This window comes from Eubalaena glacialis, chromosome 19 (genome assembly GCF_028564815.1).
Source record: "Eubalaena glacialis isolate mEubGla1 chromosome 19, mEubGla1.1.hap2.+ XY, whole genome shotgun sequence".
In the NCBI taxonomy this organism is placed as follows: domain Eukaryota; kingdom Metazoa; phylum Chordata; class Mammalia; order Artiodactyla; family Balaenidae; genus Eubalaena; species Eubalaena glacialis.
In genome coordinates, this window is record NC_083734.1 from 11,680,837 (window position 1) to 11,824,144 (window position 143,308).

General features: G+C 50.2%; 1 protein-coding gene across 3 annotated transcripts; it reads left to right on the forward strand.

Moving 5' to 3' along the window:
* The first annotated feature begins 20,262 nt into the window (after positions 1 to 20,262).
* Positions 20,263 to 60,995, forward strand: WSCD1 (WSC domain containing 1). 3 transcript variants are annotated; one of them, XM_061176149.1, is made up of 10 exons: positions 20,263 to 20,369; positions 22,166 to 22,374; positions 29,509 to 30,209; positions 36,609 to 36,723; positions 37,065 to 37,249; positions 41,407 to 41,528; positions 54,487 to 54,646; positions 55,353 to 55,517; positions 58,089 to 58,289; positions 59,702 to 60,995. In XM_061176149.1, exons 3-10 carry the CDS (start codon positions 29,783 to 29,785, stop codon positions 60,052 to 60,054), a joined length of 1,728 nt encoding a protein of 575 aa, XP_061032132.1. In that variant the 5' UTR covers positions 20,263 to 20,369; positions 22,166 to 22,374; positions 29,509 to 29,782; the 3' UTR covers positions 60,055 to 60,995. The 3 variants fall into 3 exon arrangements, with proteins under 3 accessions (XP_061032132.1, XP_061032134.1, XP_061032133.1); XM_061176151.1 differs by having other exon boundaries at positions 59,643 to 59,714; XM_061176150.1 differs by lacking the exon at positions 22,166 to 22,374.
* The last annotated feature ends 82,313 nt before the right edge of the window (positions 60,996 to 143,308 follow it).

Here is a 143,308-nt window from a genome sequence, read left to right on the forward strand (position 1 = left end):
ATGCTGAGTATTATTCTCTAGCCAGTGATGTCTCCTTCCCTTACCTGAGCCACTTGGGCACCTCAAGATGCTTTGCCAAGTGTCTAGCAGATCTCGCTGCTCCAAACCTGATGTTCCCAGCCAATGAGCTGCCACCTGGGAAAGGTGTGATCTCCTTGGTTGGCAGCAGAGGGGGGACGTAAGCTCAGCTGCTATTGGCTTTCCTGGCTGATGGATCACCATGTCTGGCTGTGGGATGATGGGCTAGGATGGACGAATGGGAGTTCTTTCTGGCTGGGCTTACCTGCTCCATCTCACCGGGCCTGGGCATTCCCCACACACGGTATTTTCTGGTCTGTATCCTCTGCATCGTAGGTCTCTGGCACATTAATGCTTTCCAGTCACCTATTTATTCAGAAAACATGTAGCAAGTCCTTAATGGGTGCTGGGCCCCATGCTGGCCCTACCTTCAACATGCTCAAAGTCTGGAGGGGAAACACACAGGCCATTACAAAACCCTCATGGTTTCTTCTACGATACAGGGAAGCCGCAAAGACCCAGAGACCATGAACTAGCTTTACCCGGGAGGAAAGAAAGGATTTGCAAAGAGTGTGGCCTTTGATCTGGGAAAAGAAATCTGCAGAAAATAATTAACTTGGAGCTTGAAGCTGCTATCTTTAGAAGAGCTTGCTTGCAACATTGGTCCTTGGCCGGTGTCAGGGAACTTGGCTATTGAAATATTCCCTAACTGATAAAGCTGCTTGGTTGTGACTAAACTCTACAAACAATGTGTTTTATGTGGAACCCTCGCTTTCCTTCTGGGAGTCTGATATTTTGGTAGTTGCTAGACTAAGAATGCCCACGTGATCAGCCCCTAATAAAAACCCTGCCCTGGGAGTTTCAAACAGGCTTCCCTGGGCAGAAACATGACACACCTGTGGCTGCATTTTCACCACTGGGGAAGGGAGCATGTTCGGTGTGACCCCTCATGGGAGGGAGAGCAGAGGAAGCCAGACCATATGACGTCCTTCTCCCTTGTTGATCTTGTGCATTCTTTTCACGGTAACGAACTGTAGCCAGGAGGACCACTACACGCTGAGTCCCAAGAGTTCCTCCAGTGAATCAGTGAGCAGGCGGGTGGTCTTAGGGGCCCCTGACACAGGAAAGATGGAGAGAGGGAGAGAGGGCATTCCAGGCACAGGGAACAGCAGAGGCAAACTCACAGAAGCATAAAAGGGCACGGCTTGGGCAGAGACTAGTGCGGTCCATGGGAAATTAGAGGGCGGTGTGATCAGAGGAAACAGGCTATGAGGGGTCTGGGTGCCAGGCCAAAGTGCCTTGGTTTTAAGAGCAATGGGAAACTGCTAGGTGCACTTAGAAAGGGAAATAACAGTCAAAGATTTTTCTGCTCACCCATCCCTCCTGCAGCCAGCATGTAGGGGATCGTGAGGGAGAGAGCAGGAGGCTGGGAGGCCATGGAGGAGGCAGCTGCAGTGATGCAGACCTCACCTGTGTGACCCAGGTGATCCTTATGGCCTCCTTGCCAGCCCTCCCCATCCCTTTCCATCCTTCGTATTGTCTAAGGACTCTGGACACTTTTCCAGTTCATTCTGATGGGGCCAGCTGGGTACTCTGCTTCTATCCCAGCCTGAAGAAAGCTGGTCCAGTCCAGTCGTATCTTTGTGCTCCCAACCCTTAGGCAATGCCCATGATGGTCTATATGGTCTAGTCCAGTGGGTCTCAAGTGGGGACAGTTTTACCCCTCCCACCACCAAAGGATATTAGGCAATGTCTAGAGATAGTTTGGTTGTCACACTGGGGGTGGGTTACTAGTAGCATCTAGTGGGTACAGGCCAGAGATGCTGCTTAATGCATGAGATTACAACCCCCTACAACCAAGTGTTATCAGCCCAAAATGTCAGTAGTGACGATGCTTAGAAAGCCTTCTGTAGATTAGCACCATCCAAGGGAACTGTTTGCAGTGATGGAAACAGTCTATAATTCTGCACTAGCTAATGTAACCACTAACCACATGTGGCAACCCAGCCCTTGAAATGTGGCTAATCGTGACTGAGGAATCAGATTCAATTTTACTTCCATTTAATTAATTTAATTTTAATCTTCAATCACCACATGTAGCTAGTGGCCATTGTATTGAACAGAGCAGGTCTACATTCTCAGCAAGCTATAATGATTCTTCCTCGGTTCCTGAGGATAATCTCCTTAGTTTACACTCTCCAGCTCCATGATATTCCCCGGAGCACATCCTCTGGGAAGAGTGGCTTAGAAAGAAGGGCTTCGAGCCATAGCCGCAATCTGAGTCAGATGGACCCATGGCTCTGAGGTTGAGCCCAGCTCATGACTTTCCCTCAAGGTGACTTCTCTGGGGCGTTGGTGTCCTTTTCTGTTCACAGACTGAATCAGGACCATCTCAGACTGTATCACTGAACTTCAGATGTGAGGAAGATGTTGGGCTGTTGAAATATTTTCCCCAAGGGGCCCCTGATGTGCCCACCTTCCTCCCAGTCACCAGGTCTGGAATACTGGGAGGTGCAGCCTTGGGCAAACTTCAGAAAAGACCCCTTCATCCTTCTCTTCTAGGATCGTGAGCACCATATTGGCCCTTGTTCCCTGACTAAGGGAGCCTCCTTCAGGGATTCTTCACAGGAAGGAGAAAATCTGCTCCAAGATGACTTATTGTCCCTTCATAGAGAAGTTGACAAATTCAAACAGCAGCTTCTCTGGCTTTTAAAAATAATAATTTCTGCCTAACCAAGGACAACGCCTAGACAGGGCAGAGTTGATGAGATCTGAATGTAAACCATGACGGTGGCGAGGTACAGATGCACGTGATGGGTATTCATAAGCGACAGTGGAATGAATAAGGCAGGGAAAACCTCCTGACAAAAGCATTATTCCCATTTTAGAAACGAGGAAAGTGAAGCTCAGAGAGGTTGAGTGACTTGCCCAAAGGAACACAGCAAGTACACGGCAGAATCAAGCTCTGGACCCAAACTCCAAACGGTCAGGCTCCACCCCCACTTTTTTAACCACTGCAGCGCCTACAGAAAGGTATGTGCACAGTGAATTGGCAGGGATGGCACAGACCTCCTTAAGTCACTTGTCCAAGAAAGGCTCTCAGATTTTCTGGAGGCCTGGATAAGACTGGGATGGGGGAGCACAGCAACCCCCCAACATCCAAGAAGGGAATGAACAGAGGTGCTTTCCCAGTTCTGCATGGGGAGGTAGCCACGCCTCTAATTGGCTTCGGGGATAAAGATGTGGTTGAGCATGGAGACAGGCTATTTACTGCACAGCGGGAAACATCGATTTCTATTTGCATGATCAAAACCCAGTGTGGTGCTCAGGGGAAACTGCGGCTGGCAGGGAACTGGGGAGCTGGCAGGGACAGCCACTGGGCTGGGCTGGCCAGGGAACTGCTTGGCTTTGAAGTGTTTGCAGAACCTCCTAATTAAAGGACAGGCTCACAGAAAAGCAAGTCGAGTGATGTTTAGGAATTGGAATATGGACTGCTTCAAATCTTCGTGTTGAAAATTAATCCCTTTTCTGGCTCTAAGACGATGTACATTGGTATTTTCTTAGATGAATGTGGCTTTACCACTATTAACCACTTGGGCTCTCCAGAGTTCAAATGCACGTCCTGGAGTAAGTTTGGCATATATGTGGCAAATGTCTGCCAGCTACTATCCCGTTCCCAGGACAGACATCACTAATCAATCAAAACACCGTTCCCACTGAGGCTAAACAAAGCTTTAGATTTGGACAGCACTCCAGGCAGCCACTACCAACAGGATCAAACTGAAACAAAAAATAAAATCTACTTGTCATCCTTACAATGTCAGGTGTGCACTCTAAGCCTCTTCGGTGTGGCTTACAGGACAGGTAGATCATCTTTAAAGTAAGCTTGCTAGACCAAAACCATTGTCTCAAAATCCATTATGATGCTAGGGTGGGCCCAGTACAAGAGTGGGCAAAACCACAGCCAGAGAACCAGAGAGACTCCAGTTCAGTCTGTCCTTTCAGCTCTTTTGTGTAGTCTCTCTTGGCTTAACCAAGTGAGTGACCAAGCCTCTACTTGACCACCTACAGTGATGGGGAACTCACTATCTTACAAGGCAGCCTAAACTTTTTTTTTTTTTTTTTTTTTGGTCTCCTCTAAGCAGTGTAGGCTATGGAATCAGCTGGTCCTGAATTTGCATCCTGGTTTATCGTGTTATAGCTGTGCGACTTTCAGCGAGTCACATCGTCTCTTGCGTCTAAGCATGGGGAAATCACGCCTGGTTTAGGAAGGCGGGAAATGTAACTGAACGCAGGCTAAACAACAACTTGCAGAATGCCTCGTATGTGATTTGTGCACAAAGCATGTAGGTTCTTTTCATTTTTAAATTGTGCCAAAATCTGCCTTATTCAAGCTTCCTCCACTGGTTCCTTGGGGATCCCAGAGCACACCCGCCTCCTCCTCCCATGACAGCCTGGCAGATGTTTAAAGACATTTGACGACAGACTGTCACATCTCCAGTTCCTTCAACATTTTCAGAAATCTTCTATGTAATGCTCACTTCCTCTGGACTTGCTCTTAGCGTGTGGCCCTAACTCTTGAGTTAGTGCTGACCACCGCTGGGTAGGCGGGACCCTAATCTCCCTCACTCTGCACCATACTTATTCATTCATTCATTCATTCATACATTCATTCACATATTTGTTCTCTTAACAGATACTTCACTGAGTGCCTGCCAGGTATCAGGCACTTTGCTAGGAACAAAGGACACAGTGGATGAACCCAACAATAGACAGGACCCTGGCCTTCACTGATTCATTCATGCATTGCTTTGTTAATTCACTGACTCAGCAAATCTTTGTGTCAATCACCCTGCCCAAAGTTGCAGATGCAACAGAAAACGAGACAGATGTGGTCCCTACCTTTCATTCATTCACCCACTTAATGATTATTTGTTAATTTATTGAGCATCTAATATGTGCAAGGCAGATATGAAGACAGATAAAATAAGGAGGAAGTACTGGGATAAGTGCTATGAAGGTAAGTGTGTTCACTGAGCACATGCGACCTTTCTTTACCTCCTTGCACGTTGACTCATCTGATGGGTGAACTTGGGAAGATTAACGAGGCAACCTGCTTTAAACTTACTCTTGGGGTCAAGTCAGACTTCAAAGGGCAAAAGTTCTCCTCTGATTACAATGGCCAAAATCCAGAACACATATGATGCCAAGTACTGGTGAGGACGTGGAGCAACAGGGGCTCTCATTTGTTGCTGGTGGGCATGCAAAATGGTGCAGCCACTTTGGAAGACAGTTTGGTGGTTTCCTACAAAACTAAACATACACTTAACGTATGATCTAACATTGTGCTCCTTGGTATTTACCCATAGGAGGTGACAATTTATATCTACACAAAAACCTGCACATGGATGCTAATAGCAACTTTATTCATAATGGCCAAAACCTAGAAGCAACCAAGATGTCCTTCAGTAGGTGAATGGATAAATCAACCGTGGTACATCCAGACAACGGAATATTATTCAGGACAAAAAAGAAATGATGTAATGTAATGACTATAGTTAAAAATACTGTATTGCATATATGAAAGTTGCTAAGCAAGTAGATCTTAAAAGCTCTCATCACAAGGAAAAAAATTTTGTGACTATGTATAGTGACCAATGTTAACTAGACTTACTGTAGTGATCATTTCACAATATATACAATTATCAAATCGTTATGTTGTACACATGAAATGAACATAATCTTATATGTCGATTATACCTCAATTTTTTAAAAAGCAGTTTACACAACCAGAAGAAAAAATGAAAAGAAAAGAAATGAGCTATCAAGTCATAGAAAGACATAGAGGAACCTTAAATGCATATGACTAAGTGAAAGAAGCCAATCTGAAAAGGCTACATACTGTATGATTCCAACTATATGACATTCCGGAAAGGGCAAAATTATGGAGATAGTAGAAAAATCAGTGGTTGCCAGGGGTTGGGGGAAGTGGGAAGTGAGTAAATGGAACACGGAGGACTTTTTAGGATAGTGAAACTACTCTTATGATACTATAATGGTGAAAACATGTCATTATACATTTGTCCAAACGCATAGAATGTACAATACCAAGAGTGAACCCTAATATAAACTATGGACTCTGGGAGATAATAATGCTGTGTCAGTGCAGGTTCCTGCCACTCTGATACGGCACGTTGATAGTGGGGGAGGTTATGCATATGGAGGGGGCAGGGAGTACCAGAAAACTCTCTGTGCCTTCTGTTCAATTATGCTGTGAACCTAAAACTCCTCTAAAAATTAGTCTTTTTTTTTTTTTTTTAAATGCTCTCCTCTGCTCCTCCAAGACCTAAGCCTCACTTGGGCAGGACCGTCCACGTGGGAAGCCTGCTGTAGTCTGATACTGTCTGAGTCTGGGCGGACACAGCTGCCAGATTTGGGAGTTTAGTACCAGCAAGCCACTTGCCTAACTGGCCTAAAGCCACATTTTCTACCTCATCTTTAGCAGTAGTAAACCTGATATTTTGGCCCTCTCTCTTTACTTTTTATTTTATTTCTCAGTTTGGTCAAAACCTGGAGGGGTACCATTTATTAGGGGTCCCCTCAAAGCTTCTCAATATTTGGTGCAATGGGGAATTATTTTTTAAAAAGACTGGAATTCAGGGACTTCCCTGGTGGCACAGTGCTTAAGAATCCGCCTGCCAATGCAGGGGACACGGGTTCGAGCCCTGGTCCGGGAAGATCCCACATGCCGCAGAGCAACTAAGCCCGTGCACCACAACTACTGAGCCTGCGCTCTAGAGCCCGCGAGCCACAACTAGTGAGCCCTCGTGCCACAACTACTGAAGCCCGCGCGCCACAACTACTGAAGCCCGTGTGCCTAGAGCTCGTGCTCCGCAACAAAAGAAGCCACTGCAATGAGAAACCCGCGCACCGCAACAAAGAGTAGCCCCCGCTCGCCGCACCTAGAGAAAGCCCACGTGCAGCAACGAAGACCCAATGCAACCAAAAGTAAATGAATAAAAAATAATTTATAAAAACAAGAGAATGGAATTCAGAAAGCCAAATACATACATAGAATGGGTTTGGGGCAGCCAGAGCCTGCTGTGACCTTGGGCTTCTGTGTACGGACAGGGCATTTTGACCTTGGTGGTTTCTAGAAGCTTAGATTAGGCCAAATGGGTTTGTCTGTTTGTTTGTTTGCTTTTACAGTTGTGTGGCATCTTTTAACAGTTCTGCGGGGGGGGGGGGGGGGCCGAAGGTTGTGTCCCAGGCCAAGTGGCATATTGGCTTTGGAAGGTGACCTGATGCATGGAACAAACACTGGAGGCTCCGGGCCCCCTCTAAGAACTGGCACCACTGTTCCCTACCTAAGTTTTGAACAAGGTGAGCCAACAAAGAATAAAGATGGAGGCCCACAAATCTTTTCTCACTCCTGCATCAGCCAGGCTGAAGGGTATGACTTCCGGTCTGCTGGCCAGACCGAGGCAGGCAGTCCCACACGCTGGGGCCAGCTCACTCCCAAGAGGATGAAGAGACAAAGAGAGACCAGAAGGGAGTTCTGGAAAAGTCTTCCACATGGACACCAGGCATTCCCATCTGACACCATTCTTCGAGATGGGGACCCAGGAAGGGAAGCATGAAGCTGGAGTCATAGAAGGAGCGTATATTTCACTCTGTGAAAGTTGTGAATTCAACAGTCAGTATGTGGGTTTGCTCAGTCTGGGGACTTCTGCATAGGCACATTCTTTTCTTTCCTCTGCATCCTCACCAGGCAGGAGTCAGTAAGGGTCAGGGGGTGCCCAGTCCGGAGACACCTTAGGTACTGTGATTCGCTGATCGACACGCCCTGAGCTCACGGGCTCACTGGCCGTGGAGCAGATTCTCTGTGATTTGCTTTGATATTAAGACCCCGGTAAATAATTCAGCAGCATTTCTGCTCTTCCAGCACATTCGAATGTGGCAATTAGCGAAGGTTCTGCTGGGATTGCCTTGTTTCCAGTGTTCCCTGACCTCTGACCCCTGTGAATTTAATTCTGCTCCTTTAATAATTTCTGGGAGTATAGAATCTGTTGAGTGAGCAGGTTCCCTCCTGCAGAAATCAACTTAAATCCTGAAGCTGCACACTGCATATTCAAGAAGACCAAGCCCTGCTTTGTTTCGGGAGCAAGCAGGAGAAGGCTGCAGGAGTTGCTCTGGATGCAGGCTGGGGAACCAGGCAAAGCCCTGCCTGGATGTGCGGGGCTGGAGGGCAGGCTCTCCAGCGCCCCTCAGATGAATTGCCCGCCTGGGTTGCTTTTGGTTCTAGGACAGGCTCCTTTACTAAGTCCCTGCAGGGGACAGAGAGTGCATGGTGCTCGAGGTTGGAAATGCAAGCCTCTCCCCTACCATTCGTGCCTTCCTTTACTCAACAACAATTTAGGCTCCAGGCACCAGACTGGAGGAGAGGCAAAGCTGAGAAACACATGGCCTTTAGGGATCCTTTATGGCCCTTTCAGGAAAGATAGACATGTGTGGTAGACAGGTGTGAAAGGATTAGGCCACTCTGGAGTGTAAAATCATCCCGTAGTTTGGGCTCCACTCATGAGCCTGACCCTGGAGGGGCCAACTGGGGCTCTGTCCGCAGAACAGTGAAACTGAGTCAGGAACGGCCCAGCCTTCCCATGGCTAGAACCATGGACAGTTCAGATGCTGTCAGGTAATACTTTTCTACCTTATGGCTAAGTTGAGGAAGATGCTGGTCTGCAGAGAGAGACAGAGAGGGAGAGAAAGATAGGAGTGAGGCCAATACTGAGATAAAAGCAGAAGTAAAATGGGGAAAGTGGGTACTTGGTATGTTTTCAAGTTTATATTCCAGGACTTCCTGAGGCTTAGCTCCATTCTTGCCCTGGGGGTTCTGTGAGACACCCCCCTATACTTACAACCAGCCCGTCTTTTTGCCTAAGCTAGCTTGAGTCAGTTCCTGACGCTTGCAAACAGAAGTGTTTGTAAACTATTATGATAGATGGCGATCTATTGGCATACTGGTCCTACGGAAGAGAAGAGACTGCAGGAGCTCGGACAAAGGGACGGACATCTCACTCTAGGTGAAGGAGTCAGGCCAGCCAAGGAGGGCTTCACGAGAGGATCAATATTCAATCACAGTCACAAAGGGATCAACACTGTGCCAGACACTCTTCTAAGTGCTCCGTGATTATCTCTAAGTTAGTTCTTACAGCAACCTGGGAAGTAGGGACAATGGTGATCCCATTTTTCAGAAGGGAAAACTAAGCCTCGGAGAAGCTAAGTTGCTTGCCCAAGGTCGTGTAACCCAGAAGTGGTGGAGCTGAGATTTGTACCCTGGTCTCTGGCTTCGTTAAGCCACTGGGCTGTGCTGCCTCTGATACCCAAGGCATCCGTGCCCAAGGTTAATCCCATGGTCAAGGACCAGGCAGAGCTGGGCTGAAGGCTGATGCCTCTGGTAGAGAAAACAGCTTGTACAAAAACAGGTAGAGAGCAGTGGGAGAGTGTGGTGAATCTGGGCATGATCTGCTACAGAATTTGCAAGGCCCAGCGCAAAATGAAAATATGGGGGCTCCTCGCTCAAAAATTATTAAGAATTTCAAGATGGCAACAGCAAAGCCTTAAAGCAGATGCAGCCCTTCTGGATGCTGGGCTGTGTGTGCCTACACAGGCCACTCGCTCACCTAGAATTTCCTGCCTGTGGTTCAAAAGGGAGCAGGGTGGGTATAGTGGTGTCAGATGTGGGCAGGGTGGGCCTTCTGTGCAAGACTAGAAGCTTTGGATTTAATCCTGTAAGGGTTGGGGCACCAGTGAAAGATTTTGAGAAACCAGTGATTCCAGCTAAGTTTATGCTTACACCTAGCAGATCACCTATGGCGCTGGAAATCATCATTTCTACAGGTAATTGTGACAGGGGTTTTCTTAACATAGCCTGCTTGGGACCTCTTGACTGTTTGAGGGATCTGGCCAAGGAAGTTCAGAGGCCAAGGTGGGAAAATACTCATCTAGGGGATGTCAAATCCATTAACACAGTATTTTTTTTCTCAGCTGGAGGAAAATATTTAAATAGAAGTCATTAGTGAGCATATTTCCGAAGCCAACAATGCCTAATAAGTCAAAATTGCTTTTCCTAAAAATGCAACGTATTGAAGGTTTTTCAACCCACCGCCCCCTTTCTGAAGTGCTCAATTAGGGTGAAAAAAAATCCATACCTCTCCCTGGATTGAAACTGCTGAAAGGCCGGAGTGCTTTCTGGTTAAGCATTGTCCAACCACAGTGATACAAATCAGCCCTTTAAGGTAATTCATATCTCGGAGAGGACTTCGGAAATGGGTTCACTTGGAGCTAAAAGCATCATAAATAAGCTGGGTTGGGTGGCTGTGCCAGCTGTGCTGGCTGCAGTGGGAATTGTGGACTGGTCTCTCAGCTTCCCCCGACCCCACCTGGTCCACATGGACCCCTCCCATCGTCCTTGTGGGGAACTGAGCTTCAGGGAAGGATGGGGACTCATCCACGGTCCCACTAAAGGGCAATGGCAGAGCCAGTCCCAGGGCCGTGCCTCCCGACCGCCTAGTGTGTTCATTCGTCTCTCACTGGGCGCTGCACTCTCTGCTGCCAGCGGGTCAGGAGCTGACGGTGAGGAGGAGGGACGGTCCAGTACAGGAGGACCCAAACACACCGTGGAAAGAACCAAGTATCAGCGTTATGATAAAAACAAACACACACACACAAAAGCATTTGTGGGTGTGTGTGTGTGCGTGTGCATCTGTGTGTATGCGTGTACTTGTGTGTGCACGTGCTGCCGTGCCCACACGTGTTCATGTGCACCAGTGTGCATTGTTTGCAGGTGTGCGTGTATCTGTGTTTGCACCTGTGTGCGTGGATATGTGTGTGATGCTTGTTTGTGCACACGTGTATCTGTGTGGGGATTGGGGACACCTAACCCCACCTGGGGGAGTCAGAAAATGTAATGCAGGGGCTGAAGGTCAAGTTTGGGGCGAAGGCTGGCAAAATGAGGATGGCACGTTTGGCTGGATCCGGACTGGACTGGTAAAGGAGTTCCTACCTGATCTTGCAGAGCCTTGAAGGATCCTAAGGAGGAGAGAGACTTGGCCAGATTTGCATTTTAGAGACTGTAAATGCCTGTGTGTAAGATGCGATTATTTTTCTCCACTACTTCCCTCAGAAAAGATTCCTTCCAAAGTCTGTCATCTAACAAACAGGACACTGTCTAGATTGCTTCAAAAATCAGGGCTGTTTGGGGAAAGACGTGGTAGCCGGAAACCCCTCAATCTGTCTGTACAAATAAAAAAAGACAAAGACATTGAACACAGATGGAATAATTAATTATTCCTGGGAGTCTGGCTCCAGAATTGTTGGATGTTATCGTAAGCAAACCTTTCAAAGGTTATCTTTATTTTATTTTTGCCCCTGCCGCATGGCTTGCGGGATCTCAGTTCCTCAACCAGGGACTGAACCTGGGCCATTGCAGTGAAAGCCTGGAATCCTAACCACTAGACCACCAGGGAACTCCCACAGAGGTCACCTTTAAAAAGTACCGAGGAAGGTCGTTTCTTTTGAGGAGACAGTCCTAATGATGGGTAAAGATAAGCCCACCAGCTTGTGGCTGGGTGTGGAGGAGCCAGATCTGTCTTTATAAAAGATGGTTCCGGGCCAGGGCTGGGGTGTGGCTGGACACAGGGGTCCAGGGTCTGGGGCAGGGAGGCCGGTTTGAGGGAGGGGTAGGGTGGCATGGGGTGCGGCCAGGCCTCAGCTTGGCCCAGGTGGCTCCTGCAGGGACAGGGGTGTCTCTGAAGTGCCGTATTTGCTCCGCACCAGCTGCATCTGCCTGGAAATCGAGGTGACAGAGACTTAGTGACTCCTGGCATTTGCTGTCACTTCCCATTTCCCTGCTCCTCAGAGCCTGGTCAGGACTGGGTGTAAGCTGGTCAGAGAGCCTGACGCACACCTGAGCCCTGTCATCCCTCAGGTGGTCAGGGAGGGGGGGCCAGGAGGGGCACAGGGGCCACAAGCCAGGCTTTTGCTTGCTGGGACAGTGCTGAAACGCCTTCCTCACCTGGGGGCTCTAAGGGGGAGTAGGTGGCCACGGCTATTTGTCTTAGACTCAGCCTGAGATGCTGAGGGTCAAACTCATACATATAGAAACAGGAAGATAGATCCCTCTCACACGCCCCCCCCCCTCCGCCATTGGTTGCCATGGTAACATGCAGGCCTGGGGATGATGGTCAGGATGGTCAGGACCCACTATTCCCCTCCCTTCCCCATACCACTGTTTCTACCCATGGGTGGAAAACTTTCTTTGGCTCTCCGTTACCTTGCTCCAGGATAAAGGCCAAATCCCTCAGGCTTTCCTAATACACTTCTAGCCTCCTGCCCCCACCTGCTTGCCAACCACAGAGAATTTCTCACCTTCCCCTGAGCACTCCAGGTATGTTTGCTGCCCTAGTCTCTGCCAACTCGCACCGGCCCCTCCTCATCCTAAAGTATCTTTCCCCTCCACCCACCAACATTTCTTCTTTGAAGTCTTCTCAATCTCTACTCCTGTTCCTCCAAAGCATATTCCTTGCTCTCCTGAGCTGCCCAAACTGGTGAAAGCAGGGTTGGCAGGGCCCATCTGAATTAGACAGACAAGTCTCCGAATCCCCAGGTCCCCACCAGCACCCAGCCCTCACCCACCATCCTCCAGCGCTCTACCCCACCCCCAGGCACCAGTGCATGCCCCAGCCTCAGGCACAATCCCTGCAGGGGTGGACAAAGCAAGAATGGAGAGGGAGCTCGCAGCATCATTCACTGTTCTCATCTTTCCCAAGCCCCGCCCCATGACACCCGCTGTCCTACTCCTGGGGAAGCAGCCTTCATGAACTTTAGAATGACCTCTGCCTTCGCGTTTCAAAGTCTAGCCTCAGAAACAGACATTAACCCAATAGGTACCCAAAAGAAAATATAACTACAAATTGTGAGAACACATCGGGAGGAAAAGAAATAATTAACTTCGTGCATGTAAGGTGGGAAGCACAGGCCTGAGGCCCCCCCCCAACACCTTATCTCCTCTCATTCTCATTCTCTCCATTTTTCAGATGAGAAAACTGAGGCTCCGAGAGGTGAAGCGTGCTGCTCAAGGACACACAGTCACGTGATTAGCGAATGGCAGAGTCTGTCTGCTCTGATGAACTTCCGGAGAATAGTGAGTATCCCTCGGCTCCCCTCAGGGAACACACATAAAAGGAAGCAGAAGGAACTAGATGAAACATGGGGGAACACTTTACTCATCCAAGTGACTTTGTTCCTCTCCCATGTGTGTCCTGTAATAGAATAGATTTCTCCTGAGGGTGAGCCCACATGCTTGGGGCACCTGGCACTGGGGTACATGCAGGGCAGGGCTGAGGATTCCTTTCCTCTGCAGCTCTTTTCTCTCCTTCTCCCGAGAGGATCCCTTGATACAGCTCAAGAACCTCTAAGGGAATAACATCTCTCCCTCCCTCCCTCCCATGATCCCCTGGGCTCTGGCAATGACGTTGGCCATGTCCTCTGTTAGTAACAACTCAGCAAGCTTCCTTTCCATAGAATTCCTTCACAATCTGAGATGGAGGACAAGCATGTGTGTGTTGGCCTTGGGATGACTGTGCAAGGGAAGGAGGCCAGAGGCTGTCCCTGTGTGCCTCACGGGTGGCATGGGGGGGATGGACAGGTGGGTGGACATGAGTGACCAAGTTAGAGCCCACTGGAACGGGTCCCTTTGAGGCCAACCAGATCTGAGCTCCAACTCAGGTTTTCCACTTTCTGGGTGTGTGATTTTGGCTCAGTCACTTAACTCTTCTGAGCCTCAGTTTTCTCATCTGTAAAATGGAACTAACACAGTACAGACTTCATAGGGTTGGGAGGAGGATTACTTAAATTAACAAACGTAAAATGCCTAGCGTAGGACGCAGCAAACCACGATTCTTCCTAAGTGACAGCACCTTCTCCTGCCATGCTCCCCTGGGGCAGACAGGTGGTGACATAAGTACTTTCTAAGGCAGTAAAGCTCTGAACAGTTCTACACCCCCCCACCGCCCCCCCCCCCACACATATATACACACACACTTTTTCCTCCTACTTGGCTCCTGTGTTTCCCCATCCTGGCTTTTATTCCAAGCACAAAACTGTGGGAACACTGATGGGGGTAGGAGATTAAATTTGGACATGAAATCTGGGAAGGCTTCAGGGAGGAGGGAGAGTTTGTCCCAGGCCCTGAAAGAGTGACAGATTGTGAGGCGAGGGGCATTCCAGGCAAAGGAAACAGAATGGGCAAACTCCAGAGATGGAGTGACACAGGCTGATGGGGGGAGATGACAGAGAGCATGGGAACGCCCAGAGGGAGACCTATAGGGGGAGGGGCTAGGCAGTGTGAGAGGAGGATGGAGAGGGGTGGATGGGAACCTGGGCAAGGTAGGGGAGGGGCTACCATGTGACTGGGCTTCTAGGCGGTAAGGCTATTCAGGGCAGGGGAGAGGAGGGTGCTGGTGACAGCCGTTACCTTGAAGACAAGCAAGCTCCCTGCTCTCGTGGAGCTAACCATCTATACATTCAAACCTTCCTACTGAGCGTCTGCCCTCTGTCTGCCCACAACTCCTTACGTCCAGCTGCACACCCACAGCCCTTCCACCTACTTTCCACTCATCCGCTTGCTTGTACACCCAACCTTCCAGAAGGCAGAAACTCAAACTATGTAGGATTTTTAGAGTTCCACTCACTTGGTTAGCAGACTTGGTTATTAGGACTTTGCTGATCCTATGCTGGATATTGAGGGCTCTCAATTTGGAGGAAAGAAACCACATAAAAGGGCATAAGTGAGCAGGATTTGTTTCTGTACAAATAGATCTTATTTTTCTAACATGCGTCCAGAGGAAAGGGGGTCCTCCATTGGTTCAGACCCATGTCTCTTCTGTCTTTGTGCTCTGTCCCACATAGAGGGCTGGCTTGTCATCTCATGGTCCCAAAGTGGCCACTCCACTTTCCAGCACAGCAGCACAGCTGTGTTTAAGGCGCTGTAGTAGAAATCCCTACAAAGGGGAGGGAGAGGAAAGGGATCAGAAAGAACCAAACATGTTTCTCTTTCTTAAAAATACTTCCAAACAAAGGATTAATTTCCCCTGATGAAGATGTTTATGGAGACTTTATTGTGCCCACCGCCATCGGTGTGCTGTTTTCTATCAGGCTGAGGTGAGGGGAGAGGGCCAACTGTGTAAGTGGATGAATCTGGGACTCCACACAGGGTGGGGGACGGAAGGGGTAGGGCTGGAGGTGGGAGTTCCGGGGGAGCAGCGCTCCTTCCCCAGTGACCCTTCCTGTGTGGCCAGGATACCTGGGATGAGGAGGAACACAGGTAATGAGCAGACCCTGCATATCAGGTGCGCCTCTGGGAATCGGCCATTATTACATTTGGAACTTGGAACTTGACATTATGTTTCCTCCAGAATTTCATTTCAGCCACTAGCCATCTGACAACCTCTATGCTGTTGGAATTTCTTCCATGGTGGCCTCTCTTTCTTGTCTCCTTTCCTTAGGATGCTGACCAGGTCTCTCTTAATGGATCTTGGTCAGTAGGCTCACACACAGAGACAGCGTCATTAGTCACATGATGTCACCAGGTTTAAAAACTCCTCTAGTCTAGTTGTTTGAAATGAGCCTCCTGGACGTTCCACAGGATACCTGGCCAGTACTTCTCAGGAAAGGCAAGGAAAGAATGAGTAACTGTCACAGAGCAGAAGAGACTGGGGAGATGGGATAACTAAACACAATGTGGTAACCTGGACCCTGGAGTGGATCCTGGAACAGAAAGAGGACATAAATGGAAAAACTGGTGACATATAAATGAAGCCTGGAATCTGGTCAATAGCAGTGTGCCTATGTGAGTTTCTCAGCTTTGACAAAGGTACCCTGGTCATATAAGATGTTAACAACGGGGAAAACTTGAGTGAGGGGTCCACACGAATGCTCTGCTATCTTTGCAACTTTTCTGGAAATCTAAAGTTACTCCAAAATAAGAAGTTTATTAAAGTGAACCCATCTCCTCTTTAATCACTGCCATCTGCTTGAGGTGCTCCAGCAGCTTCACTGAAATGACAGCTTGCAAGTTCAAGGTCTTTGATGAATGACTTTCAGGGAAGTTCATAAAAATGGAACAAAGACGAGGTGTTTCTTCTGCTAAGCACACACGTGCACACCAGGCAGGCAGGAGGAGCAGAGGAGGGGTCCACTCTGCCACCCTCTCCACCAAAGCCTACTTGCAGCCCCTGCACCCCTACACCTTCCAGCTGATGACTGAGCCCAGAAGCTCTGTGTCTAACCCAACATACCTCTGCACTCGGCTGGCAGTGCCTCAGTGCTTTCTGTTCCTCAGCCCCAGCTCGTTGCTGCCTCTGTGCAGATAGGAGGGGTGGCGGGGTCAGGCAGTTCTCATCTGAATCCCACAAACTCTTTGCCAGCACCTGCCACATCAGACCCCACACCAGAGCCAGTTAGAGTTGTCGTCATAAGTACCACCAGCTGGAAGAATCATCCTTGCGGTCACTTCCTGAATATACACCGTGTGCCAGGAACTCTGTACTGGAAGGAAGACCCTTTCCCCATTTTGCAGATTAAAAAAACTACATCTGGGGAAAATGATTGAATTTGCCCAACTAGAGAAGCAGAACTGACCTCAAAGCACCCTCATTTCGTTCCCCTGCCTCTCTTAAAGAAAGGCCCTTGAAGATCAATTAGACAACCTGCCCATTTTACAGAAAGGCAAACCAGGACACAGAAAGGTAGGTTTTGCATGAGGCCACACAGCCTCTTCTGGTCTAGTCAGAAAAGAAACTCAGCCTTCCTCCCCGTTCTAATCCCAGTCTCTCTCCGCTACCTCTGAATTCCTGAAACCTTCAGGGCACCTCTGGTCCATGCCTAGGAAGTCCAGATGCTCCCAGACCAGACCAGACCCGTCCTCCCTCCCAGGAAGGTACAGATTCCCGCCCTCCCCCGGCCTGGTCTGGTATCTGCAGGCACAGCTCAGCAGGGGGGACAATTACCATCTGTGTGGCTGGCGTCTTCACAAAGGCATATTTAAGTCTCTGCAGTACTCAGGGGAGAGAGCAACTAAATAGGCAGCACAGCAAAGTGTTGAAGCCAGCTGCAGGTGTCAGTGCACGGAGGGGGCACCAGTAAGTCACAGCACTACTACAGGGGAAGAAAGCAAAGGAAGAAGGAAGAAACTGCATCCCCTTCTTTTCAGATGTTGCCAGAGGTTCTCTCGGTCTCTGAACGATGCTTGCTCCAATGAGGCAGGGTTCCACCAGGAGTGAAAGGCAACCTTCACAGGCGACTCTGGGACAGTCACGTCCGTGCCACCCTGCCAGCGTATTGATGCAGCAGCAGCCAAGAGCTAGGTAGTCAAAGGAGGAGGACGCTTGGATGCAGGCGCTCGCGGGTATCGGAGGGGCACCTGCTTCCGTCACCCACCACAGGCCCCTGGCAGGGGGACGTGGTTCCATGATCCCTCCACACTCTCCCTCCTGGTCTCCCTGATGGTCAGTAGAACCCGCTTGGCCATTGTAAGATGGCCAGACACAATCATGGATCTGTCTGTGGACCCGAGCAGGAGGAAGCAGTCTCTGAGTTCTTGGGAAGACACATGGTGACCACTGGGAACCTGCTTGGGTTCATTAAAAATATGTCATGCTAGGCACATTGCATTTTTAAAAAAAAACCAATTAATTATTTATTTAATAAATATTTAGTGGGCATGTCGACGTGCCCAGAATAAGCTAGGCACGAAGGAAAGAGTTCTGAATGAGATAGAAATTCGCGTGGCTTTGTTGGGGCTGAGGGGGGGCTGGGAAGAGAAGACAGACAATAAACAAATAAATCCACCAGGTGAGGGTGGGGCAGTATGCTTTATGCAGCCTGGGAACTGGACAGAGAGGCGGGTGCTTCAGCTGGGATGTCTGGGCAGGCCTCCGGGGAGGTGACATTTGGAGGACAAGGAGTCACCACAAGCCTGTGGATCGAGAGAGCATTGCACAGGTGGTATTTCTGGATTGTAGCAAAGCCTTGGGAGAAAGCTCTTCGTATCATGTTTACTAAAAGGCGTTACTTGTGTACCCTGCGGCAGACAGCGTGCTATGAACTCACCAGGCACTTTATTTGATTGTCACGAAAGCCCAAGAATGGGTGTATTTTCTCTAATTTGCAGATAAAGATGGTGAAGGCACACACCACTTATTGTGAGTTTTAAGTGAGACCAGGGGCATGAAAGAGTTAGGGCCAGCTTCACCAGCACAAGAACTGCGCAGGCCATGGGGCCCGTGTTCAGAAGGGTTCCGCACTGGGTTCAATGTTCTGTTCTTGTTTCTTGAAGTTCTTACTCATTCTTGATCAAAGGGCCCACATTTTCATTTTGCATTGGGTCCCACAAATTACGTAGCTGGTCCTGGAGAGGGCTTCAAAAATCAAAAATGTGCAGTGGGTTATTGTTGTTGGTAATAATAGCAACACACCCATTCACACTCTGAAAGGGACGTGCATGGGGGCTTTTCTGCAAGCCAGTAACACTCCGCACGCCCTGTGCCCTCTCCCAGTTCCCCCAAGGACTCCAGAGCTCCCCACCTTCGTCCCAGGGAGGGGGGCTGATTCTCCTAATTCCGGCACTTGGCCTGACAAACTTAAGCGCATCCCTTTCCCTTCTGGGTGCCACTTGACTGACCTACATAAAGCGGGGCTCCAACTGGTCTCCAGGCTAATCCTCTCCCTGCCCGCCCTCCACCTGTTGAAAATGGGCTCCTCTGAGCCTTGCCAAGCTGCGCTGCCCCTAGCGGGAGTCGGAGGCATGAAACTCCCTTTCAGGAAGACCGGTTTAGAGCCATGCCATCGCATCCTGCTCGGGCAGCCCCTGCTGGTCCTCAGCCTCCGGAGCATCTCAGCAGCCAGCCCTGGGTGAGGACAGGGGCCACTGATGCACCTGGCAGGGCAGGGGTAGCACTGTGGCTTGGGGGCTTCCGAGGAGCAGGGGTGGGGCGTGGAGGGGAAATCCTCAAGGTTGGATCCAGCCCTTATTTTAAGAAGGGGATTGTGTATAGCAGTGTGGTTGTACACCTGTGTGTCCGTATCAGCGCCTGTCCGCCTCAGTGTGTGTGTGTGTCTGTGTGTGTGCCTGCAGGCCAATGCCCAGTATGACTCTCTGTACAACAGTGTGTCTGTCAGTGGACGCCGGTGCGTGGGCGGCTATACCTAGGTGTGGATTTGTCACCGTAGGTCTGTGTGGGGCAGTGTAGTAGCTGGCGGTAGAGTCCTGAGTGTGTAGGCATAGGAGATGGTGTCAGTGTATTTGTCTGTGGGGTAGTGATTCTGTGGGTGACTGTCTCAGACAGCGGTGTGTGTGCGCGTTTGTGTGTGCGCGTTCGTGTGTGCCTGCATAAGGATGTGGGTGTCAGTGTCTAGCTCTGCATGGGACAGTGACCCAGTGTGTGTCTGCTTCTGTGAGTTGGTATCAGAGCGCTACAAACTGGGTGGCTGGAGGTACAGGTGTGCCTGTCACGGTGCCCCAGCAACACAGAGCCCAGTGTGTGTGTGTGAGTGTAGGTGTCAGGGTGTCTGTGAAGCAGTGATTCAGTGTGTTTGAATCAGTGTGCGTGTGTCCCCGAGGGTTTGAGCGAGTGTGGCGGCGTGCTCCCCTGTGTGGCAGTGCCCTGTGTGTTTGTGTAGACGCGTGTTGGTGTGAGCGCCAATGCATTCGCCCGGTGTGTGTATTTTACGGAGAGCGAGGCCCTGTGTGTGTGTGTGTGTGTGTGTGTGTATGGGAGTGAGTGTCAGCGTCTCTGCTCCCCAGCAGCGCGAGTGACAGCGCCAGGTGGGCTGGTCCCCAGGACCCGGGCTGGGGGTGGGCGCCGCCCCGCCCCGCCCCGCCCCGCCCCGCCCCGCCCGCCGCGACCCCTCCCACGGGCGGCGGGCTGAGGGCGGCGGCAGCACGGCCGCCTCTAGGACCCGGCGGCGGCGGCTGGCCGCTGTCCCCGGGCCGCGCGAGTGAGCATGTGCAGAGCCGGGCGCCCGCTCCCCGCCGCCCGCCGCCCGCCGCCCGCTCGGCGCCCGCTTGCTCCGCCGCCGCGGCTCAGCCCGGACGGCCGCAGCCCAGGGAGCCAGGTGGCGGCGCCCTGTGCCCGGGGCGCGTCGGGCCGCTCCTCGCCGCGGGCCGCCCAGGGGCGTGCGGGCGCCGAGGGCGCCTAGGCTCCGGGCACTGCGGGGTTGCGGGCTCGGCGCCCCGGGGAGGCGGGCGCGTGGCCGCCGGAGCAGCCGCCCTAGCTGGCCGCGATCGCGGGGTGAGTGCGATCTCCGGGTGCCCCAGCCGGGACCCCCGCGCGGGCTGCGGGCAGGGTTCCCCCAGCCGCGGGCCAACAAGTTTGTGTAGACGCGGCCGGGAGCGCGGCGGGGCTGCACCTGCTCCGGCTCCGGGGCGCGCTGGCGGGGGGCGCCTCTCGCGGGGCCACGGCGGCTTCGCCCGGGAGTGTGTGCGCGTGGAGCCGGGGTGGGGGCAGCTTCGGCACGAGCGGGATGGGGCGGGGGTGCGCAAAGCAGTTTCCCAAGCCGCGTCCGCCTCCTGGAATCCTCAGAGACCGTCCGTTTCCCCGGAGGGAGCCGTGGATCCGGGGAGGGGGCGAGGACAGGCTTTGGGGTGCGCACTGCCTCTTCTAAGAGGAGACGTTTACCAGTGGCAGCTCCCTCTCGTTCCGCCACCACGCCAGGCTTCCGGTCAGCGGAGGGTTTTCTCTGTCTCTTGGTGAACTTGAGGCGCGGGCAAAGGCGAAACGCACGTATTTCGTCCAGAAAATTACTCCAGGTAGAGCTCTGCATTTTCCTAAGAGTAGACGGGAACTCACGACTGGAGGCTACTAATTGCGTTTTTCGTTTCTCATGGGAAGCCTCCAGGGGGTCTTCTGCCTCAGGGTGACCAACCTCCCGGGTGTCTGTTTTCCTGAGCATCTGTACCCACGGATGATGCCTGCTGGGTGCTGGCTCGCCCGTGGGGAGGCGGGGACGGAGAGGGAGACCTCTGACCCTTCTCTGAGCAGTGGGAGGGCTGGTTGCAAGGGTTCCAGCCCCCCCCCCCCGTCCTGCCCTGGGATCCCGCTGCTGCCCACGCTCGCCTGCTCCCCACCTGCTCCCGAGATGGACAGACTCGGAACTCCTCTCTACTTTTCTAACAGTGGTAGACGCTGTCCTCCCTCTTGCCGCTGGAAGGGCATGCTTCAGTTTATGGAGCACTTGGGTTATCCCATGTTGGGACGCCGTGGTTGGGATCAGGAGTTGGGGGGGGGGGCTTTTCTTTTTCTCCTCTGAATAGCCTAGGTTATCAGGCACAGAGAGTGAGGGCTAGTGGCGAGTGGCATACAGGAGGCAGAAAGCTGGCTGGCTCCGTTCTGCCTGCAGCCACCCCTGCCTGCTGGTTGCAAGGGCTGGAGAGAGGGCAGCGGGGAGGTTTCCCTCGAGTATTCCCCTCACCTCCCCCAGCCCCACGCCATACCCTTAGCTCTGGCCTCACCAGTCCCTTGGAGAAGATGCCCCGGTGGGCCATCAGAGCCCAGCAGTTCCATGGGGAGGAGTAGCCGTGTTCATCTCTGATGCACACTCGCTGAAGGAAGCGTGGCAGGCAGCTGGGCTGGTGCGCTGAGCCCGGCAGCCTCATCTTCCCCCAGGAGAGGCCCCCTGGCCCTCACCTGCAGCTGCATCCCCCTGTCTTCAGCAGGACCATTACCGCAGCTCCTCTGGAAGAATGCCTTATTTTGGGGTGAGGGGATCGCTTATGCAGTGGGCGCTGGAGCCCTGTGGGGCACTGTCCTGTGGCCTACAGCATGTCTGGCTAGGAGTGAAGAGATGCTAGGATTAGGCAGAAGGCCAGACCCGCGCCCCTTGCCTCCTGTCTGCCTAACCAGGCAGAAGTGGATATTGTGGGCCACCAGTTGGTCGGCTGCTAAAGCCTGAGCCTCTGAGCACTGGGCAGTGAGTTGCAGAGCCGCTTCCCTGTAGAGTCTGCCTGAACAGGCAACCCAGAGCCTCTAGACCAGGACTGAACCATGTCTGAGCCACACCTCTCAGGAGGGCGTGTTTCTCTTTGTAGACACGCCCGGCTTGGGATCCTATCCGGCTCAGAACCCAGTCAGCCGTGGTGAGACCAGTCCCCCGGACTCTCCCTCCGGAGCTACACTGAGGCCAGGGCAAAGCTCAGTGTTTAGACCTTCGGGGTCTTCATCCACAGGATGTGAGTGATGATCAGACCCACCAGCAGGGGCAGAACTGGGTTGGAGGCAAGCCCTGCTCATCTGACGAGTGAGTGCTTGAGCGTGGCTTTGGACTGCCTTCTCCCTGGGCCTCTTTTCACACTGCGGCTTTTAATCTCTCCTCCTCGTGGTTTTAATAAACAGCATGTTGACGTATCACCTGGAAAGTTGTTGGCAGGGTGGCACTTTTGGAGAACGTATTTAGGGAGGAACCCTATCTCCCAATGCGGACGTGAGAGTAGTTGGAAGAATGGGGTGAATTAATTGTGCACATCATAAAACACTGCGTGCCTCTTGGTAGCTGTTAAGGCTGTCCTCCTCCACTTTGATTCTCTTTTTCTTGCTCCTGGAAACTCATGAGGGGGCCAGGAGGGTGCTGAGGACAGGAAGGCCCAAGGTGTCTTGGCCTCCCCCACCCCTGGCGTAAGTCCCCCATCCCAGTGACCTGAGGCATGGCGGGCACAGAGCCAGAGAAGGGCGAGGTTCACTTTGGCTGGGTACTCCACCCACTTGCCCAGATTTATCCAAATCACTCAGTGGGGTTTGGACGAACCTTGAGAGTTTGCCACTCAATGGGAGAAACATAACGAACACATGAACAAAATCAGGTTCTACTAAAGAGGTGGCCCAGAGATAGCCTAAAAGTGTCTGTGATTGGCTCTTGCAAGAGTGGGTTGGGCTCCAGATCAACCAACTAAAAAGGCGAAATGCCTTTTAGTGCCTTTGGTGGTATTCTGTCTTTCTTTGCAGCCCTGGCCCCTAGAGGGGTGCCTGGAGGAATCTCCATCCCTGGAGTTGAACAGATGAAGACCATGTGATATGGTAGATGATGCCACAGACCTGGAATCCGAAAACTTGAGTTCAGTCTAGCAATAGCTATTTGTCTTTGGTCAAGTTAATTTGCCCTCTGTCTGCCTCAAATTCTGCATCTCCACGATGGAGATGATAATGATTTGACTTCACGAGTTTATGGGAAGATCAGTCATTCATTTGATGATCTGTTGATTCATTCAGCACGCTTGAGAGTGTGTGAAAGTACCTTGCAATCTCTAATGTGGTACATAAAGATTTATTCTTATTTATATGAACCCCAACACTGGGTTTGCTGGAGGATTCCCCCCTCCCCCCACCTCCTTTGCATTGAATGGAGTTTCAACCTTACTATTATGTTTTATACCATTTTAGCAATATTTCTTATTTTGGACCTTTTAAGTTCTGAAGTTCAGAAGATCAAAAGATTTGCCTCCTCAAAGGCAGGGACCCCACCCCATTCCCATTTCCCAGACCTTGTCCCACCCCAGGGCCCAGCAGATCTATACTTAGTGGGCCCTTTGCTCTCTTTCTGAATCTCCAAGACCCAGAGGCGTGGGACCCTGGGATGAGGGCAGCATGGCCCTGGGCCTTGGAGGGTGGCCAGTGGGCACAGATTTCTGGGGTCTGCCCTGTGCCCCACCCAGAGGTGGACAGAGACACTGCCTGTGTCTATGAGGGGCTCATAGGCTGGGAGGAGAAGTGGGCAGCGTAGCCGGGACTCAAGGCAGGACACGTCGCCCAGAGCATCCAGCCTCGCCGTCGAGCGCTGGGGAGTGGCTCTGCTCCGGGGATCAGGAAGGCTTCTTGGAGGGAGTGGCATTAGACCTGAGCCTTGGTAGCCACAAAGCCTTTCAGAGCCACAAGATGGGGCCCACGTTGGCATCCCTGGCCGACGGAAGAGTATGTGTAAGGGGGCATGAAGCATCGCACGCTGGCCAGTGGGGCGTCGAGTTCTGGAAGGAATATTGAAAGGAAGTTGCTGGGAGACTGAACCAGGAAGGGCCACTGAATGCCAGGCTGAGGCGCTTGAACTTGGTCGTCTGAGTCCTGGGGAGCCATTGCAGGCTATAGCATTGCTAGTTCTTGGTGTTAGAAAGATCTCTTTGTTAGGATGCTGGGAGGGGACAGCGTCTCGGAGAGGGGGCGGGGTCCAGATGACAGGCACTGAGCCTGAGCAGGGCAGAGGCAGGGGTTGAGGGTGGGAAGAGACAGGGGAGGGCTAATTCAGAGCACTGAGCCCAGCTGGAGGCTCCCCGGTGTGGCTTTGCCGAGGTCCTGAGGCTGAGACCCCCTCCTGCCCCGACCCCAGCTGCCGGTCACGCAGGCTGGGGCTCCGAGCTGCTAGACCACGAATGCCCGTCTCCTTGTCTGGGGAGCAACGTGTCGGTCCCTGTTCCTTGAGCCTAGGGCTCTCACCCTGCTAAGAGGGCACGCTCTGGATCCCCAGAGGGTTGCAGCCCTCACTGCAGTGGCCGCAGTGGCCGGAATGCTTCTGGGGCAGCTGGTGGTGTTCTCCCCTCACCTGCCTGTTCTCTCTGGCGGGGGGGTGGGGGGGTGATAGAGTCACATGACTGAACCCCAGTGGCCACTGGTCAGGCCCAGGCCGTCTCTGACCTCTTTCTCCAGCCCCCAGGCCCTAGGGTCTGCCTTCTCTCCTCTCCCGGCTGTCGCCACCCCTCTCCTGTTCAGTCCCTTGGAAACCCCAGCCTGGTGCCATCTGCCCAACCCTCGCCCCTTCAGGCTGAGCCACAGCTGCCACCCGGGGCCCAGATAACAACAAAGTAACAGCCAAGGGCTCAAGTTGTCTAAGTCCCCACCTGAGACCCCCAGAAGCCCCTCTGTCCCAATATTCTCGTCTCATTCCTAGGAAGAAACTGAGGGGCTCCCTCCCCTGGGCCCTGGTCTCCTCTGGGGTGACACTTGGGCCTCTGGAAGGCCACCAGGCAGGGCAGCTGGTGTTCACCTTTGTCCAGCCTGAGGCTCAGTGCGTCCCTGGTGCCGCCTCCCTCCCGACAAGGCCGGAGCCTCAGGTAGGGGTGGGCCCCCTGCCCCCCATCGTTCCCCTGAAGCACTTTGCATGATTCCCAGACAGGAGGTGTCACATGGGAAGCATGCCTTGGGGAAGAATGGTCCAGACCTGCAGAGGAGGGGAGGGGCCCAGGAGGCTGTGGCACTAACCACATGGCAGCATCTGGGAGGTCTGATGGGGGCGGGGCAAGGGGGGGGTGACACCGTGTGAGGCACCATGCCTGGGAGCTTCATCCTGGCATGTTTTCAAAAAGGTGGTGATGGAGGCACACTAAACCCCTTTCAGGAATCAATCTTGCCTCATGTGAAGCTGGTGTGGGGAGAGAGGCGGGAAGCTTAGTGGGCATGGGGTGGGCTCTGGGAGCAGGGAGCCAGGTCTGAATTCCGGTCCTGGTTTGTCTGGCCTTGGCCAAGGCGCTTCACCCAGCTGAGCTTTAGAGACCTGGGCCCTCAGATGGGGGTGATCAGGGCATCTGCCTCGGCGGGAGATAGGAGTAAATGACATGGTGCAGGTGACAGACACAACCCAGTCTAGCCGGATTATTCAACGCTGCAAGTGCTTCATAAATGGTGGCATTGAAAAAGCAAGCAATTGCTGACAGCTGTCTTAGCACGGGGGCAGCTTCAAGTAAGACTGGGATAGTGCGCCCACCCCAGGGAGTTGGAGGCTGAGAGGAGGTGTGGGTGGCTGATTCCCCCCACAGCTCAGCTGCTGCAGGCCTCTCCTCCAGCGTCTCCATGTTTGCCTCTTTTGCACTTGTAAGCTGAAGGCTGTAGGTAACAGAAGGTTTACTCCCTGATTCGATCCCACGACAATGCCTGTTTACCCCCATTTAACAGATGAGGAGCCTGAGGCTCTGCCCTGTGCAGTGACTTGCTCAAGGTGGATTTGCTCTAATGGAGGGCCTCCTGGCTTTGGGGTACAGCCGGCACAGCTGATGGGCAGCAGCTACATACGCCCCCCAGGTGCTGGCTGCTTCTGCTGCGCAGCTGCCTTGTGGCTTGGCTGTGAGCCCTTGTGCAGATTCTGCACGTGGCCCAGCCCCCCCCACCCCCACCCCCACCCCCACCCCAGGCCTCTTTCAGGTTCAGTCACTCAACAAACATTTTTATGGGCACTGCCCTGCCGGATGTGTGCTAGGATCTGGGGATGTGGCGAGAAATCGGGTGTCATCTGTGCCCTGGGGGAGAGCGTGGCAGAGAGTGGGGGATGACTGACAAATGTAATATCAGTGGGAAGTGGGGTGGAAGTCTGGGCAGGGGGACAGGTTCCTGATGTGGCAGGTGTTCTGGGCTGGGAATCGGCTTCGCGATGTTAGCAGTTCAGAGCGGCAGCCTGCCTTATAGGAGGCCAGGGTCGTTGAGCGCTGGCGTGAAAGTAGCTGCCCCCTGCCCCCACGTCCAGTGCCCACCTCCCCAGACCAGGAGAGGCCCCTCTGGGAAGGGGTGGCTCTAGAGAGGACTTGGTGGGGGGTGCTTGCGGAACCCGGGTGCGATCAGCCTTGACAGTGCCCCATCCCACCGTGTCCTTTGTAGTGTGCTCCCAGAGCCTGTATACAAATGCGTACGGAATTCTGGCCGGGTCTTGGCTTCAAAATTCTGAACTGCTGATCCATTGCCCACCTTTTGGCTCCATCTCATCAGAACCTTTCTTCCCACAGCAGGCATCCTCTCTCCCCTTATATTTTAGTTTTATAGGATTTTTCACTGTTAGAATCCCGATCTTGTAACCAGAAGCCTTTTGCAAGCAGATCCAGAAACCTCTCTTCCTAGAATGACGACACAGGAAGGATAACATATAAAGCTCAGGCACCCTTATTAATTTCCATGTATCTGTAAGACCTGAAGTGGTGAAGCTGTGTCCTTTGTGCTTACGTATTACTCCATCTCCCGTGTTTCCAGCGAGGCTCCCACAGCTCTGGATAACGGGAATTTGAGATTTCATTGCCCTGACCCCCACAGGAGGAGGTTTCTGATATCATGATTCGCCTATCAATGTATCTTCTCGTTCATTTTTTAAAAATGTGTTCAGAAACGGAGATGGCTGAGCATCTATGCTGCTGGGGCTCATGCTGGGGGCCAGGGTTACTAAGATGCATAGGGCATGACCTCTAGTCTTGAGTCAGTCGCAGTCCTGCAAGGATGATTGACAAGTACAGGGACAATTAAAATCATCTTGGGGTGGTGAATGCTGGGATGGGGGTCAGCACGGGCTGTGGGAAGACAGAGAAATCTACACCAGTGGGTGGGTGGTGGTCAGGGAGAGCTTCTCGGAGGAAGTGGCACCTGGGCTGATTCTTGGAAGATACACAAGGATTCACCAGGCAAAGAGGGAGAAAAAGACATCAAATGCATTGTGTACAAAGGCACCAGGGCAGATGTACTGTGTGGTCGCTCTGCTGGACTCTGTGTGTGTGTGTGTGTGTGTGTGTGTACACGCGCATGTGCACACGTCATGGGGAAGCAGAAGGAAAGGACCTGGCGAGAGATGAGCTGGTTGGGCTGGATCAGGAAGGGGGCCTTGTATGTCATGCTAAGGAGCTTGGAGTTTATCCCAAAGCCATGGGGAGCTATTGAAAAGGGTTTTAAGCAGGGGAGTGCCATGATCAGATTTGTGTGTTAGTAGGATCACCCTGGCAGCCTTGCAGAGGATGGATTGGAGGGGCCAAAGCTAGAGGCAGGGAGATCAGTCAGGATTTCTTGGGATTTTCTCTGTGGTTCTACAAATCTGACGAGGCTGGCTGGGGTGGGCCTGGCACACACCAGCTTAGAGAGAAAATAAAAGCTCTGGAGACCCGTCTGGAAGGGCTCCCAGACTCAGGGTTTAATTCCACCTTCATTTGCTGATTCCCTAGCCTGCCACCCCTGCCCCAGCCTAAAGGACCCACCGGACCCCCATATTCCCAGATCCTGCCCTCCCCAGAAGCCTCAGAACCTGGCAGCTCTCAGCATTGAATCAGGAAGGGTCATGCTGGTCTGGGCCCCTCCCAGGACCCTGGAATGCCAGGCCACAAGAGCCCAAACGTTGTCTTTCCTCTCACACCCAGCCGCCGTCCGTAGGGCACAGAGCAGCCATTGAGGGGCCGTGGGGCCCTGGCGGGGGTACCGGGCCTTGTTACAGGCAGCAGCTTAGTCACGCTCCTAGGAGTCTTTCTCCCCGGGACAAGCCTGTCCTTGTGTTAAGGGCCGTCCTCACCCAGCAGCCCGGCTCACAGCAGCTGCGGGACCCTCTGCGAACCCCTGACAGTGTACTTCAGAGGCGCCGCCAAAGGAAACCAAAGCCCAGCGTGAGAGCTGAGTCCTGGGGAGCAGAGGGGCACCCGGAAAGGCTGCTCTGAGAGCCCTCCCCCCTTCACCTCACCAGGTGCCCAGCCCCGTTTGGCAGGTGCATGGCCTGAGGCACTCTCCTGCTCTGGCCTCCTGCCTTCAGGAAGCCTGGAAAGACTATGCAAGCCCACTCTCTCCCCGTGTGCCCTCTCCTGTGTTCAAACCGACCCACGTCTGCAGAAGCATTTCCAAAAGACAGTTTGCAGCCCCAAGGCACCCGGGGAGTCAGCAGATTGCACGCATGTATTGAGCACCTGCTGTATACTCATGCCTTGGGCCGGGTGCACACGTAGGTGGTGGGGTCTCATTATAGGCTGGGCCACGGGTCAGTTCAGAGTCCAGGCTCTGAATACAGACTGTTCCAAACCTTGGCTCCTCTGCTCACCAGCTGTGTGACTTTGGGAAAGTTACGTTGCCTCCTTTTGCCCCAGTTTCCTCATCTGTAAAATGGGGATAGTACTGTACAGTATCTACCTCGCTGGGTTGGTGTGAGGATTAAATGAGATGATACATAAAGCGTTTAGCTCAGTGCCTGGCATAAAGTAAGGATTCAGTACAAAGACACTGCTGTGGGTTTTTTTTTTTTGTTTTTTTGGATGGGAGTGGAAGGTGTTTCTTTCTTTCTTTTTTTCTCCCCCCCAGACTCCCCTCCCATCCAGGCTGCCACATAACATTGAGAAGAGTTCCCCGTGCTCTACAGTAGACCCTTGTTGGTTATCCTTTTTAAACCTACCTCTGCTGCTGCTTTTCCTCCTTACTGCTATCGTTATTGGATCTTCCTACCGCTCCGGGAAGGAGTGTTAGTTCCCTTTTACAGATGAGGAAGCTGAGGCCCAGTGAGGTGAAGTAACCCACCTGATGTCACACAGTCGTGCAGTGGCAGAGGCGTGTGCTCTTGCAACACGGCTGTTGCCTTTGGTAAACAGAGCCCAGGAGTGCAGGGCGCCTGACCCTGGGGCAGTGGGAGAAGTGGACCCTCCTATTGCATCTAAGTGCCCTTTCTCTTCTTTTCCAGATTTATAAGCTGGAGATGAGGGTCGCTAGAGCCCAGGGATGGCAGAGTTTGTGACACTTGGGCAGAAGCTGCAGCTGCAGGGTCCCGGCCGGAGTTAAGTGATGGTGCCATTTGAGCACCTGCTGAAAACCAGGCAGGAGGAGCAGTAACCCCGGGAGAGCACAGGCTGGTGCCGGGATGCAGGGATGACGCCTCCGCAGGCCCCGGCCTCCCTCCCGCCTGGGTGCTAGGAGCCGTCCCTGGGCTCCAGCCGGGAGCCCTGCCGCCCAGGGGCATGGCCAAACCTTTCTTCCGACTCCAGAAGTTTCTCCGCCGGACACAGTTCCTGCTCTTCTTCCTCACAGCCGCCTACCTGATGACCGGCAGCCTGCTGCTGCTGCAGCGGGCCCGCGTGGGCCTCCCGCCGGGCCCCCGGGCCCCCGGCCCCCTGCAGGCCCTGCCCGTGGCCACCGTGGCGCTGGGCGTGGGCCTGCTGGACAGCAGAGCCCTGCACGACCCCCGGGTCAGCCCAGAGCTGCTGCTCGGCGTGGACGTGCTGCGGGGCCCCCTGGCCCGGCCCCGGCCCGACCCCCGCTGGCTCCGCAGCCGCAACTCAGAGCTGCGCCAGCTGCGGCGCCGCTGGTTCCACCACTTCATGGGGGACCCCCAGGGGCCGCCCGCCCTGGGCCCCGAGGCCCCCAGGCCAGCCGCCAGCAGCCAAGGTAGGTGCTCAGCCCTGGGTCCCCTTGCCTATATGGGAGCTACTCCCACGAGCCCCATTTGGGGGCACAGGACTGGTGTCCCCTCTCCCTGGCCCTGGCGGCAGCCCAAGAAGTAGGCACCGAGAACCCATGGCCTTCCCACACCGCCCGTTCCCCCGGCTCCGAGGCAGACAGGCGGGGCCTGGGAGGGGAAGCCCTTTGGAGTTTTGCTCCCTCCCCAGCTGGGCTTGCCCGTGGCTGGAGGTTGAGATGTGCGAGCATCTTAGAGCTGAGACAGACCTCGGCTTGAATCTTGGCTCAGCCCCAGGTTTATTGGGTGACCACGTCTCTTAATTTCTCTGGGTTCCTTGGAAATGGAGGTTGAGATACCTGCCCCAGGGTTATGGTGAGGATTAAATGTGATAATATAGAGCAGCGGTTTGCGAAGCAGAGTCCCAGACCAGCAGCCTCAGCATCACCTGGGAGCTTGTTGCAAGTGCAGATTCTCAGGTTCTCTCAGACTTACCAAGTCCCAAACTCTGGGGCAGGGGCCGGCAGCCTGGAGCAGCACGGTCTCCAGGTGGTTCTCATGCACGCAAAAGCTGAGGACCACTGGGCTAGGGGTCCTGATGTATTCACCGGCACTCAGGAACTGGCAGCTATTATTACTTAAATTCCCCAAGGTCATTCTCTTAGTTTGGGTTCCCCGGAAGCAAACCCTGAAACCAGGATTCAAATGGACTTGGTTAATTTGGGATGTGATCCCAGGAACACTGGTAGGGAGTGGGAAGTGAGACGGAAGAGAAGGTGGTCAGTAAAGGGTACGTTATGGAGCAGGTGGGGGTTTGGAGCGAGGGTAGAACATGTATCTTAGGGTGCAGCCTGGAGGCAGCAAGGCCGCGGGGACACGGGCGGGGCACTGATCAGACCACCAGAGTCATGCAGCTGGGACTCCATCATGGGGTCAGCCTGGTTCCAGGTCGCGACTCTTTACACCAAGTTATACAGACTATGCAGGGCCCAGTTAACTGAGCCTGTGTGAAGTGAGCACCCAGGGAGTGTCATAGCTATTGTTGGGCGGTGACTGACCTCAGTCAGTGTCTCAGCATCCCTGTCACCACCCCATTTGGTCCTGTACCACAAATCACAGGAGAACTGCTATCCTGAGTATAAGAAGTGTAGTTGGAGCTTAGAGTCCTCAGTGGCAGGATATAGAAGAAGATGAGGCAAGAGCCTTAGGAGGATGAGTCTGGCGGCCCAGTACAATGAAGACTGGAGGACTCTGCCTTCTACAAGAAAGAAACTTCCATGGAATGAAGTTTCATCTGAAATCCTCTCGGTCATAGCCCTCGTGTGGGATTCCTCAGCAAGCCTTCCACGTAAGAATGAGGGAGAATTGAGGGACGGGTTCTGTAGCTCATTTCATATAGATACAATTTCTGTAAACTCTCCCCAACGCATCTAGAAGCTGGATGTCTATGCAGGCTACACCAGTGTAACTCATTTAGACTAAAGTGTAAGTGACTAAACAAAGTTGCCATGGATTTCTTGGAAAGAAGGCATGGAAAGAGCACAAGTTTTGAAAACAGACCTGGGTTTCTGTCTTGGTATTGCCAGTTATTGGCTCTATGACCTTGGGCAAATTAGCCATGATTCCTCTTTTTATTTCTCTCAATCCACACTTACTGAGGACCCACGTATGAGTCTTCATGTGTGCTATCACTGTGCACTTGAGGAGCTCAGTCTGGTGGTGGAATCAGATATGCATCCAAATGATTACCCCACAATGTGACCGAGGCATCATAGAGGCACGTGCAAAGGGCTTGGGGCTCATTAGACAGAAGTGACAAGTTCTTTGTAACTTGGCTTCAGGGTGACTGGGCAGCAGAGGGGAGGACTCAGGGTGACCTGGTTATAGCCCTGTGTATAGAATACGTATATCCAGGAGAACCAATGGGTACCCCTTAAGTCATCATTTACAGAGGCGATGGAAGAGGCTGCAGTGAACGCTGAGGAGATCATGGTGAGATGTAAACAGGACCGATCGTCACCCATTATACACCACCAGTTTCTGCCCTGAGCCCCTGAGTGCCCTCCACACTCTGATGCTCTGGCTGACCCTCCCTGGTGACCCCCAAACCTAGCAAGTGAAGGGTTAATGCCTGGTACAGCGGGAACAGTCAGGTTCTGGTGTTGAATGGTGATAATTCTGACAGGTTGGTGCCCCGCCCCAATAGGTTATTCAGTATTTTGAATATCCCCCAGGATTGGAGGAAGAATCCGCCCTCTGGGAGAGGCCGTGGTATCCTGGCTGGAGATCTTCAGAGAAAGTGGGGAGAGGCGGGCACTGGCCTGAGGACCCTCTGGGAGCCCCCTTCCCTTCTTGGGGCTCTGTGGGCCCCGCACAGCCAGGCAGGCCTCCCTGGTGGAGAGTAGCTCACAGGCCAGCCCTCGGGACAGCTGCTGGGGTTGCAGACAAAGAGAGCGTCTCTTTGCGGCCCGGGCAGCCCGCCATCCCCCTGTAAGGGGATCCGGCAGGCAAGCCTTGGAAGCCGCAGGAGGCCCCATCAATCACTGAGCATTTCATTATACCTTGGACAACATCCATAATGGAATAAAATGTCAGTAAGTTTACTAGGGGAAAAATAGTAACTTCTCCATAGCCAGTTTGTTTTTTATTGATAGTAATTTGCAAAGACATTGCAATATCTCCAAAGCCATCGTTAATAGCCTCACGGCATGTCCATTTTGATGTGCAAATGAGCAGATGCGGAGTCACAGACAATAATATATCGCCTCCGTTTCAGCCGAAAGTAATAAATCCGTCTCAGAATGTGTCCCAGTGCATCCCTGGGAAGTCCTTTCTTTTTGCACATTCTCTCTTTCTAACTCTGTCAGGGAGTTAGAAAAGCCATTCATTATTTTTCCGGGAGAAAGGGCTCCCCTCCTCCTCACAAGCAGAGGGGGAGGCGCCTGCGTCTCAGGCCTTTGCTACAAACTGAGATGGGACAAGCAGGGCGTGAGCGTCCCCTCCAGACCGGTCAGTTCCACCCGATGGCCAGCTGGTAGCTGGTTAGCCTCTTCTTGTTTTTGAAGAACCCAAGCCTGACTGCTCAAAACCATTTCTTTCTCTCTTATTAATGTGTTCTGCTAATATTTACGGAGCCAGGACTTCCCTGGTGGCGCAGTGGTTAAGAATTCGCCTGCCAATGCAGGGGACACGGGTTCGAGCCCTGGTCCGGGAAGATCCCACATGCCGCGGAGCAACTAAGCCCGTGCGCCACTACTACTGAGCCTTCACTCTAGAGCCCGGGAGCCACAACTACTGAGCCCACATGCCTAGAGCCTGTGCTCTGCAGCAAGAGAAGCCACCACAATAAGAAGCCCATGCACCGCAATGAAGAGTAGCCCCCGCTCACCTCAACTAGAGAAAGCCAGCGCACAGCAATAAAGACCCAACACGACCAAAAATAAATAAATTAAAAAAAAAAAAATTTACGGAGCCATCGTCACACTCGGCCCCCAGGTTAAAGTGTAGGATCAGAATAATAATAGCTGTTACTTATCCGAGCATCTGTGACGTGCCTAGATATACATCTGTTATTTCATTTAATTTAATCTTTGAACAGCCTTATGATGTCAGCAGTGCTATCACCATTTTAGTGACGAAGGATTTTGCATTTCAGGGAAGTAAAGTCATGTAAAAATGTTTATTGTTAATAATGACATATAAACAATAAAAACAGTCACCCCTGAGCCCTTACTACATGCCACGCCTACATTAGATACTTTCTATGTTATCTCATGGAATTCTCACAACCACCCCATGAATTCCATGAGACCATATCCCCGTTTTACAGATGGGGAAATGGAGGCTCAGAAAGGGGAAGCTGCACACACCAGGTCACTCAGTCAGATAGTAGTGGAGCCTGGATTTGAATCTAAGGCAGCCCGTTCCCGAAGGCTGTTTCCCCACTCTCCCCGCAAAACGTGTATGCGCCGGTCTCAGACTTCAGGGGTCTTGAGCCCAGGCACCTTTAGAACCTTCTGGTTAATTTCCCATCACCGGTGATAAATGTTTAGCAACCCCTGAGCTTGTTTTGGATGTTCACTTGAAAGCTATAATAGAATTTCTTCTTTGCTGAGCAACACACATCAGAAATTTCTCAAAATACTAGGTTTTTCTTCACTAAATAGGCAGGCTAAGGAGAGCGATTGATTCTCACTGACCTGGCTGAAGGCTTTCTGGTCTTGGTAGTCCTGAGATTTATATAAAGAGAGAGAAGCTCGTGGGGACTGGGTGTCTGGGGTCCCGAGTAGAGGAGTGGAGCCTGTGTCCACGGACAGACACTGGGTGTGACCACATGTGTGCTGATGGGCATCCGCGATGAAGGTGACCTCAAGAGGTTCAGAGCCTGGAAGGGGGAGAGACCCTTTGGCAGACATTACGGAGGTGACTGTTGCTCTGTCCTCAGCCCCAGGTCCTCTAACCTGAGGTCTCTGGGTCTTCAACCATTCCTGGCAAGGCGGAGAGTCCCATCTTCCGCCATCTTGGTCATCTTCCTCTTGCCTTGCCTTTCTTAACCTGGGGCCCTGGGAATCGCACATTGGTGCAGCCAATGGGACCAGCCCCTCCTTGCATTGGGGCTCTCTGCTCCCCCTCTCGAGCCCTCACAGGATGTCAGTGTGGGTTTTAGGAGCTCTAACCCACGGTTGGCATCGTGCCTGACCCTGCCTGGTGAGTCACCAGCTAAGGGGAAGGTGTGGTCCCTCCCCTCAATGAGCCTTAAGTCATGGTACAGAGACAGGATACACAGGTGTACACGATTTTTAACAACAACAGTTAATGATAAGGATATGAGTGACAGCAAGTTTTTCAGACACTCAATGTGAAAATTCAGAGAAAGGAGAGGCCATAGTGGGCTGGAGTGGTCAGGGCTGTAAATTGTCAAGGACGGGTAGGAAGTCAAGTGTGGACATGTGGGAGGGAGCAGGGACATGTCCACATGGGGCAAGAGAAATGAGCTTGGGTGGGGTGGTGGGTTGCATTTATCCATTTGAAAGTTGAGGAAACTGAGGTACAGAATGTTGAAGTGATTTAGTCAAGGTCAGAGATGGATTTAAGTGTGGTGTTCACACCCAGGAAAATCACTCCCTGATTTGGGCCCCAGGAATGAAGGCTGGCAGACCCACTCCTCCAAACCACTCAGCAGGCGGCCCTGAGCTTCTGCTTTGGGCCAGGTTCCTGGCAGCAGTGAAAACCAGTCTTGCCGGATCAGGGAGCTCCTGGACTGGTGGATGAGATCGTTACTCCTCCCCGCAAAGCCGTCTGGGAGCTGGCAGGCTGTTGGGAGGCCTTGGGCGTGCTGCTTCCCAGAGACATCCTAATTTCCGGAGGCTGTAGTGTACTGCCCAGGCGCCACTTGAGACATCCTGGAACTGAGTGTAGACGTTCCCCTGGAGACGAGCAACATCTTTATCACGGGTGCCTGATCCAGATCTCGGCACAGCTATTGTGGGTGTGCATTCACAGCTCGGCCTATGTGATGGCGTGTTTGCAAACTCCCAACGCACAGTTCCTTCAACGCGCTGCGATGCACATGACACTTACACACCTGACACACTTGCTTAGTGCTCGAGTTCTCCAGGCTTCGCTCTGCATTTCTGGGAGGCAGCTCCCTCTCTTGGGGTGACAGGTCAGGGCTGTTTCCCATTGACATTGCACGGTTGGGTCAACACTGTCTCTGCTTTGTGCAGTCTTGTCCCCTAGTGTCCCTTTGCAGGGATGTGCCAGAGATGCCCGGACTGGGGAGGGCTCAGCTGTCCCTTGCTCCTAATGATTCCCACACAGGACAGCTCTCTTACATGTTAACAGATGCTGCTTACACACCTGCAGTGATGGGGGCTTACTCCCTCCTGGGGTGGCAGATTTTCTTCTTGAAATAACTCTCCCTGTTTGCAAGATCTTTATGTTAGCTAAGATCAGACTTTCCATAACTCATTTCTTCCCTCTGGATCACAAGGAGGTGACAGAACCTGCCTATCAAGACATTTGTGGAGGCAGAGAGGCCTCTTCCAGCCTAGGAAGGGAAGGGATGGAGAGGAGAGGGGTCCAGGGGAAGCAATTAAACCAGCCAGACTCGGTGGGTGAGGGTCAGTGGAAGAAAGTTGTGTTCTGGCTGATGCCAGGCTCCTGGCAGGGTGTCTGGAGGGACAGTGGGCCATTAACTACGGGAAGGGGGAGGAAGAGAACAATGTGGAAGTGTCCAGAGGCGCTTCAGGGAGGGTTGGACCACAGCCTCATCCCCTGGGCTTCTCTGTGAAGAGCCTTAGCCAGGAAGGGCAATGCCAAGGGTGGAGCCAGGTAATCTTCCCTCTCCCTGGGGCCTCTGAGTCTCTGATCTTCTTCCCCGCCTGCAGGCACATACATGGGATGCTTCAGTGACGACGGCCAGGAGAGAACTCTGAAGGGGGCTGTGTTTTTTGACTTGAGAAAGATGACCGTCTCCCACTGCCAGAATGCGTGCGCTGAGCGGTAAGTGTGGGACCCTGACCATCAGCTCCACTGGAAATAAGGTCCAGAAAGTGGAAGTGGTGTCCCTGAGGTGATGCGTCGGCTTCCAGTTGGCTGTCATAGTGTAAGCAGAGCTCGACCGATCAGATCCCAGTCGTCCGGAACAAAGAACGTTTACTGACAGGACGGCAGGGGGTTATGGAAAGAGCTCTGGGCTCAGTGTCAGGAGACCCGGGGTTCACTTCCTGCAATGCCAGGACTCACCCTTAGCCTGGCCCCAGACCCAGCTGCCATTCCTGGATCCAGACCTCAGTGCCCTGGGCCAAGGTTGGGACTCACCCCAGGCCCCGCTCTGCCTGCAGGTCCTACGTCTATGCCGGCTTGGAGGCCGGGGCCGAATGCTACTGTGGAAACCGGCTCCCAGCAGTGAACATGGGGCCAGAGGAGTGTAACCACGAGTGCAAAGGGGAGAAGAGCTCCGTGTGCGGGGGCGTGGGCCGTCTCTCCGTGTACCGCGTGGAGCAGCTGCAGCCCGGCTCCAGGAAGCGTGAGTGTGCCCGTCTGTCCCCTGCTCTGCCGCCACCCCCGCATCTGCAGCCCCCCATCCAAACCACGTGGGACCGAACCTGTGCTCTCCCTTCCTCACCACCTTCCCCAGACAGGCTTGCGGCAGGGGTGTGGGATTATAGCCAAAGTTCGCTCGAGTTCGTGACCGAGGCACATCTTTCCTTATCCTCTACAGGAGAGAGAAACTGATCAGGAGGCCCAGGGCCTAGGTCTAGGTGTGTCTCAGACATGCTGTGTGGCCTCAGGCAGTTTGCTTCCCCTCTCTGGGTTCCAGTCTAGTTTGTGAAGTGCAGAGGCAGACTTTGATTTCTAGCAATGGGGCAGACCAGGTAGTCTGAATGTTTCCTAGCTATGAAACACCTAGAAATGCTGGGTAAAATTGTTTTAAAGGCACAGCTGAACTAACAAGAAAGTAAGGAAATCCCTGGCTCCAGGAAAGAAGTGGGAACTAGGAATCACAGTGGTGAGATGAAGGTAATCAAGGATGCTGTGCAGCTCTGGGTCTCCACCAGGGGAAGTTGCTGATCTTGGTGATCACACGGCTTAGGTTTTCATGTCCACAGAGGACAGAAAAAGAGGCTTTGAGCCTGTCAGGGTAGGGAGTTGGATTGAAACTTCTGTATATAGTTGGATCCAATTTCACTGAAGTATAAATCAGTGAAATTTTAGATTTAGAAAAAAAAACAGCTACCAGAAATAGAAAAACTTGTCTGTTTTGACCTGAGCTTCGGGTGAAAAAAAAATGTCCTAAGAGTTTATAATTGCAGACCTGCATTTGTATGAGTTTTGAGGTTCAGATTTCTGCTGTCTGCCTGGTCCTGAAAGCTCCAACATGAAATTTGGCTCTGGGCCATCTGGAGGTACCAACAGAGGCAAATGCAAAATTCTCTCTTGGGAGCTGTGCCACCAACCCAGGTGTAAAGAGTTCCTGTAGATAAATTCTCACTGAAGATGAGTTTACAATTCAAAATTATAGAACTCAGGAGGAAATAATCAACCATGAGGGAGAGTAAGCTGATGCATCAAACAGCAAGACTGAACCTCCCAGAATTTCACCTGAAAGTGCTATCAAACAGAGATGACAACTGAGGGGGCCCAGCTAGATGTTTGTGAAACTCAGATTTGTCCTCATTGCAAGATGAGCTGCAGATCCACTTGATGTAATTATAAAAGGCCCTTTTATAAAATAATAGGGCTGTGTACATTTGCACATGTGGGGAGCCATCCTCTTCCTGACTGGGAGGGGCCAGGCTGGGAAGAAGTCAGATCATGGGAGACCTCCCCCCACCACTGGCAAGTGTGACACTGCAGATGATGGAGGCACAGCCCAGCATCCAGGAACATCAACTCATGAACTCAGCCACCTCTGGCCATGGACCAGGGCTCCAGGAGAGCTGATGGATTAGTTTCAAGAACTGGATAGAGCTCAGAGAAAGATGTCAGGTCAGAAGCGAAGACTGCAGAGGGGTTTCTGGGAGAGCTTTCCTAGTGACGAAGGAGTTTGCTAAGCAGTCCAGAAGCCCAGCTCAGAGAAGCATGGGTGAGCTTCAAAGCCAACACTGGCTACCATCTATGGGGTCAGAGTGATGGGGAGAGTGGCTCAGTGCTCAGACCCGGCCAGCTAGGCTATTCCGGTGCTTCCTATATTCAGACAGGATTGTCTGGGAACCAGGGCTCCAGATGGGGGAATGGGGACAGGGGTGGAGACCCTGACAACACACTCTACGGATTCACTAATGAGCCATTAACCCAACAGATACTCATTGACACCTACTCTGTGCCAGGCCCTGTGCAGGCTCAGCAGTTTGCCATGGTACATGGATGTATCAAGTCCTGCCCTGTCATCTGGGCATCCACATGGGCTTCCTGAGGACCAAACTGCTCCAGGAGGGCTTCTAGAACCTTTGACTTTCCTGGGTTCAAACATTAGCCCCCCTAACTCCTCAGCCCTGCCCGCCAGGAGGATCAGGTCTGTATGTGGGCTCTGGGCTGCCCTGGCAGCTCGTCCTGCCTGCTTAGCCACCGACTCTTAGAGATCAGTATTTGGCTCTAGGTTGCCCACTGGTTAAGGGTCAGATGGTCCAGTCATTCAAGCCAGCCTCAGATCTCAAGTCGGCTAGACCTGTTGTCATAGTTAATGTTGAAACGGTTTGACAGCCACCCCTTCTGGCAGGCTGTGGAGCCTGCACGGCTGACCTTTGCCTGCCTGCTCCCTTCTCAAGGGCATGAACCGACAGGATCTCTGTCAAGAGGTGACCAGGTGACCGGCCGTGTGAGATTTCAGCTTCTCACTGGCAAGGAGCTCTCACAGGGGTTAGACCCATGAAGGTGCTCCCCGGGTTGGGCTCAGAGGGAGGCGCAGAGCAAGTCATCAGTGGCTCTATCTTGGAGATGTCCTTCTGCCCTAAGTGCCCCTGGAGCTGTCACCTGGGGAGCGGGGGAGAAGGGTGTGGAATGGGCTGCCCTGGGTGACAGCCTCTTCCCTGACAGTCACAGCGGTGACGTCTAGAGGCAGCTGACGCTGCACTTCTAGCAGCGTCTTGTATCACTGACCTGTTACAGCTTATGCCGCGCCCTCACCTGCCCTGTCGTGTCCAATTCCTTATTCTGTCAGCACATATTGGGCACCTGCTGTGTGTCAGGGTCAGGGCTGGGTGTGGGGAGCATTGGGGTGACCCAGGCCACAGGGAGGTACTCACCGGGACACTATCACCCCACTCGCCCTGCCTGTCCTGCTCACCTCCCTTGCCGTGTGCCCCGGAGCCTGTCTCCCTGGAGTCTGTCCCACCCCAGTGCAGCTGACCGAGGACCACAGCCCAGTCCGTCTAGATATTTTGTCCTTTGGGGGCCCGGTCATGCCACAGGACAGGACAGAGTTCTGTGGGTCCTGCACAAGTCATCACCCCAGGCCCTTGCACCAAAATCCAGGGCAGGAAGGTGGCTCTGGGAGATGCAGCCCCATGGGGGCTGGCATGTGGGTGCATGTCATTCCTCAGAACAATTCTAGCTGCCAGGCGTTACTTAGGTGAGAAAATGGAGAGTCTCTTGAGTCCATGACACGCCCAGATTGCTGACTGAGTCCCTGGCAGTGCCGGGGCTTGATCCCAGGCCGTTAGGATGCTCCGCCTGGACTGTTTTCCCAGCACCAGGCTGCTTTCCTTCATCTGTGCCCTGATAGGTCCATGCCCTGACGCCCAGACCACTGGTGCCATGGTCGATAGGATGGGCTTCCAGACCCAGAGTTTGGTCCTGCTTTGCAGTTTTGCGTGGAGAGAGCCTCCCGCCATGGTGCCGGCTGGCGAGAGGGTTTCGGCTCTCTCCACGAGGTGTGGCAGGCGGAGAGAACCGGGAGAGATGCTGAGCCCCAGGAGATGTTGTGTTAAAAGGAGCATGGGATGAGAATCAGGACGCCATCCAGAGAAATTCTGAGGAGTCTGGAGGAAATAGGAACAGTTGGTGCCGGAACATTCCAGAAGGTTTGTCCCCACACCAAGGAAGCCAACTAGGGAACTAAACTTCTCCACCAGAAGGTCTGTAGAACAACCTGGCAGCCTGTGTACCACGGGCTTGAGGAGTATTCCTAGAATCTGGCGGGAGTTCAAGATCAGAGAGAAAGCAAAGTAGTGGTGTGACTCGATGGCACAGCAAGAGGGAGTGTGGCAGGATTTCAGGTTTCCAAATCGACTTTTCTTTTCGTGTGTACGTGGGTAGGACAGAGTTTTCCAGAGTATCAATCTCTTGGGTCACCTAGTGCAGAATCTAGCACAGGATGGATGCACAATCCCGATTTGTGGAAGGAAGGAAGGAAGGGAGAGAGGGAAGGAGGAGGAGAGGATGCATACTGTCCCCCGAGGGCTGGCAGGAGAAGCAAGACATGAGTTCAGAAGCTTCAGCCAAATGGTCCCTTGTCGGTGACCCTGGCGACCAAGGCTAACGAAAGCTCTGGTGCCTGGTTTCTCTCGGGAGCTTGGCTTGACCGCAGCCTCTACGGGCAGTTTGCCCTCTCTGATTGGAAATCTGCCTTTCCTGAGTGTATTTCCACCTGTTTCGGCATCTGAAGCCACTGTTTTCCTCTGTGACAGGCACCAAGAACGGTGGGCACCATTTCTCACCGGAACCCCATTTCCTTCCCCGCAGGAAGGACCGTCACGTACCGTGGCTGCTTCCGACTGCTGGAGAACGTCACACACGCCTTCCCCGACTCCCTGGTACAGGCCAACGTGACCGTGGAGACGTGTTCGGGATTTTGTTCCCAGAAAGTAAGAGCAATTATGATCTCACAGCCATGCCCTTTAACCATCCAGCCTGAGTGGTGGTCTCAGGGAGGGGCAGGTGCCCGTGTGGGGCTGCGGCTGTCCATCCTCGGAGCCTGGGTGGGAGCCGAGGAGGGAGGTCCGGGAGGGTGGCAGGCGATGATGCAGCAGAGTCGCCGAGGACGCCAGCAGGGAGCCCGCTAACGAGGTGATCCGGGGCTGGGTGGGGAGTTGTCAGAGAAGGTTGTAAAGCTGAAAGAATCGTGCCTTTCCCGACGTGAGCTCTTGGCACAAGTGTCAGATAAATTGATTTGGTTTGGAAGCAGGAAGATGCTGGCTCGGGACTTGGGGAGTGCAGATTTTCTGTTATTTGCGCTGACAGCGTTGGGCCGTGAATCTGACTTCGGGGGCTGTAGTCACTCATGTACCTTTGGTTCAGCCTGGGCTGAGAAGTGGAGTGTGGTTCTGTGCAGGGGCCGGGCTGGGCACCAAAGGCCACTGGCCCTGCATTGCATGCCAGCTCCAGGGTGGGAAATGTTGATCAAGGCCACGTGGGGCTTGCACAAAGCAGGACCGGGGACGGGGTGTGAAGCGAGGCTGGCGGGACCGGCGGGCCGCCCAAAGAGCTTTGAGAGCTGGGGCTGGAGACCCGTGGTCTCCAGATTGGGCTGGATGCTGTGGCCCTGGATATAGCCCCGGGTGGCAGTAGGCTGGGATTTGGGGCTGCTCCGATGTGCTGGGGTTCAGTAGCCTTGATGGGACTGTGGTACGTGGCAGTGTAACAGAGCAGGGCTAGGAGAGAGGAGGGCCTTGGCAATGATGATGATATTTATCAACAGAAGCTAACAGGCATTGATCATTTATTCCAAGTTCTGTTCCAACTTTATACGTGTTAACCCATTTAATCCTCTTGACAACTATAGGTGCTCTGATTAACTGCATTTTGCAGGTGAGGAAACAGAGAGCTTGGGCATTCTGCCCAAGGTCACACAGCCAGGAAGGGGGAGATCCAGGATTTGAACTCTGCCTAGCTCCGTAGCCTGTTGGTTGTTAGAAGGGTATAGGATGTGGGCCTCAGCGAAAGCACGTGTAGTTGGACACAAAGAAGCACTCCCTCCATGGGGCCCCGACCTACAGGGAGCTGCCGTGCTCTCAGCCCTCTTGAGATGCTTCCCTTAGAGGTGGGGGGAGACAAAGCCTTTTTCCTACTCGCTTCCCTCTTGCACAGTCGCGGCCTTTGAAGTGGCTCTCTGACATCTCCGGCATTTCCAAAGCCACTGCCAAGGATGTCTTAGGCATCAGGGCTCATGAGACACAATTCTGGGAGCCGAAAAGACTGTTTGTTGATTCACAGACATCTGGCCTGCGGACCCCTTCCTCCCCTCTCCCCCTGGTGGGAGCAGAGCCAGTAGAGATGGCAGGGACACCTGCTTGCCCAGCAGGGAAGCAAGCCGCCCTGTCTGGGCTTCCTTCACACCTGCAGTTCAGAGCGGCTCCCTGGAGGGCCGCCCACTGGAATCAGAGGAACTCAGCTGGTCTGGGCCTGCTGAAGGCCAGCCTCCCGGTCAGCAGACATAGAGGCATCTTCCTGCGTGCCGGGCGCTGGGTTGCAGGCTTCCCACTGGTGGTCGGCTCTGATCCTCCCAGCGCTCCGTGAGCGGGGATAGTCTGACCCCTGCTTGCTGCGGAGCCGGTGCAGGTTTGCAGGAATGAGAGCTCTCACACGCAGGCACAGAGCGACGGGCTTTACATCCCACTCTCGACACCACGCCCCGTGCTTTTCATGCTGCTGCCTCTCGGTGTGACATCGGCAGGGGAAGGGGACAGGCGAGTTAGCCGGAGGAGACAGGAGACAGGAAAAGAAACAAGAGGAAAGGGAGCGGGCAGCATCACGGCTCTGCCTCTTTGATGCTTTAAATTATTTTCAATAGATAACATGCTCACGTGGAACACAGTAAAAAGACACCAAAGGGGGTCGAGGGGAAAGTCTTCCTCTCACCCCTGTGTGTCGTCCACTCAGTGTCCTTCCTTGGACGCAGCTGACGGACCTGACCTCGGCCAGCCACTCTCAAAGAGGTTCTATGAATATTCAAGTAGTTGTTCCCTTACAGAGTCATGATGCCTTTACAAACCCCACAGATGGTAACGAGCCACACACACTTCTCTGCCCCACAATCCCCTCCTCTCTCTCCACAATGTTGCTCCACATTGGCACAGAAAGCGCGTTCCCACTCTTTTATTCAATTACATGGATGTCCTATAACCAACGCCCCGCTGTTAAGCATTTAGGTTGTTTCCAGTCTTTTGCTTTTACAAACAAGGCTGTGATGACTATCCTTGTAGGTGGGTCGTTTTGTGTCGGTAGTGGACCTGCCAGATAAAATTCTTAGGCGGTGCCAGGTCAAAGGCTGTCTGTCCTTGTCCTGTGGGTAAACTTTGCCATGCTGCCCTCGGCAAAGGTTGTGTTAATTTTACGCCCCACCAGCTCTGCATGAGAGGGAAGCAAGGCATCCTTGTGCCTCTTCTTTTGGAGAGGATGACTTCAAAGCAGCATCCCAGGTAGATGGCCCGGTATTCTGGGGATGCCTCCCCTGGGGCAGCCCACAAGGGCCCAGAGAATTCTGCCTTGTGGTTACAGACACAGAACTTGAAGATTTTAAACTCTTCAACTCCTATTTCCAGCCATTCTTCATATTTACTGACAGAAATCCAGGTCGCTGCAATCTCACATTGCAGCGTGTGCCAAAAGATACCTGAGGGTTGTTGGTAGCTTATGCCATTTTGCACCTTTGCATTTTGTAAGTCTCCCCTCGAGATGCGTTTCAAGGACAGGTTCCTTGCTTGGCTCTGGGCAGTGATGCTGTGAATTGTTGAGGTCAGAACAAGGATGAAAGGGCGTCCAGGGTTCTCAGAAATGGCCTTTGCCCTACAGGCGTCAGAATCTGTGCTGACAGCTTGGCTCCTATCCTGGCCTCCCCTGTATTGTCAGGTGGGGCAGGGACAGTGGCTGTTTCCTTGAGTCCCATTGTTTAGATCCACGGAATGTTGCAGCTGTGAGGAGCAGAGTCACTATTTCCAGCTTTCAAGTTGAAAGCAGGTCTTGGCAGGACATACTTGTGGGACAGGGGCCAAACACATACACTGACACTTATGGGGGTGGTGCCAGCTCCCCCATGAGATAGAGCTCACCCCTGAAGAAGGGCTAAGACAGGAATTGGGTGATTCTGACATACAGCAGAGGAAGGTCAGTGCCTGATGGGGATGAAGGAGGCTTGGAGGGAGGCTTCAGTAGGAGGGCTGCAACTTTTTGGAAGGGTTAGAACTGGAGGATGTGGGGCGGCGTCAGCGGGCAGAGGAGGGGTGTGAGGAGTGCATCATAAAACTAGGCAGTGGCTGGGCAGGGGTGAGGTAGTGGGAAGGCAGCCAGCCCGCCCAGAGTGCAGGGCTCCGCGGTGCCATGTGAAAGGTAGGACGGGGACAAACTGCAACAGGCCTTGGATGCCCGCCTCCAAGTCCAGATGTTTTTTGGTGGGTAAGAGGGAGCTACTGATGGTGTGGCAGGGAGGGGGCGTATGACTGGTGTGGGGCTTCATAGCTGTGCGTAGGATGCTCTGGGGTGAGGGGTGTTCTCTGTGGATCCCTTTGGGAGACAGCAGTCCTCAGGGCCACCCCCAGAGATGCCTTGGCAAAACTGTGACTGAAGTCCACCTGTGACCTGGCTCTGGAATTAGGAATTCCAGGTAGGGCAAGGATGATGCCCCAGTTGTCATGCTTGTAAGTAAAACCACCGTCTGCCTGACAGAGTGAGCCTTTGGTTCCCAGAATGTCTGTTCCTCTCTTCTCCCTCGTCCTGCTCTGCGGTTGTTGGTATGACTTGGCCTCAAGCCTTCTGGATGATCCCCATCAGCTCTCAGGTTCCCAGTGGGAGCTAGGCTGGGACCCTGATCTCACTCTAGGGCAGGGTTGCTCATCCTTGCAACTGTTGACATTTCGAGTTGGATAATTGTTTGGGGATCTGTCTGTACATTGTAGGATATTTAGCAGTATCCCTGGCCTCTACCCACTACATACCAATAGTACGCCCCACTTAGCTGTGACAACCCAGACTGTCTCCAGACATAGCCAGGGGTCCCCTGCAGGGGAACCACTGTCCCAGAGGGCCACCTGGAATGTGTTGGCTCAGCCATACCCAGGCCCGGTTCACGTTCCCCACGCATCTGAATCCTGGTGATCGATTGTCTTTTACAACTATTTAGGGAAGATGAAGAAGCAAATTCCGCCTCCAGCGTTGAGGTCTGGTGGATACAGGATCAGTTGGAAGTTCAGCTGACCCAGGCCTGCAGAGGCCAGGGATCTATCTGCAGGAAGGGTCTTCTCTCTCCTCTCCTGGACGTTGAGGGTGAGTGAGAGAGGTGAATTTGGAGATTTCTGGCTGTACTTTCCTGACCGACGTGCCAAGCACTTCCTCTCCGGAAAGGCTGGTGGCACCGAGGCTGCACAGACGTCCCAATGGCAGCTTCATCTCATCCTAATTTGGCTGCAAGACAAGCTCAGATGTCCCACGATGTGGGAATGGTTACATTATGCCGCGGCCATACAGTGGACTATAATACGGCCATTGAAAATGTTTTCAACGACTTTTATGATGGAAAATGCTCACAGCAGACTGCTAAATGGGGCAGAGCTAAACCTGAGGGTGGGGACAACAGGCTTAATTAGGGCTGGCTGGGCAGGGGGGCCGGGAGACAGCAGATGCCAGAGGTGGGGCATGCAAGCAGGAAAAGAGGGGGAGCCTTCCTTGTGCCCCAATTTCGAGCACCATCTGAGATTTATTTGTGGCTCCCGATAAAAATCTCTACTGTTTTTTGCTAGTGAGTTACAACGGATTTGGGGAGCTCCCAGAGTGTAGTTTGACAGGGAAAGAACATTTTGGGCCACGTCAGCATCTTAATGATCTGACTCTCTGCCAGCAAGGGCGACTTGACCTATGTAATGTGTTTTTAAACACAGTAAAATGATCTTGTCTAATTTTCTGCGATCGTGTTGGGGATGGAAGAAAACCTGCTCATTCTCAGGCCTCTAGATGTTATCACCTCCTTCATTTGAACAGAAAGTGAAAATGATCTTAGATGTTTGCATTGCTACCCATTCGGATGTGGGGTTGTTAATTTTGAAGCCCCATATTGGTGTTCGAGTAGATAGGCCATTTGTGGGAGTGTGCGTTCCTGCGGTGGGACTGATGGGTGAAATCTGGCACCATCTGCAAATAGGTTACTAACGTGTGAAGCTTCAGCTATTGCACCTTGTGATCTGAGGTTTGTTGTCCCAGCAACTGCTAGTGGTCCTACTGAGAAAGGCATCGCAGGGAGAGAGGTGTTATCCTTTCTGCCTGCCCTCTTTTAGCCTCTTTGGGGTGTATAAGTTCTTCATACAGAATAGTAATCACCTGGATGTTTTCCCATCGACATTTCTTCTGAGGTTTTTCCTTTGTCCGTTTAAAGGAGGCGCTAACCCAGCTGCCTGTGGGATGGAAAGGCACGCATTAATGCGGAGCCGGCTTGTTCTCTGCTGGGCGGTGGCTCTGGCCACGTCCCCTTGGATCTCGATAGATGCAGTCCATCCTGCGTGGGTCTGGGTTTTGTGAATTACTACCTCTGTCTGCTGTCTGGGGCTCCAGTCTGTGGAGAGCCATCGCCCAAGGGGACATCCCCTAGGGGCCCCTGGAGACACTCTGACATTTAGCTCAAAGTTATCCTGAGGCAGCACCTTTGAGGCTGGACACGTAGAAGGGGGCTGGTGGGTTGGCTCTTCCTGTGGAGAAGAGTGAATACAGAGTGATGGCCTAATGCCCCCACCCCATGCCTTTGGCCTCCTCCAGACTCGGACCAGCCAACTTGCTGAGGGTCTGCTCTCTGAAAGGCCCCTTAATAGTATAGGTGTTCCTTGAAGAACACAGGTTTGAACTGCACTTGTCCACTTATGTGTGGATTTTTTTCAATAAATTCGTACCGCAGTATACATCATCAGCCATTGGTTGAATCCACGAACACGGAACCACAGACTTGTGGATCTGCGGATTTGGGTATCTGTGCCAGGTCCTGGAACCCATCCCCTGCAGATAGCAAGAGATGACCGTACTTCATTGCATCCTAAAATCCCCCTTACAGCTGGAGAAATCAAGACTCAAGCCGTCTAAATTTAAACTCACACCAGAGCCCTTAATCATTAAGCTATGCCCCTTTTACAGATGATAAAACCAAGGCTCACAGCTGCCTGGTAGCTTGTCGACAATCACACAAGTGAGATTCAAAGCCCGGGATTCCTGACGACAGGCCTCAAACTGGGTCCACCTCCCGTAGCTGCCCCTCCAAACCGCACAGCCCCGCACCTGCAGTCAGATCACAGGGAAACATGCTCTCAGTTACAGGATCAGCGACGGGTTTGCATCCAAACTGACATTTGCCGGAAAGCAAGAGTCGGTCCTTTCATCCCCATCCCCACATCCCCCTTCGTGGGCCTCTCTTCTCCTTTCTGTGTCTTGAATGTTCCCCAGTTCTGCCTCTGGAGGCAAGAGACTGGTCAGAGGCAACCTCCATGCCGGTTCCTGAATTTCATCACAAACCCACCGCATTCACGTTTTTGCCTCCCAGGGGCTGAGTGTGGTGTGTGGCAAAGCCCCGGACTGGGAGTCCAGAAGGCTGGCTTCTGCTCCCACACACCCTGATGGCCTGAGGTCATGGGCTGCTTGCCGCCGGCCTCCAAGCCTCAGCTTCGCCTTCTGAAACCGGAAGTTCTCATCTCTGAAGTTTTGCTAATTCTGTGTAATCCTGGAGATCCTGAGAAAGGTGCCCAAGGAGGAGCGAGGACGGAGAAGAGGAGACCCCAGAGGGGGTCCTTCTTGAGCCCTCACTCCTCGCCTGTTGGAATGTCCGCTCCTTGACCCCTTGGCCACGGCCAAGCCTTGGCGCGTGGATCCCCGCCGCCCGGAGAGCCCAGCCCTGGCTGTATCGTGACCCGATTCAGCTCCAGGCTGAATGACCAGACGTACTGCAGACCCAGTCCCCGCCTGAGCCCCCATCCTGGACACCCAGGCTCGGGCTGTAGAGAAAGTACTGGGATCAGGGTGTGCACCCACCCTGCCCTCGGAACTCCTCATCTGTTTGAAGCAGTATCACATCTGTGTTCCTGTTTTTCTGCCTTGTCTTGGTTCATTTTCTCCTCTTCTCTCTCTCTCCCTGCAGCTTGAGGTGGAGATACCGGGGAGCAGCAAGGTTGGCAGAGAGATAAGATTCATCAATATTTAATTTTTATGGAAATCATGTCTTAGAAATCCCCGAGGGGCTGAAAATTGTTCTGTGTTTTCAGAATCCAATGATGTTGCTGAAGAGGTTATGTTGTAAAGAAAACCACATTACTGTCTGCAGCTCTCCCGTTGCTCTGCAAACACCCGGGAACTTGACAGTTTAATCCACTCAAGGAAGCAAAAAGGTTCGGGTCACTGGTGGGGGCAGCCTGGCCCCAGCCCTGGGATACAGGATCGTGAGGCATCAACATCAGCCATTACCGCCGGGGAGGGAGACAGACCCAGCCTGCCCTGAGCAGACTTTTTTTTTTTTTGTAACTGTGTTGGTAAAATGTTCTTGTCTGAACAGGAATCTCAGGATGGCAGAGTCCCCTGGGGTTCCTGTTGTCAGGGAGGGTTTGCTTAGATGGAACAGGCTTTCTTCTCTTTACTCATGGCCGGGCACAAGTGGCCAACAGAAGGCTCATGTCCAAGTCTGTTGCCAACAACTCTGGGGGGAGTTGGGATCTGGAAAGGACATTCATTCATTCATTCATTCGTTGGTGCATCCATCCAACATTCATTAAGCACCCACCATGTTCTAGACTTCGTTCTAGGTACTGAGAATGCAGCAAAGCACACCAGACACACAAAAATCCCGGCTTGTATTCTTGTGGGTAAAGGCAGACAGTAAACCAGGTAAAATAAATAAAATATATAGTATGTTGAATGGTGACAAGCACCGTGGAGAAAACTGAAGCAGGAACCTTACATATTTACCCATTGCAAATGAAGATGTGTATCCACTGAAAGTCTTGCTCAAGAATGTTCATAGCAGCGTTATTCGTAATAGGTAAAAACGGGAAACAGCCCAGGGATCCATCAAGTGAAGGAGTCCGCAAATTGTTGTGTCCACACACGGAATGATACTCAGCGATAAAAAGCAACAATCCACTGCCAGATAAAACAACATGGGTGGACTTAACAAATATTTTTCTGAAAGAAACCAGACTCACAAAAATATGTGCTGAGTGATTCTATTTATAGGCCGTTCTAGAATAGGCAAAACTCATCTGTTGTGATGGAAGTCAGACTAGGGGTTGCTTTGGGGGAGGGGGGTATGACTGGGAAGGGGCCGAGGAAACTGGTGTGAGGGAAATGCTGTGTGTCCTGATAGGCATTCATCAAAACAGACTGGGTGGTACATTCAGGGTCAGAGTGTTCCATCGAGGTAAGTTATACCACTGAAACAGAAGTAGAAAACACAGCGAGGGATTGGGTGTATCGGTGATAGCGGGAGGGATGTTGCAACTCGAAATGGGGTGGCCAGGGAAGGCCTCACGGAAGAGGTCTTGCAGAAAGTGAGGGAGAAAACCATGAGGGTATCTGGGGGGCTTCCATTGTGGCGCAGTGGTTAAGAATCCGCCTGCCAATGCAGGGGACACGGGTACAAGCCCTGGTCCAGGGAGATCCCACATGCCGCGGAGCAACTAAGCCCGTGTGCCACAACTGCTGAGCCTGCGCTCCAGAGCCCATGAGCCACAACTACGGAGCCCGCGTGCCTAGAGCCCGTGCTCCGCGACAAGAGAAGACACCGCAATGAGAAGCCCACACTCCGCAACGAAGAGTAGCCCCTGCTCACCGCAACTGGAGAAAGCCCGCACACAGCAACGAAGACCCAATGCAGCAAAAATAAATAAATAAAATAAATTAATTTAAAAAAAGAAAGCCGTGAGGGTATCTGGGAAAGGACATTCCAGGCAGAGGGCACAGCAAGTGCAAAGGCCCTGAGGTGGGAGCGAGACTACAGTGGCCAAGGACTGGTAAGAAAGCTAGTGTTAGTTTGCTCGGCCTGTCATAACAAATTCCCACAGACTGCTGGGTGGCTTAAACAATAGAAATTTATTTTTCTCTCAGTTATGGAGGCTAGAAGTCCAAGAGCAAAGTGTTGGCACGGTTGGTTTCTTCTGAGGCCTGTCTCTCTGGCTTGCCAGTGGCCTTCTCCTCCATCTCTGTGTGTCTGGGTCCTAATCTCTTCTTATAACGACACCAGTCAGATTCGATGGGGGCCCATCCTAATGGCCCCAGTTTAACTTAATTGCCCCCTTAAAGGTCCTGTCTCCAAATACAGTCATATTCTGAAGTGCTGGGGGTTAAGGCATCGACATAGGAATTTTAGGGGACACAATTCAGCCCATAAGAGCCAGCGTGGATGGAAGTGTGGGGGACACAGACGCAGACAGCTGCGTGCTCTCTGCTGCCGCCGTGGTACCCAGGCTGCTTGTTCCCACTCCTCGCTGTGACGAAGGTACTGATCTGGGACGAGGCGGGATGAGGGCTTTTCGGGAGAGGATGGATAGCAGTGGGAGAGGCCAGAGGTTGCAGTTCTTGTGATGGCTTTTCACTAACTCACATCAGCAGGAGAACTTGCTTCCAGAAAGCCAACGGCATTCTGATTGAGGGTCAGGGCACAGATTCGCTTTCTGTTGCGCAATGACATGGGGGCCCCAGGTTGGGTGGAGTCTAGCCAGAGGTACTGATGGGGTTTGTCCAGCCTTTTGTCCCCTCACTCCAAGCCCAGCGGCCCCAGCTGCCGGTGCTGGACGTCACCGCAGCTCTGACAGTGACGGCAGCTGTGGCTGAGTGGGTCCTGGTTCCAGGGTTAGGGCCCCATTGTGGCCACTGAGCCCTCAAAGCAATTCTTTTCTTTTTTTTAATATTTTTTTTAAATTTATTTTTTGGCTGCATTGGGTCTTTGTTGCTGTGCACAGGCTTTCTCTAGTTGCGGTGAGCAGGGGCTACTCTTCGTTGCGGTGCATGGGCTTCTCACTGCGGTGGCTTCTCTTGTTGCAGAGCACAGGCTCCAGACGCGTGGACTTCAGTAGTTGTGGCGCATGGGCTTAGTTGCTCTGCGGCATGTGGGATCTTCCCGGACCAGGGATCAAACCCGTGTCCCCTGCATTGGCAGGCGGATTCTTAACCACTGCACCACCAGGGAAGTCCCAGCGATTCTTTTCTTTATGTGTCTGATCGAGATTAAGGATCACAAGTGCTGCTTGGGGGAGGGACTTCCAACCTTTGCTTGATCCTGAGCTTTTGGGGCCTTGGAAGGGGAGCCAAAAAGAGGAATTTTAGGAACCAAACTCTCAGGTACTCTGAGTGTCAGGAGGGTGGTCTGGGGCCCGCCTCTAGTACAATTAGAGGTCTTAAGAGTTAAGAGTAAGGGAGCCCTTACTATGTGCTGGGTCCTTTTCATGCATCATCCTCCCTTCATTCTCCCAGCACTCTATGGTGTGAATATTATTGCCCCCAGATGACAGATGAGACAGCCAAGACTTGGGGGGCAGGTAGTGATTGGTCCAAGGTCATACAGATATTCAACCGTGGCCCTGGGATTCGAGTCCAGGTCTGTTGGATTGTAAACCTGGTGCCTCTGGACATGAGCCCATGGACGCCCAGAATGACTGCCTACCCCTAGCCCCCTGTCCTGGGAGAAATTTGCAACTCAAGCCTCGTCCAGGAAAGGCATGGGGGTAAATGTCCTAGTCTCACTGGCCCTCACGGTGGATCAGAGGGAGAGAAATGAGATCCTCCGACTCTTCCAGGCAGGACAACTCAAGGAATATGTCCATTTTACAGATGGAGAAACTAAGGTTCCAAAAGGGGAGGTGATTTGCTTATGGTCCCATAAAAGGTTTAAGGGCATTTCTAATGCCTAAGTGAGCACTGAGCTCTGGAAGCAGATTTTATGTGTGTGTGTGTGTGTGTGTGTGTGTAGGGGTGTGTAGTGTAAGAATAGTGAAAGCATCCTCTCTCCTGTCCCCACATGGCAGCTCAGCCCTGAGAGAGGGACGCGGGGCTGGCAGAGGCAAAACTGCCCCTGAGCCTTGACAAAGGAGGAGGGAGGTGGGAAGAGGCCTTCGTGGGGGCTGTGAGGTCTCTGGGAGAGCATCCCACCTACACTTAGGAGAACAGCCCTCCACTGGGGGCAGCCTCCCCTCCTACCTCCTAAGGGACCACCCGGCCCCAGGCTCTGCATCGCCCTCCCCTGGCTGGGACACCATCCACTGTCTTTTCTGAGTGCCGAAATCCCGGGCTCTGCCAAGCCACGCTCAGAAGACGCTATTGATTTTCCTTTATTTATTTTTTTATGAGATTTTTGCTGTGGGCAAAAAACAAAAAGGTTTGTTCAGCGTTTCCCTTAGCAGCGAGAAGTTTTCTCTGCCCACTGCTTCCCTCACCCCCAAGCACACACTCAATTGACTCCTCTCCTCTCTCTGTGCTCCAGGGAGCCTCGCATCTCCTGTTTGCAAGATGCACGGAGAGGCAGAGTGGAAATGGGGCTGAGTGTCCTACCTGGTGCCTGGTACATAGTAGGTGCTCAAGTAAAATGTGTGGGAGAGGTGAGTGGAGGAATTGCCCACCAGGGAAAGGAGGCCGAGGATGGCCCGTTCCTCTGTGAAGAAAGCACCTACTGTGTGCCGGGCCCAGGACTGGGCAATCTGGACCTTTCTCATCTAGTTTTCACAACCGATGTGCAAGGTGGGTTTTATTCCCTTTGTTCAATGGTGAAATTCAGAAAGGTTCAAGGTTACCAGGCTGTGAACCTGAATTCACATTCAGGCCTTCCCAATGCCAGCACCCCAGCTCTCGCTGCTGTGCGGTGGGTGCAGCCTTCTCCCCAGAGGGAACCAAGAAAACATATGTAAAAAACTGCCAGGAGCTGGCTTGGCCTTCTAACCCTGGCAGGGCCCCTCCGATTTAAGGAAGCCCCCATCAGCCTGAGCACCCGGAGCGGTCAAGGCCTGGCCGTGCCCACCCCTCCGGTCCTGGAGAGATGCTGTGTGGGAATCTGTCACCGGCCCTGCACCCCACCCGGCAGCAGGACTGCAGAAGCAGGGGTTAGGTCTGTCTCTTTCCAGGGAGGGCTGGCGGGAATTCCAGACCTCACTGGGGGCTCACAGTCTGTTGGTTAAAGATGTTGAATGCTGAGCTGCCCTGGGTGGGCCTTTCTGTCCCATTCTAACCCAGACACGTGTGGTTTCCCCACCTGGAATGCCGTTCCCTCCCCGGCACTCCTGACGACCCCCTAGATGTCTCCAAAATCCAGGTCCAGTCCCCCCAGTGGAGTCACCCCTCTGTAATAGCACCGGTACTATTAACAGTGGACTTTTCTGGACTTCCCTGGTGGTCCAGTGGTTAAGACTCCACTGCAGGGGGCACGGGTTCGATCCCTGGTCGGGGAAGTTCTGCATGCCGTGTGGTGCAGCAAAAAAAAAAAAATTATACACACACACACACACACACACACACACACACATATATATAAAGAATGGGTAATAGAAGAAGGTAGTTATAAATACCAGCTATGACTATGTGACCAGTTACATAAATAAAGACTGTAATTATCATAAAAAACAAAACCAAACAGACAAACAAACAAAAAACCGTGGGCTCGTCACCGGCCAGCGGTGAGCTGCCAGAGGGCAGAGGTCCCGTCTCATTGAGCTTTGTCTCCCCTGGGTTTGGGCCCAGAGCCCAGCGCTGGAAGGATGGACAGACACCCCTGTAGATCCCATGCAGCTGGCAGGACATCCCCCGTGCTCACCCTGGTGCCTGAGCGGCGGGGGCGTGGCCCCTGCATTCACCCAAGATGCTTCTCTTTCTCTCCTTCCCTGGCAGGAGTTCCCCTTGGCCATCCTCAGGGGCTGGGAGTGCTACTGTGCTTACCCCACCCCCCAGTTCAACCTGCGGGATGCTGTGGACAGCTCGCTGTGTGGCCAGGAGTCTGAGGCCCAAAGGCTAGCGGAGTACTGCGAGGTCTACCAGACGCCCGTGCAGGGTGAGTTCTGCCCCGGAGGTGGACAGGCGTGCAGGGCCCTCCTCCTGTGTCTACCGCTGGTTGTGGCACTTGGTCTGGGGGTTTGGACTGAGTATGCGGTCCTGGGGCGGGGAAGACGTCTTGGTGGGTGGTCCTATCTTGGGATAACGGGAACAGGAGGCCTCCACCATCCCTGGAGGCTGGACACAGGATGCGGGGCTCGGTTTGAAGAGCACCTGACCTTTATCTAGTCTCTCTGGGGATGAAGGTGGTTTGAGGACGAGCAGAGAGGCAGGGTCCAGAGGGATAGCAGTGGCAGGGTGGTGGGGCTGGGTGACATGGCAGCCCAGTGGCCACGGGAGCCTCCCTGAGCCAGTCCAGGACCTGGGGACCAGTAAGTCACCCAGGCTGTGTGCCCAGGCTCCAGCATCTTCCTTGTGTGAGAAGCAGGTCTGCCCCAGCTGACCTTGGGAGTCTGCAGGATGCTGATTCCCACCAGACTCTTACACTGGGAGGTCTCGTCATCACTGGGGCTTCCTCTGGCCAGCCGCGGACCCGTGCAGCCAAGGTCCAGGTGGCAAATCCCTTCCCCTTTTTGGGCCTCAGTTTTCCCATTCATCTCCCAGTGGGAGTCTTGGGTTGGCATTTCCTATCTAGGGAAGTCTGAGAGAGAGTCTGGGAGTCGCAGTGGAGGTGGGTAACCCTGAGACGACTTCTGGACTTTCAGATACCCGGTGCACGGACCGGAGGTTCCTGCCCACCAAATCCAAAGTGTTTGTGGCTCTGTCGAGCTTCCCGGGAGCCGGGAACACGTGGGCGCGGCACCTCATCGAGCACGCCACTGGCTTCTACACAGGGAGCTACTACTTTGACGGAACTCTCTACAACAAAGGTTAGTGAAGGCTGCAGGGCAGGGAGGAGGGCAGTTCCCAGCGCCCAGACTGCAGCTTCTCCAGCCAGCTCCTCCCCGGAGCTCTGGTGCTGTGCTTCTCAAACTTGAGGGTGCGTAAGTGTCACCTTGAGGGCTTATTAATTCAACATAGCTTCCTGGTTTGCACGCCCCCCTCCACCAAGAGAGTGTGATTTACTCGATCTGAGATGGGGCCTAGGAATTGGCATTTCTAACAAGCTCCTAGGTGGTGCTGACACAGCCAGCCCTAGGACCACACTTTGAGAGAAAATTCACAAGATCTGTTCTGGATTCAAAGGGAAAGCCTAGTAGCTTAGATTCCCTCTCTGTAATCATTTCTTGAATTTTCCTTAATTTTTAGAACCCTCAATAATTAGGGGAAACTGACTTCATGTGTTCATTTCTATTTTCTTTTTTTTTTTGAGGCAAGTGTAGCTTATCAAAATACGATTTTTTGAAACGAGGTCCAAAAATCTTCAAGAGGTTAATGATTTCTAATATTTCTCTTGTAGAAATAAGAGGCCTCATTATGTCAAGTAAATGAACTTGAAAATGGCTCAAATCTGTGCACCGTTTAAGACTAAGAACCTCAGATAAGCCAAGTGGGATCTATATTTGGTGAAATATATTTCTCTGTTGTCAAGTGTTACAACAGTTTCTCTGGGATTCTTAGAGCTTGGTTGAGGAAAAGAGGATACTATCAGTAACATCCTAGAGAAAACACAAACGTCCTGAGGTGGCAGCGGGTTCTAGAATTACCCACAGCAATCTTGGTCTGGTTGAGAAAAAGCCAAGGGTGTCCATATAACCCAGTTTCATCACCCCTGGGAGTCTTGAGTGTTATAGCAGCTACAGGTGAAGTGGCCAGATGAAGCACATGGACCTGCCCACTCTGGCCTAGTCCCCTGGGAACCGCCTAATGTGTACAGGCTGCAGCTACCCACCGTGTTCATCTAGAAAGAAGGCCTTTACCTTATTCAAACAGCTGGCTGTCTCAGTCTACAAATGGCTAAGTGGCCCAATGGCTCGATAGCTGGGCATAATAAGGATTGGGTTGCCACTGCCTCAGAATGGCTTTAGAGATCCCCGATGCATCTTTGAACCTTACGAGACTGGTTAGATGTAGCCACTGGCCTCAGAGCACTGTCAGAGCAGTCACACACACACACACACACGTGCACACACGTGAAATTCGCAAGGAAGCTCCAATGCCAAAATGCCAAACCGTCATGGGTGAGCGTGGTCTGGGTTATAAGGAAAAGTCGTACCAGTTGAAATAGGCCAAGGCAGTACAAAAGGCACCCTGGGCCTCAGGGTGTCAAAGACCAGATCTCATGTTTACTTGGTTCATGGTTTGACTCATTCTTTCCTGGAACTTCCCAGCTGTTTGACAGAATGAATCAAAGCAAAGACTTTTGGTGTTTGGCCCACGGCAGAGATGAATTTGAAACGTGTTGCGTTTCAGCTGGTGACCCCAGACTTACAGACTCAAAGGACACGTGCATTTTCCAGGCATCAAAGACTTGCTGTAGATACAAATACTTCCCAACCATTCATGAAGGGGGTGGGGGGATGGGACTCATTTATGCTTCCAAGAGCCCGAGGCAAGCTCATGGGCAATTTTGGAGCTTGTCGCCAGAGCTGGATGGCATGGGCTATGTTGAGATGTGGCCAGGAGACCAGGCTCAGGGGACATCTTTCCAGGAAGCCTTCTGTGACATCCCACTACACTCCCAAACTAGTCCCCCTTACTCTTTGTTCCCATAAGCCCCTATGCTCTGTATTACACTTGGGCTATCCCCCCACTAGACTGTAAGCTTAAAGACAGGGTCTGAGTCTTACCCCTTTATCCCCAGTGTAAAGTCCAACACAGAACGGGCACACAATGATATTTGTTGATAAATGTGTGACTCTGTGTAGGGATGGGTAGAGTCTCCACAGATGCAAGGCTGGAGCCCAGTTATAGGACTGTGGCATAAGGTCAGAGGGTGGGGCTACAGCTGCTGACTGCCCTTGAGCCTGATGATGGGGATCCTGCCCCTTCTGTGGGGAGGTGAGTAGAAGACAGAGGCCTCACAGGGACACACAAAGCCACGTGGAGAGAGCCCTGGCTCTGATGCTGTGGTGCTGTGTGATCTTGAGCAAGTCACATAGCCACTCTGAGCCTCAGTCTCTTCATCTGGCTATGCCTGCCGCTGTGGTCAACTCACAGGGTTATTTGCAATGCTCATGTGACATAGCCATGCAGATGCCCAAATGGATGCATCTACAGTGTCTAGAGAGAGGGCATGGTCGGGCTCTGCCTCCTGACTTCTGGGATCTACAGGAGGTGCCATATCTTCTTTCTCTTGCAGCCGCCATCTTTCCCCACTTAGATGCCTCCTGCTCTCACTGTCTCTTGGGCAGGGTCAGGCCCTATCCGCCATCCATAGACCATCCCAGTGCCCTCTGCTGTGCCCCCAATGTCGGCTCTCCCTCAGGGGTGCAGGTTGGCGTTCAGACCTGTCTGCTGCTGTGGCAGTGGGGGCCCCACGATGCCTTTCTCCCGGGCAGGGTTCAAGGGCGAGAAGGACCACTGGAGGAGCCGGCGCACCATCTGCGTGAAGACCCACGAGAGTGGCAGGAGGGAGATTGAGATGTTCGACTCGGCCATCCTGCTGATCCGGAACCCGTACAGGTCCCTGGTGGCCGAGTTCAACAGGAAATGCGCCGGGCACCTGGGCTACGCAGCTGACCGCAACTGGAAGAGCAAAGGTGAGCAGAAAGGGCCGGCGGGGTGGGGGAACGGTCGCAACTTTATCTGTGGGGTCAGTCTGCGGATACACGCTTACTGACGTCCTACTATGTGCCAGGCATTGGGCAAGGCGCCAGGAGCCCAGGCTACAGGGGTCACAGTCTCTGCCCTCAAGGCACGCACAGTCTAGCCTTTGGGCAATGAATTAAAGAGACACAAGTCAGGATAGTGAGTGATATAAAATGAAGCCATCAGAAATACAGCTGTGTCCAGCAGAGTGGGTGGCATGATGAGACACGGGGCCTGAGGCTGGGCAGGCTTGTGCTTCAGTCCCTGTGTGACTCCGGATCAGCTGAGGCTGGTGGGTGTCCCCCCCTTTCCCTATCACCCTCCCTCTAGACCAGCCCCCGTCAGCCATCCCTGCCCTCCTGCTGACTCCCCTTGAGGACGCAGGCAGGCTGAGCTCTGATCCCTCCTGGGTCCCTTACCAGCCCAGTGACCCGAGGCAAGCTGCAGACCTTGTCTTCTGAGCCTCGGTTTTCTCACCTTAAAAACAAGGGTGGTCCCATCTCATAGGGTCGTTGTGAAGATTAGAGAAAGCAGATGCTTCCCACAGCATTTGAGGTGTCTTAATAGTCCAATTATGGAAGCTATTTTTGTTGGGGTGATTCTTGACATTTGCACCCTTCTCCCCACTTAAAAAAAAGACCCACCGAATTTCTAAATTTGCTGAAAAAAAACCTCATGGAGCAGATCACCTGCCAGAGATCGCAGCTGCCCCGCCTGTGGCCTCATTGTACGTCACTGGTTAAACCGGCGATCGCACCCACAAGACACAAGAAGCATCAGTTAGGCACCCCATTCACGTAGCTGTGTAGGAGGCCCCGGGACAGGAAATCCGGCCTGCACAGCGTCTTCATCTGACTAGGAGGCACAACAGCTGCCCCCCACACACTGCTCGGCCCCCATTACCCAGACTGGATGTGCAGAGCTGCCAGGGCAACATCAAGGTGAACCGAGGGTCATCTCGACAGAGAGGCCCTGCCTTGGTTGTCTTTAACTCCACTATGTCCCATAGGCCCGAGACCCTGGGCTCTCGCCATGCAGGGACAGTCCCAGAGGGCAAGGTCCACCCGAGAGAGAACCAGTTCTTGGAACGCACGGTCCCCGTTCGTCGTAACTTGGTGTGTTTCCAAGGAAACCGCTGGGGGAAGGTGGACCTGAGGTCACAGCTCCCAGGCGGGCTTGCAGCTCTTCAGAGCCCAGCCTGCTAGTAACCCTCCCCTGCACGAGGTCGCCAAGAGGGTCTTCCTCCGGGGGAGATCGGGTAGGTCGGCCCTGGGCGGTGGATGATGGAGCATCCTGGCCCCCAGGAGGCTAGCAGCCCCCCCGGGGCCGGGCCCTGATACGGCGCCCCTTCTCGCCCACCCAGAGTGGCCGGACTTTGTCAACAGCTACGCGTCGTGGTGGTCCTCGCACGTGCTGGACTGGCTTAAGTACGGCAAGCGGCTGCTGGTGGTTCACTACGAGGAGCTGCGGCGCAGCCTGGTGCCCACGCTGCGGGAGATGGTGGCCTTCCTCAACGTGTCCGTGAGCGAGGAGCGCCTGCTCTGCGTGGAGAACAACAAGGAGGGCAGCTTCCGGCGGCGCGGCCGGCGCCCGCACGACCTCGAGCCCTTCACCCCCGCAATGAAGGACCTGATCAACGGCTACATCCGGACGGTGGACCGGGCCCTGCGTGACCACAACTGGGCCGGGCTGCCCCGGGAGTACGTGCCCAGATGATAGGCCCCGGCCCACTCGGCCCACCCTGCTGGGAGCCGGCCGCCCCCACGGGGCTACGCACGTGCTCAAACGCTCGGGTGCCCCCCTGGGATGCTTGGGCGCCGATGCCACCTGCAGGGAGGTTCCCCCACCCCGGGGCTGCCTGCCTCCCGCACGGGGAGACTGGACGTGAGCCCCGGCCAGGCGGACCCGATGTCACAGGATGGACGCAAAGGGACACGCACTCCTAGCCAGACCCGCTTAGACCTGCCACTCGCTGCTCACGGGGCCCTAACGCGCCTGAGCCACACCCGGCTGTGCCAGACACTCCCAGACTTGCAGACACGAACGTTGATGCAGGCGTGCAGATGCCAGGCTGTGCGTGCCTAGGGGCTGCCTGTCCGTCTCCCCCACACACTGACACACGCGTGCACCCTGGGCTCTCGGAGGCCCCGGGCTTCCTGTTTCCAGCCCAGTTCAGGCTTGCTGGTCAGGGGCTTTGACTGGGGGATACTGGGCTGGGTGAGCTTAGTGCTCTGAGGAGCCAGGACCCCGGCCTGGAGACGGGCTCACAGCTTGTGTCTGCCGGGCCAGGCGGCCCTGACCGTGCGCCTGCATCCCACAGCGTGTGTGGTGTGATGGCCAGGCGCCGCCAGCTCTGCAGCCCTGCCTCTCCCTTCGCTGGGGGTGGGCTGGTGGCACCACGGGTAGAGCGGAGCTGCCCACACAAACCCCGCACCTCAGGATCGGCCACAAGTTCTGTGCACCCCCGACCCCCCGTCCGATATCAGCACTCCTTGGAGTGGGCGCCTCCTTGCCTGGCTTCTTTCTCCGACTGTCCCCATAAAGCTGGGGGTTCGTGCCATGTCCCAGAAGCAGGGTGTTGGGGCGAGGAGACAGCAGGGCAGGGAAGGGGCTGGGCCTCCAGGGGAGCCCTAGACCTGAGGAGCCTGTACGCCAGCAGTGCCAGCAGGCGGGGTCTTGGGGTGGGCATGGGCAGACCCGGGAGGGATGAGTCTTGGGTGCCACTGGGGCTGGTGGTCCCCCCTATCTTGACGGGCCCCTGCTCTCCACGGGGTCGCCCCTGGGTTCATGAGGAAGGGGGGTGGCATGGCCTGTCAACAAGGCTGCAGCTTCTGTCTGACCCCCACTGGCCCAGCCCTCTCTGTTTCTCTGTTATTCACCCACCACTTCCTGTCACTGGGCCTCTTTGTCACACCCTCTGTCTCTGTTTTCTGTGAGGCTGACATCTTTCCCCCTCGTTCATCCAAGAAGGGGAAGGGAACTCCCGGGCGCTAACGCCTGCTGCTGTGTACAAGCCTACGGGCCTCCTGAGAAGGGGGATTCATAAGGTCCCCTCCCCTCACCGTCTAGTGGGGACTGGGGAGGGGTTGTCACAAATGGGAGTGAGAAACCCAGTGACAGAGGAGCATGTGTGCTGTGCGGGCTCCAAGGGGGTCAGGGAAAGCATCGCAGCGGCTTTGAACTGGTCTTGAGGAACCTGTAGGAATTCTTCCAGCCACGCAGAGGGGAAGGGTAATTGAGGCGGAGGGAACAGCATGTACAAAGGCTCAGAGGCTTGGAAAACCCTTGTATGTTTTGCAGAAGCGGTGAGTGGGTGTGGGGCGTGTGTCTCTCTGACTCTGCAGCAGGAGGATGGGAGTGGGTGGGTGAGGACAGAGGAGGGGACACAGAAAGGGCCTCTCCTTACAGCCACTTAGCGCTCAGCCTGGGAGGGGCAGAGGTGCTGATGCTAATTACCTTCTTGGGTCGCCCTTTGCTACATGTCTTGGGCTCAGAAATGAGGCTGCGGAGACCAGGGGCTCAGGTCTGGAGGGTGGGGTTGAGCCCAGGACCACAGCCCAGGACAGCTGAGACCCAAGGCGGGCTGTGGAGAGCTCGGCTGCACACTGACCCCTGCGAGGGAAGAACGTGGGCGGGCCTGAACTTGGGCAGCCCCTGAGCCCCTCTGCAGCTTCTCCAGGCCTGCGCTGGGCCTGCTGGTCTGACCACTGCATCAGGAGGAGAAAAGGGGGTGAGGGGTTTGGGAAAGCCGGGCATGGGTATGGCAGACCCTCTGCTCCCTGGCTGGCAGTGGGAGCTGGGCCACTCCCAGTGGGGAAGGCAGGGCCGGGAGCCCTGGCGGAGCTGCCCTTCCTCAGAGGGAAGCCTCCCACGCCTTCGGTTTTGCCAGTGAATGGCCTTGAGTATCTGTTCCTGATGGCCTCCAAGTTCTTCCTGAGGCTCCCCCAGACCCACACTGATGCCGACGCTGTTTTAGATCCTCCTAAAGCAACACTCGGCTCAGCTCAAAGCTGGAAACGCCAGGGTCTTTATAAACAATTACTGATACAGCATGGCTCCGTGGCCAAGTCTGTGACGGCCCCTGATGAGGCCAGTTCTCCTGAGTTGTAGGTGTAATTGAAACCCACCAGGAGCTTCCACACTGCCTTGGAAGGGGGCCCAGGGGATACCTGCATCCCAGAGCAAACCTAAAGTCTCATAGGAGACCGTAGCACTGAGTGATGGAGAATAGGGAAGCTGGTCTCCTCTGGAGACCGGCTTCCTGGCTCTGGCCCTCACTGTCCTGGCCACCCAGACGACCTCCAGGGAGAAGACTCATATGCCAGGGAGTCTGTGAAGGGCAGTGGAGTAGCTGAAGGACCGACCAGGACTGCAGCCAGGGCCTGGCCCCCTGGGCTTCCCCCATCACCCCAGGGGTCAGGAGAACAGCGGCACCGGCTCGTTCTTCCTGGTAGATGTGTGAGTCCGTTCCCTGCTGCCAGGTACCCAGAAACCTCCCCTCCTTCCAGGTGGAGGGCCACCTGCTCAAACGGCCTTGTAGTTTCCTTTGTACCTTAGCCAGGCACGCAGATGAGTGGAATGATGGGATCAGGGTGCATCCAGGTCGTGTTGAGTCAGTCCACCCAGCAAGGCACCTGACCCCTGGCACGTGCTCCCAGACGCTGGGTAAGGCGGTACTAAGGCCCCATGTGCGGATGGTTCTCAGCAGCCGTCGCCCAGCTCCTGAGAAGCACAGGAAGGAAATTTGTGTGTCCTTTTGGGAAAGTTCACTTGTCTCTCTTCACGTTAGGTCTCATCTATAGCTCTCAGCTTCTCCATAAAGAGGATACTGTCCCAACCAGCCACAGAGTAAAAGAGGCTCTGTATTTAGAAGCGTGACAAATGCATCAGGAACCAATCAGACCAGAACAGGGAAACCCTGACTGTCTACAGATTCCAACTTTAATAGTAAGGCTGTGGAGTTACACAAACCTGTGTTAAAACGTGTAATTCTCATGGATTTCACCTCCTGTTGTGGATCAATTTGGAAAAACCAAAATATATAATTTTAAAAAACTAAAACTCATTCTGATAATCCCAGTGATGTGTAAATGAGAGAGAAGAATAGACAGGCTTCCAAACCCTGGGAAGAAAGCTGCTTAATTATGTGAGCATCTTATAATGAAGTCTCTTACAGCTAAAATTAGATTTTGAGTGCGTGAATATGCGATAATGTTTGCATACCAGAATGCATTTTTTCCCCTTAAAAGTAGCAGGAGCTACTTGGTTCTTAGGGGGTCCCAAGAGGGGAGATGGAAGTGCTGGGATTGATCTTTGTGGTTGCAAGAATTCTTCGGGCTGAAGTTTGATTTCTTTTGGCTGGAAATTTGTTGGAGGTGTTTAAAATGTGATGCCTCCGAAGTAGTTCATTAGCGTTCAGGGAGAAATTGATTGGTCTGAACCCACCTTGATGACCACTCAGTGTTTGCCAAGTTGGCCTGAACAAGGTTGTTGGTTGCATCCCCAATGTTCATTCCCCCATTTCCTTTCCCAGCAGACCCTGATGTCTGTTGGCAGGGGCGGGTTATGATCTGCTGGAGCTGTCTCTACCGTCACTTCTGGGGTGGGACGTATGACCTAGACTAAGCCCACACCACATCCCATCTCTCTGGCTACAGTGATTTGTTCAGGTATGGTCATATGAGCTAAGGCAATGGAACGAGATGGAATTTCAAGACTTTTTCTGGAAATGTTTTTATGCACTCTGTTGGATGTGAACAAGGAAGTAGGTAATCCTGGGTCTTGATGGCAGCCGTCTTGCGATCCTGGGGCAGGAACCACTCCCAGCATGAAGCTGATAACTGAAGGGAGAGTCAGGAGGGAAGGAAACCAGGTCCTTGGTGACACTGTTAAGTACAGGATCTAGCTTTGCCTGTGATTGGCCCTACCCGTGGATGGTTTTGTTACATGAGCCAATATAGTCCCTTTATTGTTTAAGTTGGGTTGAGTCTGGTTTCCGTTACTTGCAACCCAGGGCTGTGTACAAAGGGCTTGGGTTGAGAGGCCCTGGGGTTCTGACATTCTCTGTCTCTATGGCTGAAGTAGATAAAGACTAAAGACGGAGGCTCGGACAAGAATGAGCTGTCAGATTAGGAAGTTGCTTTTTACGGGAATGGGGGTGGGTGTGAAATCCTCAGTAGGAAGCTGTGCTCTGTCAGCCAGGACAAGTAGCATTTTTAAGTCAGTACATTATGGGGTCACCTGCATATCCGGAGAAAATCATTCCTCTTGATTGCCCAGCCCACACTAGAAGTTGTCTCCTTTAATCCTTAACCAATGCTATGTGATTATCTCCACTTGACAGATGAGAGGACTGGGATAGTATCTGTGATGATTATAAAACTGTGGTCCTGTTCTATTTACCATAACTCCTTTCATGGAGAATATGATGTCGTGTTGGAAGGAATGCTTTGACAAGTTACTTGGATTGAGTGTGAGACCCCCTTCGAGGGACATGTTCAGGTAACAGCTGATGGGCAGTAAACTGCCTTCAAAGGAGGGTAGGTATGCTTAGCCCTACCGCTTTGGTTTTGCTGAGTGGGACATGCAAGCTTGGGGCAAAGCAGAATCGCTGCCATTGGCGGAGAGGTGGGATGATGCCACTGAGAGTTCCCCTCCTCTGTCTTAACCTCTTTAACCCTACTGTGTGCTAAAAATTGGAGGGACAAAGGGAGTTATATGTGGCCCTTATCTTCAAACTCTCCTTGGAAAGTCTGACCATAATACAGTGTGCAGGACAGAGGTCCAGAAAATATGTAGAGGGAGTCAAGAGTCCCAGGAAATCGATGTGAGTATATTTGTCCCCGGTGCTCCCTTTTGTGACTGAAGATGGATTTGGGGCCCTCCTGAGAACTTCTACTACGCAAAAACATTGCAGAAATCTGGGTCCCTGCCATGGGAAATACGAGCATATCTACCCAAATAACAAACATAATTGCTTATATAAAATGAGGAATCTTGATAACAAAAATGAAAACAATTCCAGTTTTGGGGTTTTTTAAAAAACATATGAAAACAATTCCAGTTGATGCTGGATGCATAAGCATGAGCTGAATGAATGAACTTTCCAAGGTGTCTTCAGTACCTGCAATATTCTTTTCAGGTTGAGACAGATCCATGGCTTGATGATGTAGCCAATGGTGATCAGTAACAGTAAACAGTGTTCTTACAGGTCAGAAAGTGTCACAGAGGTCACCCCATATGTGCCTCAGTGAGGTGGACCTTATTTCCATTTGCGGGGAAGAAAAATTTAGTTTCTGAGACTGAGTTGCCCAAAGTTCAAATCCTTTATTTTACAGATAAGAAAAATGAGACTGGGAATGGGAACGGGTTTCCTACGAGGTTAGGCTGTGAGAATGGGTGGGGGAACTAGGGCCGGAATGTGGGCTCCTTCCCCAAAACCACCTGACTGCCCCTGTACTGCATCCCTATAACTCTTCAACAAGTTGCTGAAAATGAGGCAAGTGTGCACATTCAGCTCCTTTGGAAGCGACTCCATTCATGTCACTGCTAATTCTTTGCCAAGATACTTTTTGGTGGGCACCTGAGTTCAATATTAAGGGCCATTTATCAAGCATCCCCAGTACTTGAAAATATGCTCAGAGGGAGCAGTACTTTCCAAGGACTGGGGTTAAAGAGAGGGACCGTAATTGGCACAAGATAGGAGCCCAGAGTTTTCATCCTAAGCTACAAGCATCCGAGGCAACAGAAAGGCCCTGCTCCTCCAAGATATTAATAGATAAGCATCTTTGGTGGACCTGAGCCCAGCAGTCTGTGTGTTTATGTATATGTGTTTGTGCAGGTGTGCGCTCCAGTTGCTGACAGACAGCTGCCCCTTTGAATCACATGCCAGCCATCCTGACCACTACAAGTGACAAGAGCCTGGATACTTGAGAAGCCAATCTTCGTCAGGTCTCCTCCAAAATGGCAAAGAGGAAAAAATAAAATCCTCTTAAGATAAAATAATTTTTGTTTATTCCTTCCATTTTTCTTTTTTTTAATTTGATAATCAATTCACCAACATTTTTTCATTCACTTGAAAGGCTATATTTATGTATTTTTTCACTGGCTTTTAAACCAGTGAAGACAGGAACAGTATCTATCTTTGTAACCTCAGCCCTTAGCCCAGGACCTGATATGCAAGAGGCACAGGAAACATTAGTGGAAGGAAGGAGGATGCATGAAAATCTTAAACCATCTGGCTTGTAAAGTTTCCAGGAAAATAACATCTTCCGGGAAAATCATACCTCGTTCTTCCTATTTGTGAGCTAAGGAGATGTTGCTGAGACACTTGTTGAATTTTTCCATCCCCCCTCTGTTGAGATGCTTGGGGACTGGATTGATCTATAAGCATTCAGTGCTACAGGTAAAAAAGGTGAAGACATATGGCAGCCCCCAAATTCCACTGGAGAGTTGTTTTGAACTCTTACGTAAGTTCTCGGTCAACCATTTGCTCCTGACTCATGGAGAAGAACAGGAGACAAATTGGCAGGATTCTTGTCAAAAGCTCTTCCCTGCATGTTCAGGTAAACGGTCTAATGGCGTCATCCCCACCTTTGCTCCCCATGGGAGTCTCCACTGCGATGGACACCATTCTTGTTTGCCTTGGGACAGGTAGCTTCTCTACCTCCTCCAGATCTGCAGCTCATTCCTTAATCATTAAACCTCTAGCAAAACTTTTTTCTTCTAAATAAAAACCTCCTTTCTATTGGAGGCTCTGAGGTATAGCACACAGAACACCCCCTTACCCTGCCTTTTTCTCCTGAGAGCAATAGAAGAGGAAAAGTGTGTTTGGATGGGTGGCAAGAGAGGGAAGGATGGAGGGGATATCCTCCCTGGACTGACTCCCATGCCCTGGCTCAGGCAGGAAATGATGAAGGTTTCTCTCCCAGCCCCACTTCCCAGGTTAGGTGAGGTAGAGCCTTTCTCCCTATGAGATGGCGCAAGGGTGAGAAATGCAGAGACAGAGCAAGGAGAGTCTGCCTCCTAGGCAGCCTGGAGCTCCTTGGCCCAGCAGCCTTGTAGAGTCTAAAGCTCACTGTATCCATTATCTATCAGCATGTGACAAATTACCCCCAAATTTAGGCATAGCTTAGAGCCACAACTTCAAAGAAACATTCATTAACTAAGAGTTCCTCTGGGTCAGGAATCCAGGCACAGCTTAACGGGGTCCTCCAGCTCAAGGACTCTCATGAGGCTGCAACCAAGAAGTTGGCTGGGCTGCAGTCTCATCTGAGGGTTCAGCTGGGAGAGGACTCAATTCCAAGCTCCTTCATGTCGTCATTGGCAGAATTCAGTTTCCCACAGGCTGTTGGACCGAGGACCTCAGTTTCTGGCTGGCTGTTGGCCAGAGGCCACACTTGGTTCCTTGCCATGTGAGCTTCTCCGTAAGGCTTGATTCATCAGAGTGAGAAAGTGAGAAGACCTAAAGAGAGTGTGAACAAGACAGAAGTCACAGTTTTCTGTAACCTAATCTTGGAAATCACATCCCATCACTTTTACTGTATTGTATTTGTTAGAAGCAAGTCAGTAGGTTCAGCCTACATCCAGGGGAGGGGAGTATATAGGGGCATGAATACCAAAAGGTGAGATCATCTGGGAGCCGTTTCGTAGCTGCCCGCCAACTCCAGTGGAGGACCTTCTACCGTTGAGCCAGTCCCCTCACAGTCTGCCCCGCTGCTGCTTCCGCTGGGTGTCTCCCCAGCACAGGGCCACACCACAGCCCTCAGCATCCTCAGCAATGCTTCCCTAGACCCACAGGCTGGCGGGGCTCCTGCCTACATCACTGTTAACGGTGAGGGCTCGTTTCCTGCCGTCTCCTCCCTTATGATCACAGGCATCACTTCTTGATACCAAGGAGAACTGTCCTGGTCCCCACATTCAGCCTGGCAGGGAACCACCAAGTCAGGAAAACTCTGGCCAGACATCCTAATGGGATGGTCCACTCCATGGGCTCACCCATGAAACCAGCTCTCAGCATAATCCATTACTCCCTGTTCCGCCCAGGCTTCCCCTGTTCCATGGCCACATTAACCTCCATCAGATAATTAAGGGCTTGGCTTTCCATGAGAGGCCTTAAATGTCACCTTTCTGCCACTCAATACGTCTTTGAATGACACAGATGCTAATGAGATGTTCAAATATAGAAAATTGAATGACTCCTTGCCTTCATCGTGACATTTATTCAGCCGGAGTGATCTGACTACACCACTACATTACTTATAATTTCCACCTGACCTTGGGTGGTGGAGTGTAATCTTTAAGGAAACTATCCATTTATTCTCCCTCACCTTATTAGCATTTAATTACTATGACAAATTTTCAGATGTACCAAGCATGTTAGGATTATAATTCAATTTTCCCTTCAAACGGCCCAGTAGCCAAGGACAGTGGGACCATCTTGGACACCACTGAGTTCTGATTGAGGAAGCATCCTGGACCTAACTTCGTCTCCTGCCCCTCAGAGCACCAAGCAGGGCTTATCCAACCATGGCTGCCCCGTCCAAGGACCCTCTGCCCAAACCTCCTCTCTCTGTCTTTCTCATCACTGGGCTGAGGTTTTTTTGCTGCTCAGGGTCAGGCCAAGTCATGGGGCCAGGAAGACGATGTTTGATGCAAAGGCTGCCAGCAAACCCTCAGATCTGACAGCTGCACTGGACAGTGGATTCCATAAGTGAAACGTTTTATGCAGATTTTTGATTGCAGAAGAACAGCACATGGAAATAATCCAGAGACACGCTCATGTATTCTCACTCCTTTAAACACCCACATTCTGTTTTTGTGAATTACTCTGCCATTTTCCCACAGAAATGCCCTGTTTGATACCTCTTGCATGTCCTAATCCCATAAATCACTGAGCTAGTCCTCGGATGTGGAGAATAAGACAACTCTGGGGAGGGGAAAGCTCACCAGACCTGGGATCTGCAGGATTTGGGCTCCAGAACTGTCTGGGCCACTAACCATCCATCCATCTGTGCAAGATTCCATCCCCTTCTCTATCACTCAAACATGGCGGTGGAGGTGACATCTGGGTTTAACCTCATGACCTTGTCTTCCCAGCCAGAGTTCATTGGGACTCTCTAACCTGAGCTGGGGTGATCCGATTCTCTCTTTTGGTCACTTGGACTTGGGCCTGAGAGACACAAGCCTGTCTGCCAGGTGTGTGAAATGACACCACGGGAGCGTGGGGTCCATGGAGCCTGGGCACCGGCATGCACAAGGTCTCTACAGAGAGAACAATGGGCAATGTCATTGTCCTAGGAGAAGGAGAACCTAGGAGTAAATACCCCAGAGGGAGATGAGACGGAAGCTGTTAATATTAAGGTTAAATGAAAACCGAAACACAAGACAAAAGTTATGCACCTAATCCAATCACTACCCTCATTTGTCTATATAGTTTTCTAGCCCCTTATCATATGCTAATTTAATTTTTTACCTATGTAGACTTTTACTTTCCTTGTTATTTAGCATTGTATTATGAACATTTTCCCATTTTGTCTTTTTTATATCTTCCCCCCCACCAATTTCCTTTCTTTTCAAACTTTCCTGTCCTGCCCCCAATATAGTCCCAATAGTGACAGCCTGGTGTAATCCATTCACACTCTTCTCTATATTCCTATGAATATGTAAAAGCATGTGTGTGTGTGTCTCTATACCTATATCCATATATCTATATCCGTGAATATAGTGCATCATTTGGTGGACGATAAAAAGGAAGAACAATCTGCATTGTATAATCACATTTTTGCAAAGTCAAAAGATGGCCCCAAAATTTCAATTTCACTCTTTTAGGAAGGTGGCATAATATTCTCTAGTAAGGATCTCCAAAACAGGGTGCATACACCCCATTGGCACAAGGAAAAAGTACTCAAAGTTTTATCTCTCTTTATTTTTATCTCATCTTTTTAAAATTTCTATTTTGTATTTGTTTATCCTACACTTAAGATATTCATACATGCAAATAAATATCCATATTTGGGAGGTGCATGCTATCATTAAATGAGCAATCAAAAATACTTAGAGACCACCAGTCTACAGAATCAGGGAACACTTTATTCACACATTGCCCTTTTGATGGATATCCAGGCATTTTCTAGTTAGGGCCACTACAAACTATGCTGAAAAAAGCATCACTCTACATGTGCATTTCTATTCGAGTGCTTTTAGATCTATAGGACAGATTCCCAAAAGTGAAATTGCTGATTCAAAGGGTTTTTTTTAATCAATACTGGTGGCCTGCTCTCAAAAAAGTCTGTAACAATTCATATTCCCATCAGCAATGTATAAAATGCTTATTCCCCTGCGTCTTCATGGACTTTGGGGATTATCACTCTTTCTCATGTTTGCCAGTCCAGTGGATGGGTTGAGAAATGGCATCCAATCTTTAGGGGCCCATTATGTATAGGTGAGGGCATTGGACAAGGTGACCTCTACGCTCCTTCCAGCTCAAGTGTCCATGCTTCTCTAATTGTCCGTTTTCGGAGCTTACCTGCTCCAGGTGTGTCTCTAGTCACCATTGATTAGCTGTTTGTGAATCCCAGAGACACCTATGGAACAGTTGCTAGAAACCAACAAATCAAGGACTAGAAAGAAAGCTAGCTGAATGCCATCCAGAGGATCATCTTGACAATACTGTTCAGCTTGTAAAAACCAACTAGGCTAAATCCCTGCAATTTCATCCAGAACAAATAATAAAAAGCAGTGTGTCATATTTCTAGGATGAGCAGATTCATAGTAAATATTTTAAGATCAATGGCTGCACAAAATGCGTTTTCCTTGGAGTTTCACTTTTCAAATGGCTTTGTATTAAAAGTGAAATTTCAATAAATATTCATGGGGAAATTCATTGATGTGTTTTACCATTCACAGGGGAAATCTGTAAGGTTCTGGGGGGAAAAAAGATGTATGATATGTATTTTACCCTCTTAGGAGAAAAGTGGTGAAAAAATGCATGATATGCTTGTGTTTTCTCTGACCGTAAACCCTCCAAGGCTGGGAGTTGTGCTTTCCCACTCCTGCTCCTCTCCAGCCAGCCCTGGGGCAGTTTGCAGCCTGGGCAGAGGGTAACTGCAAGAAGACCTGACAGAGGAAGGGGTGGTGGGAAGTGGGGAAGGCCTGTGTGCTGAGTCTTTTCAAAGTTCCCAAAGCCCCTTTTAACATCTACCATTTGATGAGCACTTACTGCATACCTGGCGTTGTGCTTCAAACTTCCCGTACGTTCTCCCACTGAGTCCTTACCCTTACCACGACCTTGTGAAACGGTCACCATGATTCCCATTTTACAGATGAGGAAACTGAGCCTTGGCAAAGTTAAGCAATTGGTCCCCACAGTCACACAGCTAGTTAAGTGGCAGAATGAGGATTCGGACTCAGGTCCATCTGGCTCTAATGTCCTTTGTCCCTCAGTGTCCCATCTATAATTTCCCCAGATTGCCAGGAGCCCACTGGGGCCACAGGGATTGGAGGAAGCTAGGTGTCGTGCTAAATGCCTTCCTGTTTACCTCCCCTGCCTCACGGTGCCTGGTAGGCGTCATTTGGCTGCCTGCTCTGAACACGAGGCATCCCACAGCCTCCGTGACATCATTCTTCTTGGCCCCATTGCCTGTGGCAGGAAGCTAACTCACACAGGCAAAGTGCTGAAAATCTGGCTGCTTATTCCTGCCAGTTTTCTCAGAGTCTCAGGTGAACATATTTATTTTTATAATGGCAAGTTGTACCCTTGGCAAAGATCAGATCCCATTGTTCCTTTGCTTAAGTTGCTGGAATCACTTCCCATGGCCAATAGAATAAAACCCAAATGCTCCCCGCCCCTGCCTTGGCTTGGCATTCAAGGCTTTCTGTAACCTGGCCACATGACCATCCTCTTCCCTGTTGTCATCTTCATTTGATGCTCAGCTACCCTAGATGGTTAGCTGTCCTTTGCCCATGCTCATGGTCTTCCATTTGCCTGGAATGTCATTCGTTCACCTCTTTGACTGTTAGCATCTTAAATACCCTTCAAGGCCCACTTGAATGGACTTGCCTCCCCCGAGTGGCCTTCTCTGTGTCCCCAGGCAGAGTTCACAGGTCTCTCCTCTGCAATCCCCACAGGCCCCTTCAATCATTCTGCCACTGACCCTCACTGGCACTTTTCATATCAGCCTTTGCAGCTGGGCTGTGAGCTTTTGGGGGGCAGGGGCCATGCTATTTATCTCTGTTTCCCCAGCATCCCACTCGACATTTGGCTAAAAGTAATAGTGACAATGACAACATCAATGACAGTAATAGTAGCTAACATTTATGGAGGATTTAAAACGTGATCCTACTGAATCCCTCAGAACAACCTCATGACACAGATACTATATTTACTCCTATTTAGCAGCTAAGGAATGGGGGGTTTGAAAAAACTGTGTGGAAATGAGGGAGCTGGCATTTGAACCTAGGGTGCCCAGTTCCCGAGCTAACTTCTCTGACCCATTGGCTTCATTAGGAGTTTGTGAAATGTTTGTTGAATGAATAATCAAACACATCAATGAGCAAATGAGTAATGAGGGGAAAAAATCACACAAATATAGAAAAATTATCCACTCCACTGACTAAAGCAAGGCATTTCCTAGCATCTAAGCAATGATCATAAGCATTTTCCTCCATCATCCAATGGTGGCCCCCCTGCCACTCGGGAAAATTCCATCAACACACTTATTATAGAAGCCACACCAGTGGGTGTCATTCCAGACATATTCCTACGGGATATAGAGAAGAATGGCTCATCTTTTTGGGTAGAGGACAATGCTGTGATGATCCCCAGGAGGACAGGAACTTAGAGCTGCACCCAGGACAGGAGGGGTGGGTGACTCCGGCTCATTCACAGCCCCTCCCGTGATCCTCCAGGGACAAACAGTGGTTCGAAGCCTGCTACATAGAGTCAGAGAGTGGTACAGGCAGAAAGTGTTTGCAGAGCCCAAGAAAGCCAAATGGGATGTAGGAAACAAAAGGAAGGGCAGATGGAGAGCCGCCAGGGCACAGCAGACCCCAGGCTGCAGCTGGGGCTTTGCTTGTGGGGAACCACAGGTGCCAGCAAAATGGAGGTCATGGTGCAGGAATGTGGGAAGGATACCCTGTGTCTTGATCTCAGAGACACCTTGGGTGCTGGGTGGGCACATGGCAGACAAGCTTAGCTCAGGGAGGAGCCATATTCACCTGGGGTTCAGCCAGGAGCAAACACACAGACTGAGGTGTGGCCCACCGGCCTGCTGGTGGCCACCCAGCCCTGCCTGATGCTCAGAAGGAGGTGGGGCAAGCCCTAGAGCATTCTCCATCCTCCCTTCTCCCACCTTCCCCCCCACAGGAAGAATTCTGGAGACATGGGAGCACACAGACTTTCACTCACACATATACATACATACACAAACACACGTGCTGAGAAGCCTGGTCAGGCTTCCAGCACTTCACAGCATGAGTTAATTGGTGGCTCTTGTTTCTGGAGAGAAACAAGCATGTCCGGAAGGTCGCTGAGCTGGTTTCCTCCCTCTAAGAGGCTGCCAATTGGATTTTCAATCTCCATTTTCATCCATGGCGATTTTCTGGCCTTGCACATGATAGGAAAGTGAACCTAGAGGCCAAGGATCTGACAGGGGCCAGAAAACAAAGTTGCACAGCCAAAAGGAACAAGAAGGAAAAGAAAACACATTTCATACAGAGGACTGAATTTCTACTTAGGAAAACTGAAACAATTTTCTAAGGTGGTTTTGGAAACACATGAAAGCGTTTTCCTTTCTGAACCTGAGAGGTGGATCCAGAGGCTGTAACTAGCTCCCTGGGAGCTCAAGATTCTGGCTCTCTTTCCATAAGAGCTGGGAACGAACGGCAGTGAGATATATATATAGTCTCTGCAAGAACCACAAGGAATGGGATATGGGAAGTCCCATCCAATTCAGTGGAATCCATCCATCCATCCATCCATCTAACATTCATTCATCCAGCCAGCCAGCCAGCCTAGGGTCATTCGCTTATATAGTTAACATTTATTATCACCTGTTTCGGGTCTACCTTTGGCCTGGCCCTGGAGTCCAGTTACCCTGAAAGGACCTGGAGTCCCCTCTTGATTATCTATGGAAAGGAAGGGATACTAGTGACAAGGACTCTTCTAGTTCTAATTCAAAGGCAAAACAGAGGATAAACCCTCTCAGGTGTGAAAAGTCCCTTGGCTTGAGGACAATGCAGTAGTTCATCTGGGGCCTGGCCCAAGCCAGATTCTCGGGAAAGACCTGCTAATTCAGGGTAACTTGTACCACTTGTTTAATGCCCTTGCTGAACTCTACACTTTCCATCTTTGAAAATCTTTCATTAAGGTTTCATGATGGGATAAGGCTGAACGATTATGTAAGAGTGGGTTTTTTTTTGGCAACAATTTTATGCATATATTTTGAAGGAAGCAAACATATGCCTATTAAATAGGGGGAGAATTATCAGTGAATGTTTTTAAATGACCAATAAAAATGAAATTATCATTGCTCATTGTTTTGTATGGATCATAATGTGTTTTTTTTTTTTCCCTGATGGAAATGTCCAACAAACTCCCCTCCTAGACGCCGGCCGCTAATTACACAGTTAGCACACAGTAATCCAGGCAAGTGGGTTCTCGCCTGTCGTAATTCATCTTCATAAAGATAATTGGCCCAGTGAATGAGACCACAAAATAATTGTGCAAACAGGAGACAGATTCAATAAAAACTGATTTTACTCTTCTCTCTTCCAAAACTACAAGCTTGAGAGAGGAGTTTTCAAGAACATATCAGATTTCTCCCCAGATTGCCACCCCCACCCCCATTTGTTTATTACCGAAAGATTTACTGAGGACCCACTCTTTTCGAATCATTAGCTAAATACTGGGGAAAAGCAAAACTTGGACCAAATTCCCCATGACAAGGAATGGGCAATCAGGTAAGGAAATACATAAGCAGCAGACAGAAGTAACATGACACACGATGGACAGTCAAAAAATGCTCCAGAAGAGATGCAGAGAGAGGGCTACTGGAGTTCAGAGGCAAAGCGGTTGCTTCCGGCTGGAAAATCAGCGAAGGCTTCATGGAAGAAGCGGCGTTTGAGCTGAATGTTGAAGGGGTGGGAGAGTGTGGGGAGGTGAATGGCCGTTCGGACAAACACGGGAGCAAATTCAGTGGAGCACAGACAGGTGACGGGAGGAGAGATGGAGTGGAAAGATAGGTTGAAGGTTGTCGTGAAGTGGGGGAAGCAGATTTTTAACTTTTTAACTCATGGCTGTGCCCCTTCCCCTCTGCATATGTGATAGGTATTAACTTGACACAATCAGTAGAACACACCGCTACGTGCCAGACCCCTTGCTAGGGCCATGTGGGAGACCCAGATGATTTAGCTACAAAACCTCCCCTCAGAAACTCAGAAGGGGGTCAGAAATGTTGATGTGGCCAATACTGGCTGAGCTCATGCCTGAATTTATTACTGGAGGCGGCAGGAGGTGTGGGTGGGGGTCACTGTTCAAATGAGGCAGGAGGCCCCCACATGAGCCTACCATCCATCCAATTCCACATCACAGCAGGCATTGTTAGCATCAGGCTCTAGCTGTTTCCAAGGCAAAAAATTGTTGGACTATTTACTGCCAACTACTTCTTTTCTCTATCTCTGTCGCCAACATTTCCCTCCTTGAAAATTTGAAAGAGCCAGGAAAAGACAGTGAGAAAAAAATGTTCAGGGAGATAGGAGAGCAATGCAAATGAGAATCACAAAGCAGAGTCCCAGGGAATGGGAATTTCAGGAAGGGAATTGTTGACAGTGTCACATGGTGTAGAGAATTAAAAGGAGAGCTGGCAGGTGTCCGTTGGACTTAGCATGGAGAAAATCATTGATGAGTTGGTGAGAGTCACAGCAGAAAAGTGGGGCCTGGGGAGCAGAGGCTAGGTGGCAGGGGCGTGAGGACAGAGCCGGCTGGTCTGGGGAAGGAGTCACACAGCTGATACAGGGTGGGCTATCTACCTGACCACCATCTTACCTCCACTTTGCTTTTTGGTCTCTACTCTCATCAACAGACCTAATAACTCTTAGGAAATTACAATTTTACAGAATAAGTTATGTGCCACTATGACATTTTTACATTGGAAGATCTTTGAGATGCCTTAGGAAGTGTCCCGAGCTAGGGAATGCCCAGCCTACTGTAGTGGTTCTTACCCTTTCATGGTACTAAAATCTTGACTCAGTAACCTAGATGTATCATAGACTTTCCCCCTGCTCTCCCCACTTACATCCCATCTGCTCCCAACTTCTATTTATTCTTTCTGCCTATCACCTCATTTATCCGTTCCCTCCTCTTTACTCCTATAGCTTCCATTGTGGTAGACTGAATTTTTGGTTCTAACTCTTCACTGCTTTGTAATAAATTTTACTTGCGTGCCCTTTCCATGGCCTCATGTTCTTCCTCACTCCTTGACCTTTGGGTGGACCATATGACTTGTCAATAAGATGTTAGTAATGTGACACAGTCAGAGGCCTGAAATGTTCTTGTGTAATTGAGTTTGCTTTTTTGTACTCCAGTGATACACCTGAGAAGATTATGTGCCAGATAGATGCTGCCACTTCTGACTGGGCCCCAGGAGAATCACATGTGAAAAAGACCTGAGTCTACCCTGTAGCCTGGAGCTGAGCCCACCCTAGATCAGCCATACTATAATCAATCTGCAGATCCAAGATTGTGAAATAAATTCTTACTGTTTTAAACCACTGAGTTTTGGGGTGGTTTGTTATGTAGCATTACTATACCATTAGCTACTGATACAACCTCACTAGTTCAAGTCCTCTACTCTCACTCCTTAAGTCCAACTGCCATATAGACTGTTAGACAACCTCAAACACTACAAGCAATAAAATCTTCCCCTTCAGGGTTTTCAGTTTTTCCTCCAGAAGGTTTATTCTTTATTCATTTTGTTCATACACTCAATAAATGGAGACCTGTGCTAAGCCTTAGCAAGGGCAATGAGGGGCAAGTAAGGGGAGGTTATAAATTGGAATGAGATGCATTCCATTTCTTTAAGTGAGAGAAACAGACATGAAAGCAAATAATTACATCCCAAGGTGTCCGCCATATTTCTTATCCTAAAACAAACCAAGTGGAGATAAAGTAATCATTGTTGCAAATGCCCTTTTTATACTTAAAAGCAATTATCTGTGGGTATTTAAAAAAATAAAATCTATAGTAATTATGAGTTTGCCTTTTTGTTTTTCACATATCACATGAGCCAGTGAGGAAGTGGAATGCAAGATAGTCTGACCATATGTCAATACCAAATACATTTCCTTTAAAGTTTGCTTTGCACATCTGTTCTGGAAGATGGGGAATGAAATGTACTTGTAAACAGACACAAATGATTCACAGGATCATGATTGCTTTCCATCATCTGCATCAATTATATACAGCAATGGGACTTGGTGAAATACATTTACAACTTGTTAAAAACACTCCTCGAAACAATTCAGACCTCGTTAAGCCCTGGTGTGCTCAGCCAAGCATGGGCTGGCAGTCGGCAGACTTTAGTCCTTGTACCAAATCTGAGCTGACCTTGGCCAAGAGGAAAGCATGTCAGGATGGAGTTTCTTTCTGATCTCTCTTTCCATTGTCATGAGATGGAAGACAGGGAAGCCAGCTATGAAATGAGTACAGACGTTTATTAGGTTGTCAATAAAGCACCCAATCAGTCATCAAACCAATTAATACTCTGTCAGGTGATGGGGATAAAGTAATGCAAGTAAAAGAATAAATACATGGTCCTGTCCTCAGGTCACTTACAGTCTCATAGGAGTTTACCATTTCCAGCTCCTCCTACGAACTATGTAATCTTAAAAACAATTCACCTAACTTCCCAGTCCCTCAACTTCCTCATCCATAAAATTACAAAAATAATAAAAATAATAATTAAAAATAATAAAATTACAAAAAGTACATCATGGGATTATTGTGAGAATTAAAGAAATTAGTACATGGTATGGCAGACACAGCCAGTTGCCTACCCAATATTCATGATCCCCTTCTTTTTTTACTAAGAGAACCCTGATTTTGTTGGAATGACAAGGCATCCTGCCAAAATACTCAACTTTCCAGCCTCCCTTGCAGCTATGGTAGCATGTGCCTCAGTTCTAGCCAGTGAGAAGTAGATAGAAGTCTTGGCAAGGGCATTCCTTCCTGAATAAAAGGACAAAGTTTCATGAGAGACACTTTTCATTCATCTTCTTGTCAGAAACACATATATGGAACCTCCAACCACTCTGAGACTCGGGGGATAAAACTACATGCTTGGGATGGTGGAGCAGAAAACTGGAAGGAACTTGACTTCCAAATGATATCCTTGGACACCTGCATAAACTCTATTCCACTTACTTCCAGACTCGTCATAGGAGGAATAGTTCTTGCTTAGGCCACTTGCTTGCTGAAGTCACTCTTTGTGTATGTGTGTGTGTGAAGGGGTTCTGTTCTACACGGGTGAACAAATTCCTAACTGAAAACAAGTAAAATGCCTGCCATGTGGGAAGCATTCAATAAATGCCATTAGTCTTGTTAATGTTATGACCGCACCATGTGATGGTGGCATGGTGAGAACACAGGGAGCTGTCAGACCACTTAGGAGGGCTTCTAATCCAGACCAGATGGAAAATTCTTGGAGAAAGAGACATCCAAGCCAGACCAGAAAGGCTGGATAGGAGTGCTGTCAACTCTAAGTCTGAAAGGTCTTTTCAAGTGGACCCCTCTTCTCATGCCCACTCTCCTCCTACTCCACGAAGCCTCTACTTTGGACGTTCCAGCAGGCTCTCAATAGGACTCCTGCTTTCGATCTTGCCCAGACCATCTTCCCCAGTTGTTTCCAGAGAAATCTTTCTAAATGGGTCTGGCTATATCACACCCCCAGATGAAAACCTCTTGAGAGCAACCCCTCTCCGACACAGAGCTTCTCAAAGTTTCCATCAAAGGGCCTCTAAGCAGCCTGTAACCTCCCTGGAGGCTTCAGCAAGACCTGAAAAGGTACGAAATTTATTTGAACTTTTCTAATTCAATCCTTAAAAAAATCATGTAGCTTTTGCATTTTTAGTTTGTAATATATTCTTGTTGGTTTTAATATGAAAATGTTTTAACTTACTTCCTAATGGTCTTAATTCATATTCTAGGAAGATGCACTATATTTTACCAGTGGTTCCGAGTAGCCCCTTGTATACTGCTCTACACCTCAGAGGGCGTGCTGGAGCTACCCATCCTGGTATCAAAACAGCACCTGTTTGGCCTCCTGTGATGCCTCCTTGCCTTTCCACATGCCATCCTTTCCTCACTGAATGGCCTTCCTCCCTGACTCTCTGGCAAGCTCCGATGTGTGCTCCTGTGTTAAAGCACCCGCCATGTCATAGTTTGGGCAGTGATTACAGAGTCCCCGATCTCTAATGAAGTTGTGAAGCTGTCAAGCACAAGGGCTGAGTTTTATTCATCCTTGAAAGTTTTCCACTGACCATTGCGTAATGAATTATTCCCAAACCTAGAGGCTCACAACAATCGTTTTATTTTGCCCCCAGTTTTGTGGGTCAAAAATTCCAGAAGGGCTCAGCTGGGCAGTTCTTGCTTGGAGTCTCTCAGGCAGTTTGCAGTCACATAGCAGCTGGGGCCGTAGTCATCTGTCTGAAGGCTTGACTGGGCTGGAAAGTCCAAGATGGCCCCCTCCTGTGGCTGGCAGTTCGTGCTGGCTGTTTGCTGGGTGCTCAGGTGGTGCTGTTGACTGGAGGGTCTGTGTGTAGCCTCTCTAGTCCAACGTCCTAAGGTGGCTGGCCTCCCCCAGGGCAAGTGTCCCAAGGGACCAGGAGTAAGCTGTATATGACCTCACAAATCACGCAATGTTCATGTCCAACCACATCATACTGGTTACAAGTGAGTCACAGGCCAGCAGAGTTTCAAAGACTTAGACTACACCTCTTGATGAGGTCTCATCATAGAAGAACGAGTGGGATGGAAGCTATTGGAGCAGCTGTCTTTGGAAAACACTGTCTAGCATAATAAGCATCTTAGCTCTGAGCCCAATTTATGGCGAATGAATGAATGAATGGATTTTAAGTATTCTGTGAACGGCCACCATTCCCAGGATAAGATTTTGACATAGAGGGGAAGTGAAATCTCTCTCTACTTTCCTGTTCAAACCTTCTTTTCTCTAGGACCCCCTGTGCCCCTCCCTACCTGAGGATGAGCGTTGAGGCCAGGAGATGTAGAAAGAGGAACAGAGGGAGGGAGAAAGAGAGAGAGAGAGAGAGAGAGGGAAGGGAGGGGAGAGAGAGGGAGAAAAGAAGGGAGGGAAGGAAGGGGGTGAGAGATTTCCAACTCTTGGGAAGGTGAGAAATAAATTCCCCTCCCTTGGTATTTCCTGCTCCCACAGCTTCCGTTTTTCTTGCCCTCCCCAAATAGGAAATGGAGTGATTGCGATTCATCCCGAACATAAATCAACGGTTGGGAAAAGCTTGAAAATAAATCAAACTTGATATTCCATTCATCCCCGTTGGAATCACTTCTGCCCTCCTCCCTCCGGGCCTCAGCTTCCTCGCCTTCCCATTAGAACAAGGAGGGCTTTGGACCAGATCACCTCCGAAAATTCCTCCAGCTTAAACCCTGTGGTTTCACATCAACCACCCACACCCATCCTAGCAGGGCATCAGCCTCCCGGGGAGAGGCAGCCTGTCATTCAGAGAACTCTCCTTCTCTAAAATCTAATAGCCCCTCATCTCCCATTGCGAGCTCAGTTATGGGAGCCTTCATAGCAGCATAGCAGGTGTCATTAAATAGACATTAAGACCCAATAGGGCATGTTTTATGGGACCATTACCACATGCCTGATGTTTGCTGTGACAAATGGAGATCCAGCCAACCACACCATGTGATAATGGGCAGGAAACACCCCCCGGGGTGAGGTAATGTGACAAGGAGATGATGCACTCATTGTTTAATGCCACACATCCCATTGGAAGAGGGCTGCTTCCTCTTGGCTGACTCGGTCTGGAAGTCAGGCTTCATCCTTGTCTTCCTGGGTCCATCAGGCACTTGGGCCAGGAGAGATGGAGCCCACCGTCGGGCCAGCGTGGCCAGCCTGAACATGTTCCAAGGAGATTTGCCTCCTGATTTAAAGACAAAGGGCTACCCTGCCTCAGTTTCCCCCAAGCTGATCGGTCTTTGGAAAGCAGGGGCCCGACGGTAACAGTGAGATGAGCTAATCGATGCCTCTGCTCATCGGAGTAGGAAGGCAAGCCTGTCGGGGCACGGAGAACTCACCTGGATCTAAACGTCACCTCATTACAGGTGGCCGGATGTTTCTACCATGCTCTCTTCGCTGGAGCCCTTTGTGTCCTGGAGGCAGCACAGTGTGGGGAGTACACGTGAGCTTTGGATTCTGACCTCCCTGGGCTTGAACTCAGCTCTGCCGTTTGGTCTCATAAAGACTCCTCTTTCCCATCTCCTGTGCAGAGATGCGATGAGGGTAACTTGGGAAGACTCACAGAAGTATTCAGGGCCTCATTTAGCAAACGTAGTTTCCCTAGCCCTCCACGTGTCTTTTTACCGTGGCTGTCCCATTCTTGGCCTTTCAGAGAATTAAAGGTCTGGGATCCCAGGGTCTAAGACCTGCTTGTGCCTGATGCTCCCTGGGGAGTGGAGGTACCCAAAGCCAGACGCCCTCAGCTGCTGACTTACAACCTCATACCCCACGCTCTGCAGACTCCCCACTGCCTGCCCCCTCTGGATCACACCTCAGTGACACAGCGTTGCTGGGGACAGTCCGCAAACCTACCAACCCGCTGACTGAGCAGGCCTCTCACTCCCCCCACTAACATGTCCACCTCCCGGCCAGAGCCTGGGGATACTCCCCGGAGATGCCCTTCCTGCCCCCAAAGCCCTTGACCCTTTGATAGAAGTTCATTCGATATCCCAATGCCCACAGTGTGTCCAGCCCCTCCCTCCACACCTCTTCGGCACCCTGCCCTCATGCCTGCTCTACCATCTTCTCCCCTCATTTATCCTCACCCCACCCACACCCCTACTCTAGCTCCTCCTCTCAGAGACCATCACACTCAGATTTCCTCCATCCCAAAGAGAGCCTTTCTCAACCACCTGCCATCCTATCCTGCGGAATCTCTACCTTCACCACCTCCACTTCCTCTCACCACATTTCCTCCTCAACCCCTTGAAATCTCCATTCCAACGCCACCAATGCGCTAAAATTACCATCTCCATCTTGTGTTCCAATATTCCCTAGCAAGTCTAACTGCACCCTCGTGCCTGGACAATGTCTGAGAGCAGCAGTCACCTCCACTGCCTTTGGATTCTGGGTCACTGATGACTGGTCCTCTTCTTACCTCTCTTCACGCGCTGCCTCTCTTTCCTTCACCAGCTCCCCTTTCTCCCCAGGCACCTGAGCCTAGGTGCTCGCCAAATTGCTATTTCAGAGCTCTCCCCCCTTTCTCTAAACTCTCTCTCTCTCTTCTCCCTTACCTCCGTCCCCAAGGCCTCACCGTAGTTCTAGGCTGCTGACTTCTCCACTCTCGTGCCATCCTTGACTTCTTTCTCTAACTCCAATCTCACATTCCCAGTGGCCTGCGGGACCAGGTAGGTGTCTCACTGGTATCGCAGAGTCTGAATGTCCCACACTGAGGTCATCTCGTTTCTTCTCCAAAATCTATTCCTCCTCCTGGACCTCCTCTGCACAGATGATGTCTCCTGTCCCACCAAGGGGGAGATGCCAAGATGGCTTCTTGGCCTCCCCATCTCTCCTTTCCTCTCCCTTATTCTTCCACTGAGGCCTCTATTATAAAGCGTCTCTCTCCTGGGCCCCGTCCTGAGCCCCCATGTGGTGATGATGGTGCAGGGGAGCCAGCACCTTCCAGGAGGATGAACTCAGGTGCTCTGGGCTACCTTCAGGCATTTTCCAAGTTCCTTCAGTCTCATATTTCCGAACTATGTCATAGGCCAGCACTTTCTGCTGGAACAAAGAGTATCCCAGTGCCTCACCTCAGCCCCTCAGACTCTGAGGATCTGGCCTCTGCCTGCCTCATCAGCCTTATCTTCGCTTTCTTATTCTGGAACTTTCCAGGTCCAGCCATACCATTTATCCAGGGCCTCAAAGAGCCAAGTAGGTGCCCATCTTGGGGCTTTCTCCCAGGCTGTTCTCTCTCTTGAAATCCTCCCCCAACTACCCACTGTGCATCTGGTTGACCCCTACTCCCCTTCCTTTGCTGGGGTCTCTCCATCTAAATCAGGTCCCCTCCATCATGTTCCACTGTGGAACCAGATTTCTTCCTTCGTTGAATGTGTTACAACTTAACATTACATGCTCAGTGTTTATTTATTGTCCATCTCTCCCTCTCGACTATAAGCTCCACAAGGTCAGGGACAAGGTCACATTCTTGCTGGAACCCCAGTGCCTACCTGTCATAGTGCCTGACACACAGTAGGCATTCAAAAAGTGCTCGATGATTTAATGAGGCAGTGAATGAGAAACTAGCATTGGTTGACCCAACTGGTTCTAGGAGGAGGAATTTTATCCCCATGGACAGTGTCTGTGGACTCTCCCTTCAGTGTTTAACTCACAGGCTCTGGAGTGAGATGACTTAGGTTCAAATCTCAGCTCTCATAGCACAGGGAGATCAGCTCGGTGCTTTGTGACCACCTAGAGGGGTGGGATAGGGAGGGTGGGAGGGAGGGAGATGCAAGAGGGAAGAGATATGGGGACATATGTATATGTATAACTGATTCACTTTGTTATAAAGCAGAAACTGACACACCATGTAAAGCAATTATACTCTAATAAAGATGTTAAAAACAAAACAAAACAAAACAAATCTCAGCTCTCCTCCTTACCACCCGGGTGACCTGAAGGAGCTTAACCTTTCCAACTCTCTGTTTCTACAGTTACAAGATGAGATAACAATAGTACAGGCATACCTCATTCTATTGCACTTTGCTTTTTTGTGCTTTGCAGATATCGCATGTTTTACGAATTGAAATTTTGTGGCAACCCTCTGTCAAGCAAGTCTATCGGTACCATTTTTCCAACAGCCTTTGCTCACTTCGTGTCTCTGTGTCACATTTTGGTAATTCTCAGAATATTTCAAACTTTTGCATTATTACTATATTTGTGCTGGTGATCTGTGATCAGTGATCTTTGCAGTCACTATTACAAAAAGATTATGACTCGCTGAAGGCTCAGATGATGCTCAGCATTTTTTAGCAATGAAGTATTTTTTAAATTAAGGTATATACATTGTTTTCTTAAAGACATAATGCTATTGCATACATCATAGATTATGGTATAGTATAAATGCAACTTTTATATGCACTGGGAAACCAAAAAATTCATGACTTGCAGTATTCGCTTTATTGCTGTGGTCTGGAACCGAACCTGCAATATCTAGAAGGTCTGTCTGTATTTAACATACAGGGTTGTTCATGAAATCAGGTGATATATGTATTGATGGTACTAAGCCTCATGAACTGTTTGTAAATTTTGGAGACTACTCCCTTGTCGGTCACATCATTTGCATATATTTTCTCCCAATCTGTGGGTCATCTTTTAGTTTTGTTTATGGTTTCCTTTGCTGTGCAAAAGCTTTTGAGTTTACTTGGGTCCCATTTGTTTATTTTTGTTTTTGTTTCCATTATTCTGGGAGACAGATCAAAAAAGATATTGTTGCGATTTATGTCAGAGAGTGTTCTGCCTATGTTTTCCTCTAGGAGTTTTATAGTGTCCGGTCTCACACTTAGGTCTTTAATCCATTTTGAACTTATTTTTGTGTATGGTGTTAGGGAGTGTTCTAATTTCATTCTTTTACATGTAGCTGTCCAGTTGTCCCAGCACGACTTATTGAAGAGGCTGACTTTCCACCATTGTGTAGTCTTGCCTCCTTTGTAGAGGAGATTACTTGACCATAGGTGCGTGGGAGCTGATACATGTAAAGAGCTTAACGCCACGACTGGTGTGTGGTGAGTGTAGTCATTATTATTATTACTGCTACTGTTTTTCTCTCTCTGTGAGAAGAACCAATAGACATGCAGATAGGACTTGCTGGGAGTGTAGAGGAGCCAGGAGGAGGCGGTATGGGAAGGCTTCTGGACCATGGCTTAGGCGTGGATATGGAGAGAGGGAGGAAGCAGGTGGTACTTGGGAGAACAGACCAATGGAGGTGATGGAAAAGACGGAAGTTTGGAGCTATCCTTAAGTCTGAGGCTTTATACAGACCCCAAACACCTATGGTATTAATTACTGCTCTATTATTGTTTTCCTCCTTATGAGTTTTTTTTTTAATTGAGGCAAAATTCACATAACATAAAATTAACCATTTTAGAGTACAATTCACTTGCATTTAGTACATTTCCCAGTATTGTACAACCAACACCTCTATCTAGTTCTAAAACATTTTCATTATTCCCAAAAGAATCAATTAAGCAGCAAGAGATTATTTTCACAATTTTTGTTTGGGTGTAATTTTAGATTTACAGAAGAGTTGCAAAGATGGCACAGAGAGTTCCCTTCACTCAGCTTCCCTGATGTTAAAAGCACCTTGTGTAATCTGGGTACATTTATCAAAACTGAGACATTAACATTGGTACAAAACTGAACTACAGACATTTATTTGGATCTCTCCAGGGTCTCCACGAATGCCCTTCTTCTGTTTCACGATCAAACCCAGGATAGCAGCACACTGCATTTGGAGAGATTATTTTTGAAACCCAAAGAATCAAAATCAAGTCCACGACTCCTTGGGCTTGGAATCGTTCCTTAGTGACATTTTGCTTCATTCCCTCCCTGAGGGCCCCTGAGACTCACCTTGATCCAAAGGACAGGTTTCCATTGGGCCCACGGGCTATGAACCCATCACATACCACCAAGGGCCGGCAGGGGAGCAGAACGCAGTGTGTCTTGTAAGAACCACATCTCATTCAGGGTCCCTAATATGGTCAGCGTTTCCCCTGCACTGATTCCTGGGCACCTTCCAGCCCACACTCTCTCCCTTCCTCAGGGTGTCACTCTGGGGAGAGGCCAGGTCATGCTGCAGCTACAAGCAACCTGGGAATCTCAGTGGCTTAGGCCACCAAGGCCTACGTATCTCACCTGCACGTCCTATACGTCAGGACCATCTAGACACTGTGCTCCATACCCTCCTCCTCGAGACCTAAGCTGATGGGTAACCACTTTCTGGAGCTTTGCATGTATGAAAAGGACCCCTCGTGGGTTTTGCACCAGCATTTAAATGTCCCATCCCCAAATTGAGACACATCACACCCATTCCAACTCATTGGTTGGAACTAGTCACACAGCTGCATCCAACCAAAGGGAGCCCAGAAGTGTGACCCCACCACGTGCCCGGAAGCGTGGAGGGTAGACTGGTGGGCAAACAGCACCAAAAACCATCACTCCCAAAGACGGCACTGAAAGGCGGGTCTGCAAACCTGCCTCCCCAAATTCAGGGTGACTCTGGGGTCTGGGGAGCCTGTGTGCCTCCTTTGGGGTCTTGGAACCACTCACAGGGTGGGTGGGGGACCGGGCTGAGGCGGACACGAGTAGGCAGAAGGAAGGAGGCAGGGCTACAGCAAAGATGAAGAAACCATACTTCTAACCTCAGACCCTCAGCCTGATGCAAGAGACCACAAACATAATCAAATAATCAGGGTCCAAAGCACTGAATAAACTAGGAGGACTCCTGCCACTCCCTTAGGACAGGGTGTAACGGTACCATTCGTGCAATTTCTTCCGCAGATAATTACCAAGTCCCGACCACACACCAAGCCCCACGCCTCCTAGAGTCATCTAAGATTTACCAACTATCTCCAGGGCTTGGCGCTTTTACATTTATAATCCATTTCAATGATGTGGGCATCAGACCGGTAGTGAGTTGACTAGTGGCTCCCAAAAGATGTGTTTATGTCCTAACCTCCAGAACCTGTGAATGTAACCTTACTTGGGGGAGGGAAGGGTCTTGGCAGATGTAATTAAATTAAGAATCTCAACATGAGATCATCCTGGATTATCCCTAAATCCAATGACAAGTGTCCTTATAAGAGACAGAAGAGGAGACACAGATACACAAAGGACAAGTCCATGGCAGACAAAGGCAGAGATTGGAGCGATGCAGCCACAAGCCAAGGAACGCCTAGAGACACCAGAAGCTGAAAGAGACAAATGGGGATGCTAAAAATAATCCTTTCCTCCCAGAGTTGTTTTGAGAGTGAAAGGAGTGGGTGAGCGGGCCTATGAAAAGTACTCAGCGTCCTGCCTAGAACACAGTGAGCACGAGGAAAGCACCTGTTATAACTGTGTGTCTGCAGAATATTTGGTTGCCCCTGTTCTCCTAATCACACACTCTGTCTCCATCCCTGCAAGGCTCTCCAACTGCAACACTACTGACATTTTGGAATCTGTGACTCCTTGCTGTGAGGGCTGCCCTGTGCACTGTGGGACCTGAGCAGCCTCCCTGGCCTCTACCCACCAGATGCCATAGCACCACCCCCCTCCAAGCCCAAGACATAAAAAACAAAATTGTCTCCCTCTTAACCAAATTTGGGAGACAAAATCATCCCTGGTGGAGAACCACTGCCTTTCGACTTGGGCCTCTTGATGGGCACCCACTGCTTGCAGCTGGGTTTCGGATACAGGTCTGGGTTTCAGATACAGGTCTGGTCTGTGGGTCTGTCAGGCAGGTGACCCTCAGTGAAGGGCTCTGAGACCCCCAATCCCCAGGGCAAGAGAGGCAGCATATTAAACAAATGGACATTTGGTGTTGGAGAGACCATCCTGGAGCCCTGGCTCTATCATTGAACTTTCCTGAGCTTCTATTTCCACACCTATAAAATGGGAATAATAATAATATCAGCCTCACGTAGTGATTATAGGCGTGAAATGAAATATTAGATATAAAGAGATTAGCAGCGTGCTGGGCACGGAGTTGGCATTTGGTCAACATCAGTTACTACTATTTTCACTATTAATATTATCCCAGTCTGGGAGCTGACCCATAAAGGGATAAAAGAGGAAATCCTCTATGCTTAATGGCTGCAAAGGCCCCAAATCAAATCAGAGCATTTGGTGGCCGCTGTCAAATAAAATATGCATGCCCAGGATGAGGGTGGGAGCTGGGTGTGTAATGTAATTTAAAGCAATGTCTTTCCAGGGCAGAAGGAAACTGTGAGAGATGTACATTGATGTGACAAAGGTCCCCAAAAGCAGCAGTTCTCCCACGGCCTGAAATGATGATATTTGCTGCTAGCAGATGCAGCTGAATTGGGAAAAGAGAGACTGCGCCCGTTGATTGTCACTTCATTTTATTCTCCCATGGCTGTTGTCCAAAGAGCTGAAGTGGGAGCCCCTCCATGGGGGTGCCTACCAGGATCTTTCCCCACCTGCTTTTCCCTTATAAATTGTGATTTATAAGAAATATATATCTGGGGACTTCCCTTGTGGTGCAGTGGTTAAGAATCCGCCTGCCAATGCAGGGGACACGAGTTTGATCCCTGGTCCGGGAAGATCTCACATGCTGCGGAGCAACAAAGCCCATGCGCCACAACTACTGAAGCCTGTGCGCCTAGAGCCCGTGCTCCGCAACAACAGAAGCCACCGCAATGAGAAGCCCGCGCACTGCAACGAAGAAGAGCCCCCGCTCGCCGCAACTAGAGAGAAAGCCTGCACGTAGCAACGAAGACCCAATGCAGCCAAAAATAAAAATTAATTAATTAATTAATGGGGAAAAAAAAAGAAATATGTATTTGGTTACTTCGACGTCTAAAGTGAATTTCTCATTTATATTTGGTCTTCAGCCACAGTTCCTGGCTCACAGCTCCAGAACCCTTGGAATTTCCTAAGTGAGAAGAGTGATAAAGGTTTCTTTTGTTATGTTAATGGAGTGGCTTTTGGAACTCACCTACGACAAGCGAGCCAACCATCTATTTAGAGTCTCACCTCTTGACCTCCTGGGAGGGGAGAGAGGCTGGAGGTTGAATCAATCACCAATGGCCAATGATTTAATCAATCACGCCCCTGTAATGGAGCCTCCGTAAAAATTTTAGAGCTTCTGGATTGGTGAACATGTGGTGATCTGGAAAGAGTGGTGCCTGTTCCCCATACCTTGCCCTGTGCCTCTCTTCGTCTGGCTGTTCCTGAGTTATAGCCTTTTATCATAAACTGGTGATCTAGTGAGTAAAACGTTTCTCTGAGTTCTGTGAACTGCTCTAGCAAATCAGTCAAACCCAAGGAGTAGGTCATGGGAACCTCGGATTTATAGCCAGTCCATCAGAAGCACAGGTAACAGCCTGGACTTGCGTGCCAGAAGCTGGGGGTGCGGGGGTGGGGATGGGGGCCAGCAGTCTTGCAGGCATAAGCTCTTAACCTCAGGAGCCCTTAACCTGTGGGACCTGATTCCACCTCCAGGTACGTAGTGTCTGAATTGAGTTGAATTCTCGGACACCAGTGGGGTGTTAATGGTGTGGAGCCGTCCCCCACATTGGAAGTTGGGTCTCAGAAAACCGAAAGACCTCCTCTTCTGCATAAAAACCTACGGAAGATGTGCAGGAAAGGGCTCAGGAGTCAAGAGGTCTGAGTGTGAACTGTGGCTCTGCACCTTGCCAGCTGTGTGATGACGGCTCAGAAAATGCCGTTCGCCACCTGGTTCTATGAGAATGAAGTCGCTAGCTGTGCAGTCGCTGAACTTTCACACACCCTGAAAGAAGTACAAGGAGGAAACCAGGAATGAGGCCCTCTGTGCTCGGGAAAAACTGGCAGAACAGGCCTTCAGAGAGTTAGATGTTTTCAGGAGGCATTTTTATGAACCTGGATTCTTGCATCTTCCCATACTTGGAAAAGCACTGCAACCATTACCTCAGACACCGGTTCCTCATGAGTAGCAGCAACTTTCTACTGAGATGTGTGCTTGGTTGCAAGCAGCCCCGTCACCAAAACCACAAATATACTGCCCTCCCCGCTGTGAAGCAGTTCCTCGGAGCTATCTGAGAGGCTGTTTCCTAGGCTAGAGTCCTCAGTAAGTCCCCAAATAAAACTGAAACTCACAGCTCTCACATTGTGCAGTTTGTTTTGTTTTTTTCAGTCGACAGTGACCTCGGGCAAGCCTCTTCCCTCCTCTGTTGAAAAGGCAGTAAACTCATGCCGCTTACCTAATTCTGCTCTTATTTGCCCGGGCTTCTAACCCTGCTTCCCAAAGCCTGCCTGCTGCCCGCTACCCCCGCCCTGGTCCCCAGGGTTGTTTACAAGTTGTGGTCTCCCCAGTAAAGTTCCAGGTTTGCAGCTTCATCTTGGAGGGGGAAGAAAACTTAGGCCTATAATGTCCAACTAGCAGCTTTGCATACTAAGCGCTAAGTAACTGGGCAATAATGTTGAAAAGCTGGGCTCTATGATGGTGCCTGTGCCACCTTTATGGAAATAATAGTACCAGCAACAACAGGCACCATTACCATTTATTAAGTATTTATTCCAGAACCCACATGAATTATCAAATCCTCAGGTAAGGGACGTGCTCTGAGAGAGGTGCTCGGATGATTCCCATTTTACAGAAGAAATAGAGGCTTAGAGAAGTAAGATGATTTGCCATCAGGTCCACCCTGTACAGTTGTTCAGGTTGTGTACTGCATAAGGGAGCTACACCTAAGAGGATGACATTTACATTGCAGACAAATACTAAGTTGCATGACAGCATATAGTGGGCACTGGGTGTCCATGCTTCCCAGGTATGTCCTAGAATGACCAGTCATTCATATACCCTCCCAGACACCCACGATGAGACCTCCACTCAGGAGCACAGGCACTCACGCTTTCACTGGTGCAGGGGTATAGCTGCACCAGGTCCTGACTATGCCCCAAGCCTCCCCCTGAGTTTGCTTCTCCCACTGCCCTGGCTCTCAGTGGCTCGATTCCTGTCCCGTAGCAGACTCTGAGTCAGCTATGATTGCCTTGTTGAGGGGATGGGGCAGGTGCAAAACGGTATCTATGAACAGTGAGCCTGAGAGAGCGGGGCTGCGTGTGTACATAAAGCTGGGGCCTGATTCCTAATCGGATGATGTCTTGCCCGGGGTTCCTAAGAAGAGGCTTACGTGTGAGCACATTTTTGAGGAATGGGATGACAGCACAGTGAGGGATTGTTTGGCTGCCGTAACAAACTACCACAAACTTGGTGCCTTAAGATAACACACATTTGCTCTCTTACAGTCCTGGAAGTCGGAAGTCTGAAGTCAGTTTCACGGGCCCAAATCCAGGTGTCGGCAGGGCCACGCTCCCTCTGGTGTACCCTCTTTCCCATCCTGCTCTGTCTCCTTTATCCCTGATTCTATCTATCCTGGGACCTTCTATCTATCTTCAGACCTTCAGCCTGCGTCTCACTCCTCCACAGCGAGGATCTCTGGGTACTTTCAGCAAGTTCTACCTAGACAAGATTCTAAATCTTTCAGGACAGGCTGAGCCTTCACCCCACCAGTCTCAGGCCCAGCCCTGACCCTGGCCTTGATCTTCACCTTGACCTTTAAGTCTCAGTCTTGCTTCAGACTTAGCCCAACACTCATCCCAGGCTAAACCCTCAACTCTGCCCCAAATGTGCCTTCACCCCAGACCGAGTTCCATCCCCTATCAGACCGAGTTCCAAGCCCAGACATGATCCCAATGGTCTCCCAACCTAATCCAGCCCATAAATGTAAATTACTGGTTTAAAGAGGAAAACTGACAGAGAAAGTGAATAGCGTGGATCAGCCCCTTCACTTCGGGAGTTCAGCTTCCATGTCATGTGCTTGGTGGGTCAGCTTATCAAGAGCGTCAGGGTCACAGTAGAAAGGCCACCTTGCTTGGGTCTGAGTCCAAGCTTTCTCACCAACTAAGTCACCTTAGGCAAAGTTCTAGGAGGCAATTTTCTGGCCTCTGTTTCCTCTTCTCCTCAAGAAGGGATATTGAAAGGTCTCTGCACCCTCGTGCCTGGGTGTCTTTTGTAAATTGCAGAGGAACATAGGGATTTGCATTTTGTCCCAGATTCAGGAGTTCTCCGGAACTGATATTTACACCCCTCCCCAGCCAGAAAGACCAGTCCTTCTCCCAGCAGGGCAGGCAGGCACGCTGGGCCTTCCACCAACCCCCTGACCTGCCGACAGTATGTTTAAACAAGGCTTCTACAAGTCCTGGCCCTGCTGCCAGCAGCCGACCTAGTTTCATTTCACCTCCCTTAAAAGAAAGTGTTATCCCAGCTAACCCTGTGTAGTCTGACAAATGTGTCTCTTTATTAGGGTGAACTGGGCCCTTGGAAGCATAGGAGCAGGTCACGTGCTGGCAAGGTTGCCATGGAAATTATTCACTTTTATTGAATTATTCATTTGTGCAGTCCACCTAGAACGTCCCCCCAGGCTCATAGCTGTGACAGACAGACACCTAGACAGAGAGGTGGGTGCGCCCCGAGCCCCTCCACGTGTTGTCACTGCCCGAGAGCTGCCTAATGACAGGACAAAGCAGAAAACTGGGGTCGGAGACCCTGGCTTCCCTCCCCGCTCAGTTCCAGGGGACAGCCATCCTACAGTGATTTCACGGGCAGACTCTCCCTCCAGACTGCCAGGGTTCAAGTCCCCTTTCTCCTCTCCCCCTGTTTTTGCAACTGGAAAAATGGGACTAGAAAAATGCCTACCTCCCAGGGTTGTTGTTAGATTTTAGACTTAAGATACATCTAAAATTCTAAGAATAACTTTAGCTTTTATTATTTTCTTCCAAATTGCGTGATCATGGGCTTCAATTTTCCCATCTGTAAAATGAAGACAGACCAAATAATCTTTAAGGAGCCTTCCAGCTCTGATATTCCCTGCAATTGGCAATGGAAACCAAATGGTGATTTCTTGCCTGAAATGATAAGTTTCTCAGGGACACAGAAGCTATTTCCCCCAGTAGACTTTGTCCTCTTCCCAGCGGTAGCCACAGGTCAGAGTTGTGAAGTGAGAGCGTGCTGAAGACCCAGACGGGCCCAGTTCCAATGTCAGAATCAGGGGAAGAAGAGTTGGTTCTGCATCCCTTTGACTCGTCCAAGCTAAGCGGTGTTGTCTAAAAGGCTGTTATACCATCACCAGCTTAATGGACCAGGTCATTTTTTCTAACACCACCACCACCTCCTGCAACCTGCAGAGATCATCTGGGCATGTTAGTAATGCCTTCAAATAACTGACTCTCAGTAGACTGAAAAAAAAAAACCTCAACAACGTGATATTTGTTTTTTGGTATTCTAAACTGAGACCATTTTTTAAAGCAGCCACCGCAACGTATGTGTAAAGATGAAAATTGAGGAATGTTATCACAGAAGTATTGGAAATCACCTAAATGCTGATCAATAAGAGAGTGGCTACATACACTGCTAGTTTCTCTCCAATAATTTGTCATCTAGACATTAAAAAGAGTGAGTTAGATACATACTTATTGGTAAGCCGTGATGCATAAGACACAGGACTGAGTTTGAAAAAAGATATAAAACAGCAGGTGCAAAAATAATCCCTTTTAAATAAAACCCATAAACATAAATATATATCCCAGATGTCTAGGACCAGCCTACAGCTTCATATCTAGAGAAGGTTGGCTGGAACCCCCATCCACAAACTGGAGAAGCCCTGATGCCAATATTTCTGTGAATTCCTGAAGGACTTTTGTTCACATGGTCACACAGGGATTCTCCATCACTCCCTTCCCCCTCCCACCCTCATCCTTCTGCTGAATTACCTCAAGGTTGGGGTTTTCTTACTGTCCCATGTCCCAGTTTTGGTTCCACACCATGACAACTCAGATGTGGATTCAACCCCCTCCTTAATGCCCCCCCCCTCCCCCGGCCAATCAATCACACTAGAACTGTATCTGTAGCTAAGGCTAGCTGAAGCTCCTTGAAGGCTTTTCACAGCAACAAAGCAAGCAACTGAAATTCAGTAATTAGGTGTCCCTGTTTTTCAAAAGTACCTTGACTACTCCCAGACTCAGGGCGCCAGCCTCCTGCTGGGCTGGGCTTTGCTCCTTTTTTTTTCTATTTTCAGCTGCACTGCTCTCTCTAACTCTTGATTGGCCCTGGGAGTGCCAAGCTCTTCTCACTTTAGGAAGCGGAGCAGTTCGGTCCTTTGTTGCCCCCCCCAAATTCAGATCTAGGCCACCCTTGCACGCATCCAAACCCATCAAGAGGCTCAGGGTCAACTCACAGCGGACCTTTCACTAAACAAAACCCACCGTCCTTAGAAAGCAGTTGGGGCTGTAGACAGCAAAGTTTTACACACACACACACACACACACACACACACACACACGCACGAATAAAGATCAGCCTGGAACCATGTTCACCCAAATGTTAACCGTGGTCATTTTGGGGTAATTTTACTGGCCGCCTATTCTTCTATACATATTTTTGTATTATTTTAATTTCCTAAAATGAGCATGTATGAGTTTCGTAGTCTGAGCAGGGAACAGGAAAGGAAATTTTCCTTTGGGGGAAAACCACGTCCTCTGTGACGCAGAAGGCCTGTCCCCCAGTCCCCCGTACATTCCTTTAGCATCTCACCGCCCAAAGACCTGGACGTTAAATAGCCGCTACCCAGACCTCACTCCCGACTCCTGATCAGACACCTCTCAGCCCCCTCCTGCCTGTCCCAGCCTGTGGCACCACGGCATCAGCCAGCCAACCCCAGACCTGCCAGCAGGCCAGGAGTTCAGTCGAAACTGCCTCCCCGCCCCCGGAAGCATTCCAGGAACAACCATAGCAAGGGCCCCGGTGTGCCAGTGACAGCACCGGCCCCTCCATTTCTGCAGAAACTCTTGAACTGAGCCACGCACAGAACAACTGAATTTCCCAGGAGCAGGGCTCATCGTGGGACACCTCAGGAGCAGAGCCCCAGCCCCCAGGGAAGGGGTGGGGATCTGGAGGGACACCCCAGCAGGAAAGGGGAGGGGCATCTGGGAGGTCTGGAGAGCACGCTGGGTCTCCAATATCATACCCCTGATGATACATATGGAATTGCCGCTGTTACTAGGGTCCTATAGATGAAATGTCACAACTGCTCTCTTGCTGAAGCCACAGGAGATTGGGAAAGTTGCCAAGAAACTCAAGAAAGGAAAAGTCAACCCATGGTCAAGAAAGGAAGATGTAGGTTTGATGATTAAGTGTGAAGTTTGAGATCTAGAGGAAGAGGTTTCAGACTCCTCTCTGCCCCATCCCTAACCTGGCCAGGATTTCTGCCCAAAGACCTATCTGAGACTGGGTGAATCATGTAAGAAAAATAGGATTTAAAAATCCATCCCCCACGATGCCCAGCTCTGAGCCATCAGCAGTGGGCACTCAATACCCTTCTGTTGAACCAAGCTCCTATAGAATGACCCTTCCCTCTTTTGAAAATCACCATTTATCCAGAGCCTTCTATGGATCAGGCACTATCCCATGTGCTTTACCTATGTCATAACCCAGTAAAACATCACACAAAGCAAGTGTTCTTGCTCTTTTTTTTTTTTATAGACGAGGAAACGGCATCCCACAGAAATTAACGTTAGCCAAAGGTCCCATGGCCCATTAGTCAGCTATTATGGCAATAATGCTACATAACAAATAATCCCAAAACTCAATCAACAAGCATTTACTTCTCCCTGACAGATGTGGCTCTGCTGGGCTTGGCTCCAGCTTGTGGGTTGGTCTGTTTCTGGAGTCTTCTCATTCTCCTGGGATCCGTGGTTACCCACAACACATGCCCCTCATGGCAGATGGTAGCAAAGTGACATGCCAAGACAAGACATACAAATGCCTAACAGCCTGTTGGCAAAACGAAGCCTCATGGCCAAGCCCCACATCGATGGGAAAGGGAAATGTATTTCACCTCTTCTGCTGGGAACTAGTGCAAGGTCTCATTGCAAAGGGTGTGGATACATAGTTTTAGCGGCAAGAATAAAGGAATGGAAACAATCATAAAATCTACCTACATAGCTAGTTGAGAGGTGAAGCCAGGATCAAACCCAGATCCTTCTGATGCCCAAATCCATAGTCACCCCACTTCTGTCCTCTGTCCCTCCACAGATGTGGGCGGTATAGAGGGAGGAGGCTGAAAGAGTTAGCAGCCCTCAGGAGGAACGTGAGCACAGTGCCTGGTGCATCTTGCTGTGCAATCAGTTGCCCTGGAGGAAGAGGGTGCTGGACCTTGGACTTGACCAGCTGGGGAGCCAGGGAGTGGGAACCAGTGCCCCACACCAGGGTCGGGTTCAGCAGCAGCACTTGTTCCCTGCCCACCAGGGGCCACTGAAACTGTTCACTCATCCCCAGCTTCTGGGTAAGAGTGTACCCCGACATCTGGGACAGTGCCCCTTCTACATTTGGAGGCAACATCCCCCATAATATTTCATGCAATATTCCAACATCTGGAACATTACTGGGGGGACAACACCACTAATATCTGGAGCAATTAACTTCCAACATCTAGAGCTCAAGATACCCTCAAATGGACATGAGAGTCATAGGGAATAGCCAGGGTCCTGGGTGTGGGGTCTGATGTCCTGGGTTCCAGTCTCAGCCCTGATGCTGATTTGCGCATCTCTGGGCCTCCAATTTCTTATTTGTAAAAAGGGCGAGAGGTAGGTTACTGTGTGTAACCTACCTCTGAGAGCCTTCCCAGGCTGCAACTTTCTGGGTCCCGAGAGGCCAGTGTACTGGTGGTGGTATTCCAGACTCCGTGTTTGACTATGAGTGGGCTCCATCTGCCTTTTTGTCTCTATCCCTGTCACTCAATATCCAAGCAACCTAAGCGTGCAGTAACAGATGAATGGATAAAAAAGATGTGGTATATATACACAATGGAATATTACTCAGCCATAAAAAAGAATGAAACCATGCCATTTGTAGCAACATGGATGGACCTAGAGAATATCATACTAAGTGAAGTGTCAGACAAAGAAAGACAAATATCATATGATATCGCTTATATCTGGAATCTAAAAAAAATGATACAAATGAACTTATTTACAAAACAGAAATAGATTCACAGATGTGGAAAACAAACTTAAGGTTACCAAAGGGAAAGGAAGGGAGGGATAAATTAGGAGTTTGGGATTAACAGATACACACTACTATAAATAAAATAGACAACCAACAAGGATCTACTGTATAGCACAAGGAACTATACTCAATATCTTGTATTAACCTATAATGGAAGAGAATCTAAAAAAGAATATATATATTTATATATAAATATGTATATATAACTGAATCACTCTGCTATACATCTGAAACTAACACTACATTGTAAATCAACTGTATTGCAATAAAAATTAATTTTAAAAACCTACTTACCACCTACAAATAAAAAAAAATATATATATATATATATCTCCAAAGCTCCAGGTCTTCAATGCTAGAAGAATACAGGGCAATTGGGAGGAGCAGTGGCTCTGGGGAGGGGGCCTGGCCATCACTGTCCTCCCGGCTGGAAGCAGGGCTGAGGCTGGACTGCTCAGTCTGAACGGGGCTCAGAGCCCTCCAGGCCTGGGGCTTCCTCAAGAACCCCACATCCCTCTTGGATGGCAGGCAGCATCGGTGTAGCTCTTGTTGCTCCAAGTGGGAGCCACAGAGCAGCAACAGCAGCCTCACCTGAATGCAAGATAAAAACGTGGAATCTCAGACCCCACCCCGGAACTCCTGAACCAGAATCTGCATTTAACCAGATCCCCAGGTGATTTGTGTGCACATTACAGTTTGAGAAGCTCCAGTGTAGCAGAACCCAGACCTGCTCTTATCTGCTCAGGTCCCTTTACCATGACTCACTGGCTCCTCCAGTGCCTGCATCCCAGCAGCCCACACCTGTGTCTTTGCTGGAGGGCTGCCCTGGAGGATGCTCCAGGCCCCTTTGCCTGCAGCCCAGAGAGCCAGAAGGGCCTCGAAATTTATATCCTCCCAGGAGTAGCCCCTTAACCCAGAGGTTCTGGAACTTTCACAGTTCCTGGAGCCCTTGATGTCTGAGTAATTTTTTCACAGCACTTACTCCAAGGCCAAAAGAACTACCTAACAGTTCCATTCATTAAGTAGTGAGATCCAAACAACAAGTATTTATATCCTAACAGTTTAGTAGCTATTTAAAAATACAATGTACACAAAGTCAAACAAAAAAATATTCTTGTTTCATTCATCAATAATCACAAGTTCATATTAATGGGACAAGGATGCCTGTTGGGCACTGCACAACTTTTCAATTCTTGGAATCAGATTGGACACCACCCTCGTTTCCTTTCCCACAATGATTTTCCCACAGTACTTGCTTTTTATCACAGCTGCCGGTTTCACCTAACAGCCAGTTTCACAAAGATATGACATCATCCAAAAGAATGTAGGGCAATCTAACATTGAAACCGTGAACTATGTCACGTGTGGTGTCTGGCAGCTGTAGCTGTGTTGTCCTCAAAATTAAAATATCCCAAGGCACCCTGGGTGCCTTGGCACAGTTTGGGAACCATGGCCTAACCTTTGATGGAGGGTGTTGGGGTATAAATGCCCCAGCTCCCTCGCTCTGACAGGGCTGACTCTGAGGAGTGACCTGCACTGTCTTCTGCTAGACTGAACCAACTTAGCGTCTGCAGAACTTGGTCTTCTTCCCTTTCTTTCTCTTCCCTTCCCAGTCTCACTTTGGCACTCCACTGTTTTTTCTTGCGAACGCTTAAGTAAATCTCTTTCACACGAATCTTCATCTTGAGACCTGCTTCTGGAGTACCCAGGCTAAGAAAAAGGTGACCAGGAAGAAGCAAGCCCGGGGTGGGGTGGGGACGGCCGGTGGCAATTAGGAAATATTGTCAGCAGGGGAGAATGTGGGTACCTCACCTTCCTCCGTGGCAGTGAGGCAGGGAGATCAAGTCAAAGAAAGCTAATGAGGTGGAATTAGCAGCCTTGGTCACTGACCGGATAGGGATGGTGAGAAAATCTCAGGCCGCTCTGGGTTTGCCCTCACATGGAGATGCCATTAACAGCCATCTGGAGACTGAGGGCTGGGGTGGGTTAGGGGCACGCTAGCAAGTGTATTTTTCTACATGTTGAGTTCAAACCCTGAAATCCCAGTTCTAAAAAAAGGAGAAAGTGGAGCAGGCAAACTTCTCCACCCACTTTTTAAAAAAGCTCTGTTTAAACGTGCACTTGATGTGCCGTTCCCAGCTTCATTAACCCCCTAATAATTATACTAATTACTGCGCACTCTCTGTGTAAGGATGTGTTCAGAAGCTCCAGCTCACGCTTGGCTTCAGAAGCAGACAATGTGTTCCTCCCGCGCGGTGTGTTGCCGGTACACCCTGCACAGTTGTCGGCAAACACAAGCCGCATCTGTTGAATGTCATCCCTGGGGAGGGGGGAGGGGGGGAGGGCGCAGCTTGAGCGGCTGGCAAGCGATCACAGTGGCAGAGCCACACACGCAACTGAGCCCAGATATCCAAGACCGGGGTCCTCAAAGCTTTTGTTCTCTAAGGCGGCCGGTGAGCGGGTAGGAGGTCATCTGCCAACAGCCCATTTGGGGACAGAAGCTGTGCTAACTGCCCTCCAGCTAACAACTCATTTATTCCTCCCAACAATCTTGAGATGTGGCCATTGTTGGCCCCATTTTACAGGCAAGAAAGCTGAGGCTCTGTTACATCTTTTTATTCATTCCACTCGTATATACTCGTATATGGCATCATCCAGTCACCTTTATAAATTCAGACCCAAACACAGAACACAGCTCCTTTTATTCTGGAAGGAAAACAGCAGAGATTGCTCCTCTGCAAAAGGGCCAAGAGCCCCAAATGGAAAGGGGCAAGGGGTGACCTCCTGGCAGAAGGGGACCCCCCAAGGAAGACAGAGCAGACACAAGCTGTGATTCACGGGCAAGGCCGGGCCAGTGTTTGGGCTAGAACTGGATCCACAGATGTGACGGACTAAGGGGCACGGTGCGGGCGGTGGGGGGGGGGGGGCGTTGTGCGGGGCTCCTGCACACATGGGGCTGGTAGCGGCAAACTGAGAGCCACGTGGTGTGAGCTTTCTGATTCTTCCCTGTGTCTGGGTCAAGCCAATTTAAACAGGGCCTTGCTCCTGCCAGCCACATAAGCCAGGGGAGCCCCAGACAGGACAGGACAGGGAATTCTAATGAGCTGGATGAGAAAGTGCCTGTATCTGGGCTTGGCAGGAAGGCCCTGGTCTTGGAGATGGCTGCCTGCACCCAGAAACACCCCTGGGGTCGGGGTGAGGAAGTGTTCTTGGCTGAGGCAAACTAGGGCAGGTAAGGGCAGGGTGCCTTTGTCAATTGGAATAAAGGACAGATTAGAAAAAGCTGTCCCTCTGGGCAGACACAGCCTCTTAAGGGCAATATTTGCCAAGTGCTTTAGGGCAAAGAACACGACGCCCCATCCTCCTGCAGACACACAGGTCTGCTGTAGGGCAGGGTGGGCACCTGACAACAGCTTCCTCTGGGCACCTCTAAGACGTTGACAGCACGACTGCCAGGGCCACCTTGTTTCTGCCCTCAGGGAATTGGCACCCCATGGACTGAGGCGGAAAACAAAAAACTGGCTATGGGCGCATAGATGAGAGACAGCATCTCAGAAAAGGAGCTTAGCTAAGTCTTGGCAAACGAGGAAGGGTCTGACAGGCTGACGGGGAAAGGGCACTCCTGGCCAAGGGAACTGCTAGAGCAAAAGCTCAGCGATGGGCAAGTGTGTGACACATCTGGAAATTTGGAGTAGCTTGTGGCAGGGTCTGGGGAGGGGTGGGCCGGAAAGCTCTTCTCAGCCCTTCAGTACATTGCCCTCTTCCCATATTTTGGAGTGAAGTTCATCTCCCTCATCAGAATTAAAGCTCCCAGGGGGACTTCCCTGGTGGCACAGTGGTTGAGAATCCGCCTGCCAGTGCAGGGGACATGGGTTCGAGCCCTGGTCCGGGAGGAGCCCACATGCCACGGAGCAACTAAGCCCGTGCGCCACAGCTGCTGAGCCTGCGCTCTAGAGCCTGCGAGCCACAACTGCTGAGCCCGCGTGCCGCAACTACTGAAGCCTGTGCGCCTGGAGCCCGTGCTCCGCAACGGGAAAGGCCACCGCAGTGGGAGGCCCGTGCACCGCAACGAAGAGTAGCCCCTGCTCGCCGCAACTAGAGAAAGCCTGTGCGCGGCAACGAAGACCTAACGCAGCCAAAAATAAATAAATAAATAAATTTATAAAAAAAAAAAAAAAGCTCCCAGGGATCAGGGCCCCACCTCCAAAAGAAGCCGTTATACTGCACCCCTCCACTGAGGCCCCCCAACCCTGAGGAGTCAGGAAATAGGCCTGGGGAATAGGCAGGCCCTGAGTCAGTTTCAATTCCAGAATCTGCCTCCACCTCTAGTTCCCCAGCTCCCTTTCTGCAGGAAACCATCCAGGACCCAAACTTCAAGCTGTTGACAAACTGTGGAAAACACTCGAGAAACTTCCAGCAAATTCTGGAACTGCATGCCATTCCTCAGCAAAATGTGGAGCGCTGGGGGCGGGGTGAGGAGACCAGCTGGCTCCCCCCCACTCCACGATGCCCTTGATGATGAATTCGACACCAGAAAAAATAAATCAATCAGTGGGCGTGTTTTCCCTCGAGGCTCAGCAACGACAAAATCGTAATGAATGTGAATGTTTCTAGGTTATGTGTTGGAAAATTAGCGCGGGCTTGCATTAATTGAAATTCAGTTCTTTATGTATATCAATTCCCTTTTATCCTTCTGGGATTTGCAGCCACGACAAAGATGCTGAGCAACAGATTAATCCAAGTGTTGTCAGTGACAATGATAAATGGAGATTTAAAAGCCTACACTGAGATAAATTACTATTAAAACTCAGGCCTCCCCTCTCCTGTTAGGTCTGCAGAAGCAAGAATGTGTGAAAATGCTAGGTTGCCTCTCATTATACTCACTCCTAGACTTTGGATGGTGGTGTCTCCATCAGTGGAGGGTTTTTCTTTGCCTTAAGTGTTACTATTCCTTCCAGATTGATCTGGCTTCTTCCTGCTCTCTGCACTCCCTTGGGCCAGTGGATACCTTTTTCTCACATGGCTTCAACAACTAACCACCTGCACACCTGTGCCCGTCCTCTGAGCATCTGTGCCCTGAACCCAGCTGCCCTGGGCACCTCCCGGGACCTCAGACAGCACAGCTGAGAATGAACATGCTGTTTCCACCCCCAGACTTGCTTTTTTTTTTTTTTCTTTCTTCTGGCCATGTCGTGCGGCATGTGGGATCTTAGTTCCCTGACCAGGGATCGAACCCGTGCCCCCTGCAGTGGAAGCGCGGTATCTTAACCATTGGACCGCCAGGGAAGTCCCCCCTTAGATTTGCTTCTAAGTCCGTGTTCCCCGTCATTCACTTGGACCACCACCCACTCGGCTACCCAAGTCGGAAACATCATCCGACTCCTCTCTCCCTCTCAATCCCCTGCCCAATCAGTCACTCCTTCCTCCATCCCAGCCCTCTTCTCCCCATCCCATCCCACTTCCCTGGATCAGGTCCTCAGCAGCTCACCCCGGGGTGTGCTAAGTGCCTTCTCTGTGGTCTCCCGGGCTGGAGTCCCCATCCAACAGCCTCTCCAACCTCCAAGCCCATGCTCTGCCTGTAACACCCCTCTGCCCCATTTCTCCCTGCTGTGGTCTCTCTGGAGACGCCCCCATGGTGCTCAGGGCGAAGTCTAAACTCTGAGGCTCTTCCTGATCCAGCCCCAGCCTCATGCCTCCTCCTGGGAGTCCACCTGGCGTCCATCAAGATCCTCGATGTCTCAGGAACACACCGCACTGTTTCTTGTGCCCTCGACTTTGTACCTTTTCCTAGGAATATCTTATCCACCCCTCTCTGCCAGCTGACCTCATGCTAGTCCTGAAAGCCCACACTCAACTGGGATGGGGCTCTGGTTCTCGCCTCGGAGCGCTTGGCCCAGTTCTTCTGCCGCGTGTGTCACACTGGCTTGTGTGTTCGCCATCACTTTCCTAATCGTCTCACCCAACTGTGAGCCTTGGGCATCAGGGCGTAGGTACCAGAGGTGTGTGCAGGGGGAGTCTGTGCCCAGCCCTGTCTGCGTTTGAGGCATGAAGGAGAGGAGAGCATCCGCCTGCAGTCAGAAAGACACACGGGCGACAGAGGAGGAACGCTGACCTCCCAGACACTCGGGAGCTCGCCTGTGGCCATCTCGTGACAGCCGAGAACAGCAGAGCCCTGAGACCCTCAAGCCCCAAGCCCTCCCGTCTCAGCTCCAGCAGAGTTCCCAGGATCCCACTCTCTCCCTCAGAAGGCAAAGGGTTCCCCAAACAGCATCAGGAGCCCCTTCTAACAGTACCTCACGGCTGCTGTGGGGAGGGACATGCCGCGGAGAGGAATGAATTCATATTAGTTTATTCCCAAGATTAACATACTGAAAGCTTCCTTCATTAAAACTGCAGCACTGCAAACACGTCCTGGTAAACTTGGACAGGAAACCTTCTCTCCGAGGGATAAGAAGTTGTTTCGAGATGAAGGCGTTATCTGGCTTGTCGCATCTGATTTTTCAGGCAAAAAAAAAAAAAAAAAAAGCACCTCTATCCCTTTTTCTGTCTCCTGTCTCATTCTCCTTCTCTTTTTCTTCCTCTCTCTGTCCCCCTCCTCTCCCCCCTCCCCCTCTTGCCTCCTCCCCCTCTTCCACTGCGTCCCAATCCCAGCTGCAATTTCCCAGATAAAAACCAAAGACGTGGGCTTATAAGTAATCAGCCGCTGCGGTCTGGGGGTGAATATTCAATTAGTTCCAGGCCAGGGATTCCTGATCAATATTGCCTTCTCAAGGCAAAACAGTGTAACAAACCCTCTTATTAAGCAATTTGAAGGCCTGGTGCTGATACCCATGACTGGCAGCTAATCTGCGCTTTAATTAATACCTGCCCCTTGGTTAGCTAGAGCCATGGCTCACTCAGGGATGGTTTTCAGCCCCCCGCTCCCCCTGCTGTGAAGCTGGTAGGAGCGTGGCTCTTGTATGAGGTTGTGATCACGTCGGAAACCCAGCCTTAATCTAGCCCTTTGGTGCCCAGCTGCAGGGGCTGAGAAGTAGAATAACAGACCCTCAGGAATGGAGGGGCCCACGAAGCCCAGATTCAGGGAAGAAAACTGCCCCAAAACACACCCATTCACACACTCACGTTTCACATCTCTACCAAGTGACTGTTCATCATCTACTTGCACACCTTCAGTGATGGAGAGCTCACTACCCCACAGGAGACCCTGTTCTCCGGCCAGCTATGATTATGAGTCAACCCCTCCTGAGACAGGCTCTGCCTCCATTGGTCCTGGCTTTGGACTTCAGTCCTGCCAGGCTCCCTCTCCCTTCAGATATGCCTGCCACTCCCTGTCCCAGCGCTTCCAATGGCTTCCTTGGCCTATGGAAGATCCCGTAGCAGTTGGCATTAAAAGGCCTCCATAGTAAGAGCAGTAACATCGACAATCATAATTTGTTGAGTATTCACTCTGTGCCAGCCCCGTGCCGAGCACTTTATATGTGTTTTTTAATCCTTGTAACAGCACCATGAGGAAGATGCTGTTGTTATTCCCTGTTTTACAGCCAGGGAAACTGAGGCAAGGCGGACTTAAGTAACTTGTTCAAGGCCAAGCCACAGATCTAACAAGGCTCCTGGGCAAGGCTTCCCTGACTCTGTCTAAACAGTGTGCCTATCCCCACCCTGGGCTCCTGCCACGCCTCATATGTGAACTGTCACTGCCCTCATTTCTGGGTATTCACTTGGATGTAAATCTTTTGCATGTTTGTTTCAGGTACCTCTCTCAGGCAGGGGCTGGCTGCACCCCATTCATTTTGGAATACTCCACACTTAGAATGGAGCTCCGCTCTTAGACTGTGCTTGTGTCTATGGAAGAAATGAGTGAGCTAAACTTCTATAGAGGCTGCTGGGGCCCAGACTGAAATGCCCCCAGCTAAGATATCAATCAAAGAAGAAGCTAAATGTCAGGGGAGCTCCACAAAGACTACCTGGATATACGTACAGAGAAAAAGGCAAAGCAGAGTGGCAGAAAGAGCCTCAGACCAGGGGAATCAGGAGCCCTGGGTTCTCGGCCCAGTTCTGCCAGACTCTATGTGGGCAAGTTCCTTCTTCTTTCTGGGCCTGGGTTCCCCAGCCACAAGCTCTGGTTTGCACTGACGGCTTCTAGACCCTCGGCACTATTAGCCAGAGGGTGGCACTTTGACCAGGGCTCCCCAGCGGTGGCTTGGGTGGAGTCTGGTCAGCAACTCCCCAGCTGGCCCCACTGCTACCGCTCCAGACTGCTGGGCACCGCCTGCCCGCCTGCCTGCCGCGCCATCACCACTTCCCCGTCTCCTGGCTGAAGGATGCCCAGAGAAGCAGTAGCAGCAACAGTAATAGCAACAGTGGCCACAGCCAATCCTCAGACAGTACTCACCGCGCATCAGGCACGGTCCTAAGCACTTTACAAGTCCAGCTCCCAAAGGTGGGATGCCCTGGAGGACCTTTCCAGGGCGGACTCTCAGCCTGAGGCTGGGACTCCCTCTGCCCCCAATCTGGGCCCAGAACCCACGGCCAGGTCCAGAGGACAATCCCCTCTCTCAGCTGACGACCTTGCTGTCTGATTCACTGAGAAAATAAAAGCAACCAGACAAGACTTCACCCCTCCCTCTCCCTCGCAAACCTTTTAACCCATCTGCCTTTACACCCACGCTACGAAAGCTGTAAATCGGATCATGTCCTGTGGCTATGACTCTCAGCCATGGCATGGCAGTGGGCGGTGATGGCGAGAATGGAAACTGGACCCTGAAGGGTGCATGAGAGAGTTAACGAGAGAATCTCCGAAACACACCAGGCACAGCGTCTGGCCCAGAGGGGGACTGGGTGGTGGGCTAGCATAGGGGGAATGACACTCCAATGACAGCCATCAGTACGCGTTCGCCACCTGTGCCGTGCGAGGCGCTGAAGTAAGTGCTTTCTGGACGCTTACTTCCCAACAACTTTGCACGTGAGCAAACAGAGCTCAGAGACATCAAGTCAGTCAGTGAGGAGGCGACCAGTTATCTGACACCAGAACCGCCATGTAAGCCCCCCGCTAGACTGCCGCCGACTGGGGCTGCCCTTCCCTCTCTGACCCACGTCAGCGCCCACTGGTTTACTGACAGAGAAATCAGGTCTCCTCACTCCTAAGCCATCACTCTTGCCCCTGTTACCCCATTACCCTTTTCTGCCTTTTTTCTCCTCAGTATTCAGGCATCATTAACATCTGACACCAAGCATTCAGGCATTCCCTTGGTGACTGAGGCTCAGACTAATGATTGTAACGTGACTCTTTTACAAGAGTAAAAGCCCCAGGGTGGGAGACCGATCCCAGTGGAACATGCCACGTGCAAAGAAGCCTCTGCTGGTGACTCAGACGGGGACAGAAGAGGACATCTGGGTCATTTACTGCCTCTGTGGGTCATCCAGCTGGATGGGTGTGAGTTACCTTGGAAACGGAATCTCCAGCCTCCAGAATGGCTTCCAATGACCCCGGCCATCTGGCTTCATGCCCTTATGTATGTATGTATGTGTGCATGTATGTTGTATCAGGACTGGTCTGTGTAACCAGCAGAACATGCAGAAGTAGTGGTGTGTGACCTCTAAGCCTAAGTCACAAAAGACATTGCTTCCGCCTTCCTCTCTACCATCACTCTGGTGGTGGCGAGGGAGGGGGGAGCTGCCATGTTGTGAGGACACTCAAGCAGTTCTGTGGCGAGACCCCCATGAAAAGCAACAGAAGCCTCCTGCCAACAGCCAGCATCAACCTGCCAACCGCGGGGGGTGAGTCACCTTGGAAATGGGACCTCCAGCTCCAGCTGAGCCTTCAGATGTGAGACCCTGATCCAGGACCACCCAGCTAAGCTGCTCCCAAGCCCTGACCCACAGACACTGTGACAGATCATAAGCGCTTATTGTGATAAGCCATTACTTTGGGGGTAGTTTGTTATACAGCAGCTGGCAAAGGATTTGGTGGGGGACATCTCCCCACCTGCACCCCCAGATCTACCCTGTAAACAGATCTAAGTGGCATTCGTGTTCTGAAGAATTGCTCATCCAAGCACAGGCTTGCAGGAGTGACCATTTTCTTCGGTACCACCCTGCCCACCGGGAAGGAAGCTCCTTAATGACCAAGATTTGAGGGCACCACCTTCAATGAACCGTTCTCATGCCACAGGAGGTCAGGTAATGCTCCAGTTGTGAAAGGGGATTTTGGATTTATCTTGGGTATGGGGCTAAGAAAAACCAAACCTTGATCATGACAAGCCTCTCCATGTATATATAGATCAGTAAGTATAGGCAGCGCTTCTTAGTGTGGGATGTAACGACCGTTTGAGGGGAGGTTTGCTTCGAATAAACATTAACAAATTTAGCAGAGCAGAGGTTCACCTACTTTTTCAAGAAATCAGCTCCAGGATGGGGCCAGCTGGTGTCAGACTCTCTGTAGAAGGAGTGCATTGAGATCTGGCCTGACTTTGGACTTCAACTTTTGGCTGCTGAGGCCCCTACATGTGAGTTGGAGAAGCAGCCTCCAGAAACAGGCCGAAAGATGCTCTGGCTTCTGAGACCTCCCAGCCTTGGATCCGATACAATTCTTCGGTTGCCTTACGTTCATCAAATCCCGCACTGCATTTTGCCAAGTACAACAAGTGTATATTTTTAAGAGGAAATTAATGCATATGTTTCTGATTCATCTTATGTGGAAACGATCAAAATATTGTGTCTGAAGTAAAGTCATATCCAGAAGAGGCTTTGGGTAGTTTTGCCAGGTTTTGATGAATCTCTTTTCAGGATTGGGTTCTGGCCTCAGTGTCTGCCAAAGTCTCACAAGTCAGTGCAAACACCATCTCCTCCAGGAAGTCACCCCTGGGGCCCCAGCCGCCTAGAGCTGCCTTTTCTCGGCGCACAGGGGGCTCCAAATCAGGGCCACAGCCTATGGAACTGTTCTTTTTGCCCGGGCCACAGTCCTCCCAACCAGACTGTGTTGCCCCAGGGCAGGGGCCAGGAATGCTCTTCCCTGGGATTTGCCAAGACGCACCTGCGCAGGCTCATGAGGTGCGTGTCAGGAGGTGAGGCCACACAAGGGAGGCTGGACCAGGAGGTGAGGCGAGGAGGCAGCCAGGGCTTTCGGGCTTTCCTGCTCTCGGGCAACCCCACCCAGGGTCTCAGTGGGTCGTCTTACAGTTTCTGCCGACCTTGGTGGGGCTGGTCATAACGGTCCTGCCTCTTTCCTTCTTCTGAGACGCCTTCCTGTTATTCCTCTAGAGCAAAAAAGAAAAAAAAAAAAAAAAAAAACAGGGTCATTTCCTGAGTGACAAGGGCCCACAACCAGAGTCCTGTGTTTTCCTTCCAAAGTCCATGGGAAGTGTGTTCCAGTTAAGCACTTAAAGTGAGCCTTCTGTGCTGGGACGACTGGGGGCGGGGTTAGGGGGTTGATGTCTGGGCAAGAGGAAAACACTCTCGAATGTCCTCTCCGGAAACAGAGAAACGTTGCTTCCAAAAACCTAGCGGGAGTTTTGGGAGAAGCGGCAGCCTGAGACATCAGGGAGAGAAAATTCAGGAAGGTTCCTCAGCCAGGCTGCCGCCTTCCACATAACCACGAGGAACCTTAGAGAGCCAGCATCCTGTTTGGAAAGACTGAGGAAGCTACTCTTGCAGAAACATCTCGCAACTCACGCTACGCTCTGGGAACCACAGACCCCTTGGCTGCATCAGAGAGCTCAGACGGAGGACGGCACGTGGATTTCCTTCTTCCTGTGTAACTGCGTGTGCGTGTGCGTGTGTGCGTGTGTGTTGGGGGGAGGAGAGTAGAATACACATGTTTACAATAGGAGACACAGAAAACACAGAAAAAAATTAAGAAGGGCTCGTAACCATCACACACAGTCCACCCAATCTTTCCCCTCCACATTTCCAGGGCCGGCATCACAGGCTCGAGACGCTTCTCTTCTGCTTTTGTCACTTCACGTGAGCATATCATCATCATTTCCTGCCGTCACGAAGTGCTCATTGGAAATACCATTTTATGGCTACGTAACATTCCATGGGCTGGCTATACCACTGCCAACTTTAGTTTTTCCCTGGTAATGAGCAAGAGTTGCTCTTCTTTTTTTTTTTTTCTTTTCTTTTTAATTTATTTTTTTAAATTAATTAATTAATTTATTTATGGCTGTGTTGGGTCTTCGTTTCTGTGCGAGGGCTTTCTCTAGTTGCGGCGAGCGGGGTCCACTCTTCATCGCGGTGCGCGGGCCTCTCACTATCGCGGCCTCTCTTGTTGCGGAGCACAGGCTCCAGACGCGCAGGCTCAGTAATTGTGGCTCACGGGCCTAGCTGCTCCGCGGCATGTGGGATCTTCCCAGACCAGGGCTCGAACCCGTGTCCCCTGCATCGGCAGGCGGATTCTCAGCCACTGCGCCACCAGGGGAGCCCGAGTTGCTCTTCTTAATGGTGGAATTCATCTTTGTATGGAAGTCTTTGTTTAGATCTCAGATTACTTTCTTGTTCAAACCCTAAACTGATATTATCAATTATGAATACCTTAAGGCTTCTGATTCCTATTTCTGAATTCTACTCCAAAATGCCAATTTGGACCCCTATTCAAATCTCCTATCCACTGACTCTTCAGGCAAACTTAAAGGTTATGCAGACCAGCCCTTTATTTGGCAGATGGGGAAACTGAGTCCTGCGGAAGAGAGGGCCGAAACCTCACTCTGGTTAATCAGAGCCTGGTCTCTCCTGAGCACCTGTGTGCGGCCGTGCCTTGGAGGAGGAAGAAGCGGGAGTAATAGGAAGATGTCACGGGGGCTCTCCTCCCGGAACCCTCACTCTTTCTGTAGCACAAGACGTGCACTGACAAAGCACAAGCCATAAAAAACAGGCTGTGAGCAGCTGGGCGAGTGTGAGGAGAGACTGTGCACACACAAAAAGGGGTCAGCCAGAGCCTCCGCTTACCCACATCCCAAGTGGCATCTCCAGCGAAGATCTGAGCACCTAGGAGTCTGGGCTGTGGGATCCTGTCTCTTGCTCAGCTCTGATCTCTGAGGGGTGGTAGGCAGGGGTCTGCTCAGGGAACATAGCCAACAGAGGAAGGGAATGAAGATCTATCCTTTGGGAGAGCCTAAAGAGGCTGTGCAGGCTTGGTCCAGGGACAGCAGTGCAGACTGGTGCAATCCAAGAAGGCTTCAGGGAGGAGGTGGTACATGGGCCAGGCCTTTTAGGAGCTGGGACTGGAGACTGGAGGAAAGTTTCAGAGGAGGGTGTTTGGGGTTCAGGCTGTAAATTTTTAAATGCAATTCTGGATTTATATAAGTTTAGGTTACTTCTTTATTTTTAAATGGCACAGTGCTGAAGCCAGTCTAATAAACAGAATCAAAGATGTACCACTGCAAGGTAATTCAATGGGTTGCCTTTTTAACATTTTATACAGCAAAAAATTCCTTGATCATAATCTATGCCACACAATCACCATGTCTAGTATGTAGGATGCCAGGGGAGCCCCTGCCAAGAGGAGAGCAGGGGTGCAGGCCCGGTGTGGGAGGGGGGATCCTGGGGGCGATGGGCAGAATTTCCCTTTGAAGGACAGGGTGGGGGTCGGGAGATATGAGACCTGCAACCACAGGTTGCTTCCCGGCCTCCAGCTCAGCCTCTGACTCAGTCACTGGGACCCCCCTTCTCTCCCAGCCTGGCCTGGAACTGTTGCCTCTTGTGTCACTCTTTTCTCTCTTTTCTCGGTGGTGCCAGCAGCCTTTATTGTTGAAAATGGCTGTATTTGGCTTTAATCAGAGCCCTTGTCAAGCACTCTTCCCCTCCTTTTGTACTTCATTGTCCTCAGAGGGGAAAAATTTATTACGAGCATCATTTTACACAAACTTCTCGGACATGCTGGGATTCCACAATTCCTGACGCCACCGACTTGTTTTCTGCTTACCACCCAGAGTCACAAAAGACAGACAGGAAGAATACCCAGTTCTCCCCTAACTGCTGCTTCAGGTCCTGGTCGGCTAACGACTTGCTGTGTGATCTTGAGCCTGTTGCTACTCCTCTCTGGGCCTCGAGTTACCATTTCTGCAACCAGTGGGCTGGAGACGGTCTCCAAGGGTCATTTCATTCCAACCTGCTGAAATTCTGAGGTTCATAAGAATAACTGGAATCATCCGGATGTAGGCATCGGGTCCCCGCCTCTGGCCATCTTTATCTTCTAATGCTGATTGGGCTTCCTTATTTCACATCCAAGAACAGCATTCCTCAGCTCTAAACCTCTGCCGGCCCCTCGTCTCCTGACCTGGCAATCAAAGCCCTTCCTAGCTTGGCCTCCACTTCCCCTTCCTGCCTCATCTCCTGTCCCTGTCACCCCACCCCATCGCTGCCACCAGCAATCAGCCCGCACTTAAAGTTTTCTTCATGCTTCTTTGATTTGGTGTGGAAGTCTTTATTTAGATCTCAGATTACTTTCTTATTCAAACCCTAAAGTGATATTATCAATTATGAATAGTTTAAGGCTTCTGATACCTATTTCTGAATTGTAATCCAAAATGCCAATTTGGACCCCTATTCAAATCTCCTTTTACCTGGAGTGACTTTTCCTCTTTCCTTTACCTGTCTGACTCCTAACTTTGCCTTCGAAACCTAGTTCAAATACCAAAGCCTCGGGAAGGTGCCAGGGGGAATCGGTCTGCCCCTCCTTTGGGCTTCCCTGGCTCCTGGACACCCCCCAAGCCCAGAACTCCCCTCTGTGTGGCCAGTACCTCTCAACTCCAGACCACAGACTCTTCCAGGGCAGAGACCATGGTCATGGTCATCTCTGCATTCCCGGTGCTCAGCTTGGGGCCTGGCACGGAGGGCATAATGGGTGCCGGTTGGCTGCATCACTGGGACACACAGGGAAGGCCAGAATTCAACTAGACAGGGCTGGTGAATCCATCTTAGCTCTGGTCTTGCAAGAGCGGTGTGGCCTAGTGGGAAGGACACAGTCCTGGAGATACTTGTTTCAGGGTTCAAATGCCGGTGCTGTCACTCTCTGGGAACGTGCACTTAGGCAAGTCACGTAACTGCACTTTTCTGTCTATAAAATGGGAATAATAAAGGCAACTTTGCAGGTTTGCTGTTAAGAAACAGGTAAGAGACATATGCAGAGTCCAGCACGTAGTAGGTACTCAATAAACGGAAAGGCTAGGGCCCACCCATCATTCCATCTATCCATCCATCCATCCATCCATCCAATATTGATGGGGTGTCTTCTGTGTGCTGGGTGCGGTGCTAGGCTGGGGATGTACAGTGAGCAAGCAGGATGAAATGGGTCTGATGTATTCTCCCCCTGTCCCTTGCCTGCTCTGGCGTTTGAGGTTGTGCCCTTGGTTTCCTTCCGGCCTGACCTGGTGCTGCTCTGAGCTAGTGGGACGGACACCCTGGCCTGGCTCAGGCCACCTGGAGAAGGAGCACGGGCTGCCTCTGCACCTGCCTGCCTGGGGCATGCAGGCCTGGGCTGCCCTGAGGAGGGCCTCGGAGACAGCTGAGAAGGCTCCAGAGGGTGCTGGGGCCCAGGGGTCAGTGCCGACCACTGTGGCACACGGAGGCTCCGGCAGCATCCTGCAGGGCCCTGCCGCCCTCTGGCCCCCACTAACCTGACCAAATGCCACCCAGCCCCCACCCCCAGGCTCCTACTCAGCCATCTCTTCACTCTTCCACCCACCCTCCCCTAGGGCTGTTATGAGGATTCAATGAACGGATGTGGGTGAGGTTCTGGAAAGTTCCTGCACGTAGTGAGCACTGCAGGAGCATTTGCTTTCACTGTTTTATCGTTTAATGCTCAAGGCAACTTGTGCAGGGGAATCATCGCCCTCTGTATACAGTTGAGGAGACAGGCTGAGAAAGAGGACAGGAGCAGCCTGAGGCCACGGGCTGGGAAGAGGGGAGGAGCCGGGGGCCAAGTCCGGGGGTCTGGCAGGGACTCACCCTCTCCGGCACCGCAGGGAAGGGTCTCCAGGTCAGGCACTGTCGATAAGAACGCGTTACTACTGCCCTGAGCTGTCTAGAGCTCCTCCACCTGGGGGCAGGGCCAGCGTGGGGAGCGGGAGTGGGGCTGGAGACAGTGGCACGGCCCCTTTGTGCGGGATTGAGTCTAACACACACACACACACACACACACACACACACACACACACACACACACACACACACGCTCCTGAGAGATCCTCCCCAGGCAGCTCCTAGACAGACCCCCGCCGGGACGTGGGCCCGAACTCAGCCATCAGCCACAGCTGTGCTCAGGCAGCTCCCGGATGGGGGTCCTCTCAGAAACGCATCGCAGCAGCCCAGGCGGTTCACACGCCCGGGTGCCTCAGTCCCAGACACCAAGTGAGAGGATTTACAAACATTTCCCGCCCCCGAAGCTCAGGGTTCGGTGTGACTCTGCCCATTTCCCAGACAAGGGGACCGTGGCTCAGAGACGGGGCTTGCTTAAGGCGCGAGTGGCCCAGCCAGGATGAGAGCCAAGTGTCCTGGGCGCTCAGCAGGCTCGGCCCCCTTTCCCAGTTCTCGGGGACTCAGCGGTCTTGGGAACTCCCTGCGGCCATGGTCCCTAAATACCAATAACGAGCAAGACCAGCCACCCCAGGGCTCTTCCCGCTGGACTGTTTCCTCCACCGCAGCCCCTTTGGGGACTCACTCCACCCTCGCATCACGTGTTCCTTCACTCAGGGTCCTCAGCAGCCTCTTTCCTGATGTATCTGTCAGCACCGGGCACACAGCCCCGCCTGGCAGCCCTGGGCATCTTCTGAGCTGGCTGAGACCTCCCCTTTCACATGCTTATTATTCCCTCCAAAGGTGACTCGATGACACTGTTCAGTGAGGACCCACCTCAAGCTTCAGTTATCTGTGATTTAATGAGGAGCCTTTTAATGACAACATCTGTTGTTTTAATTACCAAAGGAATTACAAATGAGGCTCCCAGAGCAAACTGCTGCTGGGGCAGAAGCTGGAGAAGAATTCTCAACATTGGAGGCCCTGCTGGGTCCTTGGCACAGTGACTGCCACGGAGCGTGACCTGTCACAGAGAGCACTTCATCTTCATTTTAATTAAGCACTAAGGGTGAGGCGGGCAGCCTCCAGATCCAAGGGGGCTGAGCAGCCCAGGTCCTGGAAGATACTCTGTGTGAGTAAGGCTTCGGCTCTGTGCACGGGAAGAAAGCAAAGGACAAACCAGCCATTTTTGCTGATGCTGTCGAGGTACATATCTGTCACCCAAAACTGGGGTAGGGAAAGGGGCTGGTCCTCCCCCCAGCCCAGCTGTGCGGCCTTCACCAGATGAGCTGACCTCTCTGGATTCCAGTTTCTTCCTGTAGGAAGCGAAAGGGATGCCTTTCCTTCTTCTCTCAAGGAAATGGTTCATCCCTGACATCCGATTCTGGGTGTAGAGCTGGTGAGACGTGTTCACACCCACCCGAGAAGAAGAACTCGGTGGGGTGTAGGATGAACGCCACATGGACGGAGGGTTCGAGATGGAGGAAGGGGTGCTGGTGATGGTGACAATGATGCCGGAGTTCGTGATGGTGGTGACAGTGATAACAATCCTGCCGTTCCCCCAGTTTCTTACCCCTCCCGTATCCATGCCTTTTGCAGTTCCTCTCCACATAGAGGGTGAGTCTCTGCCCCACTGAATCCGGACAAGCCTTGTGATTTGCTGTGTTCGGTAGACTGCAGCACGAACGACATGCCTGTTCCAAACCTAGGTCTCTGCCAACCTTGCATGGTGCTGTCCTCTCTCTTGCTCCTCCACCATGACCAAGAGAACGTGCCTGGACTTGGCTACAGAGGATAAGAGTCACATGAAGGAGAGCCAAGTCACCCTAGTGCCCCAGCCAAGGCCATTCGAGATCGGCCAACAGCCCACCAGTTCCCACTGCCCTTCCTGCATCCCCCAGCCAGAGTACTCATCACACTCTACTGACATCTGGTCTACCCACCTTCTTCTCCAGACACTTGAGGGCTAAGAATACATCTCACCCATCAATGGATTATTCATGCTCCGCATAGGAACTGGACCGTAGTATGTGTTTCATAAATGCCTGTTGTATTTGCTCAGCCCCTACTTGACCAAGCATGGATGGAAGAAGAAGGGGGTGACCTCCTAGGAGCGGCTCCAGGTGTGAATGTGGAGGCCAGTGAGGTCCGGAATATGGATAAAGTCATGGGTCATGGGCTCAGCGACACTGACGCGTCAACCAGCCCTTGTATTTGTCTAAGAATTAGGTTCTTTTAAACAAAAAGGTATTTTAACATGAAGAAGCAGGCAGGAGACTGACTTCCTGTAGCCCATTTTATTAAGACTCATCAAGACTGATGTTCTCTGCATCATCTGAGCAGGCAGTGTGTTCAGGAGGTAGAGTGATAGGGAAATTAAACACAGCAGCTACATCCTTTGAAGCTTTTTTGAGCAGCAAGGCCAGCCAATTCCACAGTGTACATGTCTGGAAGAATACCAGATTTGCTCCCATCCGAGCTTTCCATCCAAGCAGGGAGATAGCTCTTCTAATTAGCCCAGTTAGATAAATATTCTTCCACCCAAGCTCCTGTTTAGTGCTCACAAACACGGTCATGGAGTGAATTTGTGTAAAACCACCCTTCTGCTTGAAGTGGCTTCCAGTATTTAAACACATACATGTACACATGTGCACAAGCGCACACACACAGAGCTCTGATGCCATACAACAGGGCAAATGAAAAAGGGCTTAATATAGCCAAAAAAAAAAGGAGAGATTTCAGGTGGTAGTAAGACCCATGACATAATGGGAGATCAGTACCTACAACTGTTTTCTTCCCTGGGGATTGTCCCTCCCCCAAGCTTGACCCTCACACACCCCTCCCTTTGACTAGATGATGCCTCATTTTATTCAGCAAGTCCCAACTCAAAGGCCTCTGATGTCTCCTTGGCATGGCTAGAATGAAGTCCACTTTTGGGGGTGACATTGAAGGCTCTTCCCAAGCTGACTCGACCCTGCCATTCATCTTCATCTTCCAACCTTCCTCTTCCACCCCATCATCGTGTGCTGCCGTCCTGCTGTAATTAATACTGTTAAGTGTCACCGTCCTCACCACCCCCACTTGCATTTATTGAGTGCTAACTCTCTGACAAGCCGTGGACCAGGCGCTTTACATCCCTTATCTTCTTCCTTTTCGCAGTTTATCAGGTAGGCAAAGTGATGATCCTCAGCTTGAAGACGAGGAAGTGTGGGCTCAGATTGGTTAAGAGACTTGCTCCAAGTTGCACAGCTAGTAAGAGGCCAACAGCCGCCATACCGACCTCTTTGCCTTGGCGAATGCTGGATCCTCATCGGTGGATTCCCTTCTCCAGCTTCTTCATCTGACGATCACCTGCTTCAGCCCTGGGAAATGTTTTGCTCTCTGACTTCTGACCGCTTCTTCTCCCATCAAAACTTCCCTGGCTCCATGAATCACATCAGAACAAACGCCGCCTGGTCGAATGCCATTTCTCAAAATTTAGTAAAAAGAGTCTTAACATAATGACATGTTCTTCTCCAGGTTTTCATTCATCTCTGCAGGTCAGCCAGTCTCTAAGAGCCTGCACTGTCCCAGGTTCTGTGCCCTGCACTGTGGGAATGTAAGTGGCATCAAGAAGCATCCTCCAGTATTTCCCTCCGACTGGTACACGGTGGTTCGCGGTGTTCTTCCAAGGTCAAAATCTCTATCTGTGCACCTTTTCCTCTTTTCATTCTGAATGTTGTTCATTTATGCCTTCTTATTTTCCGGGTCAGTCTTGACGATGTTTGTTAAAGTATCGACCTTTTCAAGCAACTCACTTTTAGTTTGTTGATGTCTTTATTTTTGTGGATGTTCTATTTGCTTTATCGTTTATTCATTTCTATCATTACCTTTATTATTTCCTTCTTTCTAGTTTCCCTTATTCTCTTTCTGGATTCTTGAATTGATTGCTTGGGTTGTAAGTTACGTGCAGCTGTTCTAATTTCCTAATAAATGCATTCAAGAGTATAAATCACCCCGCTAAGAATCAGTTAAACTACATAAGACAAGCTTGATTATGTAGTGTCTTCCTTATTTTCAATTCAAAATACTTCTTAATTTCTGTTGTAAATTTCTTTTGAACCCATGGATAACTCAGAAGTGTGTTTTTAGTTTCCAAACATATACACAGATCATCTCTTTGTTGTTGATTACTAATTTTATTGCATGCTGGATAGAGGATCTGTTGATAATGAAGATTTTTTGAAATTTATGGAGACTTCTTTTGTGGTCTAATACATAGCCTTTTTCCACATGTATTCGCTGTTTGTTTACATTTACATTTATATACATACAAGAGCATACATGGTTTTTAATCTATCAGCTTCTGAGAAAGATGTGCTAAATTCACCCACTATGCTTGTTGTTTTGTCAACCTTCCCCTGTAAATTATTTCAGATTTTGCTTTATATCTTTCAGACTAATGTTGGAATCACAGCATGAAATGCCTGTCCTTGATACTTTCAATACCTTTCACCTTGAGTTCAATTTTATCTGATAGTAATTTCTTTTACAGATCTATTATTGTTTTATCTCTTTATTTTTAATATTTTGATATCTTTTGGTTTTAGCCATTTTGCTCTTAAATAGCATGCAGCTGGCTTTTTTAAAACCAAATTTAAGAACCTCTTAATTGGTTAGTTTAATATGCTCATAATTACTGTAATTGATGATACATTTACACTTATTTCTGCTGTCTTATTTTGTTTTCTATTTTCCCAGCCTCTTCTTTTTTCTTTATTTTCCTTTCCCAGTTTCCATTGGCTCGACCAAGTTTTTTGTTGTTATTGTAGAGATTTCTCCTCTACTGGATTGGAGGGCATGTATTCTATTTTTAGCTTCTGTATCTTTAAATTATTATATTTCAGCAACTCCTAACATTAATCCGTAAATACATCCCTCCGCTCGACTGAGACAAAACCTTAGCACCTTTATTCCCTCTAGCTGTCCACTCTCTCTCTCTCTCTCCCCCCACCTAGACGATATCACTTAGAATTTTCATTTCAAATTGTCAGCCCTGCTCCACCTCTGTGTCAGCCCTCCTGAACGTAGAGATGTAACCACAGCAAGAGGCAGGAAGAAATTGACCAAGTTCCCACTAATCAGCTGAATGAAGGTTTGAAAGAGAAATGAGGTTGAGTTTTAGAAAAATTAAGTTTCTTTTGTTTGCACAGCCAAGTCTGTGAACTGAGGATGCTCACTAGTGACTGGGTGGGTCCCCATTCCAAGACTGGGGGTCTGGAGATGAAACAGTCTCAGTTACCCCCAGGGAGGCTCCCCTGGTGTTCTCCTCTTCCACAATTTCACAGGACATCAACAATAGACAAGGAGACTGTGTTGACTTCAAGACAAAACCCAAACTCCTTATAATCAAGTCGGAACACAGACCACACGTGAACATTAACCAAACCACGAAAATCACCAAATACCCCCCGATCCTAGCTAATGTGTGTGACTGCTGTTGTTCTCTCTCTTCCTCTCAACTTAGAGAAAAGAATTATCAAGATACCAAACAAACCCAGAATTATCCTCACTTCCTGACAGCATCCAACCCAGAACTAAGCTCTACTTCCTTGAACCCTGTCCAAATCCTGTAAGTCCTTTCTAACACCCTCTAACTGGGATGCCTCATGGTTCCGGGTAGTGGGGACTCCCCCTGGCACCTGAGACATGTGGCCTAGTACAACTATGATCTTCTTATAAAGATGCCTGAGTCCCCTGATTAGGTCTGGACTCAAATACAGACTAAACATATATAACTGAGAACCTGGAAGTGGGGGCCAACGTGTGAGGTGCCCTGATCCCAGTTTTGCAGATGACACTCCCAGAGAAGTTAAGCAACCTAACCAAGGCTGCACAGCTGCTGAGTGGCAGGTCTGGGACTCAAGGCAACCCCAGAGCAGTCTGACCCCCAAGTCTACCCTGTGAACCCTGTTCTCACATCATTATGTGCAAACCTGGTCTGGAGAGACATCCCCGGAGCCAGAGGGCAGGCTTGGGCCTCTACTGCTCTCATCTGTGACCTCTCTGAGGGCAAGGATGCTGACACTCCTCTTACCCCCCAAACCCCCAGCACAGAGCAGAACAGACAGGGCTCCAGGAAGTCATCCTGATGATGCCAAGTCGATCCCCAAAGGCCTCTGCTAATTCCCTCCTCCCGCGTAGGCCCACTCCAGACAGGTCCAAGGCATCTGTTCTCTCGGGTGACGCTCTGACTCCCTCCCATCTTTAGGGAATTCACAGAAAGTGTATCCACGTGGAAAGGGGGAAGCTTTAGCTTCCTTCACTGCAACCTGAGAGCCAGCCAGCTTCAGGGTCCTGCCACCCCAGAAAGTCCCCAGTTTCCTTTGGCTGGGTCCTTTTGACATTTTCAATGGTAACATAAACTTGATTTACAGAAGCCATGAAGGAACCAGGGCGATGTGATTTCCCAAAGGCACTGTGCTATTGGATATGATAAAAGACTGAATGAGTCAGTAAATGTAGCAGTTTAGTAACTGTTAAAAAAAATCAATACCCATGCAGTCTGTGGAGGAGGAGAAGGCTGTAATGATGGCCTGAAGGAGGGAGGATTCATGCCTGAACTCACGAATCCACGGCCCCCCTAACTCCCTCCCGGACACACAGAGACACACGACTCACGCTTCCCACTCCTGCACAGATACTCACAGACACACCAATATAAGTTGTGTGCACAGATAAGCACACAACATATATGCACGCGTCCAGGCATGTCCACTAACAGGAATAATAATAGGTACCATTTATTGACTAGTAAAAATGAGCCAGGCACTGGCATAAGTGCTTTGCATATCTTTATTTCATTACCATCTTGTACAACTCTATGAGGTAAGCAGATGACCATTCCCATTTTACAGATGAAGAAACTGAGGCACAGAGATCTTAAGCAACTTGCCCATAGTCATTCCAGCTAGGAAGCCGGGAAGCCAGAATTAGAACCCAGACTGACTTCAGAAGTCTTATTCTTTTTTTGGCCACTTTTCATGCTTCTTTTTTTTTTTTTTGGCCATACCACGCGGCATGCGGGATCTTAGTTCCCTGACCAGGGATCGAACCTGCACCCCCCCGCTGTGGAAGTGAGGAGTCCCAACCACTGGACCGCCAGGGAAGTCCCTACTTTTTTTTTTCATTCATTTTTTAGCAGATATAATTGAGTTCTAGTAAACTTCACAGTTAAAAGTGCACAGTTTGATGCATTTCGATACCTGTATACACCCACGGAATCATCACACAATCAAGATCACACATGAGCACATCCATCACCCCCAGAAGTTTCCCTGGGCCACCTTGCAGTGTCTCTGGGCCACCTTGCAGTGTCTCCCTTCTGGCCCTCCCTGCCCCGCATCCCCCGGCATCCACCGTTCTGCTTTCTGTCACGAGTGGTTAGTCTGCATTGTCTAGAACTGTATATAAATGGACTCAGGTAGTATGCTCTCTCTTTTGCCTACAGAAACAATGTTCAAAATGACCACAATAGGGGCCTTCCCACAAAGACGAGACAGACACGCATGGGCACACTCATGCTTGCACACACAGTGTCCCAATCCTCACAAACACCTCCACACCCATGCCCCCCACAGGCCGCCCCTCTGCCCATGCACAAGGACACCCTCGCTCTCACGCAGCTTTCACCGCATCTGTCCATCCATGCCGCTCCTCTGGGATAACTGCACCTCATTAAGTAGCCAAGTGGACTCCTCACAGGTTCCCAGCAAAGCAATGTAGTTTCTTTCTCCTGTCAAAGCCCACGTGACAGGTGTCTATTCTCTAAAGCTTTGCTCATTTATGCAGTGTCTGCTGGGCACTGCAGATCCCGTGGTGACCACGCAGTCACAACCCCTACCTCAGGGAAGCTGACCCACCTCCCAAGCCAGTGTGGCCACTGCCCTGCCGTGGGGCTGGCCAGAGAAGGGACCTCCACCTCCGCCAGGCACTGCCAGGCTGGGGGAAGAGTCGAACTCGAAGGGGGAAGAATAGGAGCGTAAGCGAGAAGACAGGACGTGAGGGTGGGGTGGGAGAGGAAGAGGTTGGGGCCACAGACCAAGCTCAGGTGGGCTTGGCTGCCGGGTAGAGGAGGGAGTCATCCTTCCAGAGTGGACACTGAAAGACGGTCACAAAAAGCTGGGTGGAGCCAGTGGGGTGAGGAAGGACTGGGCAGAACTGCACTGCAGGAGCCTGGTCCAGGTGTCCCGCGGCCACACTGGGCTAGAGCTCATGGCTGACCAGCAGCCTTTAAGGGACAGGACAGGGGACCCGTCACCCATGCCCACAATCCACCTTGTACCTCAAGTCTGATTCACCTCGGCTCTCAGTCTGGATGGATGCACACTGGAATCACTCTGGGAGTTTAAAAAACACTGAGCCCATCCCACTACTGGGCATATACCCTGAGAAAACCATCATTCAAAAAGAGTCATGTACCACAATGTTCTATTTACTGCAGCACTATTTACAATAGCCAGGACATGGAAGCAACCTAAGAGTCCATCGACAGATGAATGGATAAAGAAGATGGGGCACATATATACAATGGAATATTACTCAGCCATAAAAAGAAATGAAATCAAGTTATTTGTAGTGAGGTGGATGGACCTAGAGACTATCATACAGAATGAAGTAAGTCAGAAAGAGAAAAACAAATACCGTACACTAACACATATATATGGAATCTAAAAAAAAAAAAAAAAATGGTTCTGAAGAACCTAGGGGCAGGACAGGAATAAAGACGCAGACGTAGATAATGGACTTGAGGACACAGGGAGGGGGAAGGGTAAGCTGGGACGAAGTGAGAGAGTGGCATGGACTTATATATACTACCAAATGTACAATAGATAGCTAGTGGGAAGCAGCCGCATAGCACAGGGAGATCAGCTCGGTGCTTTGTGACCACCTAGAGGGGTGGGATAGGGAGGGTGGGAGGGAGACGCAAGAGGGAGGAGATATGGGGATATATCTATATTTATAGCTGATTCACTTTGTTATAAAGCAGAAACACACCATTGTAAAGCAATTATGCTCCAATAAAGATTTTTAAAAAACCCACAACACTGAGCCCTGCGGTTTCACTCCCAGAGAGTCTGATTTGTTTTGTTTTGTTTTGTTTGGGGAGGGCAGGAGTGGCCTGGGCATGAGAATTTTTAGAAGCTCCTCAAGTGATTATCTCATATTCAGTAATTCATCATGCACTTCCAACCTTAGAATAGATATACCTCCCCAGAGGACCCCAGGATACAGGAAAGCCAGAAATGCAGCTGGAGTTTCCTGGAATTGGAGTTCCCTGTACTCCAATTTTATCTCCCTACACACGCCCTAATAGGAATTCAACAAGATAACCTTGTTGATTTAGATATCAATTAATTGTTAGAAGAGGACCGAAGTTTTCATAGGAAATAAATTTCATTGTCATGTCATTAACTGAAATTGGTACAAGTTATAAGTAACTGCTGAGTGATAACGACTTCCTTATCAATATCGGATATTTATAGCCTTTCAGGTTTTACTGGTAATTCAGTGTCAAGATAATTAGACATCAAATAGACACATTAAATATTATTTACGTTGCTGTTGTTTCTTAAATCTGCAATAAGATGGTGTTATAGGGTCTCCACCCCTTCCTTCTGTCGTAATGGCTATGGCTTATGTGGGACAACACATCTTATGTGTTACAAGTATTGGATGGGATGAAATCTGAAGTATGAATTGCCATTGGAAGTAGAGAAAGCTGAGTTTATTTCTGCCTCACCCTCTAGTAGCAGAAGCAGAAGTCTGGTCTAATATATCATCTCGGCTAAGCTGAGCTATCGAGGAGAGACTGCTGCAAAATCTTTCTCACTTTAATTACATTTTACTTTTAATTAATTGAATTACTTTATAACTACCTTGATGCCAACCCATATGAACCAGATTATTTGAACCACGTTGAACCTCTACTGCTTTGCCACTGTTTTGATGTGCGGAAATCGCGATGGGGCTAGAGGCACTCATGAGTCCCACATGGAGGAAAAGTCATTGATTCTGGCCGCCAAGGTTTAATTAACGTGTCTGTATGAAGGCAGGGCCCGAGCGAGTTTAGAAGAGATTTTACCACGAGGATAAAAGACGTAGGCAGCAGAGTGGCCGTGATGAATGAGATGGAATCGTTCCATTGAAAACAAATCAACTGGTGATATTTTGGAAACTGTTAAAAATGTTAAAATGGGTTATATCACCCAAAGACCACATAATATCAGTGGGGTTGGCTCCACATCAGGTGCTGGCCCTGGGGAAAAGGTCGTGTCTTGCTCCAGTGAAGTGAGGGGCAAGGAGGGGTTCTGGTTAAGAGCATGGCTTCCAACTTTGAGACCTTGGGCCAGCTGCTTAAACTCTCTAAGCCTCAGTTTGTGCGTCTATAAAATGGGGATAATGATTTACTTACCTTACTGGGCTGCGGCAAGGGTTACATGGCATCATTCTTTAAAGCCCATAGTCCTGTGTGCCTGGCAAGAGTTCCATGAACGATACTTATTGCTATTATTCATTCTGCTTCTGTTTTATCATGCTCTTGATCCCATGTAACGTCTTCTACCTTCAATTCCACTTCGATATTACTGTTGCCCCCATTTCTTGTTGTGGTTGGTTGTTGTTAGGGGTGAGGCATTTTCTTGTTGTCTTTTTGCCCACCACTTAATTTTTGACCTTTCTTAATCACTTTATTTTAGGTGAGATTCTTTTTTTTAATTGAAGTATAGTTGGTTTACAATGTTGTGCTAGTTTCTTGTGTACAGCAAAGTGATTCCGTTATATGGATATATATATATACACACACATATATATGTGTATGTATATATTCTTTTTCGGATTCTTTTCCATTATAGATTATTACAAGATATTGAATATAGTTCCCTGTACTATACAGTAGGACCTTGTTGTTTATCTATTTCATATATAGTAGTGTGTATCTGTTAATCCCAAATTCCTAATTTATCCCTTCCCCCACCCTTTCCCCTTTGGTAACCATAAATTTGTTTTCTATGCCTGTGAGTCTATCTCTGTTTCGTAAATAAGTGCATTTGTATCATTTTTTAGATTCCACATGTAGGTGATAACATATGATATTTGTCCTTCTCTGTTTGACTTCACTTAGTATGATGATCTCTAAGTTCATCCATGTTGCTGCAAACGGCATTATTTCATTTTTTTATGGCTGAGTAATATTCCATTATATATATATGTGTGTGTGTGTGTGTGTGTGTGTGTATATATATATATATATATATATATATATATATATATATATATATAAATGTATATGTACCACATCTTCTTTACACATCTGTCGATGGGCACTTAGGTTGCTTCCATGTCTTGGCTATTGTATTATATTGCTGCTATGAACACTGGGGTGCACGTATCTTTTCAAATTAGAGTTTTCTCCAGATATATGCCCAGGAGTGGGAATACTGGATCATATGGTAACTCTATTTTCAGTTTTTTAAAGAACCTCCTTTCTGTTCTCCATAGTGGCTGCACCAATTTACATTCCTTAGGTGAGATTCTTTAAGCCATACAAAGCCAAGCTTGTGTTTCTGAACACAATCTGCCATTTCTACCTTTGAATCAGGGAACTCAGCCAATCCACTCTCATGGAAACAACTGACACTTGTCTCATTTTTTTCCTCTTACATTATGGTTACTGTTTACCTTGCTATTTTCTTTTTCCTTTTCCTTAATTTATCTGGCTTTGTAAGTAAATATGTATTCCTATCTCCCCCCTCCATTATTTTGACAATTCTCTCTTGATTTTCATTCTATTAATGATGACTCTTAATCAGCACATGCACAAAACACTCCGTACTCTTCTGTTGCTATATTAAGAGATCAATGATTACTCTGCCCCATCCCAGTGCACCCAAGCTCTCTTTGCCAGTTACAAATTTCCCCCTCTTTCTCTCTCCCTGATTTCTCTTTGTATTGAGGCTCTGTGTTTTGAGATACTTCTACACTTGATCTTGTAAGCCATTATGATTATAATTCTCAAAAGAGACAATCTTCTAATTCATGTATATAGTTTGAAGTTCAAGAACTACTTTTTTTAAGTTTCAGAAAATCTTTACTTTTTTCCTATTGGCTCACCTTAGAAGTTCTTATTCCTTTTTTGTTGTCTCCTGGCTCTTGCCCATATCTATCTCAGGGAGAGACACCTGTCCCAGGTCTTCCCCTGCATCTGCCTCCCTCTGGTTTCTGTTCCACCGTAGCTGCGGTGACCTTCTTTGCTCACAGCTCTGTAGCCAGGTCCGGTTGTCACAGCCTGACTGGAGTGAGGGGCATAGGCGACTGAACTGGCAGACCTCTGCTGAGACACGAGAGGATGGCTCTCTGCTCCCAGGAGAACTGTGTGCCAGGGGAAGCCCCCTCCCAAACTCAACACCTGCAAGCAACTCAGACTTAAATGGCAAAAAAGGGCAAAATCGCTGGAGCAAAACTCAATTTTAAAAAATAGTTTGCAAATTGGTCATTGGCCAAATTGATCATGTAAATTGGTCCCTGGTAAATTGGTTGGCTTCCCCACAAAAGCACTGGCAGTGGGAACACGATATGCTCCCCAATATGCCACATTCGGCATATTGACTATTTAGAATTATAGTTACTCAAGAAACAGCAGGTGCAGGAAGGACACTCGACCTTCCTTTATCCCCCTGGAAGCGGGAAATAAATCTCCTGTGTGCAAGGTAACTTCCCTGTACCAGGAGGTAGAGAGACATCCTAATCACCAGAGATGGAGAATTCATGGCTAAGAAGGCTACTAAACAAACCTTGTTACTTCTTCACTAATTAGCTACCCCAAGCCCAAACCCCTTTGTTTTGTCAATTCTTCACAGATGTATTGTTTCTTTGTCTAAAAGGCGTAAAAGCTGTCTGCTTTGGTCACCTCTTTGAGTCTCATATCTTTGGGGGTCCCATACATATGAAATGAAATTTGTTTTTTCTCCTGTTAATCTGTCTTAGGTCAATTTCATTATTGGACCAACCACAGAAGCAAGAAGGGAAGAAGGGAAAAGTTTTCCTCCCCGACAAATCACTCTGCTTCCATTTAGACAAGGTGAATTGTACTTGGATACTCAAAGGCATGAGTGCAAATGTGTCGTGATGCTTACAGCTGTGTCGGTCACCTCTCAGGTCTGTCGGAGCCAGCCCATAACACAAGCGCCAGAAATTGCTAATGAGAAATAAGGTTGCCTGAATTTCAAGTGTATTCGCCAGAACTGGGGCAGCAGCCTTGCCCCCATTGGGCAGGTGATGGGGAGGAGCCAGCAGATGGGCCATGTCCCCAGGAGAAGGCCAGAGTGGGGAAAGAGCTGAAGACCTCATATAACAGAAAACTGTGGACCTGGGCTTCGGGGGCTGGCGCGAGGGAAGGTGGGGATGGAAATCGGGACACTCAGCCTCAGCCTGGAGAAGATCAGATCAAAGACTATGTGCTCTGTGGGCACATCCATGGGGTCATGTCCCAGGAAGAGCAGTTGATTTCCATGTAGCCCCGGGGGCTGGGACTGAGCCAGCTGCAGAAGTTGAGGCAGGCAATGCCACCGTCAGAGCTGACCAGGGATGGACCAGTCTGGGAGGGAGGGAGTTCCCTGCTGTGAAAGGCATGTCAGCCAGACCTGAGAGGTCATCTGATCTGTTCATAGGAGGTCTCCCGATTCCCAGGGATAGACTGGGTAATTGCAGGGTTCTACCTCCCTGGAGTCTGTAATTCTCCAGGTGGCTCCGATGTAATGGAGGGAGGAACCTGCTTCCTGCCACTGGATACTCAGATTCACGAAAACTTAGCACGTTGAGCTGGGAAGTAGGGGAGCCCTGGTGTTGAAAAAGTCGCAGCATCTTGATATTTGCTCCCAAGAATCTTGCATTCATCTTTAAGGAGTAAACTTTTCCCTTATTTTAGGAAAATCACCATGATGTACTTTTTAGTTACACAAATACTCGCTGGTTGTTCTTGGGGAAAACCATGAAATCGCCAGTAGGCTGAATACAAATCTTTTAACCTAAGAATTTAAGGGTTCTGTTTGGCAGCTGAGACTTCCTTGCCCCCTCCCCATTAGGGGGGAGGGGCAGGAGGGGGAGGGGCAGAGCTATAATAAATACTTTTTGCTTCTGTATGAACTCTGCTGCAAAGCAGTGCTCGTTCCTGGGGAAACATGGATACTTTTCTGGGCAGTTCTTTGTGGGAGGGGAAGCCTGACTTCAGAGACAGGATGCTGATGTTACCTGCTTCATCTCTTGCTGGAGGAAAGACTGGACAGGACAGTCAGTGTCCTTGGAATGAAGTTATTTACGATGAATCAATCTGAGCTGCTCCCATGCCCTGTGGAGTGGGGCTTCCCTTGAAGCGAGTGGATATTCCACTGTCAGTCATTCTGGGAAAGAGCTGGTCCCAGGGCAGGAAGTGGGGAAGAGGAAGGGAGACAGCAGATGGATAGAGAAGCATCCCAGCCTCTTTCGGAGCTGAGCTGCCCTCTGTCCTGTGGAGAACACTGGAAGTGAAGCAGTCACTGGTCTGTAGGGTCCCCAGGGAGGGGTTGAGCCTCTGGCATCTGAGTGCAGCCCCCTCTACAGAAGTTATAAGTTCATCTTTGTAATGTTCTTCCCTTCTATGAACCTAGAACCTTTCGGAATGTGTTATCTGAAGTTGAAGTTTCTTCTAGACTGGGCTGTAGAGAATTAAGAGAAGGGCTGCCCTGTGCTTGGGTTTGGGTTTGGAGTGGAGCACAGGTAGTAGCTGAGGGTGTCCCTGGTAGAAAACAGTGGTGCCCGTGGACACCAAAAGCCCCGTGAGCCATCACAGGCAAGACAGTGGAGGGACAGCTGGGCACAGCATTTAAGACACACAAGAGAGCATCACAGGGTCTCCCAGACACAGAGGGCTCCAGCAGGTAGGGGTCTGCAGTCGATGGTAACTATTAATCAAGGTGTGACTTTGCATTGCCACCAAGGACAGATGCAGTACTTTTACAGGGGTACTTCACAGAAGCCATGTAAAGTTAGCTATTACAGTTAAAACCTAGACTGAGGAAATATAGAAGTAGCATATATGAATGATGAGGAAGGTGACAAGGACAAGAAGGGGAGAAAAGGTGACCCAGGGACCTTGTGGGCACACAGAGGGCAGAGGAGTGAGGTGTGGATGCTGCCTCCTCCTTGCGCCCTCGGGCCCCCCATCGCGGAACTTACACACAGGACTGATTATGAGTCCATGTCCTGCTCCAGACTCTGAGCTGTCCAAGGGCTGGAATGCTCTCTGGTTACTATGCTTGTCCCTCGCCACAGGAAAGGGACAGTCATGTACGAGGTACATCGTGAGAAAACCATAAGCAGGGCATGCGTGGTGGGCAGGGGTGATGGGAGACAGGGTTACGGAGGTGGCACGGGCTCCATCTAGGGGGTCCTACCATTCCAGGCTTAGGAGCTGGGCTTTATCCAGCAGGTGGCAGGGGCCACCAGAGCAGGTATCAGGATTGAAGGCATGGTGGGAGGCAGCTGCGGGGCAGTGAGCTCTGCCCGTATCCATCACCCTGGTGGGCCACCTTGCAAAGAACTAGCGGGACAGGAGTGGCCCCAGAGCTGTCCCACCCAAAGTGTCCCCGGAGTGGGAGAGGAACCCGTGGGAAAGGCAAGCCAATATAAATCAGCGCTAACCTGTGCTGATCACCGGCTCCCTAAATCAAGAATCTGGCAGATTTTCCGGGTGAGAATCAATCTTCCTGTCCCCACAGTAAATACCATAATCCTTTTTCCAGTGTGGTTTAGAGAATTTAACTGCCACGCTCATGATTTATTCGAAAATATCCTGCCAGTTTATGTGGATGAACGGGGAAGTCAACGTGCTTTTAGACAGGAGGTCAGAGCACTTACCGTGGGGTCAGGGCCTTCGCCCCGTGGCAGCTCTCCAGCAGACTGCCACCTTCCACACCTGCCCCACAAAGGAGTGCCCTGTGGCGGGCCACCTGGACAAACAGGGACGAGGGACGTGGGAACTGAGGGTGAGCGGCCCAGGACACCAGAAGGACCATTCCCTAGCCAGGAGGGACAGAGCAGAGGTGGCCGAGACTGCCAGCAGTTGGCCATTCCCTCTGGCCTTCTATCTATGGAAGCCAAGTTGGGATTTCTCTTTTTTTATAATTTTTTATTACACAGCTAATACAAGAATACCTTTTTGTCATGCATGATTCAAACAATGCAGAAGTTTCTAGAACAAAGTGCAAAATCTCCCTTCAACACCCCATCCCCCCATCCCTACTTCCTCCCTCAGAGAAACCACGGTCAAACCCTTAGTGAACACCATTCTCTATTCATAAACACATGTACCTTTTTTTACATAAATAGTGCACATTGTATATAATATGTTTATGGATGTATATTACTTCCAGATTTTTAAACCTTTATTAAAAACTACTGCAATAAACTTCTTTATAATTCAACGCATTTTGATGCACACATGAGTTTTCTTTTAATGTAGACTCTAAATGAGACGTTCCTGGTTAGAGTTTTGACAGGTTCTACCAAATTGCCCTCCAAACATACTTTGCCAGTAGGATATGGTGTCTCTCTCCTCATAGTGCTAGTAATACCTTCAGCTAATTTTTGCCAAATTAATGGACAAAACACCTTCATTGCTGATTTACTCATAACTGGTTCTTAAGAACGTGGAGCACAATGTCCAGTCTGTTCATTCCTTCGTTCAGTTTTCTCTTAGATTGTCCTTCTCTTCATGGAATTTAGAGATTTTTATCTTTGTCTTTTGAATATATTGCAAATATTTCATTTCAGTCTATTGCTTGTCTTTTAACTTTGTTGTGTCTTCTTTGTTCAGAGATTTTACATTTTTTTAAGAATTCAGATCTGACTGTCTCATTTATGGTTCTGGGTTTTGTGACTTGGAAGGCTTTCCTCCCCCAGGATTATATTTTAAATTTTTTCCCTGTATTTTCTTCTAATATTTTTCTATGTTTTGCATTCATTCCTTGCCTCTAGCATCTCTGCTCTGTCACTCTCCTCTTCTGACACTACACTCCCTCCCCAGGTGATCATATTCATGTTATGGCTTCAATCACCACCCTTGGGATCATAATTCCCTCACGTGTGTCTGCAGCCCTTCCTCTGGGCTCTAGACTTGCGTATCCAGCTGCCTACCTGACATCACAAAAGTGCCACAAACTTGGCAAATCCGAAACTGCACTCATGATTTTTCCTCCCAAACCTTGACTTCCTGTCTATCCTGCGGAATGGCCCAGAAACCTGGGCCTTGCTCTTTGCACTGCACGGTCCTTCACCCTCCATATCCATATCCCGCCAAGAGTGTGGATGGGATCTCATCAGTTGTACATCCTAAACTCTCTGCCCACTGCTCTCTTTCTCCACCCTCATCTCCCCAGCCTAGGCTGCCTTCATCTCTTGCCAGGGCTTCTGCATTAGCCTGCTAACTCATCTCTACAGCTCCACTCTTACTTGCTGTAATCCTTTCTCCACACAGCAGTCAGACAGACCCCTTCAAGACACAAATGTGACCATGTCACCCTCTTCTTCTCAAAATCATTAGGATGAAGAAAATCCTCCTTTGGACAACAAGGCTTCAATGATCTAGCCCCTGCCTATTTGTCTGGTCTCAAGCCTGCTCTCTGTGCACTAACCATGCAGTCCTTTTCTGTTTCTCCAACCACAGGGCCTTTGCACATGCTGTTCCCTCTACTTGGTATGCTCTCTCCTCTTCCCAACCTGTTCCCCTATTATATTCTATTTCCCTTTTCTCTTCTCAGTTCAAATGTCACTTCCATGACCCCATAGATTACATCAGACACCCATGTTAAATTTTCTCATAGCATCATGGACCTTTTTCTCATAACACTCACCCTAGTTTGTGTAGCTTATGTTTATGTATTTGATTATTTGATGTAAATCTGTCTCCCCCATAAGACAACCAGATCCATGGAGGCAGTGACTGGGTCTGTTTGGCTCAGCACAACGTGTGGCATTTGGTGAGTGCTCAGTGAACCTTTGTTGACAGAACAACTCACTCTGGCCTTCAGCGTCTGCCTGCTCCCTCGGCACCAATGGCAGGGCAAGGCCAGGGATGCCCCCTCTTCTGAGCTGCAGCAAGGAGAAGAGGCCTCATTTATCTTTGCCCAGAACCCAGTGAGTCTCTGGTGCCTGTCTCAGGGACACTTGGGAGACAGTGAGAAAAGGGAGAAGGCTGGGAGGAGGCAAGATGATGGTTTCTTCAGGGAGAGGTTGGAGCAGAGCAATGAAGTTTTGGGATGCAGCTCGTCTCCTATCTCATGATGAAATCAGTGGAGGAAATTGTGAGTGCATAGCTGTCAGGGTGGATAGGGAAGGAAGAAAGCATCCGTGAGAGGTCCTGGCAGTTTGTGCTTAAGGATCAGGCAGAAGCCTCATGGCTCAGTTCAGCTGGACTGAGCTGAAATGTATGCTTATTCCAGCCTCATGAGATGGCTACAGGAACAGCTAAAATGCATCATGCTTTCAAGTTGGAATGAGTAGAATGAATTAATTAATAAGTAAAGGAAAGGAAGGAGAGAATAAATACATGTATGCATTCATTTTCACTTATTTAACAAATCTTTGTTGAGTTTCTACTTGGGGCCAGGCACTGTTCTAGAGCTGGGGCTACAGTTGGGGGCAAAGTCAGGCTGGCCCCTGCATGAAGGAGCTTACATTCTAACGGAGAGAGGGAGATAGTCAATAAACAAGTAAGCAAGGACATACATTATATAATGCCAGGTAGCAGTAAGAGTTATGAAGATGAATAAATAATAGCAGCCAACATGGATTAAGAGCTTGTTACAAGCCCCATTCATGTATTAATACATTGAACTCTCCCAACAATACCATAAAGTAGGTATTATCATTATCTCTACTTAGTAATGAAGACACAGAAGCATGGAGAAGTTAAATAACTTGCCCAAGTTCTCACAGCTGGTAAATTATTGTATTAGGGTATAAAATGAGCTGTTGTAACAAAGAGACATCAACATATAGTGGCCCAAATAAAACGGATGTCTATTTCTGTCATAACAGCTCAGAGGTAGGCGGGTAGTCCAGAGTCAGTGGAAAGTTCTGTTCCAAGTATCATTCAGGAACCCTGGATCTTCCTACTTCGTTTCTCTGCCATACCACAGGATGTAGTCCTCTCTGTAGGGTCAAAGCTAGCTCAGCTTCATGGCCACGTTACAGTTTGTGAGATGAGAAAAGAGAATGCAAAAGACCAGGGCAAGTGGATACACCAGAGCTGCACACATCACTTCCACACACAGCCCATCAGCCCAAGCTTTGCCTTATGGGCTCACCTAGCTGCAAGGGAGTCAGAGAAATGTAGTCTTTACCTGAGTGGCCATGTGGCCAGATTAAATTTGAGAGAGAACTCAGTTTCTAAAAGAAATAAGGGGAAATGAATAACGGAATGAGGGAAGGGGAGAAATGAACATTTCTTTCCCAGTGGATATGCTGAAAGTGAAACCCAGGTACTCAAGCTTCAGAATAAGGGAAAAGGGAATGAATAATGTACTTTTTAATAAGATGGGAAGGGAAAGGCTCTCTAAGGAGGTAACATTTGATCAGAGACTTGAAAGAAGTGAAGGTCTAAGTAAGCGTGTTCCAGGAGAGAGAATAGAAGGCACAAAGGCCCTTAAGCGTGTGCTAGGAATTACATGGAGGTCAGTGGGCCTGAGATTTAAAAAGGAGAAAGAGTGTGGTCAGAGTTGAGGCCAGACAATGGAGCGTCATGTAGTCCATGATATGGAGTCTGGGAAGCCATGGGAGGGTCTTTGAGAAAGAAAGTGATGGAGTTTGATTTATTTTTTTCAAAGTTCACACTCAAACAGAGCCAGGGAGGGTACAGTGCTTCCATTAGAATGGAAGCATGGGTACCATTTAGGAGGCTATTAACAAGAGATGATGGTGTTTAGGACTAACACAGTTGCCCTGGCACCACCCACAGAGGGGATCAATGGGGAACCCTGCTGACAATAAGTGGCCGGACAAGTGCTCTCTTTCCCCATTAGGCCAGGGACTCCGCTCTCCTGCCAACAGATATTGGGGCAGCCAGCAGCACTGGTCAAGAAGTCCCCACCATAACAAGTGGCCTGGACCGGGAAGCCTCTTTCACCCTGTGGGCATGAGACTCCCCTCTCCAAGCCAGAGCCACTGGGGTGGCCAAGGGACACTGGCAAGAGGACCCCACCACAGCAAGCATCCGGCCCAGGAAGTTACTTTGTCCCCATGGGCCTAAAACTCCCTTCTCCACTGAGACACACTCAGCAGTCAGACCTTGGGAAAACCCTCTTGTCCCCTCAAGCAGCAATAGCAAAACCCAGTGACACCACTGGGAGCAAGAGTGACACCAGACAAACTAAGCAGACCAAAATAACACAACAAAAGCTCCTAACATTAAACTGCCGTTAGAACCACAGCCCACAAAAGTCACAAAAGTAAACAGGGTGACTGCCTGAAAATTAAATATGACCCAATGTCTTCTAACATAATAGATGAAATATCCAGTACACGATCAAATATCACCTGTCATACCAAGAACTAAGAAAGTCACAATTCAAATGAGAAAAGACAATCAACTAATGCTAACAGTGAGACAAATGAGAAGGTGGGATTATCTGACAAGAGTTTTAAAGCAGCTTCAACAAACAATTACCAGTTCTCTTGAAACAAATGAGAAGATAGAAAATCTAAGCAAAAAAAAAAAAAAAAGAAAAAAGAAGTTATAAAAAAGAACCAAATGGCAATTATAGAACTGAAAAACACAATAACAAATAAAAAATTCTCTGGATGGGCTCAACACTTGATACAGTCAGTGAACTTGAGGATGGATGATGAAAATTCACCCAATCTGAACAACAGATAAAAAGACCAGGGTCTGAAGCCCAGGACCTTCAATTCCCCTTCCATGGGCTCCTGGATTAATTGGTACTTCCTGAGAAAGGCTACTAAAGTGTCCTCTTAGCCCTGAAAGCTGCTGCAACAGCCTATAAATCAGAGCAGGAAAAGGGGCAGTAAAATTACCCCATCCCCCCCAGCACAGGACGGCAGCTCCGGGGGATGGCGGCCAGGGAACGTGGATGTGAACATCTTCCAAAAGATCCCAGCCCGTTTCCCCACGACTATCCTGTGCTGAGATGCAGGAACACCGGCCAGTGAGGTTACATACAACTTAGGAACATGAGTGCGGAGGAGAGGATTCCAGGACAAGAGGAGAATGAGGAGAGTAAATGAAAGGGGCACCACGGGTGCGGGGGAAGCAGGAAGGGGAGATGTGAGGGAGGATCGTGGGCAGGGAGATGACCGCTGGGCGGGAGCAGCTGGGAGAGAGTAACTGGAGAATAGGAGGGAGACGGCCAGGACAGGGGAGCAGGACACAGGAGGTCCCCCTTCCTAAAGCAGTGTAGATGACAAACTTCCAGCATCACTTAGAAGTACGTGCCAGGCTGCGCCTCCCCAACCCACCTCCACCCATTGCTTGCAGGGATCCAGAGGGGACAGCACAGCCCAGACAGGGGAGGGAATCCTGGCCTCACTGAATACCAGGTTTCCCTCTGTGTGATAGCTGAGAAAGGCGATTTCGCTACGAAATGTTAATTCATCCAGAACTCCCTACTCATTGCAAGGAGCTGTCTTCTTGTTTGATGTCCCCTTCCGAGTAGGTAGGGAATGACACAGGAGAAGTGCCCAGAGCAGGGGCCGAACCACAGCGGGGTTTTGTGCTGGCCTAGCATCCAGGTCTCCTTTGTAAGCTCACATGGCCAGAGGATTCTGGAATGCTGAGCCACAGGGCAGGGAACTGAGGTGCTCCTCAGTCTTGGCTGGGCCTCTGGGGGCCTACGAGGGTAGGTGAGGCCTCCCTGAGGTCCTGCCCATTCAGGGACCCAGCCGAGACTGATCATTCCCTCTGCCTGGTTCCACTTCCTGGGAGAGGATTGATTGGTCCAGCCTTGGTCAGAGAACTTCATGTGCTTCCTCTCCACCCCAGACCTCCAGCACCTGGCATGGATCTACCCATCAATGGCGCACCAAGGACCAAGTCATATTACAAGAATTCATTGGTTCAGGGACCCTGAAGCAGGAAGGGTCCCACCTCCTGCTGGAATCCACTGTCAAGCCTCTAGTCTCAGGAATTCCAGCCCCCAAAGCAGCCCTCTCCTCCCAGGACACACCTGACCTGACCCAGAAAGATTTCCTTACCTAGATCCCAAACTCTCTCTCTGAACCTTCCATGGCCAATTCTTCCCATGAAGCCCTTCAGATACAAAGAGACACTGGCCATGTACCCTGATGCCCTGAGCCTGGGTCACTTTTCCTTCAACCGAAAAGCAAAACAAAACAGTCAGCGCCCCCCTGGTCCCCTTGGTGCCTTCTTCACCTCCTCTCCGGGTCTGAGGGGTGTGTGTTCGCTCAGCGTTCCTGGTCTCCGATTCGCACTGCCATCCCGAGGGCTGAATCCCAAGGAAGATAACTTAGAGATCGTATGTCTTAGTCAGGGTTCTTCTGGGTGCAGGTAACAAAAATGCACTGGAACTAGTTTACACAAATAAAAAGCCGGGGTGGGGGGAGTTGGAAAAAATAAAGGGGTGTCTCGTAGAATACAAGATGAGGATCACACAGGCCTCAGAGAGCTGTCAGGAATCGAGATCACCTTCCCCATCTCACCAGGGCCGCACGGTCTCTGCTTCCTTCTGCCCTTCTAATGTTTCTCTCTCCCCTCCTCTCCTCTCCTCTTTTATCCTCTCCCTCTCCCTCTACCCCACCCCACTCTCTCTCTCAACTTGACTCTGCCCCAGCCCTGGGTTTATATTACTTCCCATTCAGGGGTCCAGCTGAAACTGACCATTGTCTCTGCACAATTCCCTTTCCTGGGAGAGAATCTGACTGGCCCGGCCTAAGTCAGTTGTCTACTCCTCATGTCCTCAGCTACGACTGGGCTTGTGGGGCAGCCACAGGGGAAAGGACTGCCCAGGGCCCGTACCTGTGGATACTGGGAGGAGGGCAGATCCCAAGAAGGGGAATGGGCTGAGCCTTCACACCAAGAGGTATTCACTCCCATGAGGATGCCTCACCTGGAGACCATCCACACCCATATCCCAGTTTTGAGAATACAGCAGCCCCCTCCTGTCTGCTGGCCTTGGGACAATAATGCTGGATCCTGGACTCCTATTTCTTTATTCAGCCTGTATTTTATGTCCTGCTGCATGAGTGGGATATGAAAATAACTTTTTATTTCCCTTAAGATGACCTACCCAGAGCTGGAGGCTGTCTCAGGGAAAGCCTTTGCTGGCAGAGTCTGCAGTTTTAAGGAAGCCCTGAGCAGAGCAATGTAAACCACGGGTTTGGGAGGCCGCGGGGCACGGTGGGAAGATCCCTGGCTTTGGAGTCAGGCCGTCCCATGTTTAACTGCCAGGGCACTTCACAAGTTCACCTAACCTCTCTGGGCTTCCCAGAACAAATCCTTCCTATGTCGCAAAGATAAACCCAATGTTGTAGGTCAAGTGCCAATCACCATGCCTGGCTCATTGGAGCCTGCTAGACCCTCTAGACATCGAAGGGGATGAAAAAACTGTGGGTATCATAAATAATCTCCCTGAGGAAGGATGTCACCAAGCAAGGTATGGACCCCACACACATTGCTGAAGCTTTGTGTCCCAGCCCCTTGGTGATACGAGAATGAAGGACATGTGACCTCAGACCTTGGTGACCTCACGTCTAAGGGAAATAAGTAGGATAATGGTTATCTTGGAGGCATAGTGGTTGCAAACCCAGACCCAGAAGCCAGGCTGCCAGGGTTCAAGCTGAGGCTCTGCCACTTCCTCACCGTGTGACCTTATCTGTGAAAGAGGGCATCATAATAATACCTACCTCCCTAGGGTTGTGATTAAGTAATAAAGTGCGTGAGAGTGTGATGGACACTCAGTCCATGTGATATGTCACTTTCAAAAATAGAGAGGTACACACAGGGTCCGTGAGAGCACAGGGGAGGCAGCAGTGAATGCCAGGGCTGAAGTGTTTGCAGAGGGAGCTGGTGAATGAACTGAGTAGAGGAACGGTGTGCAGGGGTGGGCAGGGGGGGTTCAATGCTGGGCGGAGGCCACAGCCTGGGCGAGGCTGTCAAGGTGGGTGTGCAGAGCACGGCAGGTCCTTCGAGGAGCAGGAACAGGAGTCGAGGTTGACATGGCACTTGGTTTCCAGACTGAGCACCCCTATGGGTGGTGGTCTCATTTGGGGGGATGAGGGGAGTTCCGTTTGAGACAGGAGTGGATCACAAGGAAGGTGCTACATGAAGTTCACAGGTAAAGAGATGCCTGGTCCTCTGCTCCTTCCCCTAGACTGCCTCTGCGCTGGTCTGGCGCCTCTGACTACCCCCTTGGGAGATTTTCCTCCCTCCCAGCCAGGACCACCGAGGGCCCTCGGGAGGTCCTTGAATGTGCGACTTGTTATGGTTCACATTTATGCTGCTGGGGAAATCAGCTCTCGACCGCGGCAGTGCCCAGGCATGAAGCATGATGTCCATGGTGTGGAGAAAATGCAGCAAGTCGGCACTTGTGGGTGGGACCCCAGGGTTTTCATTCACAAAGAGATTTTTCAATCTTATTAAAATCAATAAGAGACTATTACAGTATAAATGAAATGAGAGCCCCTAGCTTCTGGGATAACAAACTATACCACTCCAGCTGCTGACCTGAGACCCCGCTTCCAGGAGAGGCCCTCCTTGGAAAGGAGGGGGCTTTGAATCACATGCAGGGTGGAGGCCAAAGAAACATGTCCACCACAAAATTTCCAGCAAAATGCCTCACACTGTGTGGCCTCTCCCTATGTTCTCAAATCTTCGGGAAACCTGTAAAAATCATGACATAATAGGTGGGGTGAAACTTTTTTGTGGAAACCAGGGATGAGTCAATTTCAGAATTAAGGTCAGCTCGGCGCTGGGATTATCCTTCTGCAAGAAGATGATAAGTGTGTGTGGAAGCATTCTGTAAACTGTAAAGTGCTGTCCACCTGCTGGTGGTTATTCCTTTATCCTTATTATTACTCATAACAGTAAGCTCAGGCCCTATAAACAGAGTCTTGGAGAAGGAGTGACAGGGGCTACAAGCTCTTGAGTTAATGGTTGAGGCCCAGAGGGCAGGCCCCACAGAAACCAGGACAGAGGAGGCGATCGATAAATGCACATAGCATGAAGGAGAGACGACATAAGAATCATCCAACCACACATGCGCACACACACTTAAGCAGCTCTTGGAGTGGGAGGGGCAAGGCGGGGTCTCAGAGCCCAGCCTGGAGCTCCCAGGCCTACAGACATGGGGTGGGAGGGGTGGATCTAGGGGTGGATCCTCAGGATCTAGAACGCTTGGCTCTCAGGGGTGGCCTGATCCCCCCTGATGGCTGTGGGCCGTGGGCTCCTGGCTCCCTGCACAAGCTCTGCTTACCTGTCCCTGCCCGGGACTTGGAGGGGGCTGAGTTTGGGGCAGAAGGTCTAGGTTGGGTCCCAGAAGCTCCTGTGCTGGCTCTAGAGTCGGAGGCTCTGGCCTCGTGGCTGAGATGCTCTAGTAGCCCCGGTCACCAGGCCCAAGCTGGTCAATTTGGGAACCGCAGTCATAATTTGGTAGGACAGACAGGTCCTACCACGTGGGGGCTGGTGCTGCAGAGGTGGCAGGTCTCCCAGGCCTCATAGCTGCCGTGAGTGGGAAGCTGCTGGCCTGGTTGTCCACATCCAGGGGGCATAGACACACTCTCGTTTCAGAGAAGCAAAGCCTGGCCCAGACTTAAGAAACCGGGCATCCAGGCTGTCCCCGGGGGCACAGACTCCAGCCAGAGAATGGGCCGTGGTTGGGAGAGAGCATGTGATGTGGCTCCCACAAGACTGGGAGGGGTCCCCCAATTTTTAAAAATTAAAACAACAGTAACAACCAAGGCACATGAAAATCTCCACCCTAACAAAGCTATTTTCATTTTTCTGTATCTCCTTCAGGCCCCTGTTCATAGAGAGACACACTTTTCCTTCACTGCAATTATAATATGCGTGTAATTTTGTGTACAAGAGGCGTTTTGGTCCACTTAACAACACATAATGAGCATTTTTCATGTTTTCACACAGCTTTTATAATTGAATAACTGCATAAAATGAAATACTATAGATTCCCCCTGATTTAAATAATTCCCCTATTACTGGGTATATAGGTTACTTCCAAATTTTTATTGAATAATGCCACATTGAACATCTTCAAAGGGGTAATTTTTTTCTTTCCAGAGGCAAACTCATAGAGCAGTAGGACATAAACATTTTTGACTCATTCTACACTGTTCTCTTAAAGAGTGGTGGCATCTACACTACTTCTGAGGGTCACCAAGTTTGCATCCCCACCCATATCCTATACCCTGACCCCAATCTCACCATGGTGGCTTGTTATAAGTGTGCATTTGAAGGGGGGGCTGATTTTTGCTAGTTTAATATTAGGTAAGTAGGTAACATATTTAAGCAGAGTCATAATATTTTTTCTTATATAAATTTTAATGAACTCTTTATGTGGCGTAGCTATCCTATGTGTATTGCAGTTGGTGCAAACTACCTGTCATCAAGCATCTTCTCATTTTGTTGCATTTTTTTAATGTAGAGGAGTGTTTATTCTGTTCTTGCTGTCATCAGTCTTTTCCTTCCCAGTTTCTTCTATTGCTTCAAAGCTGAGAGTGGTCTTTCTTCGTAAAGAAAATAAATATTTCATTTTGTGCTAACTTATCTATTTTTTTAAAGATAGTACTTTAATCCATCTGTAGTCTATTTTGGTATAAGGGGGAGCTCTAAATTAAAATTCTTCAGTGCTCTCCAGTTTCCCAATGTCATTCATTTTTAATTATTTTTTAAATTATTATTTTATAAAGTGTTCTAATGATGAACAGGCTAGTCTTGTTATTTGCTTTTTTTTTTTTTTTTTTTTTTAGAATATCCTTTGAAATCCTCCTGTTTGTTTTTCAAGAATCTGTTGCGTTCAGAAAAATACTGTTGGGGTTGATTTGAGGTAGGTTATGTTTGTCAATTAACCTAAGGTGATAAGACATTTTCACAATAGCCAGGGTGCTCATCTTGAAATATATGATACCTCTCACCCTGTCCCCATCCCACAGAGTTTGCAATTTTCTTTATAAAGTTCAGGCATATATTATGTTTACTCCTAAGTATGTCAGATCACTTGTTTCTGTTATAAATGGATGTTTTCATTGTATTTTCTAGCTATTGCTAGTGTTCAGGAAAACCATCATTCTTATGCATGTAGTCTGCATTCATCTTCCTCCTTAAACTTAATTCATAAATTTTTACCGATCTTTTTGAATCCACTATCCGTACAAATGATCTTGTGTTGTCTCTTTTTTTCCCCAGTTTATTTTCTCTTCCCTTACTGCATTGACGAGGACGTCCAAACAAGATCAAGTGGAACTTCTCTAAATCTTTTGAGGAACTTGGTAGGTTGTCAGTTAACTTGTTCATTAATTATCAGTGTGATGATAACAAGAATTCATTTCTGTCTCTAATTTTGAACTTACTTTACCAGTGCTGACTTTTGGTTCAAAATAGGTATGCTTTATCCTATTGAAGAATCCTTTAATTCTTAAATTATACTTTTTAAAAAGTGTTTGAAAGTTATCCAATTATTTGGGGGGTAACTATTAAGATGATTTTACGCCTTTCATTTTGGTCTTCATGTTGAGTGAATAATGAAATTTTCCCCTGGTGACAGAGCTGGAATTCCAGCCCAGGTCTTTCACTTTTGACTCCCGTGTTATTTGACCAAGTCGTCATTTTAGGAAGGTATGTTCTAGTTTACAAAGGCTTGAGCATTGCTTCTAGCTGTGTAATGACCAGCAAACACAGGCAGATAAAAGATGCTTTCAGACAGAATTCCTTCTGCCTTTCCGGGCACCTGGGTTTCAATGACAGTCATGAAAGAGGCAGTACCAAGCATCTGTGAGAGTAATTCTGAAATTTTAAAAACTTGTAAAGAACAGAGGAGTAATAGAAAATGATGGGGATCTCTCACTGATATCCAATGTCCATTTCCAGTCCTCCCTCCCTCTGCAGACGTGACAATGCCGCCAGAGGCTGTTCCAGTCCTTTCTAGACTCCCTGTCTGCTCCCCTGACACCCACCCCCCTCCCCCTTGCATCCACAGCAGTCTGCCCCCATGGCTCTCTCCGGTTGCTTTCTTTCTGCTGCGCTGGGGGAGACTTTTGTTCTGCTCCAATTAGCCAGAACAGTTACCACTTCACCAGAATCCAGGCTGAAAGTGGGGCCCTGCACAGCACCGTGACACCTCCTGGGTAAACACCTCTCAATCCCTCACCCCACCACCCACAGGCCACGCTTTCCCAGAACAGTCCCACAGACCCCTCACTTGAATTTCATGCCAAACCTATGAGGCAGGTAGACAGGAGTTATTGCTAATATCCCCATTTTACAGATGGAAACTGAGGCACAGAGAAGATGAAGGAATTGCCTAAAACTCATGCAGCTAGGAAATGGAAGGACACAAATTCCAAAGTAAACTCCCCTGTGATTCCAAATCCCATGTTTCTTTTACCACTATCACACTGTCTTCCTGCAAGATAATCCCTCCTCTCAAGCTTGAAATAGAGAATTCAGACATCTACAATTGAGAGAGCTAAGTGTGCATTTGTTTTAAGTAACTGGAAGCTTCCAGGCATGTGGAATTTGCGGGGGCTGTCCCCTGTCTCAGACTGGGTCGGGGGCAAGGTATCCTTTGCTGCCCCTCACTGTTTTGTCTTATTTCTCACATATTGAATTGAATGTTCCTACCCTTTGGTGACCCAAATGCTGAGCAGAGCGGAGGGTGGGTGGGTGTAGGAGGAAAGGGTGGGGAGGCCCAGGCTCCCCCCTGGAAAAAGCTTTGGTTCTGCAGGTGGAAAATGTGTTGGCTCTGCCCCTCGGATGCTCAGGGGAAGCCAGGAGTTCCTGGAGCTTCACTTGTATGCAGGTCCCCATTCCTGTGGAACGTAAGGAAAAGACTCTGGGTCTACCTCCTGCTCCAGGGGCCCTTGGAGGGAGACTGGGCCTCACTCTGCCTTGCCAGGGGAGGAGGGGCTGGCGGTGGGAGGAGAGCCTCGCTGATCTCATTCTGAGCCGAGGGAAGGCACAGGCTTGGGCACCCTAGGATGCTGTCAAGGGAGGCTTTGGGGGGCAGTGACCTAAGCTGGACAAGGAGCAAGGGGAAGGATGGGGCGGTGGGGAAATCAGGGAGAAGAGCATGAAAACAGCACAGAAGAAGGCTGGGGGGCTGTCGACATCGGGGGTCACACTGTTGGTGGGGAGGCTGGAGCAGCAAGAGGTGGGCCCTGAAGAGGGCTAGTTCACACCTCGGCAGAGTGGAGAAGCGACCAGCTCAAGGTCACACAGTTAGCTAGCCGCAGAACCAGGAAGAGAACCCAGCGCTCCTGCCTCCGGCCCAGGGCTCTTGTGATCAATTGCCCCACAGTGGCTGGAGCATCTGTGTCCGTGGTTCCTCTGGCAGGTTCAGCAGTCCAGGGCTCTGAGCCGCCCACCCCAGGGAGTCCTGCAGGCTGTTCCCCATCCTGGGGCGGGTGCTGTCCGAGGTGGTGAGAGGCAACCAGGACCCCAAAGGCAGAGGAAATACACCTGGAGGTAACCGTAATAGATAGAAAGGAACAAGCAGGGACTGCAGCCGGCACGTGCAGACGGCACACCACAGCCCTGCTCCCTGGCGAATCACTACAACATTAAGATGTGCTCCATGATTTCCCATCTGAAAAAAACCCCACCATCGTT

What these genes read in the sequence shown, in the direction of transcription:
- WSCD1 (XM_061176149.1), top strand. Translation starts at nt 29,783, where the DNA reads ATGGCCAAACCTTTCTTCCGACTCCAGAAGTTTCTCCGCCGGACACAG. An exon ending in CGGGATTTTGTTCCCAGAAA is followed by an intron (nt 41,529 to 54,486) that starts GTAAGAGCAATT and finishes CTTCCCTGGCAG; the next exon opens with GAGTTCCCCTTGGCCATCCT. An exon ending in CGGAACTCTCTACAACAAAG is followed by an intron (nt 55,518 to 58,088) that starts GTTAGTGAAGGC and finishes TCTCCCGGGCAG; the next exon opens with GGTTCAAGGGCGAGAAGGAC.